Genomic DNA, 143,412 nt, shown 5'->3' on the forward strand with positions numbered 1-143,412 from the left:
TTTTTTTTTTTTTTTGGTTTTTCGAGACAGGGTTTCTCTGTGTAGCTTTGCGCCTTTCCTGGTACTCGCTTTGGAGACCAGGCTGGCCTCGAACTCACAGAGATCCACCTGGCTCTGCCTCCCGAGTGCTGGGATTAAAGGCGTGCGCCACCACCGCCCGTCGGTCCAAGGTTTAATAGCCACCATGACAAAGCAATGCATAAATGTGTCTCATGTTTGATGAGGAGGTAAATTTTATTCAACTGCAAGATAAATGGAATGAAGCTGGGCATGGTGGTGCATGGCTTCAATCCTAGCACTCGGGAGGCAGAAGCAAGAGGATCTCTGAGTTCGAGGCCAGCCTGGTCTACAAAGCTTGAGCTGCTTGTTGTGGGTGCTACTGAACCCAAACTCACCTCCTCCTTTGAAAGCAGCAAGTGCTCTTAACTTCTGAGCTCTTTCTCCAGCCCCAGATTTACTGTGAATTTCATTCTCAATACATCTGTTCACTTTTTTCCTTAAAAAGTTCAGTTTCCATGTTGAGTTTCATCTGTCATTGATTTTCTCATCAAAACAGCCAAGTTTCTTCTCCAGATCCTGCACTGATTTTCTTACTTCGTTCATTTACTGACTTGATCCTCTTTGAGTCATTGGTAATTTTTCCAAGTAGATTTTTGAATTCTTTGTCTAGCATTTCAATCATTTTAGTTTTTTTGGATTTAGTAATTGAAGAATCATGCTCTTTGGAGGAGCCATATTGTCTTGATTTTGTGTGTGTTGCTGTGCAGTGATTTGCATATCTTTTGGTGTGACTATCTCTCAGTTTTGTTTGGAGATCTCAGTGCACAGCTTTTCCATTACAGATCAGCTAGTAGAAATCACTGTACCGGCCAGGCGCATGCTTTTAATCCCAACAGTCAGGAGGGAGAGCCAGGCGGATCTCTGTGAGTTCGAGGCCAGCATGGTCTACAGAGCGAGATCCAGGACAGGCACCAAAACTACACAGAGAAACCCTGTCTCAAAAAAACAAACAAACAGCCGGGCGGTGGTGGCGCACGCCTTTAATCCCAGCACTCGGGAGGCAGAGCCAGGCGGATCTCTGTGAGTTCGAGGCCAGCCTGGACTACCAAGTGAGTTCCAGGAAAGGCGCAAAGCTACACAGAGAAACCCTGTCTCGAAAAACCAAAAAAAAAAAAAAAAAAAAAAAAAAAAAAACCAAAAAAAAAAACCAAACAAACAAACAAACAAACAAACAAACAAAAAAAACAAAAAAAACCCCCAAAAAAACAAAAAAAGAAATCACTGTACCGACTACAAAACCAACACACAGATATAGTAATATACTCTGATTAGTGCTAATTGCCGTAGCACAATGACACAGCCTATGGCAACAATAATATAGAGAAGCTATGAAGTTAAATATTACATAGGATAAATTAATAATAGTAATTGGTGTAAAGAATGTGGTAGGTAAAGTATAAAAGAAAAACAAGATTAAATGAAAGAACTACAAAGAATGGAGGAAAATGTTATAAAGGACAAAGAAGAGCAGGAGGTAAAAAGAAATCTCGGCCGGGCGGTGGTGGTGCACGCCTTTAATCCCAGCACTCGGGAGGCAGAGCCAGGAGGATCCCTGTGAGTTCGAGGCCAGCCTGGGCTACCAAGTGAGTTCCAGGAAAAGGCTCCAAAGCTACACAGAGAAACCCTGTCTCGAAAAACCAAAAAAAAAAAAAAAAAAAGAAAAGAAAAAAAATGAAATCTGGTTGTGCAATAAAGCAAAACAGGAATAAACAAAGTTAGGCAAATGTAAGAGACTAGAAAATTAAAATAAAGTCAAAATATTACTAAAATATAGTAAAAGGGGAGATGGGAAAATACAAAGGGCAAAACTAAGGAACAAAAACAAAGTATTAGAAAAATAAATTTCCCAGCAGGGCTCCCCCCCCACCCCTTAGTGGTGTAGTCTGACAGATGGGCAGGGCGGAGTGTCAACCTTGGAGTCTCTCTTCTTTTTTTTTTTTTTTTTTTTGGTTTTTCGAGACAGGGTTTCTCTGTGTAGCTTTGCGCCTCTCCTGGAACTCACTTGGTAGCCCAGGCTGGCCTCGAACTCACAGAGATCCGCCTGGCTCTGCCTCCCGAGTGCTGGGATTAAAGGCGTGTGCCACCACCGCCCGGCTGGAGTCTCTCTTCTTTCCCAACACACACACACACACAACATTCATAGCCTTGATCCTGTAAATAATGAATAGTGTTTGATCCAAATTATTAAAATAAGTGTCTTAGGGGAGATAAAACGTTTGTTTGCATGTACATGCCATGAGTATGAGGAGGTGGAGGGGCTGGATGAGAGAAGGGAGACTTCCTACATATTTCATGTGACTAAATCAATTGGTAGGTAAAGTGTCAGTACCTGGGAGGGAGATGAAGTTTGATCTTAAAGTGATCGTACATTAGCCACAGATCATGGATGCTGATGGAGGTTATGAGACTTCTGGATCAGGACTAACTACTTTTTCCTCGTAGACAGGGGTCACCTAAGACCACCGGAAAACACAGATCTTTACATTAGATTCACAACAGTAGCAAAATTAGAGTTATGAAGCAGCAACAGAAGTAATTTTAGGGTTGGGGGTCCCCACAGCATGAGGAACTGTATTAGAGGGTCGCAGCATTAGGAAGGTTGAGAACCACTGGTGTAGAGCAGCAAGCACTATGCGCTTAGTGTTCACCTTGACTCCCTTCATCCTCAGTCCCTCGGCTGTGATGCCAGTCGGTTCAGATGGATGTTGCACAGGCAAAAGGTTTGCATCATAGCTGAAGAATGTTTGCACTAGAAAACCCCAGTCTCTGCGCTGGACCTCAGAGGTGTGATGTTTGCCTAGTGAGTGTAAGGCCCTGGCTTCCACCTCTAGCACTGAAAACGTAGCAAAACCAGTCTTTTTATAACGGGCTGCAAACAAACCCACCTAACGTATGTCCTAGAACACACTGTATTTTTTGTTTGACATTAAACTGGGTTCTCGCTCTGAATTCTCATCTGTTTAGCTTTTCCCTGGGAGGAGTCAAAATGGTTCCTACATTTGCAGACCTCAAATACTTACTTCATCGTACCAGAAAAGAGAGAAAGCTTCAGTTTAGTTGAAGTCTCAGTCTGTCTTTGTGGGTTCGTTGGTTCTGGTTTGGTCATGATGCCTATTTCTAAAAGTTACTGGAGGAAATGGTTATGTGGGGCCACTTAAGTGGGAGGAAAAAAATGCCGAAATACAGCCAATAAATATGTTCTATATTTGTACCTCCATTAACACACATAAACGGTGTGTATAGATTATTCATGCATTGGCTCACATAAACACAGCACTTAAGGATCTGCACAAACTACGGCTTGGAAGGGCGTCTGTCTTCACGGACAGCTCTTGCTTTTCTGTGTCCTTCACCTCTCTGCTTTCGGCCTCATTCACTTCCATGGTGAATGATGACAGGCCACGTGATCTTACAGTAACTATGACCACCAGTAATTACTCAGTAAAAACGCCTCTTCCTCGCTCCACTCCTCTGCATTCATGTATCACCTTCCAGAGAGGGCTCCACAAAGCCCTGCCCCAGGTCAGTGCCTATCCCCTGGCCCAATCAGCACTGCCGGCGGAAAGGAATATTTTAATTAGCGTACTTTCACAAGGCCATCTCTTCATGGAGGCTATTTCACTGCTACAGGGGCTCTTGGAAGGTTCCTCTGGAACCTCAGTGTTTCACTGAGGGCGACTGTTTTGTACAAGGGATAGAGAAAAGATGGCTTGGGAGCACTGTACACGAAGGAGCACAGGGATCAACTTTAATAGGTAATGAAGTTCTAGAATGTGGCTCTTGGGAACGGAAGGGATCGTGAAGAATCATCCACTAGAAATCCTATTTCCCTTCTTTCTGCCAATATCATAAAACCAGAAGACTTCAAAAGACGGCTGCTTTTCACGGTTCGGTATGCACCAGCGAATACTCTTTCCAGCCTTCGTGAGGGTCTTCTGGAGGACACTCAGCTGATTCTATTTGCGAGCCGAACAAGAAGCTGTGCGGCTTTAGCTCGGGCGTTGATTGCTAAGTGCTGAGGGTGGGAGACAGCGGTACCGCCGCCGCCGCCAACCAACACATACTTCAGGGATCCTGCGGACTGCCCCGCACAGGCCCCACAGGCTTCCTTTCTCCAATCCCTCGGTTGCGTTCTCCAAACGAAGATTCCCCACCCAGAGAAGGCCAGCAAGGTGCTCCGCCCAGAGGCGGGGTGAGCCGGCAGCCCAGGCTGGTTGAACTGGTTGGAACCACCAAAGTACGCAGACGCGGAAAAAAAAAAAAGTCATTTTAGGTAGCTGAGGGCACCAGGCTAGAGCTTGAGGAGGAAAGCGCTTTCTTTCCTGCAGACCACTGCAGGGCTTCCAAACTGTGTTTTCGCTGGGATTCGCTCCGGTAGGTACAGGTTCCACTCGGTCCCCAGGACAATGCGCAGGCGCCTGCGGAGCCTTAGCGTTTGGCACGTCCTCTCGCGGGTTCCCTGTCTCCCCAGCGAGTTCCAGCCCCGGGAGGCGTGGTGCTTCCTGGGTGTTGTAGTTTATGTCCGAGGCACGGGCCTCAGGCAGCGGGGTGTCGGGGTTCCTAGAACTACCACTCCCGGCGTGCCCCGCGCGAGGGCACGGGGCGTTAGCCCAGGACGGTCTTAGCCGTCAGAGTCAAGAATCCGAGGACCCGGGAAGCCGGCTGCGGCGGGAGGAGGGAGTGCGCGTGCGCGCTGGGCCGGCCCGTCCTGTTCTGTCCCAATCATTGTAAACAGGCGGAGGCTGGGCGGGGTGGGAATGGGGCTCCCGCGGCCGGCCAGGGGGCCAGCGCAGGAGGCGGCGGTCGTGGCGGCTGCGTGAGGGCGAGGAGGCGGCGGCGGCTGCTGCAGCGGAGCCGACGGTCGCTGGGCGGCAGGCACTGGTCAGTGGCGGGGAGCGGTCGCTTTGCGGGGGTCGCCGCGCTGCGGCGGCGCGGTGCCCACGGCTCGCGCGCCGGGCCTCGCGCCCGCGCCTGTCAGGCAGCATGCTGGGCTTGGGATCCTGGGCTCGGAATTGGAGTTGGGGGTGGGGGGCGTGGCTGCCGCTCCTTAGGTTCTCCGGGCAGGCTTCACCCTTCCCCCCCGCCCCCGGCCCCCCTCCCCGCAAGCTTGCTCTTTGGGGGTGGGTCACGCCGCCTGCCCGACAGGCCTCCCTGGGTGCTCCCGGGTGTGTCCTGTTGCTGCTCTTGGAGCCAGGGGCGAGCTGGGAACCCAGCGGTTTCTCGGAGCTTCCAGGCCGCGGGGCATCTCTGCCGGCCACACCTGGCCGGAGCTGCGCCGGGGGACTGGCCTTCCTCAGCCTTCCGGTGTGTGCGTCGCACCTGGCATGCCCACCTGTCCCCGTGCTTGCGGGGTGGAGTCGGCGAGCAGCTCCTGCTGTTGCCCGGGGCTGGTGTTGGGGCAGGGGGCGCTCCTGGTTGCAGAGGTCCTTGCTTCAGTTTCAGTGGCCATGGACGGCCAGATCTGGAGTTCAGAACTCCATGCTCAACGCATTTTCAAGTGTTTTTGGGCCACGGTGTTCTTGATCGAGGCCAGCTTTCTTTTTCGTCTTTTATATATGTCGTTGGGAAACAGGTTTGACAAAATTTTCCACTTCCCAGTCTTCTGAAGTAGTAGTGCTGGTTCAAGTTTGGAGAGTATTTATCGAGCGTTCTTCCGGAGAGGGCAGCATTCGTACCCTAAGGTTGAGTATGGTTCTTGAAGATCACTGACGTTTCCGTGGGAGGTCTGTGCTCGTGACAGAAGGGCTACCATGTGGGCATTGAGGTGCTGCACTGCCCAGCCTCAGTGGTTTTCATGGAATGGGTGTGGGCCAACGCTGTGGTGCTTTGGGTAGCCTTCCATCATACTTGGGAGTTATTCACAAAATATTGAAGTGATGATAAGGAATAGGCCCACATTTGGCTTGGTGTTCAGGTTGCCAGCACGTGTAAAGGAAGAAACAAGACCGTGAATGGAAAAGGTCACATCACTTTCTCAGTGGTGTTGGCTTTAAATAGGGATTGGGAGTCAGTACAGTGGTTCCCACTTTTCAGTGTCTCAGAGATCCAAGAGAGATAGGTTGGTTTAATGGTAGCTACTGTTAAATAATTTTTTAAACAAAGTATCTAGACACAAGGTAAGGTAACTGAATTTGATGTCTTTACAAAAGGTGGCTTCTCATAGTCAAATTTACAGAAACTATTTTTTTCATAATTTAGAAAGAAGTGGTATTTTAAAAAGTGTGCATTGGGACCAGGGTTTGGTTCCCAGTACCCACATCAGGCCATTTCCAACTGCCTGTAAGTCCAGTTCCCAAGGAAGTCCAACAACTCTGGTCTCCACAGGTAATTGCACACCTTCCCAGGACTAAAAATAATAAAAATTTAAAGCAAATGTTAACTTTATTTTGTGCAGTTAATTTGCACAGTCCATTGCTTGGCAAGAAGAGATTAGTTCAGAACATGGTCCCAAAGTGTGTTCTGTTGTTTTTTTCTTTACTGGGGAGAGGTTCAGGATCTCACTGTGTAACTCTGGTTGTCCCGGAACCTTCCTAAGACCAGGCTGTCTTAGAATTCACAGAGCTCTTCCTGCTTCTGGCTTCTGAGTGCTGGGATTAAAGGCATGTGCTTCCATGTCTAGCTATTCTTTTCTTTCAAAAAGAAAACCCTGATAGAATATATGCTGGTATGTGTAAGACAGAACATGGGGAAAATGCAGATTATTTAGAATACAAAAATTACTGTGTTTAGAGAACTTGAAAATGGATAAGACCACCTGCTTTCAGATGGTCAGGTGTATCTCTTGAATTGTCAACAAGTAATACATAAGTATACATAAAATACTTTGTTTTATACACACATACACACAGATACATGCTAGGGAGTGAACCCAGGGTCTTGGACACATTAGGAAAGCACTCAACCACTGTGTTACAGCAGTCAGCCCACAAACTACAACATGTTTCTAAGAGGGCTTTGTAGAAAATATGGGGGTTCTGTGAATGTATACAAGAGGTAATTCTCCATTTCTTAAGGGAGAAGCTATGGAAGAGGGCAGTAGTTAGAAAAGAGCCATGGGTAAACAGTGATGAAAACATGGGTTGAGAATGCCCAGGGGAAGATATCTAACATTGTGAAAGCGACTGGACAGCCACAGAACTGATGAGCAGTTCGATGGGGGAGAGTGTATGCAAAACCACGTAAAACTAGCTACATGGTAGCATCTTCGAGGGGACACACACACACACACACACACACACACACACACACACACACACACACACCCCTACCTACCTCAAGTATAGCTGGGTACCTGGGTCTGGTGGTGGTGAGACATGGAACTGGGGAGGTCGTCTGTATACCATCAGCAATTTCAGCTCTGTCCTGCAAGCAAATAGGAGTCATTGCAACAGAACCGAGAAGGGAAGGGGATGGGGGTGGGAGAGACAGGCAGACTGGCCAACCTCTGCCGGTCCAACCAGTGTTTAATCCTGTTATGAATGTTATGTCCTTAGGGATCCAGCAAAATTAATTAGAAAAGGAACTTTAGGCTGAAGGGGCTGGAAAGAGACAAGTAGGAAGCATGAGCACTTCTTTGGAACATTTCAGACAGGTGAGTTGGTTCTGTAGCTGTCGCGTCGGTTGTGGATGAGGGAGCAGAAGATGAGGCTGTACTGATGAACCTTCAAAAACTGTCTGCCATGCTAAGGATTTTAGCGCCCTCACTATAGGTAATAATACAATGTGTGGGTTTAAACTTACTGTTTTCATTTTAGAAAGATCACTCTAGAATGGTAGAGTGTAGATTTCAGAGTATGGAGGCTCTATAGAATTGAGTACAGGAAGGCTTTAGAAAGTCTTTGTTATTGTCAATAATTGAGGTGAGAAATAGGGTCTAAAACTAATGCAGTCTCAGATTACCGAAAGCAGAAAAAGTTAGGAGAATACACTGAATAGGATTTAGCAAAGATTGGTATTGGAAATTGAGGGTGAAATAATTGGATACAATGACTTTGATTTCATCCTGGGTCCTTGAGAAACAATGATAAGATATCCGAGACAGAGAATTCCGGAAGGGGAGTAAGTGTGAAAAGGAACTGAATGTTGGCTTCTGGCTTATTGAGTGGGTGTTATTTGCAGGGAGAATCATCTGCTTCAGAGTTTTTCCGTGTGTGTGTGTGTGTGTGTGTGTGTGTGTGTGTGTGTGTGTGTGTGTGTGTGTGTGTGTTGATGAGCGGTCAGCACACTGTATTGTCTTTTTAGGTGTGAGCCTTCTCATCAGTCTCCTCGCAGTATACTGTAAGTGGTAGCTGAAGCTTTGTTTAGAGACCACCCACGGGAAGAGTTTGCCGACAGCAATCAGTTCTAAAAATAGACCCCAGAGACCATTAAAATCCAGACAGAGGAGGATGTGTTGGAAAGTGACATTCAAAAATGTTTGATTGGCCAGGTGGTGCTGGCATATACCTTTAATCCCAGCGTTTGGGAGGCAGAGGCAGGCAGATCTTTGAGTTCAAGGCCAGCCTGGTCTACAGAGAAACCCTGTTTTGAAAAACCAAAAACAAAGAAAGTTTGGTGATGTCGAGGCATCCATAATGAAATGTCATAGAAGCCAAAAGAGGGTCCTTTTTTTTTTTCAAGTTTTTTTGAGCTATGGTTTCATTCTGTAGTCCAGGCTGGCCTTGACCTCAGAAGGAGTGTTCCTTCTGCCTCAGCTGTCTCAGTGCTGGGCTTCACAGTGTGAATCACTGTGTCCAGCTGAGAGGGTGGTTGTGAAGGCTACTATCTTCACAGCTAATTCCAGAAAAGAAAATAAGAAGAAAGCCCTGTCAGGTGTGGGGTTGGTACCTATAATCCCAGCACCAGGGAGACTCTGCAGGAAGTTTGAGACCAGATAGCAAGACCTATCTCAAAATACAAAATAAACATCAGCACCAACAAAAAGATGAAAGCGTTACTTGAAATTCTCTTGAGTAGGGGGCTAGAGAGACAGCTCAGCAGTTGAGAACTCTCGCTGCTGTTCCAGAGGCCCCGAGGTCGGTTCCCAGCAGCCATATTGAGTGGTTCATAACTGCCTGTAACCGCAGCTCCGGAGGGAACCAACACCTCTGGCCTCCAGGGGCATCCAAACTAACCTACACCTTTTTTTCTTATTTTGAGACAGGGTCTTTCTGTGTAGTCTTGGCTGTCCTGGACCTCACTGTGTAGACCCAGCTGGTCTTGAACTCAAAGAGAATCCCCTGCCTCTGCCTCCTGAGTGCTGGGATTAGAGGTATGTGCCACCACACCTGGGTACATAATTAAAAAATAATAAATGCTCTGAGTAGTTGGTCAGAATAAGCATGATCAGAATCTTTCGAGTTTGATAAATAGAAAGTCATTGAATTTGATAAAGATTCTTAGGAGTGTGTTGGGTTAAATTTGTGGCAGTTTGGTAGGATAAGTGAAGAAGAAACTTCCTTGAGGGGAGAGGTCAGAGAGAGAGAAAGCAGATTGACATGGCCCCCAGCACTGACTGGAGTGGGCCGCAGGAGGTGGTGAAGGCCAAGGCAGGGATTTCAACATGCTGAAGACCGGAACCTACTTTAGAAAATAATGCCTTTTCTGAAACTTAATTCCTGTGTAATAAAATAACCTTCCTGTGTGTGTGTGTGTGTGTGTGTGTGTGTGTGTGTGTGTGTGTGTGTGTGTGTGTGCGCGCGCGCGTGCGTGCGCGCATGCCCTTGGAGGCCAGAGGTTGAGTTTGGATGTCTCCCTCAGTGGCTCTCCACCTTACGTTTTGAGGCAGGGACTCTCTGTGAACCTGATACAGATGGTTGATACAGATGGATGAATGGCAAACTGCAGAGGTCCTCCTGCCTCCCCAGCACTGGGACTGGGGTGCTTAGAGCTTGTGCCGCACCCAGCCTTAGTGGTTCTGGGGGACTGAAATCAGGTTCTCATCTTTTCACAGCAAGGAGCTTAGGGAACAAGCCATCTTCCCAACTCAAATTTAGCTTTTTAAAAAGTTACGGTTCAGTGTTTTTTAGTGTGACCATGATAACACGATTAAGTTTTAGAACGTTGTCATTACTACCCCCTCCTTCCTCCAAAGCCTGCCACCTGTCTGCAGTCACTCACTGTTCTGCTTACCCATTCATCTACTTCTGTGCCTGTTGATTGCCCGTTTCGGAAATTTAATGTCAATGTACTCAGGTGATCGTCCATTACTGCCTTCACCTCATACAAGGATCTAGGGATATGGTAGCCGGTGCCAACACTTTGAAACATTTCTGAATAAAGCCCCAGATAGACAGCTTGAGCATCCCAGTACTCATTTGTGGTTACGTTAGTTACCTTTCATTGCTGTGATAAAATACCATGACCAAAAGCAACTTCTGGGACAAAGAGTTTCTGACTTACAGTTCCAGAGGGGTAAGAGTTCATCATGGCAGAGAGGTGTGGCCGCAAGTGACATGAATGATGGTCGGAACAGGAAGCTGAGAGATCACATTTCCAGCCACATACAAGAAGCAAAGAGAGTGAGCTGAAGCGGGGGTCAGGCCGTAAACTCTGAAAGCCCAGCCCAGTGATGTACTTAGGACACCAACCGGGACAAGTGTTCAAATGCGTGGGGACATTTCTCACTCAAACGGCCACAGTAGCCCTCTCGGTTTCTGGCTCTACTGATAGAGTGTCTTGTCGTACTTGTTACTGTTACTAATCTCATTAAACTTGTAGGTGTGCATAGTAAAATACAGTAGATGGAGGCTTTGGAACTGTTTTTGTTCCAGAAACCCACTGGGGGAGGGGGTCTTACCTTTACCCATGCTTAACTCTTTCAGTCATGCTCAGTTTCTGTGAATGAAGTAATGATTTGCTTAGAAGGAGGGTAGGGAGCAGGCATAACTTCAGGCTGGGAGCTGTTTGCCAGATGAACCAACTGCATGATTTACTGTTGGACTTTTTTTGTCCTAGTTGGGAGTAGGGTGAGAGGGGAAAGCTGCAAAAAATGGTGTTTGGTTACCAATGGCCGATGATCATACCTTTGAAATGAGACCTCCATAAAAGCCCTTCAACAGCTGGAGAGAGAGTGCTCAGCAATTAAGAACACATACTGCACCTGTAAAAGACCCTCGTTCAATTCCCAGTGTTCAAACCAAACAGCTCTCACATCCTCCTGTATCTCTAGCTCTGAGGATCTGATGCCCTCTTCTGGAATCATTGGGTACTGCACTCATGTGCGCAAACCCCTTTCCCCCCCAGAGATACACATAATTAAAATCTTAAAACAAACAAACAAACAAAAACCCTCAGCAGTGGGGTTCGGAGAGATTCTGGGTTGCTGAATACGTCCTTGTACTAGGGGAGGTCTGCATCCCAGTTTCATAGGGCAGAGGCTTCTGCACTTGGGGCCTTTCTTTCTCAACCTTGTAGGGACTTCATTGGCTGCTTGTTAATTTATGACATCTACTACCACAAATTGGTAAATGTGAGTTAAGTATTTTCCCAAGATGTATAAAAATATTCTTACAAAATACTAAACCTGGACTGGTGAGATTGGTCATCGGGTAAGGGTGCCTCTGGCCAGGACTGATGATGACCTGACTTTGATTTCTGAAGCCCACAGGGTTGAAGAGAGGATGAACTTGTTCTCTGACCTCTAGCATAACATAAGTGCACCTGAGATGGAAGTTGTGAGAACACAGTTGGTTGTATAGCTGCTTGGTCAGATATACAGGAGGTGGTATAGGGCTTGTGATTGACATCCCAAGTGAGCGCTGCATGTGGGACTGAGCACTTAGAATTATGGAGTCTGACACTAACTCTTGACGATACTGTCAGAATTAAATTGAATTACAGAGCATCCAGCTGGTGTCTGGAGAATTGGGAAAAATTACATTTGATATAAGAAGTGCAGTCAGGAGCCAGATCGCATGGTAACTACGCTAGGGTCTTAGGAAACTGCAAACCAGTCCTCCAGGGGCTGCACCATTGTTTACAGCCCAGGCCTCCAGTGCCTCTCATCGCGGCCAACACTTGCTGTTTCCTTTCTTTCCCTTGTGGACTTGAGTTACATTTTCCCCGTGGCTAATGCTTTTGAATATCTTTTCTTCATGTGTTTGATGGTCATTTGTTTATCTTTGGAGAAACAGCTGTTCAAATCTCTTGTCTGATAGATTGTCTGTTTCTTGTTGAATGGTAAGAGTTCTTTGTATATTTTGGATACAAGACCCTTATAAACTATATGATTTACAAACATTCTCTCATTCTCTGGTTGTCTTCACTTTGAGTCTTCTGAGTCACAAATATTTTGGTTTATAAGTTACCTGTGTTGTTATTTGTTACACTTTTGATGTAATACCTTTGAATATTTATTCTTATAATTGTATTGTTTTAGTTCCTGTATCTGAGTTGGAGTCATATAATTTACAGTGTGAGATAGGGGTCTCTTTATGGCATGTAGTAATTCAATTGGCCGTGTTCCTTTTTTGTTCTGATTGGATAGCTATGACATCCTTATTGGAACCGTTTGACCACAGATGCATGGGTTTATGCCTAGACTGTCAGCTTGAGTCATCAGTCAGCCTGTGTACCCCCTACATGGTAACCTGTACTTTTTTTAAAGACTGAGATATTTTTATTTTACGTGTGGGTGCTTTGCCTGCTCGTGTGTTTGTGCACCATATATGTGCTTGGTGCCCTTGGAGGCCAGAGAGGGCGTTGGATCCTCTGGAACTGGAGTTACAGATACGATGGTTATTGAGCTGCCCTGGGGTACTGGGAACTGAGCCTCGGTTCTTTGAAGAACAGTCAGTGTTCTTAAGTGTGTCTTCTAGTCCACATGCTGTTTTGATTATTCCAGCTTTATAGTACATTTTTGAAAAAATCAGGAAATAATGAGTTCTTCAACTTAGTTCCTTTTTTTTTTTCTCTCTCTCTTCAATTTTTGGTTGTTGTTGCTACCATGGGCCCCTTGCAGATTCATATGAAAGTGAAATATCTGCAAAAAAGGCCATGACATTTTACAATGAAATTCTTTCTGGATAAACCCACATAGAGTTAAAAAAAATCTGTGTTTATTAACAGAGACTTCTTTTCATAAGCTGTGTATAATTTCTTCCAGCAGTGTTTTATAGTTAGCATTGTACAAGCCTTTTACTTCCTTGATTAAATTTACTCCTATTTACTCTTTTGTATGTTATTGCAAATGAAATTGTTCCTTTTCATTTTTTGTGATGTTCATTGTTAAATGTCTGTACATTACTAACGTGTATGAATATACAACTGGTTTCTGTCTTCCTAAGGTTTTGAACTTCATTGCTCTATTCATTGGAGTTTTCTGTCAGGTCCTGCCCTTCTGCAAATAGAGGGGATTTTGCTACTTCCTTTATTTATAATTCTTATTTATTCAGGCTTTTTCTCTCCTAATTCCAGGCAAGAATTTCTAGTGCAGAGTTGAATGACGTTGCAGGAGCAAACCTCCTGGTCTTGTTTGTGATCTTGGGAGGAGAACTTGAGTCCTTCATCATTAAGTATGATGTCAGCTCTGGGTGTTCAGTGGCATTCTTAGTTTGATGATTGCATGGCTTGATTTCTATGTAAGTTTTAAGTTTCTACATGCTCAGTGTTTTGTCTGTTACTGACAGCTAGTTTTATTTGATTGTGGTTAGAAAACATACTTCACATGATTTCATTCTTGTGAAGTTTATTGACACTTGCTTTGTGACCTGTCCTGGAGAATGTTTCCCATAATTTGTGGTAGACTATTGCTGGGCAGAATGTTCTGTTAGATGTCTGGAGGGTGATAGGTTTTTAAGTGGTCTGTGTTCTGGTTGATCTCTCTAGTTGGATTATTACTTAGGTGGGAGTATTGAAGTCTCCAATTGTTGAAGTAGTTCTTTCAGATTTGTTAGTTTTTGTTTTGTATCTTTAGATGCATAAACATTTATAATTGTCATGCTTCTTCAATGGAGTTACCCGTTATCCACTTATTACATAAATTCAAGAGGTGGTTTAGTTTCTGACACTGCTGGTTACTGTTTGTATGTACTTCTTGTCCGTCCCCCACCCCCTCTTTTTTTTCTTCTTTTCAAGACAGCGTTTCTCTGTGTAGCCCTGGCTGCCCTGGAATTCACTCTGTAGACCAGGCTGGCCTCCAACTCACAGAGACCTGCCGCTGCCTCCTGAGTGCTGAGTGCTGGGACTAAAGGCATGTGCCACCACCCACCTCTTGCTATCTCTTTAAAAAACTTTACTTATTTATTGGAAAGGGTTTGTCTGTGTTGTCCAGACTGACCTCAAGTTTGTGGTCCTCCTGTGTTAGCCTCCTGGGTGCTGGGATACAGGAGTGTGTCACATGTCCAATGAGAAAGTTTTTCCTTTCAATTCTTTGTTACTCTGCATTCTGGTCTCCATGGGATCTGATGTGGTCAGCTGTCATTGTTTGAGTAATTCCTGTCATTGATTCGAAGACTGTGCCTGTCCTTTAACTACTGAGGCTGTGTCTTGATGTGGATCTATGCAGGTTTATCCTGTTTGGAGCTGAGTGTGTTCATTAAGTTGGGAAGTGTGTGAGCCATTGTTTCTTAAATATTCTTTCTGTTCCTCTCTTCTTTTAGGATGTCTGTAACTTGTGTTTTGGCAAAAATTCATGATGCTCTTTCACATACCACTTGGGCTCTGTTCCCTTATTTTTTGAGACGGTTTCTTTGTGAAACCATCTGGGCTGTCCTTGATCTCACTCTGTAGACCAAGCTGGCCTTGAGCTCACAGAGATCTGCCTCGCCTGCCTCTGCCTCCTGAGTGCTGGGATTAAAGGTGTGTGCCAGCACTGCCTGGCTGGGCTGTTATATTTTCATTCTTTTTTCTTTCTGATCAGGAGACTGCCCTAGCTGTCTGAGTTGATCTACATTCACTGGTTCCTTAGTCTGTGCCTAGATCAATTGTTGGCTCTAATGAACTTTTCTTTGTATTACTATCCTTTCAACTTCAGAATTTATGTAGACTAAAAAATGTTGAATCCACGTGGGTGCTGGGAATTGAGCTTGAGTCCTCTGCAGGAATAGCAGGTGCTCTTAACTTACCTGCTGAGCCTTCTCTCCATCTCCAGCGCCTCGAACTTCAGAATTTCTATTTCATTAATTTAAAAACAATTTCTATCTTTTTATTGCTGTTACCTTTTGGTGAGGCAGAGTCCTAATGTTTTCCATTAGGCTTTTGTTTTTAACTCTCTTTTTCTTTAAGTGACACAGTCTTTCTGTATAGTCTGTCTGTATAGACAGATCCCTCCCTCCTTTCTTCCTTCTTTCCTTTCTCTCTCTCTTTTTTGACACAGGGTCTTTCTGGATACCCTTGGCCGTCCTGGAGCTCACTTTGTAGACCAGGCTGGACTTGAACTCACAGAGATCCACTTGCCTCCCATACTCTGTGATGGGTGCCTTCAGCCAAATATGCAGTTGACCCCTCTGTTTACAAGTCTCACATTTGTGGATTCAGCCCACTGGGTGTAAAACATTGTGTTAGTAGAACGTGAGCAGATGTTTCTTGTCATTATTCCCCAAACAAAACATTATAATGGGGCTGGAGAAATGACTCAGCAGTTAGGAGTGTTTATTGCTCTTCCAGAAGGACCTGGGTTCCATTACCATCACCTGCCATCAGACAGCTCACAGCTGCCTGTAATGCCAGCTCCAGGGGACCTGATACCCTCTCCTAGACTCTGAGGGCACTTGCGCTCACATGTGCACAAACCTACAAACAGACATACTCATGAAGACATGAGTACAAGTAAAGTAAGTCTTTGAGAATATAACTGTTTGTGTGCATTAGGTATTGTGAGTCACATTTACAGCAGAGCTCCTTAAACTGGGCTGTGGAACTGGCTGTTGAGTTAGAAAACCTGCAGCAGGAAGAGGCTTCTGAACGTAAGACACCCCAACTTTCACTCAGAATCAGTGGGTAAGGACCCTAAGTGTTTCTGCTAGCGCTTGTTCATGTTGAATTGTGACTTCACTGTAGCCTGGGTTCTGAACAACGAAGGTGTTCACCTTGCACCTTACCCGCTGTCACACCATGCAGTGTTAGTGAATGCCTCTTAAAACACCTCTGCTCAGATTTGGGACTACTGTGTGTTATGAACTGCAGTGTTTTTTTATTGTATATGCCCAGTTTCTGCTCTTAGAGAGACTTAATGATTTCATTACTGGAAATGAAGACTTTTAATGGTTTCCTACCATCATTTTTCAACATGTAAATATCAAAGCAGTACATCCTTGGATTTTATTGTTTCAGAATGTTTGATTTTAAAAATTGGGCCTGGTGAGATGGGTAAAAGTGCTACCATTCAAGACTTCAACCAGAGTTCTATCCCTGGAACCTGTAGGTGGAGTTTTCCTGTCCTGACCACCTGCTCCCAAATAACCAACATGGAGACTTATATCAATTATAAATGCCCAGCCAATACCTCAGGCTTGTTACTAACTAGCTCTTACAACTTAACCCATTTTTATTAATCTGTGTGCTACCCCGAGGCTTGTGCCTTTTATACCTCTCTCCCATTTTGTGTGTCTGACTCCTCCATCTGGCTGGTGACTCCTGGCTCCGCCCTTCTTCCCATCATTCTCAGTTTGACTTTCCCACCTAACTTTATCCTGTTCAACTATTGGCCAGTCAGCTTGTTTATTAAACCAGTCATATCGACATATATTCACACAGTGTACAGAAGGATTATTCCACAGCAAGAACCCACTTTGGAAGAAGAGAACCAGTCCCCCCAAATTGTTCACTGACCTCCACACACGTGCTGTGGCATGTGTGTGCCTGCACTCACACATGCATCACACATACACATATACAATAGTAATTTTTTGAAAACAACAGTACTTGAGAGTCTTGAGAAGAGAGCTCAGATGATGGAATGCTTCCTGTGTAAACATGATGACCCAAGTTCAGATCCCTGGCTTCCCTGTAAAAGTGGGCATGGTGGCATGTGCCTGTACCCCGTGCTGGGGCAGGGAGGGCATGGTGGCTCAGGCCACTGCTCTCATGCTGGGGCAACAGACAGGTGGACTGCTGGAGTTTACTCACTGGCCAGTTCAGGTTCAGTGATTGATTCTGTTTCAGAAACTAAGGTGGAGAGTGACTGTCTTCTAACCGATGTGCACATATGTGCGTGTGTACCTGCATGACACATACATGTACCCTCCACACACAGTTGCGGAGTTACTGACTTGAGTTTCATAAATATCAAATGTTTATTCAAGATTTGATTCTTTTTTTAAATAATTTATTTAACTTTATTTTTATATGCATTGTTGTGAAGGTGTCAGATCCCCTGGATCTAGAGTTACAGACAGTTGTGAACTGCTATGTGGATGCTGGGAATTGAACCTGGGTCCTCTGGAAGAGCAGCCAATGTTTTAACAAACTGAGCCGTTGCTCCAGCCCCAAGATTTGATTCTTTATGCAAAAATAAACAAGCACATCCATCTTGTTAGTGTGCAGAATTGCTTTTGTCTTTAATATGTGGTAAAATTGCGTATACACCCCAAAAAAGCTTGAAAATGAGTTGTTGTGTGTGAGAGGGTTGGTGTCTCAGAGCCAGCCTATGACAACCTGTGGGAGTCAGTTTTCTCCTTCCACTGTGTGGGTCAGGGCATCAGGTTTGTGGACAAGCACATTCACCCTTTTAAAAGGAATTCCTTTATGATTATCAGTAATATACCTATATACCTGGAATTATATAAAAATGTCTTGAGAAGGGAGTCATGAGTGGTGAAAATGTAAGAATCTGCTTTATATTACATGGGAAGATGTGCATATATTATATGCCAATAATATATCACTTTATAGAAAGCACTTGGATACCCTCAGACTCAGATGTCGACAGGATCCTTAGAATCAGATCCTGTGACTATAACAGGGTCTCAGCACCTTAGTAGCCGCTTGAAAAGTAATATACTTAAGTTGAAAAAACATTTCATTTCATTCTTAATAGCTAAAATTTCTAGTGGCTTGTGTGTGTGTGTGTGTGTGTGTGACTACAGCTTTAATCTGTGAGGTCAGACTGTCTCTCATTTCCGGTTCTGTGTTAATTTTTACAGAGTATTATTTTTTGTTTTTGTCACACTGCCCCAGAAAACGAGTATTTGCAGAGTCGTTAAGAGGCATGTGGACAGCCTGTTGTTGAAAAGGAACTGCTTTTACAAGAGGTTTGTGCAGTACCCAACAGATACTGTGATCACTGTTTCCCGCAGACTTGAGATGCCCATAGCTGCCTCAGATCTTTGCGGGTATCCTTGGGGGTACTTTGGTGCACTATTGGGAAACCATAGGGAGATGATAATTTTATCCAGTTCTAGTCTAACCAGTAATGTGAATTTTATTTTTATGAAAGTGTTTTAGTCCTCTCCTCGTGAAATGTAAATTTCAAGTTTACTTGAGAATATATGAGATCATGACTTTGTGTCAGTAAGAGGTCTCCCCTAGAAGGGTATGATATTTCTTCAAAAATGCTTCACTGTGCCGGGCAGCGGTGGCACACGCCTTTATCCCAGCACTCGGGAGGCAGAGCCAGGCAGATCCCTGTGAGTTCAAGGCCGGCCTGGTCTACAGAGTGAGTTCCAGGACAGGCACCAAAACTACACAGAGAAACCCTGTCTCCAAAAACAAAAATAAAAAAGCTTCACTGTTTAGTTCCTGGTAATGATAATTATTACATTTTAAAAACATTATTATTACTATTTTCTTTTAGGTTTTTCCCAGACAGGGTAGCCTTGTGTGGCCCTGGGCTGTCCTGGAACTCACTCTGTAGCCCAGGCTGGCCTCAAACTCAGAGATCCACCTGCCTCTGCCTCCTGAGTGCTGGGATTAAAGGTGTGCGACATCACTGTCTGGCCTATTTTTACTATTTTAAATTATGTGTGGGTGTGTTTGCATTAGGTATGTACATGTGGATGCAGGTCCCCAAGGAGGCCAGAGGCTTCAGATCCCTTGAGCTGGAGTAACAGGTGCGTGAGCCGCCTGGGGCGGGTGCTGGGGACCAAACTGAGTTCTCCTGGAAGAGCAGTAAGTCTTAACTGCTGAGCCATGTCTTCAGCCCCTTGCTTATTACACATACATATATACGTGTGCACACACCCCGTTTTCTCCAAAGGAGGCCTTTTTGTCTTCTGTACCGAGCTAGTGATGGCACTTTGATTTTGTTTGCAGGCGGAACCCAGTGCGGGTTTTTCCTGAGTACTCTTTGGTCTTGGCAGCAGTTTGCAGTGCTGCGTTTGCTCCCTTCTGCAGGCTGCAGTATACAGGACTGCGTTTGCTCCCTTCTGCAGGCTGCAGTATGCAGGACTGCGTTTGCTCCCTTCTGTAGGCTGCAGTATGCAGGACTGCACTTGCTCCCTTCTGCAGGCTGCAGTATACAGGGCTGCACTTGCTCCCTTCTGCAGGCTGCAGTATGTATGTGGTGCTGCGTTTGCTCCCTTCTGTAGGCTGCAGTATACAGGGGTGCACTTGCTCCCTTCTGTAGGCTGCAGTATGCAGGGGTGCACTTGCTCCCTTCTGCAGGCTGCAGTATGCAGGGCTGCATTTGCTCCCTTCTGCAGGCTGCAGTGTGGGGTGCTGCACTTGCTCCCTTCTTTAGGCTGCAGTATGCAGGGCTGCGTTTGCTCCCTTCTGCAGGCGGTAGCTGCAGGTGTCAGGTGCTGTTGGTTTCTTTTGTTGAGTTTTCAACATCTAATATCCGGACCCTCAGCATTTAAACTTCCACATAGGCCACACGGGACATGTGTTCTGTAGATTGTAGCTTCTTAGGTTAATTTTACACTGAGAACAGTTCTCTCTGCCCGTTAGTCCATTATTAGTTGCTGTTAATGAGGAGGAAAGTATACGTTGGTACCTGTTGTAATTTTAGAGTGTCATGTTTGTTGGGATGATTTCTACCTGTGTGGCTTGCTTTAGGCGTGTTATTTTACTCTGCCTCAGGATGCTAGGAAGCTGTGTGGGAAACAATCATGTAGCTCAGGGAATTTCTGTGAGTCACATGTGGGGACTCTAATTAAAAGTTTATTTGTTTGGATAAGCACCTGGGGGTAGAGAAAAAAGCTAAGCAAGAGATTAAGGCTAACGATTTATAAGGAAAAAACTAAATGGGTAAAGTATCTGTTAAGTACCACCTAAATGACGTTAACAGATTTGAGAGGATTAACTGTATAGCAGTTCATTTAGATAATAATTGGTCTGTAGGGATGTTCATAAGGAATTATTCCCCTGTAAATGTGTTGTCATATGCTTTACACATGTGATCATGGGAGACTCTTCGATGCTGCTCAGTCTGCAGGATTATTTCTGACCCACTTCAAGGTTAACAAAGTGTTTATATTCTAGAGCACGTTTCACCTATTTTAAAAGATTTATGATTTTTTTCTTCTGTGAAACATGGATTTTATTTGTTATGTTTTTAAGTTGAATCAAGTCATTAGGAAGAATAGCTAGGAAGTCATGTGTGCTTGTGCAGGAGCTCCTGCAGCAGACCTCAGACCACCCTCAGGCCAGATGGGAAGCTGTGGACAGGCTCGTGTTGTGTGGCCCCCCTTGAAGGAAGAAGAGCCTCTGGCCAGAGCCGTCCATGGCTGCAGTCTCTTGGGAAGCTTGGGCCGTTTCCTCAGGCAGTCACCCAGTTCACCTTCACCTTTGCTGCTTTGTTTATATCCTTTTGCACAATAAATCTAGCATGAGTACAGCCTACATGGCAGTTACATGACTTCCAGCAAGGACAGCCTGGGACATCTTGGGGACCAGAACATGGAATCAACACTGTTTCTGCCTCAGTCTTTTTTTTTTTTTTTTTTTTTTTTTAATTATTATTTATTTATTTATTTTGTATACAGCATTTATAACTACAGGTCAGAAGAGGGCACCAGATCCCATTACAGATGGTTGTGAGCCACCATGTGGTTGCTGGAAGAGCAGTCAGTGCTCTTAACCTCTGTCAGGTGCTGTTGGTTTCTCTTGTTGAGTTTTCAACATCTAATATCCGGACCCTCAGCATTTAAACTTCCACATAGGCCATGGGACATGTGTTCTGTAGATTGTAGCTTCTTAGGTTAACTTTACACTGAGAACAGTTCTCTCTGCCCGTTAGTCCGTTATTAGTTGCTGTTAATGAGGAGGAAAGTATACGTTCCTCTCCAGCCCCTCTGCCTTAATCTTGAACCTCCCAATTGTAGGATTTTTCTTTGAGCTATTTCTTCTGTAATTGTTTTCCATCTCAGTATACTTAAGTTGCTCTTTTTTTTCTCTCTCTCTTTCTTTCTTTCTCTCTCTCTCTCTCTTTCTTTTTCTTTTTTGTTGTTGTTGTTGAGACAAGGTCTTGCTGTGTACATAGCCAAAGCTGCTTTGATGCCCTCCCCTCCCCCAGGGCTGGGAATTACAGGTATGCACTCCCATGGTCATCTCTTAAACTGCTATTTCTTGAGACGCTGGTTTTAAAGATCCCTGGTGGACATTGTCAGGTGGAGATTCCTGTCTCTTTACCTTTGCTCCAGTCCGGTCCCCTACTGTGGCAGATCCCCATGTTTGGTTAAGTCAGTACTCGTTGTCATGACTGGACAGCTATTTTACACAGGCAGGCAGTGGCTGCAGTTTGGTTTCTTTCTTGCCCTGAGTGATGGTTGTGTCTCACTTGACCTGCTTTTTTTTTTTTTTAGGTTTTTTGAGACAGGGTTTCTCTGTGTAGCTTTGCACCTTTCCTGAAACTCACTCTGTAGCCCAGGCTGGCCTTGAACTCGCAGAGATCCGCCTGCCTCTGCCTCCCTAGTGCTGGGATTAAAGGCGTGCGCCACCACCGCCCGGCTCACTTCACCTGCTTTATTTGCTCTGTTCTTAACACGGTTACCTGCAGCCCCAGGGTTCTTTCGCATGTCAGCACACGTATGCCAAGTCCCTGGTTCTCATGTGTCTGTGGACTAGGTGGGCTCAGGCTTGCTTTCCCACCGCCTCCCCTGGGGGTTCTCTAGCTGGACTCAACAGTCTCCTCCTGCTCAGTCTGTGGCCTGGGTTTTGTGGGCTTCTTGGGAAGCATGTGGGAAGCAGGTTCTTGAGGTCCTGCTTGAAAACAGCTCCGTTTACCCGTATTCTGGAATGACTTTTGGAACTGACCAGAGATTTTAAGATACTACTCTAATGTCCTTAAGCTGCAGTGCTGTTAGCAAGTTGGACCTGGTTTTTTGTGTTTTAGCTGCTTCCACAGCTCCCCTGCCCACAGGAAACTTTCCTATCAGAAGTTTCATGAAATGCTTTGTTGGGGTGCATGTGTGTGCGTGTTGTTAGAAACACTTTAACGGCTTTACCATTTAGCCTGTCTTATTCTGGGACAGTCTCCTTTCTTTATTTGAAAATAGACATTCCTGAGAAGGGTGACCCAAGGCTTTGGCAGGTTGATTGGCAGGAATGAAGATCAACCCGTGCTCCAGGCCAGGGTGGGCCACAGAACAAGATCCAGAAAAGCAACAACCAAACCCACACAAAAGGTGCCCCAATAATACTCTGAAACATTAGAGTCATATTAGTTAATGTTTAATATACAAGGCCTTGGTAAACCAATATTTAGATCCCTGGTAGATAGGTTAGAGACTTCTAATTTATAGATTTATTGTATTTATTATATATGTATACAGTGTTCTGTCTGTATATTTACCTGCAGGCCAAAAGAGGGCATCAGATTTCATTTTAGATTTTTATGAGCCATCACGTGGTTGCTGGGAATTGAACTCAGGACCTCTGGAAGAACAGTCAGTGCTCTTAACCTCTGAGCCACCTCTCCAGCCCCATAGATTATTTTTAAGAACCATGAAAATGAGAAAAAGTGAGCAGGAGAGATGACTTAGTGGTTAAGAATATGTGCTGCACCTGTAGAGGACCTGAGCTTGGTTCCCAACTCCTCTGTCAGGGGCCTCATAGTTGCCTGTAAGTAACTCTGGCTCTAGGGGGTCTGATGCTTCTGACCCTCCCCCCCTTTTCCTCTCCTAGACCTCTCTCTCACTCTCACAAACACACCTAATCATTCATTTAGAAAAGGAAACCTTTAAAGAGAAAAGCTGCTTCTAGTGTATTTAAGGGTAACACTTACTAATAACAGGCTTTTATGAAAAATTGAATCAGTTAACTTGTAATTGGCTGAGCAAACTGTTGATCCCCCCCCCCACACACACACAGGGTTTCTCTGTGTAGCCCTGGCTGTCCTGAAATTGACTCTGTAGACCAGGCTGGCCTCAAACACAGAGATCCGCCTGCCTCTGCCTCCTGAGTGCTGGGATTAAAGGCAAAGGCATGCACCACCACAGCCAGGTGTTAACAGGTTTTCTAGAATAAGCTTTATGTTTGAACAATGTTTAGTGAACCAGTAGGATTGTTTTTGAAAGCTCATTACATGAGATTTAAATTTGTAATCGTAATTTCTTTGTTCTGTATTTACCTTGTTCTCTCTGTCTTTGCATAACTGGGCATTCTTGTCTTTCATGCTGATTAACTGGTACAAGAGCAGAGAGACTACTTGAAAGGTAATGTGTAGCTTGTGGCTTGGTTTTTTGTTTTTTGGGTTTTTTTTGAGAAGCGTTCTTAAACATTTATCTGATAATCGTAAATTCAGTTCTCTCTGGAGAGAGCTTGTTCTGTCACGGGACTCCCTGGAATTAGACATACCTGTCCTAAGTGTGTGTGGAGTAGAATACAGACCTTTGGAAGGGTAAGGCCATCTTTTTAATAACTCCTCAAATACTTATGGTCTTTTTATTTCTTCTTTACAGTTTATATTCAATGAAATACAACATTTGATAACTTTTAGCAGTTGCGTACTCTAGTCCATATGCCTGTCAGAGCAGAATGTTCTCTCATGCACCTGTTTACACAGTCCCCATATCTTCTAAATTCTCAGTACCTGGATGACAGCTTGTTTTAGAACCTCACCTAAATACAGGTTGATCCTACACTTGGCTTTAGCGAAAAGATTGAGAAGTAATAATGAAATATGTAGGGTGTCATTTATCTGAAATGCTTAGGACAGAAGGTTTTTTTTTTTTTCTTTCAGATTTTGGAAAATTTGCATAACTGCAGCGAAATGTCTTCAGGATTGTGCTCAAGACAATGTGTTTCACACTACCTCAAAGCATAATGCTGTTTTCAGTGTCTGGTTCTGACTGACCCCTCAGAGATCAGACCAGAATCTGTTAGTTAGGATGTCAGCGTTCAAAGTTTCTTGTAATGTTTCTAGTTTTGACTGTTGGTTTTTTTTTTTGAAGACAAGGTTTCTCTGTGTAGCCTTGACTGTCCTGGAACTCAGAGCAAACCCCCCCCCCCCCCCCCGCCCCCCTCTGCTTTCCGAGTGCTGGGATTGAAGGCTAGTTTTGACTCTTAACATTATCTACTCTGATCATTTTGTCTTTTGTTTCTAATTCCCTTGGGTGGATATTATTCATAAGTAGAATTGTTGGGTCATATGGGAAGGTATGTTGACCCAGATACTGGCAGCTATCCAAAGTGGTTAAACTTTACAGTCCCGGCCGGGCGATGGTGGCACACACGTTTAATCCCAGCATTCAGGCAGAGGCAGGCAGATCTCTGTGAGTTTGAGGCCAGCCTGGTCTACAGAGTGAGTTCCAGGACAGGCACCAAAAAACAAACAACAACAACAAAAAAACTTTACATTCCCACACTCCATCAGTATTTAGACTTCTGGGTGCTCCAAATCCACATCAGAATTAGAAATTGTCATTCCTTTAAAATGTTAGCCATTCTAGATGATGACTATAATAGCTTAAGATATTTTAATTTGCATTTCTTGGATGGTTAGTTATATAGAGCTTTTTTCCTTGACTTTATTGACCACTGGTATACTTTCGTTTGTGAACTGTACAACTCAATATGTTTTTGGTTTGGATTATGCTATAATTTAGATTTTTGAGGGTTCCTCAGAAACCCATTTCCTAAAGGTTTGGTCCCTAGGTTGGCATTATTTGGGAGGAGTTAAAGCCTTTAAGAGATGGTGTTTAGTGAGAAGTTGGGTTGTCCCAAGGGGTAGGTAGTAGGACCTACACAGCCACTCCTGCCTCTCTCCTGATTTCTGGCCATGGTGTGAGTGAATGTCTTTACCCTGTACATCTTAACATGATGTACCGTCTCACAGCAGGCCTGAAAGAACACAACCAAATCCCTTGCAACCCCGAGACACAGTAAGCTTCTTCTGTAAAGAATACCTTAAGAATTTGTTATAATGTGGTCTTAGAGTCTCTGTTGCTGATGTAAAACACCATGACCAAAGCAGCTTGGGGAGGAATGGGTTGATTTCAGTTTACACTTCCAGGTAATAGTCCATCACTGAAGGAAGTCAGGGCAGGAATTTAAGACAGGAACCTGAAAGCAGGAGCTGACGCAGAGGCCATGGAGGAACACTGCTTACTGGCTTGCTCCCCATAGCTTGCTCCTCTTGCTTTCTTATGGGACCCAGGACCACCTGTCCAGGGTGGAACCACCCACGGTGGGATGGGCCCTCTCCTGTCAGTCACTAATTAAGACAGTGCGTGCAGACTTGCCTAGGGGCAGGTCTTCTGACAGCATCTTACCAATGGAGAGTCTCTCTTCCCAGCTAAAGCGTGTAAATTCTGTAAGACTTCTTTCTTTGGCTAACACACACACACACACACACACACACACACACACACACACACGGGGCGGTGCCCACCATGGGGAGAAGAGGAGAAAAGGGGGGAGGATGGAAGAAGGGACAAAAGCTTGAGAAAGTCACCCCAGGTCTCATCTGTCTTTAGGTTCTTAACCGGCCTGTCTTCTTTCCATTTTCTTTTCTTTTTGAAAAATCTGCTGTCTGGAATTTTTAATTGTCTTACTAGGAGGAATATGTATACATTCTATTCAAATTAAGAAAAATACCAGATTTCCTTTTGCATTAGAAATAGGAATTCCTGGGGTCTGTTATTTATTATCTTGCCTTTGGATATTTATACTTAAATTTACTGCATAGAGACCATTTGAATTCTTTCTCTTCTACTCAGCTGTGGAGTTCCGGTTTTCTGCGGCTCTCTTCTGATGAAGCACGTTGTTCTTCTTCCGTATCTAACCCCCACAGTCGTTTGTGTCTGCTTGTGACTGCAGCTCTTTCCAGCTGCATCTGAGTCAAGATGTCTTGTCATAGTGCTAACAGGCCAGCACTGGCGCTGCTCATTGCTGGGGAGGCCGGGCAGTCTGAGAGCCCGTTCTGCCTTCCGAGTCAGTGTCTCGAGTCTGCTTGCTGGGGTCTGCAGCCAACAGTGAGCCTGAGCTCCTCAGTCCTTGAAGATTCAGATTGCCGTTGGTGAGGGCCCTAATGACATAGGCCCTTCCAAAGCATTGCAGCTCCTAATTAATGCTGTCACTTTGGAGGTGACATTTCTATGGAGGGGTTTGGGGGAGACATACTTAGTCCATAGTGTAAATTAATTATTCTTTGGGATAGCTTTACAAGGCAGCTGTGGTTTTATGAACAAAACTCTTATTTTTTGTCAATTTAGTATGGAAACTTAGTAAAAATAACAGTAAGCCAGGATTATATGTAAATGTAGGTATAATTTTCAAATACTTCAGGAGCACAGGGGATTGAATGTCAAAATCTGGCATTGTATGGGACTGGAGGGCTCAGTGGTTAGGAGCACTTGATGCTCTTGCAGACAACCCAGGTTTGGTTTCCAGCAAGCACATTGGGTAATTCATAGTTGCCTGTAACTCCAGTTCCAGGGGATCTGATGGACTCTTCTGGCCTCCATGGGGATTACATGCATTTCATGCACATGCATAGACACTTTTCTCACACAGGTATACATCAAATAAATAAATCTTAAAAAAGAAAAGCTGGCATTGTCTGCAGGTCTTCCTGCCCTTCGGCTGTGCTCACAGCTCTTGCATTGATTGGTTACCTGGAGCTTGCTGGCCGACAGCCCTGGCCTCTTGAGTTTGGGAGTTACAGGTCACTACCCCCTCCCCATCTTGTGCTTCAGGAGCTGCTGTGTTTGGACCAGTGTCCCCAGCTTCTCCTAAGTCCCATAGACTCCTGTTTGTGTCTTTTCTTCTCCTACTGGCTTTTGTAAGTGTATATGAGGGAGGTGTGGTGGAAGGAATGCGTCTTTTATCTTTATCTAGCTGTGTGATTTAGGGAAGTTACCTATGCTCTCTGAGCCTTAGTTTTTCTCATTGTAAATAGCCACTAATTTCCCCGTAGGCTAACTGTACTAATTATATGAATCCCCAAAGCCTGAGGAACTCCTGTAAAGCACCCCCCCCTTTTTTCTTTTTCTTTCTGAACTGGAATTGAAAGCTAAGGGCAAGGTTTGTGGCTTCTTTGTTTTATCAGATAATAGTTTATTAAGTAGACATTTGACTATTTGGGTGCTTTGGGTTGTACTAAGTAAGCAAGGCAGATAGATACAGGAATATAATTCAAATAGGTATATTCAAGTTGCCAGGGCCTGTAGGTAGTGGATGGAGTGGCTTACTAGGGAAGAGACTACTGACTTACCCAGGGAAGGACTACTGATGCTTTTTTTTTAAAGCTTTATTAAGATCTAATTTACATACCATAAAAATTACCAAGAGCCAGGACTGGTGACCCATGCCTGTAATCCCAGCACTGGGGAGGTAGAGGCAGGAGGGCTAGAAGTTCAGGGTTATCCTTGGCTACATAAAGAATTTGAGGCCAGCATGGACTACATGAGAAAGAAATACCAGTAAATGAAAGAAAACCAAGCCAGGCATGGTTGGACATGCCTTTAATTCCAGCACTCAGGAGGCAGAGGCAGGAACTCTGTGAGTTCAAGGCCAGCCTGGTCTACATAACAAGTTCCAGGCCAGCCAGGGCTACATGGTGAGACTCTGTCTTAAAAAATCAATCAATCAATCAATCAATCAATCAAAGGACTTTGTTGTTGTTTGTTTTTAAGAGCAGTGTGTCACTGTACAGCCCGAGTTGGCCTTGAACTTGCTTCTCTGTAGCCCAGCCTGGCCTTAACCTTGGAATCTCCTTGGCTCTGACTTCTGAGGATTAGGGTGACAGGTGTGCATCACAGCATTTGAACAAAGTACTTTGTGTGTACTCCGTCTAGAAAAGGAGAAGCAGCCAACTTGAACATTTCTTATGCTTGTCTCTCGTAGTGAAAACACTTCCTGTGGGGGGTTGATTAAATGAGCTGTTGTTTCTTTCAGTGTACCTGCCATACAGAATAGACCAGCAATTCGTCTTACTAAACGGTCTTATTAATAAAAATCCCCAGCCAGATAGTGGGGTGAAAACTGAGATCAGAGAAGCAGAAAGAAGCCAGCCTCGTTCTTACCACTAGGAAATCCTCAGCCGAGAGAGCTACTTCCTGTATACCCATGCCTATATACCTTTCTGTGTTCTGCCATCTTACGTCCTTTTTCCGCCCAGCTACATCACTTCCTGACTGTCTATACAGACCTCCAAATCTCTATGGTTAGTGATGGGATTAAAGGTGTGTGCCACCATGTCTGGCACTGTTCCCAGTGGGGCCTTGAACTCACAGAGATCTGGATGGGTCTCTGCCTCCCGAATGCTAGGATTAAAGGTGTGTGCTACCACTGCCTAACCTCTACGTTTAATATAGTGGCTGGTTCTGTCCTCTGATCTCTAAATAAACTTTACTGGGGTGCACAAATAAAGTATCACCACACTCGACATAAGAACTGCAAACAACATACAATTATAGTTAGTGAACTGCTGTTAATGTGAGTCATTAAACATTATTTCAGCCATTGTAAATTATAATGACATGACATATATGAACTGTTCTTGTATAGTTATATGACTTTTGTAATTTGTTATTGATGGTTGCTTGGATAGAGTGGAGTTTAAAAATAAAGGTCTTATGTTGAATAACAATTAAAATGAAGCCCTTTACATTGATGAGTTCTTTTTAAAAATTATTAATTTTTTTTTTTCGCCGGGCGGTGGTGGCGCACGCCTTTAATCCCAGCACTCGGGAGGCAGAGCCAGGCGGATCTCTGTGAGTTCGAGGCCAGCCTGGGCTACCAAGTGAGTCCCAGGAAAGGCGCAAAGCTGCACAGAGAAACCCTGTCTCGAAAAACCAAAAAAAAAATTATTTTTTTAAAGATAGGGTCTCTCTACAGAACCCTGGCTGTCCTGGAACTAACTATATAGACCAGGCTGGCCTCAAACAGATCCGCCTGTCTCATCTCCTGAGTGCTGGGCTTACAGGAATGCACCACTACACCCAGAGATGAGTTTTTTTTTTTAAAGGGAACTCATTATTGTATTATTATTACTGTTCTGTCTGAGACAGGGTCTTACTCTATAGCCCAAGATAGCCTGAAACTTGCTATGTTGCTCAAGCTGGCCTTAGACTTGTAGCTCGGCTTCTGACTGCTTGGATTACAGGTACCTGTGTCTCTCCTGAGACTCTGGTTTTCATCTGCTGTGTCTGAGCTCCGAGAACCTGGGATGTACCTTGTGATGGAAGACCAGGGTTCTTGGTGTCTGTGATGTTCTGATTCTTGGGCAGTGTGTGCTGATGCTTTTCTTTCTCCCATGCAGGTGATGGATAGGTAACGGAGAAGACCGCTTCCCTTTCTTGTCAGGGCATCAGCATGACCGAGTGCTTCCTGCCCCCCACCAGCAGCCCTAGTGAACACCGCAGGGTGGAGCATGGCAGCGGGCTGACCCGGACCCCCAGCTCTGAGGAGATCAGCCCTACAAAATTTCCTGGATTGTACCGGACGGGTGAGCCCTCGCCTCCTCATGACATCCTCCATGAGCCTCCTGAAATAGTGTCTGATGATGAGAAAGATCATGGGAAGAAAAAAGGAAAATTTAAGAAAAAGGAAAAAAGGAGTAAGTACAGGTTTTCATTTTGTTTATTTATTTAAAAAATCTGTAGCTGGGCGGTGGTGGCGCACGCCTTTAATCCCAGCACTCGGGAGGCACAGGCAGGTGGATCTCTGTGAGTTCAAGCCCAGCCTGGTCTCCAAAATGAGTTCCAGGAAAGGCGCAAAGCTACACAGAGAAACCCTGTCTTGAAAAACCAAAAAAAAAAAAAAAAAAAAAACCAAAAAAAAAAAAAAAAATTGTAACAGTTTTTATTGAATCTTTGGGAATTTCACATCATGCATCCCAATCCTACTTTTTTCCCAGGCCTTCCATGTCCACCCTCCACCCTTGTAGCCTCCCCTCAAAAGTAAATAAAAAAAAAATGAAGTAAGGGGCTGAAGAGATGGCTCAGAGGTTAAGGGCACTGACTGCTCTTCCAGAGGACCTGAGTTCAATTTCCAGCAACCACATGGTGGCTCACAACCATCTATGATGAGATCTGGTGCCCTCTTCTGGCCTGCAGGCATACATGCAGGCAGAACACTGTATAGTAATAAATAAATATATCTTTAAAAAAAAAAACCAAAACATCTTGTGGACCCCTCTGGGCAATGACCTGCTCCCCTGTCAACCACAGTGTTCTGTGATGTACCGTTCTGCTCCTCCACCACATTCTCATTTGTTCATTGTAGTGTTGTTGGAAGTTGTGGTGTATCACACAGTATACCCTTTTGCCCAAACAGCTTTACTTGTGAATGTTCATTGCAGTTAGTCATCAGGCAAGTTCAACGCCTCCGGCTTCTGCTATGGCATCAATACTGGACCCTCATGGAGACTCAGCTATCCTGCTGTTGCCCTGAGTCATGAGGATCCTGCAGCTGTGGACCCAAAGGGTCGGTCGGCCTTCACTGGCTCCAGCAGCTCCTAGATGGGGAGGACGTTAGGGTGGGCCAACTCGAAGCCCTGGAGCTAGGCCTGGCCAGCAGCTGAGTTGGTCCGCCTGCCAGCTTTCCCACAGTTCACGTCATCAGAACCAGCTCCCTACAGGTTTTCTTTATGCTTTTGTAATAATGACATTTTGCCTCAGCCTCTTGAAGGAACAGACACATGCCAACACATTGAGCTTGGTATTTTAGATACGCTTCTGCCCTAGTCACCTGCTCCCGTTATCTTCTGGAAATAGTCTAAGTAGACACTCCTATTTGCCATTTCTGTTCTTTGTGTTTCAGGGTCTCCATTTTTCTTAGTGTCACAAATAAAAACACCAAATTTTCAGAAATGGTGAAAGTTTTCCAGTCTATATTTTAAAAGTGGTGGCTCAAAATAATGCATAAAAAGTAGAAATTGGAATTTTACCAATTTTACCCAGAGAGTTACCCTTTAAGATTTGTGGTCATGTGGGCACTCATATTGGAACTGTGAAAAAAGCTATTGGTCCTAGCATTCCATTCCAGGTGCCTCTTCCTAGGGAGGATCAATTGCCTAATTTTGGCTGTTTGGTATGTTAAAAGCAAATAAAGTGATTTAAATATTACTTTAAAAAATCCGCCGGGCGGTGGTGGCGCACGCCTTTAATCCCAGCACTCGGGAGGCAGAGCCAGGCGGATCTCTGTGAGTTCGAGGCCAGCCTGGGCTCCAGAGCGAGTTCCAGGAAAGGCGCAAAGCTACACAGAGAAACCCTGTCTCGAAAAACAAAAAAAAAAACAACAAAAAAAAAAAAAAATCCATAGTGTTTTAAAATTAATTGCCTGGGAAGTATAACACACAGATTTATGAATGCTATGCAACTTGATGGTAATTGGACTGTGTAAACACCACAGGGACCTGGAAATCAATATGATTGAAATGCCCTGTCCTTTCATGGCCAGCCTGGTCTACACAGAGAGTTCCAGGACAGCCTGGTCTACACAGAGTTTTAGTTTTCAGCTACTGGGTGCAGCGCTTCTGTGAACATTATTGTTGGCTTTGGTTTATATGTGCTGCATTTTGTTATGTGTGTACCTGGGTGTAGAATTGTGCACTCACAGGCTTTGTGCCTTTCAGCTTCAGTAAATCATGCAAAAGAATTTTCCAGAGTGGTGGTACCAGTTTTCACTTTCCCACTGATGCTGTTTCCCTGAGTAGCCTTGGCTGTCCTGGAACGACTACATAGACCGGGCTGGCCTTCAACCCAGAGATCAGCCTGCCTCTGCCTCCCGAGTGCTGTGGTCAAAGGCCTGTGCCACCACTGCCTGACTTGCCCTTACGATTTCTGCAATTCTGATTAGTAGTGCCAGGTTCACGGTGTTTGAGTTAGAACTTGTGAATTGCTTTTACTCTGCTGTAAAGTAACTTGTAAAGTAGTTGGCTGCTGAGAAGAGGAGCTGTGGCTATTCAGAAAGAACAATAACGTCGGGCTGGAGTAGCTCAGCAGTTCAGAGTGCTTTCTGCTCTGCCAGAGGACCTGCGTTTGGTTCCCAGCACCCATAACCTTAGAACCACCCATGTAGCTCCTGGGGACCTGATGCCCTCTTCTGGCTTCCACAGGCACATGTAGCATACAATGATGTGGACACACACACATAAAATAATACTATGAAAAAGTTCACCGGGTGTGGTGGCACACGCCTTTAATCCTAGCACTTGAAGGCAGAGGCAGGTGGATCTATCTGAGTTGGAGGCCAGCCTGGTCTACAGAGTCAGTTACAGGACAGTCAGAGTTATGTAGAGCTATAAAGAAGTCAGGCGCAGTGGTACATACATGCCTGTAGTTGAACTATTCTGGAGGCTGGTGCAGGAGCATTATCTGTGCCCAGTTTAAGCCAGCCTAGGTAACATAGTGAGATTCCATCCTAAATAAACAAACAAAAACAAAGCAAACTGGCAGTTCTGAAGTGGTGTTGAGACAACTGTAGTGTCTTTGTCAGAATGCAAAAATTCCTTCTAATGTGTCAGCCAAAGTGAGGGAATAATCACATTCAGGCTCCAGAAAGGCTAGGAACGGGAGAGAGGGAGAGCAGAGGGTGACAGAGTGATTGGAGCACATAAAAGCTGTGCGGTTTGTGCTGTGCTTCATGAGGGCCTCCAGTTAAGGGACCAACAGGCAGGTTAGCTGAGCAGCAGCAGCAGCAGCAGCAGCATGCGCTCTGTCCTGTAGGATTCTTCTCATCAGTGCTCTCTGCTCAGTGCTTCCTGGGTGTTCATGCTTGTTTCTCAGAACTCTGCATGCATGCGTTCACTGAAATACAAAGCTGCTTTCCTCTCAGCATTGGTTTTGCAAGGACAACTGCTGTCTGTTGCCCTCTTGTGGTCATTAGATGCTACCACACCATAGTTTCTTGGCTGGTTTTCTGGAGGCCCCCAAGGTGAAAAGCAAGGTGCCTAGCTGCTGCCAGGTGGCACCTTTTTGTTCTTTTTAGGAAGCATGTGGACAGTTGACATTAGAAATGTAATTTATATCTACTGCATTTCTTTGGCAGCTGAAGGCTATGCTGCCTTCCAGGAAGACAGCTCTGGGGATGAAGCCGAAAGTCCGTCCAAGATGAAGAGGTCCAAGGGAATCCATGTGTTCAAGAAGCCCAGCTTCTCTAAAAAGAAGGAGAAGGATTTTAAAATCAAAGAAAAACCCAAAGAAGAAAAGCATAAAGAGGAAAAGCACAAAGAGGAAAAGCATAAAGAGAAGAAATCTAAAGACCTGACGGCAGCTGACGTTGTTAAACAGTGGAAGGAGAAGAAGAAAAAGAAAAAGCCAATTCAGGAGCCAGAGGTGCCTCAGGTCGATGTGCCGAGTCTCAGACCCATTTTTGGTGTTCCCTTGGCTGACGCGGTCGAGAGGACCATGATGTACGATGGTGTCCGGTTGCCCGCTGTCTTCCGAGAGTGCATAGACTACATGGAGAAGCACGGCATGAAGTGTGAAGGCATCTACAGAGTTTCAGGTATCGGGGACACACGTTTTGCTTGGTGGTTTTAAAAAATGAACTTCATTGTTAAGTAAGGAAAGAATGTTAACTTTTTGTGAGGAACATTTTGCCTTGGATCCTAAACCTTATCACGTCCTTGGTCCTTCCAGTTGCCGTAACTCCGTCCGCCATGTTTGGTTTTCACACTGTCTCCTTCCATTAGGATTACTCCAAGGTCATTCACAGCTCGCAGCAGCTGGGCAGAATGAGGTGTAGGGGCTGCATCACCTGTCAGGATGGCGCGCCAAGCCTTGTCTCGACTTCTTTCTAAGCCTAGGCGGGGAGGCTGAGATCTGTGTGAAGGAAGCTTCTCAGCCAAGAGATACGACTGAAGACACAGCCTTGTTATGTGTTTCCTTAGCCTGACTAAAGATGTGAACTGTTATTTCTAAGTAGCCAGGCCCTAAATGTGAATGCTTTGTCAGCTACATACAGCTATTGTGAGTGTCAGTGAAACTGATGACCCGTTCATCTACATAGAGTTTATGTGGACCATTGTGGTCAGAATGTGTTTCATATTGGATATCTAAAGTCAAGCAACATATAATTATTCAGAAGTTCCCCAAAGCAGCATGAGTTTCGTGCTAACATGGGATTCAGGTCCCAAGCTGGACGGTGGCTGTACATCAGTCACTGTGTTCCCATAGAGGGCTATTTTTATGAAGTCCTTTGACCACACCTCTCTTCACGTGTGTGTGTGTGTGTGTGTGTGTGTGTGTGTGTGTGTGTGTGTGTGTGTAAGTCATACACATTTAGAACAAGGAGAAAGATTGAGCAAGTTTTGTACTTAATTGGTTCATATCCTTTTCAGTAGATAAGAGTTGATATTTGTGATAACATTGATATGACCCAGTAGATAAACTTCTGCGTTGCTACTGTTTATAGAAAGTAAAACACAGTGTATTGAAATGTATAATTTCTTGCTTCGGTATAAAATTAAACACAGACTTGCAAATTTGATTTTAAGCATTTGTTATGTATTGAAATGTTTTGAAGGTTTTGACAGTGATAGAAGCTGTTTCCCACATGATCTTGATAAGCATGAAGACATTTGGAGGGTGGGGTGCAAGTTTCTCCGAAAATTTTCTGTAGGTTTCTTCAAAGAACCCTTTCATTTCTGACCTGTTTTTGATATTTGCATCTTTTGGATAATCACATCGTTCCTAATAGATTGTCTCCTGTTTGTGAGAGCAGTCAGTGGTTCCCACACTGACTCCGTGATGGAGCAGTGGAGCTGTGTCTCCTCTCTGCCCTCCTTGTCTGTCCGAGGGATTCCACCCAGGGCCCTTGCACACGCTAAGCCATGGCTCTGCCACTCAGCTGCATCCACAGCCCCTCAACCCTGGCTTTGCCGTTTGAATGCCTATCCTGTAATGGTTTTTTGCTGGAGATTTTTGGTTCTCATAAGTTAGTTCCAATTAAAAACTAATGTGAAAGGGGCTGGAGAGAGAGCTCAGCTGTTAGGATCACTGGCTGCTTTCCAGAGGACCCTGCTTCAATTCCCAGCACCCACATGGCAATTCACAACTCTCTGTAACTCCAGTTTCAAGGGATCTGACACCCTCTTCAGGCCTCTGGGCACCAGACATGCACTTGATGCATAGACTTATGAGGCAAAACACCCATATACATATAAACAAACAAGTAAATGCTAATATGAAACACTTTCAATAATTTCCTGTATTTTATTGTTTTATAAATTATTATATAATAATTTTATAAATTATTTTATAATTTTCTTCATTATACTTTCTAGATTAAAGTATACCTTTATATGCCAGGTGGTGGTGGCTCACACCTTTAATCCCAGCACTCAGAAGGAGAGGCAGGTGGATCTCTGTGAGTTCAAGGCCAGCCTGGTCTATAGAGTGAGTTCCAGGACAGCCAAGGCTACACAGAGAAACCCTGTCTTGGGGGAAAAAAATGTACTTTATACTACTGTATTTCTCAATGGAATTCCTTATTTGAAGTTTCCAGTTTTTAAAAGACAAACTTTTTTTTTTTTTTTTTTTGGTTTTTCGAGACAGGGTTTTCCTGTGTAGCTTTGCGCCTTTCCTGGATCTCGCTCTGTAGGCCAGGCTGGCCTCGAACTCACAGAGATCCGCCTGGCTCTGCCTCCCGAGTGCTGGGATTAAAGGCGTGCGCCACCACCGCCTGGCAAGACAAACATTTTTATAAAATTGTCTGTGGGGAGGAATAAATGAAAGGTGTGTGTGGTGGAGCATGCTTATGAACCTGGTACTCAAGAGGTAGAGGCAGGAGGGCTGTGAGTTGTTTAAGGCCAGCTTGGGCGACAATATAGTGAGACCTTCTCCCCCCCCCAACCATGGCCAGCAACATAACACACGAGAGTGAGAGGTGCGCTCTGACAAGAGTCGCGGTGAAAGTTGCCCTTAATCTTGTTTTATTCAGATTGTTATAAAAATAAGAAAAACGGAAATTCTTTTCTATCTCAAAATAAAGACCGTCGAAATAAGACATGCTGCTATCTTCATGGTTCGTGCCGCTGATTTAATTTTGTCAATCTAGGTAAGGAACAGACTTGTTATAATGCCATTGAAGGCCTGCACATTCGGTGGAAATGCCAAGTCCAGTGTGAGCATCAGATTGATTCAAGTGTTGGGATTAGCCAACATCTGGGCTCTAATCTGTGGCTTGCTCTGTGTAGTTGGTCTGTAGTTTTAAGTTTTAAAAGAACCCAAAGCTGTTATGATCACCGTCACTGAATTAAGTCACTTAATACAAATGGGACTGAAGACGTAAAATCTGAAATAGATACGTTACTTTTTCAGGGCAATATGAAGAACCAAACGGTTGTATTTTAGAAGCCCTGATTCTATTTTCTTGTTCTAGCTTGGTTCAGATTAAGAAAATACTTAAAGAATTCAAACTTTAAAATGGAAGTTAGATGGGTGTTACATGGTGGAGACAGTTTGCAGTGAGTCTGTTAAGCTAGGAAACTTTGTTTTACATTACAGAAGAACTCTTATTTACAAAGAAGCAGCTGGCCTGCTGACCTGGGGATAAGCTACATGTGAGAGAGCTTCGTTTTACATTGTCTGTCTCGTGAGGAGGTAGAAAGTTGGCTTCCTATGTACAGTGGATATGCTTGGATTATAGCTTCATTTCCCCCTGAATTTTTATCTAATTGCCATTATTATTTAAATTTTTTCCTGGATTAAGCATATTTTCTTAATATACCATGACTTCTGCAAATACTAAGTTTTGCAGTTTGAGTTTTATGTGCTTGTGTTTGTTGGGAGGTTCTGTGACTCATATGCGGTCCTGATTCCTCCCAGGAGGGCTCTTCCTTAGTTCTGAGCAGGGTCTTGCTATGGAGCCCAGACTGGCCTGGAACTGGCACAGTCCTCGTGCCTCCGTGCTGAGATTGCAGGGGTGAGCCACCACACCTGGCTCCCAGAGGTGGTTACTGGCAGCCCAGAGTCTCTGCGGCAGGTGTGTGTAGTGGTGAAGAAAGCATGTCTGATTTCTCTCTCTTCTCAATTTCATTTTCTAAGGAATCAAATCAAAGGTAGATGAGCTAAAAGCAGCCTATGACCGAGAGGAGTCTCCAAACTTGGAAGAATATGAGCCCAACACTGTAGCCAGTTTGCTGAAGCAGTATTTGCGAGACCTTCCAGAGAATTTGCTTACCAAAGAGCTTATGCCCCGTTTTGAAGAGGCTTGTGGGAGGACCACGGAGATGGAGAAAGTGCAGGAATTTCAGCGCTTGCTCAAGGAACTGCCAGAGTGTAACCACCTTCTGATTTCCTGGCTCATTGTGCACATGGACCATGTCATCGCAAAGGAGCTAGAAACGAAGATGAACATCCAGAACATCTCCATAGTGCTTAGCCCAACCGTCCAGGTATGGGTCCCTTTCGGTACTACACTGGGAAATTAGCGAAGGAGTCAGCTGCTGAGCTGTGTGTGAGACAGTGAATCCAAGGAGGTGAATAATGGATAGGCCTGACAGAGCATCTCTGGTTTCCCTGTGTGTGTGTGTGTGTGTGTGTGTGTGTGTGTGTGTGTGTGTGTGTGTGCAGGTCTGACAGAGCATCTCTGGTTTCCCTGTGTGTGTGTGTGTGTGTTCAAGTATGTATGTGGGAATTGCATGTGTGTGTCTGCACATGCAGGTACATGCATACTTACCTGGAGGTTGTAGGACAAGCTCAGGTATTGTCCCTTCGACACCAACCATCCACCCTTTTTTTCTCCTTTAGACAGTTTCTCCCTGGCCTCAACTGACAAACAGGCTAAGCTGGCTGGGCAGCTGACCCTGCCTCCCACTGGGATTGCAAGTGTGTGCCGCCATGTGGATTAGGGAGGCTGCACTCAGGCCTTGGTGCCTGCATGATGGGTGTTTTATGACTAAGCTGTCTTCCTGGCCTCCTGTCCCTCATCACTACTCAGGGATGCTGTCAGAGACTGTGTTTGCCTTTACAGTGAACGATATTTTACTGTGTCAAAAAAAAGGAGACAATAGGTCTAATGTTTTTGTTTCTTCGTTTTTGTTTTCTGAGACAGGGTTTCTCTGTGTAGCCCTGGCTGTCCTGGAACTCTCTCTGTAGACCAGGCTGGCCTCGAACTCACAGAGATCTCTCTGCCTCTGTCTCCCAAGTGCTGGAATTTAAGGTGTGTGCCATCACTGCCCGGCTCTAATCTTTAACTGAAGCCCCTCTTTTGGTTGGTATGTGAGGTCCTGACTGTGTGTCATTGTTACTATTATGAGGTTATTTTCTCTGACTAAAGATTTTTTCATTAGTTAGTGGTTTTGAAAACAAACTGTTTCTTTTTCTTTTTTTTTGTTTTTGTTTGTTTGTTTTTGTTTTCAAGTCAGTTTCTCTGTGTATCCCTGGCTGTCCTGGAACTCACAGAGATCCGCATGCCTCTGCCTCCTGGGATTAAAGGCATACACCATTACCACCCAGGGAAACAGTTGTTAAATTTCTCAGATAAAATTTTTGTTAGCCTGGGTTTCAGAATTTGGTCGATACTACATTGTTACTCAGCATTGCCATAATGTGATGCTTTTACCACAGAAGCTCCAGGAGGATTTTAAGAGAAAGTTTGAGCAGGAAAAACCTGTCTTCTCTTAGTTGTTCAGCCATCCTGCAGTCCTGGCTTCCGAGTCTGGGAACATCCTGGAACACTGGTGTCTGTGTCCCGAGAGGCTGCCGGCTCTGTGCATACCCCTGAAGGTGCTCCACCCTCACCTTTTAAGAAAGGTCTTAAAACAATGGAAATGCTCTCTAGAGAGTTAAAACCGGTTAACGGGTGACTGGAGAGTGCAGATGGATGGTAATGTGTGTTGTATCCATTAAGTCAGGCTTTCGTATTACCTTCTTAAATTGATCATGAATTAGGAAAGCCCGTGTTGTCCCTCCTGTGGAGAATTCCCTCTTCTGTGTTCAGGATTAAAGGATGCGCCTGTGACTGATGCAGATGGAGTAAAGATGGCTTCTGCAATTTTCTGCAACTCTGAATCTATTTTCTACAGATCAGCAACCGTGTCCTGTATGTGCTTTTCACACATGTGCAAGAGCTCTTTGGCACTGTAGTCCTAAAGCAAGTGACAAGACCTCTGCGTTGGTCCAACATGGCTACAATGCCCACACTGCCAGAGACCCAGGCAGGCATCAAGGAAGAGATCAGGAGACAGGTGTGTACTTGGCCCCTGCCCTTCTGCCGCCCTGACCCCGCCCTCTCTTTACCCTTCCCTGCCTGCTTCTTCGCTGGCCCACAGGGGCTGTGGACATGAGGTGATGAGCTCTAGTTTATTGAGTAGTGGATCCTGTGTGCCTTCCTCCACCTCTTGGTGCAGGTTGTGGTACACACTCAGTTCTGTGCAGGCCTGGGGACGGAGCCCAGGCCTTATGCAAGCATTCCGCTCCTCCCACTGAACTCTGCCCTGGCCTGGGAGTGTGTTCTTCATGACACAGCTTCAGCTGGCCCTCCTTCACACCGTATGAGTAAACAACCATGGTGGAAATGCCAGAGGATTTTAAACTGTAAGAATTGGTTTGAAGTTCCTCTGCTCATTCCTGACATACCAATTTTAGGAAAATTGTTCAACTTTCTTAAGCCTTGGTATTCTCGTTTTAAAATGAATGAGCTCTGGAATTAATGTGGGAGATAATGCATGGGAAGGACTCAGCCCACGGCCAGGATCTCAAAAATGTTTGCTTTTCAGCCGGGTGGTGGTGGCGAATGCCTTTAATCCCAGCACTTGGGAGGCAGAAGCAGGCAGATCTCTGTGAGTTCAAGGCCAGCCTGGGCTACAGAGTGAGTTCCAGGAAAGACTCCAGAGCAGAGAAACTCTTGTCTCGAAAAAAAAAAAAAAAAAAAAAAAAAGTTTTTCTAGACAAGGTGCTGTTATCCATAATATTTTACAGCTAAAATACTGGAAGGGGGAGTTTAGTAATTTACTCTGTGTCATAATTTCTAGATTGTGTAACTAAGATTTAGCTCAAAACCTGAGTTTTCCCATAATGCTACTTTGATGTCTAAAAGAAACCCAGTAAGTAAGTAAGTAAGTAAGTAAGTGTGTGTGTGTGTGTGTGTGTGTGTGTGTGTGTGTGTGTGTGTGTGTGTGTGTAGGGGGAGGTGGAGAGACTGAGGCTACTTTGGTGAGAAATTCAGGACTGAATAAAAAGCTTGTATACATTGTGTTTGCATGAACATTATCACATGCCTGTTTTTCTTCTGTCTGCTGAGTTCTCCTTCTCAGTTGCTATGAGAAGGAGGAAACAGAGTCAAGGATGTGAATTAATTGCTATTGGACCACTAGGAACAAATGAATGAGGGTCTAGTTCCCAGGTAAAGCAAATGAGGATGGGTTTGTAGGTCAGCGGAGTCCTTGTGGGAAGAATAATTGTCGCTGCTATTTTTCTTCAGAGAGCTGGTTCTTCATCATAGAAGCTGCATGTGCTGTTTTTCCATAAGACACTGAACAGCATTCCATGTGTCCTTTTGTTTTCTAGGAGTTTCTTTTGAATTGTTTACATCGAGATCTGCAGGGCGGGATAAAGGACTTATCTAAAGAAGAAAGATTGTGGGAAGTACAAAGGATTCTGACTGCCCTCAAGAGAAAACTGAGGGAAGCTAAAAGACAGGTGAGTTACTTACTGTCTTACAGCCTGTGTCTAGTAAAGGTGCTAGTGTGGGAGAGTCCTCTTTACACTGCTGTGTGGCAGGCTTTCTCAGACGGCCAGCCCCCAAGTCATGACATGGAGATCTAATAGTAGTTATGAGTGCTTGGCCTTGTCTTATGCTGCCCCACTAGCTCTTAGAACTGAATTTAACCTGTTTCTTCATCTGCGTTTTGCCTTGGGGCTGTTTACCTTTCTTTCATTCTGTCTGTCCTACTTTCCTGCTTCCTTTGTGTCTGGCTGGCTGGCAGCTGCCTGGCTGGCCTTGGATGTCTCCCTCTCTTTCCCCCTCATTCTCTCTCGAGCCTAGATTTCCCCTACTTATTCTCTCTGCCCACCAGCCCCACCTATCCCTCTACTGCCTAGCCATTGGCTGTTCAGCTCTTTATTAGACCAATCAGGTGCCTTAGGCAGGCAAGGTGAAACAGCAACACATCTTTACCTAGTTAAACAAATGCAGCATAAACAAGTAAACACCTTTACATAGTTAAAGTAAATATTATGCAACCTAAACAAATGTAGCATATTTTTACATCGTTAAAATAATATTCTTTTAAAAGTAATACATACATACTTGTTGATGTTAAATTCCGTGGTGGGAAATTTATTCACATAAATGTTCTTATTCTGTGTTGTTCACATTTTAGCTTGGTATAAATCAAGTGTTTCATTAAGTTTAGAAGGATTTTTTTTTTTTAATTAAGGTGTTTTGTTGTTGTTGTTGTTGTTTTGTTTTGTTTTTAAATTTCCTGCCAGGTTTGTGTCTGTAAACAGCTTTCTAAGGGTGAGGAGCAGGCTGGGTGTGAGACCTTGGAGACTGCAGGGAAGTTTGAGTTTTGAATGGGAGTGCAGGGATGAAGGCCCAGGAGGATTCCGCACAGCGGGGGAAGAACTGTGTGCAGCTGCTGCTGCTGCGGAAGGAAGACACAAGTCACTCTCTGGATTTTGTCCTAGTTTAGTGCGTGAGGCTTGGGTCTGGACTCAGTTTCCTGGGCACACCAAGCTAAAATACACATCCCTGGGAGATCTCGCAGTCTACATGCAGATCCCTCAAGAAGATTTAAGTGGCTCACTCTACAGCCTGGAGGGTGGAGTAGTGGGTGGTTTCGATGGTTCCATTTCAGGACAGCCACCTGCGTCCTTTGCTTCAAGGTTACAGGCTCTGTTGGGAGCAAGTTGTGCTGCGCTCAAACCCGCCTTTAACCTGCCCTTCGGCTGTCAGGACGTGTGGTCCAGCAGGAGCCTTTACATAGCCTCTTCTCTCCAGCTCACTGGATGGTCTGTCTCTGGTTTCCTGTGTCCTGTGGCCTCTCGTTTTTAAATAGGCTCTCATGTGGCCTCTGATATTCTCAAAATTGTTGTACAGCCGGGATGACCTTGAACTTGATCCTGCTGCCTCTACCTCCCCAGTGCTAGATTCCAGGCGTGGGTCATCCTGGGTCACCTGCCTGGCTTTGGGCTCAGGTCCTAGTGACCAGCTACCCAAGTGTCACAGGGCAGATTGCAGCTGTTGGTCGTAGGGCATTGTCTAGCAGCCCTGGTATGATAAGTCCCTGACTATGAGCATGGCTAGTGGAGGTTTGGCTTTTGTTTCTCTTAGTTGTGCATCTATTTTGAATAAAAGAACCATGGCTGCTTTTATTCATAATAAGGGCTGTGGAGACAGCTCTGTTGGTGAAGTGCTTGCTTTTGCAAAAATAAGGACTAGAATTTAGTCGGCAGCACCCACATAAAAGCCAGACACAGTACTTATGCTGTGACCCCAGCACCCACATAGAATCCATACGCAATACTTATGCTATAATCCCAGCACCCACATAGAAGCAGATGCTGTGACTTATGCTGTAATCCCAGCACCCACATAGAATCCACATGCTGTGACTTATGCTATGACCCCAGCACCCACATAGAGGCAGATGCTGTGACTTATGCTGTGACCCCAGCACCCACATAGAATCCACGTGCTGTGACTTATGCTGTGATCCCGGCACCCACATAGAATCCACGTGCTGTGACTTATGCTGTGATCCCAGCACCCACATAGAATCCACATGCTGTGACTTATGCTGTGATCCCAGCACCCACATAGAATCCACATTCTGTGACTTAAGCTATGATCCCAGTACCCACATAAAAGCCACATGCAATACTTACGCTTGTGATTCCCGCACTGGGGAGGTGGAGACAGGAGACTCCCTGAACTTGAAGGCCAGCTACTCGAGATGAACCTGTGAGTTCCAGGTTCAGTCTGAGACATTAGCTCAAATAAATAAGGTAGAGAACTGATTGAGGAATGACACCCAACAAATGACTTCTAGCCTCTCTACACACCGCACCCAAGTACACGAATACACATATTTTTGCGTGTGCACACATACGCACACACAGAAGTTTGGATTGAAACCAGAGGCAGTATGGCAGTATGAAAAGGGATGGATAGCTTCATTCTGTCAGCTTCTGTTCCCTACCCACCATTCCCTCTTCCTGCTTTCTTATTTTTATTTGTTTGTTTATTTTGTAGCTATGCACCCAGGTCTAACATGTTGACTTCACTTTTGAGGGAGAAATGACTTAAAGACAGAAGTAGCATCGTTCAGTGGATTAATGTCTAAAAATAAGAAAAAGTAGTATCAATTTAAACCATGATATCATCTTGGCACTTTCTTATAAAATGAAACATGATTACTTATCATGTAACCCAGAAATTTATCCTCTAAGAGAGCAACAACCCATAAGCCTTCACAAAACATGTGTAAAGCGTTCATAACAGCTAAAAGCAGTGGAGCCCTTGCTGGTGAGTGGATAAGTAAGTTGAGGTGCACCCATGCCCTGGCCGTCACTCAGCAACTCCTCACATCAGCACAGTAGCCAGAAGCATCTAAAAGCCGAGTATGCAGCTAGAGAGCGTACTTACTGACCGAGTCAGTTCATCTGAGTGGAGAAAGAGAGACTGTAGGATAGAAAGCAGGTCTGTAGTTGCTGGGCATCAACAGAGAGTGGAGCGAAGGGGGGGTTTCCTGACAAAGGGTGGTGGTGGTGGTGTGGTTCCTGGATTGTAAAATCAGGCACTTAGAATTGACAGTCCTAGTAGCTCCCTTCAAGGCATCACACATGGTCCAGAAGTCGTGAGCATATTCATCAGAACTGAGCTTTTTCATAGTGCAGCCACAGGCCAAGGTAACTATGTTATGTTCTTTTCTTACTTAAAGAAAATTTTTTTGCCAGGTGTGGTGGCGCATGCCTTTAGTCCCAGCACTTGTGAGCCAGAGGCAGGCAGATCTCTATGAGTTCGAGGCCAGCCTGGTCTACAGAGTGACATCTAGGACAGGCTCCAGACGACACAGAGAAACCCTGTATCGAAAAACCAAAAAAAAAAATTAAGATTTATTAATTTGTGTATTTTATGTGTCTGAGTGCTCTATTTGCATGTACACCTGCAGGCCAGAAGAGGACATCAGATCTCGTTACAGATGTCTGTGAGCCACCCTGTGGGTGCTGGGAATTGAACTCAGGTCCTCTGGAAGAGCAGCCAGTGCTCTGAACCACTGAGCCATCTCTCCAGCCCCCTACTTTAAAATTTTTAATTATTTGTGTGTTTGTGTGCATGTGGGTATGGACATGCCACAGCACGCACGTGGATGACAAAGGACAGCTTTCAGGAGTCAGTGCTGTCCATTATGTGAGTCCTGGGGAGGGGATGGGCTCAGGTCGTCAGCCTTCCTGACAGCCAGTGTCGTTACCACTGAGCCACCTTGCCATCTCCATCCATAGTATATACTCTTTTTGTTTGGTTTTGTGTTTGTGTGTTTTGAGACGGTATTTCTATATCATCCTGGCTGTTCTGGGAACTCACTCTGTAGCCCAGGTTGGCCTCAGACTCACAGAGTTCCTCCTGCTTCTGCCTCCCAAGTTCTGGGGTTAAAAGGGTGTGCCACCATGCCTGATTCTGCCCACATTGTATTCTAAGCCCAGTTAGCAGATGTCCATCCATCATGTTAGACAGCACCTGACTTCCACTAGGGTTTTCTTTAAGTCTGTAAGTTAGAGGGACGTTTGTTGACTGTTCACTTGTCATCTTGGACAGGAGTGTGAAACCAAGATCGCACAGGAGATAGCCAGTCTTTCGAAGGAGGATGTTTCCAAAGAAGAAATGAATGAAAATGAGGAAGTTATAAACATCCTCCTTGCCCAGGTAAGCTGAACTCTTAATTTCCGAGGTCATTTATTGGTCATTTTTCCAATAGGAACCGAACTATAGACTTTTTAAGCCAGATATGTCAATTGACTCCTATGGCCCTACCCTGGGCTGTGTTTGCTGAAGCATTGTGTGGAGGGGATGCTGCCTTCCATCTAGTGTCTTAGTCGTCTAGTCTACACGTAAGTTTATGTTGTAGGTATTTTCCTTGATTCACACCTTCATGTCAATGACAGCAAGAGAGCATAAATTCCAGATTATTTTCTCCAAGGTTTCTTGGAATATTAACCACATCTGTAGGTACCCCGAGGCGAGGGAAAAATGTCTGTGTGTTTAAACATGGAGGAGAAGTGTCTGTCTTGATAGCTTTTCAGTACTTACTGGAGCATGACCATGGTGGCCTCCTGCTTCTCTGGAAGGATGCTGAAGCTTGTGCCTCCAGCTCCTCATTCCCCATGACAGCTTTCTTCAGGCTGGAGAACCGTGGATGCGCTCAGATAGCGGTTCTCTCCGTGTGATTCTCTGCCAGGCAGTTTAGGAATGGTTAGCTTGTCGAGTAGAGTTTTTCTTGTGTCTGGAGGGCATGGTGGAGTGCAGTGAGGAGAAGTGATCTGCAGCCTCCCTTTCCTGCGCTGCCTTATACTTAACACTGGTACCAGCCACACCTGCTGAGGCCCGATGAAGGTGTTGGATCCCCTGAAGCTGGAGTTATATATGGTTGTGTGAGTGCTGGGAGCTGAACTGCATTCCCTGGAAGAAGAGCAAGTCCTCCTAACTGCTGAGCAGTCTGTTCAGCCCCAGGAAGTTGAAGCAGAGTTGACATTGGATCCTTGGTCTTGGGTGGGAGGCTCACAAGGAGCCTTGCAGAAGGCCCACAGCAGGTTCTTGTATACATTCTGTTGTTTAGAAGAGTCCAGGCACTCTCAAGATAACTGTGTGTAACTTTTCTTGATTCTGAGGAAATAGTATGGTTTTGGTTGTAGTAACTTCTGTTCAGCACTGAGCAGAGTGGGCGACCCTGGAAAGGTGGCATTTCCTCTACCAGAGCTTGGAAAGATGTTCTCCAATCATTGCAGGAGAATGAGATCCTGACTGAGCAGGAAGAGCTCCTGGCCATGGAGCAGTTTCTGCGCCGTCAGATCGCTTCGGAGAAGGAAGAAATTGAGCGCCTCCGAGCTGAGATTGCGGAGATCCAGAGGTAAAGGAGAGCCGGAGGGTTGGAAGTTCCCAGTCACGTTGTGTTTAAATATGAACAGAATTGTATACATTCCTGTAAAGGAACTGGGCATCTGAAGTCAGTCACTCCAAGCTTCTTACCAGGTTTTAAAACAGCATTGGATCAGGTAGATTCCTGAGCATGGGTAGACCTCAGTGAACTGGCCACCAAGCCACAGTGAAGTTCCCTTTCTCTCCTCACAGTCGCCAGCAGCACGGCCGGAGTGAGACCGAGGAGTACTCCTCTGAGAGTGAGAGTGAGAGTGAGGACGAGGAGGAGCTGCAGATCATTCTGGAAGACTTACAGAGACAGAATGAAGAGCTGGAGGTGAGTTTGGGAGGGCAACAGCCAGAGATCAGAGACTTCTAAAATGTGCTCTAGACTACCTGTTCCCTGCTGCAGACTTGTAGAGAGGAGTCCAAGGGCCTTCTTCCCCAGCGTGAAGTGTGTGTTCTTGGCTGCTTGAAGTGTACTAGCTGTGACCTTAGTGTACAAATGGACCTTTCTCTTTTGAGTCTTTATAAGGTGAGTGTGCTTGTCCATGATCCCCAGCAGCCTGGCATGGTGAGAGCCAGTGGTCAAGTGAGGGATAGTTGTCTTCTAGTCCTTGAGCCACAAAGTAGAAGGTGTGACAGAAAGCGCTGGGCAGCTGGGCAGCAGCTGTGCTGGGGAGGGCAGGCTGATCTAAGTGGTCTCCCTCCTTATCCCAGATAAAACGCTCTCTTGTGGTAGGACTCAGTGAACAGAGGGACAGCTTCTTTGTTCACGGCATCGAGCTGCCAAGCAGAGGGAAGCCATGCCCACATGGAAGTCAAGAGTTGCACAGACGCTGGGCCTAGTGCCTCCAGCCTGTAATCCCAGCACTAAGGAGGCAGAGGCAGGTGGATTTCTGAGTTGGAGGGAGGCCAACTTGGTCTACAGAGTAAATTAACAACAAAAGATATGAAAACTATCATTTCAGGGGCTGGAGAGATGACTCAGTGGTTAAGAGCACTGACTGCTCTTCCAGAGGACCTGGGATCAATTCCCAGCACCCACATGGCAGCTCACAACTATCTGTAACTCTAGTCCTGGGGATCTGACACTCACATATACATACATGCAGGCAAAATACCAATGCACAAAAAATAAAAGTAAATAAAATTTAAAAAATAATATTTAAGAATTGCCCGTGACCTCTGCCCATCCACTGCCTGTGTGGAGGGTGGGCAGTGTTAGCGGAGGCTGCTGATGTTGGTAACACCTGTTGCTGCAGGAGTCCATCCTGGGAAGAGAGGCACAGGGAACCAGGGAGATGGCCCAGCAGCTGAGTGTGCTACTCTGTAGCCCGAGGACCTGGGTCAGAAGAAGAACAAGTTGTCCTCTGATCTCCATATGCGTGCACCCGTGTATACATACCTGGACCTGCTAGTGATCTCAGCACTCAGGAAGGCAGAGGCAGATGGGTCTCTGTGAGTCTGAGGCCAGCCTAGTCTACATAGTGAGACCTTGTTTAAAAACAAAAACAGAAAAGGAAGTAAGCAGGAGTGAGATGTGGGTCGCTGGGGATTCTGTTGTTTAGAAGACCACATTGGCACCTTAGCTTGGTCTCTTTATTTTACTCAGCAGGAGGACAAATGGCAGAATTAGTGTGGTGTTTTATTGTGCGTTGTGTAGGCCCATTATTCACACAGCTTTCCCACTTGGGGCCAAAGCTGCTGCCCTGAGTCTTGCCATGTTCTTAGTCGGGGAAGAAGGGTCCAGGCACACGCAGTGTCATGACAAGGTGTACAAGTGGGGCGTATTCTCATGTTCACCCCATCTGAACAAAGGCCTAGTTAGCTGGCATACCCAGCAGCTCAGCATGCTGGGAAATACTAAGGCAGAGAGAGGGCTTTCATGGATGGGGGCAGTTGCTGCCAGAAACAAAGGCTGCCAAGAGCCTGGGGTTCGCGACTCTCGAGTTACTGAAACGCTGCTGGATGAGTGTGCATCATTTAGAAGTGATGGTGGGTTCCCACGGGTTTAAGTAGCGCATTTCAGATGTAGTCATAAAGACAGATTTTGACATGGAAAGGAATCTCAGCTTTTATCCCAGTTCCCTCTCTTAATTGCTGCTAAAATTACCTTTGTACTCTCCTTGCAGGCTGTTCAGAAACCAGTGTAAGGATTTTTAACACTAAATTTAAACACTAAAATACTTCCTAAAACAACCGTTTCTGCGTCCAGGCAGAGTTGACATTCTCACCCATTCAGAGCTATATTTATATGGTCATTTGCATGTTCGTGTGCATGTCCTCTGGTGCACCAGCCAGGCCGGCTAAAATAGAACTAGATCCTTCTGTGGGATGGCTTGCAGCCTGTGCTCTGCCCCGATTCCTTGTCCTTCTGACCTTACTTGAGAGGTAACTGCCCCCCCCCCCTCCTTTGTCACTCCCTAAGATAAAGAACAACCACCTGAACCAGGCAGTCCACGAGGAGCGGGAGGCCATCATTGAGCTGCGCGTACAGCTCCGACTGCTCCAGATGCAGCGAGCCAAGTCTGAGCAGCAGCTACAGGAGGATGAGGAGCCTGAGAGGCGAGGGGGCGTAGGCCCACCGCCCTGTGACGGTGTCCTCGAGGTCAAAGCAGCTAAGGAGCAGGTGAAGCCCTCCCCCAGCAAAGACCGGAAGGAGACGCCCATCTGAACTGCCTCGGGCCCTGTGCATCTTACTGTAAGCGAGAGTCAGCTGACTTGGCTGCCGTACATGCTGTAGAGGTTCTCAGAGATGCTTCCTCTTGCACACGCCTGGCTCCTTGTCAGGCTCAGGCCCTGGGAGGGTGAAGCAGTGGACACACCAGGGCTTACAGGGAACACACGAGTTTCCAGATAGTGTCAGCTTATTTGAAAATTAATTTTCTCTGTTCAAAATAACTATTTTAACCCTTGAGTGGCTTCTTTTTAAACCAAAAATTGTCTTTCTTTGCTTTTTTTTTTTTTTTTTTTTTTTTAATCACAGCAGAATCAGGATCTTTTATCAAAGGGTGGGAACCAAACCAGGTCACTTCTGCACCTGCCTTGTGGACGCTCGTGTCTCGCCAGCCCCACAGGGTCTCTGGCCACTCTTGATTGTGCCTTCCACACCTTTTGGTGCAGATTGTTCAGTGGGGAGCTGCCTCATATTTTCTGACTGGCCAAAAAAGGCTCTCGCTGGGTGTTCTTTACCCGACTGTACTACTTTGCTTTTACAGTTCCGAAGCAGGTCTGTCAGTGAGTCATAGCCATGGCCTAGTGTGGTTGCAGATAGAGGTTACGGTGGAGCCCGCCACCAGACACACAGTGCAGGCCCAGTCACTCACTGCCAGGGATCAGCAAAGGCCTTTTCACCGAGGTGGTCAGAGGTGACCACCTTGACCCTGAGGCATTAACACAAAGGATGCTTCTCAAACCAGAAACCTTTACTCCGCAGACCTCCCAGGAAAACCACAATGATTGAGTTGCTTGCTTGGGCTAGGGTGTGCACACCTGCCAGGATAAGCCATGTAGACGCTCTCACACAGAAGTTTGTACTCATTCACATCATCTCAAGGACCATGGAGCAGCGGGAAAGTGACAGCTGCAGTTGACCCTACCTGATTGTGCTTCTAGATCAGGTGGGCTCTGAGGTGTCTGGGAGGCCTGACTCTTAGGCAGCTGGCCAGACTGGGTTGGCCTGTCAGATGAGGGGTCCCCGTGGGAGCTCCCCTGTGGCTCTGAAGACCAACTCCACACAGTACAGTGAGAAACACACCCACACGAGGGCTCTAGTCCCCCCAAGTTAGTATTTATTTCAGCACCTGTTTGATGCAGTGTTTTTGGTTTGGTTTTGTTTTTTAAACCCTCTACCTATTGCACTGTTGTGACTTGTTGGCCATTATTTGATTTTTGTACGGAAAAAAAAAGCTTTGTTATAGAAATCAGCATACTATTTTTTTAAATCTGGAGAGAAGATATTATGGTGACTGGAAATATGATCAGGTGTCAAATATAAATGTATAAACTCCTTGCTGCGTCCTGTCAGACATACTACATTCATTTTATATTTGCTGGCAATATTGAAGACTTCTTTTTTGTTTGTGTAAACTCTAATTTCTATTAAGGTATCATGGGTTTTTAAAATTAGTATTTCATTACAAATGTCTCAATGTTGGGTAACTAACTTTTGCCAGGGTCGTTATTGATCAAGGAAATAAATTCAACATCCATTTGAGAAAAAAAAAAAAAAAGCTTTTTCTTGTGCACTGTTTCTTTGAAATAGTTGCATGCCCAGCAGCTGGCACAGAGTTGGTGTGGGTACTTGAGGTGGAGAGTGGATAAGATGTTAGTTCACCTTGTGCTCCTCCCTAGTACACATGCAGACCATGTGGTCCTGCTCTGGGCTCCTGACCTTCATCTCACCTTGCTTGCTTCTGACCGAAACTGTTTACCCACAGGCTCGGCCTGCAGTTCCTGAACTCTGACAGTTTCCTGGTGCTGTTGGGAAAGCAAGCTTCATCTTCCAGGGCAAGTCCAGGCCCATCTTGGCCCGGTTGCTGGCCTTTACAGTGGTTTGCATTTTAAATGTGAAATGAGGACTTAGAACAGTTAGCATGCTAGGGATGCACTGGTCTAGAATAAAAGAGCTTTCTCAGCCGAGCAGTGGTGGCGCACGCTTTAATCCCAGCACTTGGGAGGCAGAGGCAGGTGGATCTCTGTGAGTTTGAGGCCAGCCTGGGCTACACAGTGAGTTCCAGGAGAGGCACAAAGCTACACAGAGAGAAACTCTGTCTTGAAAAACCAAAAAAAAAAAAAGCTTTCTCATTTTGGTTTTGGGGGTACTTACTCTCACAATTAAAATATCTAATATTTAAGCATGACAAATACTGGATTCTCTATTTTGTATAGTTAAACTTGGTTTATAGAAGGTCCCAGACATCCTGATGTGACAGCTAACTTCAGGGATCTGGAGAGAAGAGTGGTGAAGGATGTGGATTGACCCCACCAGGGCCCACGGCTTTTATATGTTCAGCTTTTCACTGCACACATTTATTTCACATGGGCTGGAGCCAGCTTAGAGGGCCCAATGCTTTAGAAACAGGAAGATTTGAGTTCAGTCAAGACCTACATAAAAAGCTGGGTGTGGATTGGGGAGATAGCTTAGTCTGTCAGTAAAGTGCATGTGTGCCGTGCACACATGAAGTCCTGAGTGTAGACCCCTAGTATCCACATCAGAAGCCAGGAGTGGTGGGGAGCACCTGTAATTCTGCCTCTGCAGCATGCAAATAGGAGGACCCCTCAAGTTTGGTAGCTAGCTAGTCTAGGCAGTCAGTGAGCTTTGGGTTCAGCGAGAGACCCTGTCTCAAAAAATGAAGCGGAGAGTGACTGAGGAAGACACCCAATGCTGACATCTAGCCTCCACAGGCACACTCACAGATACACACTCACACACACCCCTCAAAAACAAACATGCCCTGACCGGTGGGTCCAGCCGAAGCCTGGGCTTTCTCGAGCTTTCTCCACGGCATTTTGCTGATGTTTCTGTAGTTATTACCCCTGGGTGTGATGCAGGCTTAGTCAATACTCCTCATTGGAGGCACAAATCAAAGACCCGCATCAGCTAGGTGAAGAGTGCCTAATAAGGTTACATGCTTGTAAGGTAAGCATTTTCTCTGGGATGCAGAATTAGTGAATGGTTCTAGACTAGCGTTAGAAGACTCGGGTGGGAAGGACCAAGTGCAGGGTCTTTAAATCCCATGTGCGGGCTCCCTTTGCAGAGCAGGAAGAGGATGCTGCTGTATTCATGCCCCCCACTCCGCAACCCCAGCCTGCAGTTAGACCCTTGTTCCTGTAGTCTGGGGCTGGCCGCCACTGGACTAGGATGACCCAGGAGGAGGTCTGCTCAGGATCACGTCCTCTGGTGATGGCTTCAGCAAGACAGTGTTGCCTTTCTCTGCTCCCGGTATGTAGTTCAGGCTGAGACCAGCTTGGTGTCTGGTAGTGTCGGTCTCCTGTTAACACTGGCTTTCAGGGAGGCGCAGGAAATACGTAGCTTGCATGCCTTCCCTTGCCTCTAGTAATCAATTTTGTTCTGTTCATTTCTCATTGACAAAACAAAGTCCTAATTTCAAAAAGATTTATTATATTAAGTCCCTAGTGTAGGGCTTTAAGCCTTAGACTCATTTCTCCACTCAGGACATGACCTGCAAATCGTCATTTTATTAAATTTCCTGGTGACGTGCCAGGTGACAGTCAGTACAGCTCCGACATTTGTGTGTGTGTTGTCTTTTCTATGGATGGTGTGTGGAGACCAGAGGTTGACATTAGGTGTCTTTTCTCAGTTGTTTGCCCCATTTATTATTATTAAATAGCCTTTGACATAGCAAGTAGATTATATATTTATTGAATGAATAGGGTTCCTTTGAGGATTGAATTATATATACAATTTTCAAAAATAATATTTTATTATTAGGGGGTGTCATATATATATCTTGATCATATTCACCCCTTCTCTCTGTGTGTGTCCTTTTTTGTTTTAGAAGACACTATCTTATAGCAGGTGTCCTGGTCCTCTGGCTCTTAGAATCTTCCTGCACTCTCCTTCATGATGTTCCCTGAGCCTTAAGTGTGGCGGACTTGCTGTGTTGTGTTGTATTGATTGGAACAAACACTCACAGTCAGTTATCTCTGCATTTTGACCAGTTGTGGCTTTCTGTCGTCTCCACGTGCTGCAAAAAGAAGCTTCTTTGATGCTCTGTGGGCAGAGGACAATACGTAGAATGGCCCTGGTTAGGAATGGTCGTGGGAGGTTCCTCTAGGTTCCATGTTCTCATCAGGCATAGTTGTCTAAGTTTATAGTGCTAGGCATGTGCTAGGCACGAATCTCCGTTAGGCGGCCTGAACTCCAGCTGGGTGACCATTGGTGACCCTAGGATGCACGTGCCACTGTTGCACCTTTTGGAGTACTGGCCCTGTTGGTCACTGTTGGGCTTCATTGGTGTATTAGCTAGATGGGACTGTTGATAGCTTTACTCTGTTGGCGGCTGATGATGCTGACTCCATCCCAGACGATTGAGAGCCAGTCCTCAGTGAGGCGGCTTCCAGGTCAAATCCAGATGAGTTCCTGCAGATCCTGTGTTGGAAGTGTGCGATGCCTTCAGCAATAGGCTCTTAACTGTTTTCTGGGAGAGGTCAAGGGTGACAGCAAGGCCTGTATTGTTTGGGGACCTCTTGGACTCCTTGACCACCAACTCAAGAGGAGGTTCCCCGTGCCTGCCCTGGGGCTTTTGTTAGTTATTCTGTGGTTTGGGGGATGTGTTGTCACTCTAAATGACAAAACTTCCTTTATACTATAAAATGTATATGAACTTACATGCATGGAAACATGTTTTTTTTTCTGGCAGTCTGGAGCCTTGGCTGTCCTAGACTCAGTATGTAGACCAGGTTGGCCTCAAACAGAGATCTGCCTCTGCTTCCCGAGTGCTATGATATAAAGGTGTGTGTCACGGTGCCTGACTCTGTATGTAATTTTGAGTAGTCTAAAATAATATTCTCTATGGCTTTTCCAGCATCCTCAGTGCTGTTACTCTCCCCCTCTCAGGCAGGCCTCTACCCATTCTCCTTTTCGTAGCGACTGTTTACTGCCCCCTCAGGTGCTCCCCCAAAAACATGGTCTCATTTTCCTGGTGTCTGTACTCCAGGTATATTTACATCTAGTGATTCAGAGCTAGTATCCACAAATAAGAGGAAAACGTGATGTTTGCTTTTCTGGGCCTGGGTTACCTCACTCGGTATAATATTTTCTAGTTCCATCCCTTGCCTGCAGACTTAATGATTTCATTCTTTACAGTGAATAGTATTCCGCTGTATATATGTACCGTATTATTTCTTGAGATGAAATCTCATGACTCTTACTGATGCATGTGGACTGGCTGGCCAGTGAGCTTCTGGGAGTCGGCTTATTTGCTTCCCACAGGCCTCAGCACTGGGATTATAGTAAACTTATGTCCTTATGCTGTGTGGCAGGCATGCCACTAACCACAAGGCCAACCTGATACCTGTCCACCCTTTTCCAAGTGGCGGCATCTATGGTCAGTACAGCTTGAGAAAAGAAACCAGTGTGATTTCCACTCACCTTGGGCCCATGGGTTCCATCAGGGTCAAAAGAGGTCGATATGGAGGGAACAGAGAGATTCTCCCCCGTGCTGCATGCTCGGACTTCTGGCTGCTGTCTGGAGCTGTAGCCTGTAGATTCCAGGCGAGGCAGTGCTGAACGTCCCGGCTCTACGTAGAGAAAGCAAGAATCCTTCTGTGGGAGGTGAGGTGTCTTTAGCTGCAGAATCCCTGGATATCTTGAATTTCTCACATAGAGATTTTAAAAATATTTGCATCACTGCCCTTTGCTGTCGGACTGAGCATGGAAAGGCAGTTTATAGAAGGAATGGTTACAAAGTCCTGTGCAGGATGGGGCCCTCCATGATCCCTCTGCCTGGCTGTCACCTGACATCTCCCTAGGAGGAGGGGTACCCTGGCGTGTGCTGTGTGGCATCCCTGGCCTTCATTCTGTTCACTCGGGTTTACCCTGTAGTAGGGTTACCTTGTAAAACGGAGTGCCTCCTTATGGTTGAATGTTTTCAGGGTGTGTCCATGGGACTCCAGGACATATCCTGTATTTTGATTTGCTACATGGGGCCACCCTGCTGCAGTGTCTCAACTCGTAAATTGTCAGTTGTCTCCACTACAGAGGTTCCTGGGCCTGAGCACTGCTTAACAGTGAGCTAAGTGGAGCCGGCAGTCTGGGCAGTCAGTGATGTCCCTGGAACCTGAGTAGCCCTCTTGCTGTTCCCAAGGTACCTTCAGGAGTGTCTCCGGCTACTGCGGTCATGCCAGCCTGATTACGGCCAAGTGGGCTGTGGACCTGGGCACAGTGCCTTGGAAAACACTATTTGGGGGGCTACAGATAGGACTCAGGGGTCAAGAGCACTAGCTGTTCTTCCAGAAGACCCGGGTTCAATGCCCAGCACCCATAGGCCGCTGCCTACTATCTGTAAGTAATTCCAAGGGATCCAGCACCCTCTTGTGGCCTCTGCCCGCACTGACACAGTGGGTCACGTACATGCCGTCCAAACATGTACAGGGAAGATAAAATGAAAACACTGATTTACTTTGAGAAAACAGAGTAAATGCTTACTAAATATTCTTTTGAGCACCGCAGGATCCCAGAATTAGAGGTTTGTGTGGAGTCTCAGCACACGCTTCCTGTGGCCCACTCCCCTGGCCAGTCTGTCTGCTGGAACAGCTGGGACTCTGAGGTGCAGACTTACAGTGATGCCCCCTTCAGTTACCAAGTCCTCACTAATTAAAGCCACAGTAACATCCTAGGAGAATTTTAGTAGACAGGAGCAGATGGGCAGCAGCCCTCCCACCCCCACCTTGGGATTATGGGCTCCCGGCTCGTCCTTCCTTTTTCTTTACCGTGTCTGTGGGGCAGTTCTCATGGAACTCCCCCACTGCTCCAGTTCCTCAGAGCCACACAGGTGCTGGGCCATGTTCTCTGCTGCCTAAGAACGTAAAACTGTTCTGGAAATTCTGGCAGGTGTCTGAGGGCTGGGCCACTCCTCACCTTCACCCTAGGATCAGGATTTAGTCTTGGGGAGGAGAGACACGTGACCTCTGTAGGTTCTGACTCAGGCAGGCCACTTTAAACTCCATCAGAGTCCCTATGGGAGCCCCCTCCCACCCCCACCAACTGGCCCCTGGTTTGTATGTATAGATAGCTACAAAGGACTAAGACAGGAGTTGTAAATGCAATAGAAACCAGGCCTGTATACACACACTATTTCCGGGTAGTTTCTTTTCTAGTATGCACAGAAGAAAAGAAGTTATCTCCATTTAGAGGTGGCAGGAGTTTTTCTTTCTTTCAATTTTTCTTATTTATTTATACGTATACAGTGTTCTGCGTGCATGTGTCCCTGCAGGCCAGAAGAAGGCATCATTACAGGTGGTTGTAAGACCGCTATGTGGGTGCTGGGAATTGAACTCAGGACCTCTGGAAGAGCAGTCGGTGCTCTTAACCACTGAGCCATCTCTCCAGCCCTTTCTTTCTTTGCTTATGTTGTCTTATGGAACACTGTGTAGAAACACCACTGTGTTGGGAGCACTTCTCAGCGTCGGTGGTTCAGAGCCTTCCACTCCAGGCCTGCACCTCTGGCCTGTGCTGCCAGTCAGTATCTGTCCCGAACACACTGAGCATGGCTGATGTTTCAGGCAGGCAATGTTGAGATGCCTGCAGAGAAGTGGGACCTCAGCAGCTAGGTTGGAGGAGAGCTGGGGCCATGCTGCCACTGCCTGCCCAGCAGACAGAAGAGCCAGTGAACACAGATGTTCTGTAACAACAGCTGCCTGTTGGACAGCGATCGGCCCACTGGATAGTTCCAGGGTTTAAAACAAACAAACAAACAAACTAGCGTGAGTACCACAGTTAACCCCAAGACTTCAGGAGAAAAGGTCATGTACCAGGTAAGTGGCCTTTCTCCTGGGCAACCCTACGAGCAAACAGGAACTGTCAGCAAAGGGACACAGGACACAGTCTCTGTGCTCACGTCAGAAGCTGCAGACACTTGTAAACAAGAGGGACAGGTGGGGGCCAGCTGGAGTGGCCTGGGGAGAGGTGAGCAAGCTAAGTCTAAACTCATGGCTTCTCCACAGTGAGCAGAAGCGGGGAGACGGGCTGTAGTGGTACTAAAAATCCTGCAAGGCCAAGGGACTGAACTTGTGACTAGGGAGAGCTACTGTTGCAGAGCAGAGCCAGACCAGCTTGTGCTGACCTTCGTTTCTTTGACAACCATTCCCTGCCCACCCCTAGGTCTGACCTCACAGTGTATTCTAGCAAACCACTGTCCAGAAAGTAAGGCTGTCACTAGATAACACGGAGCCGACGACAGAGTTCCCTTGTGCTGTGACGACCCACCCAGTGTCTCCACAGTGTGAAAAGTATCTTGATTTAAACCTTTGCCCTGTAACTAGAAACCCTTCCTGAAACTGGTGCCACATTGGAACATGGATTTGGGGCGAGCTGAGTTTGTTCCTGGCCATGGCTGTTCACATTGGGCTCCAGAATAAATTCTCTTTACTCCCTTTTGAGGTGAGGGGCTGAGCTTTTTACAGACATCCACCCACTTAACAGTGCAACAAGGACCTTCCATGGTTAGCTACACAGCATCAAGTAGCTAGAAGGTATTATTTATTATCATTTTGTACTGTTCATAAACTGTCGGAATGTGTTATCCCTTTACTCGCTTTTACAGCAGGAAAATTTTAAGTACCAGCTGCTGTTGGCTTTTCCCTGGGAGATGTAGCTTTGCAGGTTCTCTCCCTTAGCAGACTCCCAAGGTCCTGCTGTGCCTTGCAGCTGGCTGGCCTTTCCTAGGGCCATTTCTGAGCATTCTCGCCATGTCAGCCACTGAGGAGCTGACACTGGAAGGTGACATGTACTGGTTAGTTTTTGTCAGCCTGGCACAAAGGAGTCACTAGGGGAAAAGGAACCTTCACTGAGGTGTGGTTTTTTTGTTCGTTTTTTCCCCTCCATCACAGTTGCCCGTGGGGCATTTTCTTGACAAGTGATTGATATGGGTGGGGGAGGGGGTGCTCCTGCATGAGTGCTCTTGAATTGTACAAGGAAGTAGGCCAAGTAAGCCACAGGGGAGGGAACAAGCTAGTAAGCAGTGTTCCTCCACAGTTCCTAAGGCGGAGCAGCTGTCCCCTCCCTGTGTTGGGTCTGACAACTAGATAGATCTAGATCTAGAGGAAATTAAGGGACTGCCTCCATCAGACCGGATCGAGGCAGGTCTGCAAAGCATCTTTCTTCTTTTTGAATTAATGATTGCTATGGGAATGCTGAGCCCACTGTGGGCACTGCCACCCTGGGCTGGTGGTCCTCAGGTGTGTAAAAGAAACACACTGAACAAGCCTCAGGAAGCAAGCCAGTAATGGAGTGCTCCTCCACAGAACACAGTGCTCCTCCAGTCTGCTTCAGTCCCTGCCTCCAGGCTCCTGCCCTGGCTTCCCTTGAAGAAAAATTATGATCTGTCATATCTTCACAAACCCTTTCCTGCCCAAGTTGCTTTTGATCGCAGTGTTCATCCCACCAGTGGGAAGCAAACCGGGGTGGAAGTTGGTCCTGGAGTGCAGTGTTGCTGTGGCAGACATGACTGTTGTTTGTTTGGGGCTTATAGAAGTGGTGGGTACTTTGGTCTGCAAAAGCAGTGTTGAGTGTTGAGCTTAGTGAGCGGTTCTGTAGGAACTCAGTAAAGACTGAAAGAAGTGCAGGTGATGGGGATCTGACTTGTGATCTGACTTGAGTCTCTCAGACTGTTGCTGTCCCTGTAGCATTTGGAATAAAGTATTTGTGTTTTGGTCAGCTAGGGCTGAAAACGAGCTGTGACTAACAAGAGGACCGGCACCAGAGTGAAAACTTCCCTTTACTGAGACAGTTGATGCGGTTAGCTCGGGTGATTAATAAGGAAGCAGCATCATTGAGGTTAAGTCTCTGGGAAGTATTTCCTACCGGTCAGCACACAGGTGTGACAGTCTAGGGAGGGAAAAGCTGCATCCTCCGTTTGGTAGCTCAGCTCAGCAATGGGCAGTCTTCCACCTGGTCCTGGTTTTGAAGATTGAGAGGGTGAGTCAGACTGAGCAGCTGAGGCCTGGAACCAGGAGGCCAGGCTGGAGCTCCTGCAGAGGCCAGGAGGCCACTGGTGAAGGTGCCGAGACTCATTTGTAGTGGAGGCTCCAGGGTTGAAAGGGTCCTGGAGAGAAGCTCGGGCTTGCCATGGCAAGGGAGAGTCAGAGTCCTAGAGAACCAGGAAAGGCCACTTGTAACATGCAGCCTTGGGTACAGTGACGACCAGAGGCCAGGACCATTACTGGGTCACCACAAGGACAGCAGCAGTGTAGAGCAGAGCACACCTGAGTCTGTGTGCAGGTGGCAGAGCCGGAGAACTGGGGGCACAAGCCCACGGAGCCCAGGAGGTTGTGAGGCTCAAGATTTCAGACATGGAGCTATTGACATTGTTGGGAGTTTGCTTTTGCTCTGATCTGATTGTTAACTGGGTACTGTTCTTCCTCTTGGAATAAGAAATCATATACGTTGTTTATTATAAGAGCCCACAATTACGAGACAAGCAATCTTGGACCTGTAAAAGTGTTAGGAATGTAGACAGGGCTTTGAAGCTCTGTTTTGTGATACTAATGTGAGATATTGGGGACAATGGAAAGGTTATGGGTGAAGAGTGATGTATTTGTGCCTCAACAGAGGGCTAATTGTGCGGATTAGTTTTTGTCCACTCGACACAAACTGGAGTCGCCTGGGAAGGGGGAACCTCGTCATTGATGTAGGGCATTTTCCTGATTTACTCTAGTGGGAGGGCTCAGCACAGTGTCTGTGATGCTGCCCCGTGGGCAAGCGGTCCTTGGCTATGTAAGCAAGCCAGGAAGCAGTGTTCCTCCGTGGTTCCTGCTCTGACTTCCCTTAGTGATGGACTGTGATTAAGTCAAGTATTTTCTTTTTCAAGTTGTTTTTGGTCATGGTGTTTATCCAGCAATGGAGATCCTTTTTCTAATTTTGAATTCACTAGATATTAATCAAACCAGGAAGGCTTTTGCATGCCCTATGTTAAGGTTGCCGAACAACGCAGGGGTCTGTTTTCACTGACCACACTGAGCTCTAAAGTAATATAGGGTCTGGAGGAATGCCCCAGTAGGGTATCAAGCAGCGGGAAGCTGCACCTTTTACACCGTGCTCTAACACATCACAGATCGAGATTCCTTACCCTAAAGTACTGTTTTCAAAAGCTGCAGCTGTCAGCATCATTTACAGAACTGAAGTTCTGAGGGGCAAAAGTGGATTCCTGTAGAACATGAACTTCTGAAGTTGGGGCTACCCCCCTCCCCCAATATAGCTGCCACTGTCTTCACAAGTCTGAGTCCCAACACCCAGAGCATTACTACCCTGGCTCACCTACTCCCCATGCAGCCTGTCAGTGTGGATTTCTTGGCCATTTCAACACCTTGACAGTGTGGCATTTTGAGTGCACAGGCTTATCTGTGGAGTTTACATGGAAGCAGCCTATGTCTTCGGATACCATTTCCTGGCAGCGTGAGTAACCAGCACTTGGGAGGCACTGCAAGGCTGACGGGGATTGCACACCAAAACAACTACATCTGCATGGCAGCACTTGGTGCCTTTGCACGATCTCATGCAATTGCACAATCCTGTGGGAAACGGGTTTTTACGAGTTCCCATCTTACAGATGAGGAAATCAAGACTCGGAGATGTTTGTCTACGCTTCAGGAGCAGCCTGCTGACCATAGTCTCCCTGGTCTTTAGGCTGCTGCTGTCTGCCAAGAGCAGGACTGACTGATGAACACCTGGCGGGTTCCAAAGAGACTACTGAGCTAGGTAAAGACAAATATTTTAATCTTTCCCCCATCTTATGCTAAGTAATACAGGCCACATATTACATTTATCTGTAGACATTTAGAAAACAAAGTGGTGGTATCTCTTTATAGATCCTATTAATAAATTTTATTTGGAACTTGTACCACAACAGTTCTAACAGCATGATTAAGGCTGCACGCCCCAGAGTGGTCACAGGTGTATGCAGCATGGGACGAAAAGGTTGCACCTCAGAGCTGACCATGATCAAGTTAAAACACCTGACAAATATCCGTGCTGAGAAATTTCCTTCAGGTCATGACCAGCATGAAAACAATCAGGAGAGAGAGAGACTCTGCAAACATTCTGTAAGTGTGTACAGCAATGTGCTGCAAGAGGAGTCAAAAGCAGGTTCTATGTAGTGTTAACATCAAGCCCTTAGGAGAAAAAAAATCTCCGTTGTCATTGTATATGCCAAGAACTATTCACACTTAGGCTGGGCAGGGCAGCCAAGGAGCTTGACGAGGCTCCGCACCTGTAAGGAATGCTTAGGCTAATACTGAAGGTCTTTCCCATCCGGTGCACGTCCACCTTCTGGCCGTGAGAATCTCATTTATCAGCCATTAAATAAACCCAGGAGAAAGCAGTGCAGGTCTCTGGGAACCTCCTCCTCCTTTCCGAAGGGAAAGGCTCTGCCAATTCAAGTCATTCAGTCATAAGATGAAGGAACGAGTTAAGGCTTTGGTGACAATTATAATCCTCTGAGAAATTACTTTCCCTTAAGTCAAGATAAGATAATAGTGTTTACTTTCTCTTGACTCTTAGAACCACTGGTAATGGGAGTAGGCAACTTGCACCTGCGAGTGAGTTGGCAGGAGGAAGGTCCCCCCACAGCTGTCCCAGACTGGTGCAGGGCAGTCAAGCCTGGCTCTGGTAGAAGCAGGAAGGACACCACGGTTCCAGTGGGTCTCAGTATGTTGAGGAAGCTGTGCTCACTGCATCTTCAGAGATTTTGGTGCTGGACGGGTGGATGCTTGCAAAGTACTTGACGTCACTGTCTCGATCCATCTGAAGGGCCATGATTGTCTGTTCCACGGCCTCCTGATGACAGCTGGCAGAGGCTAAGAAGTATTCTGGAATGACATGTGCAGCATGTAAGGTTAGTCTTGACATTTTGGACCACGTATAGTCTCGTCAGGTATAAAAAGCTCACTGTCTAATAAATACAGCTCTTTGCAAGCATAAACATAACCATCATGTGACTCAGTTTGCAAGCTCATTTGTTGCAGAAAAAAAAGCACTAGAATCCAAAGAGACTGAGATTTATTGTTTTTATGATAGACAAATCTCTTGGTAGTGAATAAGCTCATGCTTATTAAAGTGACATATTTTTAGCTATTACCTCAGAAAAGGAAAACTGTATGCACACTTTTTCTGAGGGGAAAAAAAAGCACCAATTTTCTTTAGTCATTTTAAAAATGTATACAAATAGCAAAGAAAAGCAGAACTAATTTATTCTTTTTTTTTTTTTTTTTTTTTTTGTTTCAAGACAGGGTTTCTCTGTGTAGCTTTGCGCCTTTCCTGGAACTCGCTTTGTAGACCAGGTTGGCCTTGAACTCACAGAGATGCACCTGGCTCTGCCTCCCAGTGCTGGGATTAAAGGCGTGCGCCACCACTGCCTGGCTCTGATTTCTTCTTATTCTGTGAGGTTTATTACAAGTTTCTTCCGTACTTCAGTCATGAGTTCACACCCTCAACTTTATGTGGCATTTGGAGAAGGCAGTCACAGTACCCGAACCAACAAAACAAATACTACAGGGTGCCTGTGTCTTCTGCCTTATGAACGAAGGGAAGGGACGGACCTCCTCGACCCTCAGCTGAAATGCCTGGCAGCTGACTCCAGGCAGTGTCTTCAGAGTCATGTGTGTGCGTGTGCAAGCCTTGGCATACATGGAGGTCAGAGAACAACTTTTGGGAGTTGATGCTCTTTTATCCTGTGGGTCATGGGGGTTGAACTCAGGTCTTCAGGCTCGGCAGCAACCTGGGGAACTAGTCTGACTGCCTCCCATTATTCAGATTATTAATACATTCATACACACGCAAAGTTCTTATGTATCTGTGTGGCTATGTACAGGTGCACGTGTGTGGAGGTCAGATTATTAATACATTCATACACACAAAATTCTTATGTGTCTGTGTGGCTATGTACAGGTGCACGTGTGTGGAGGTCAGAAGGTGAAGCTGAAGGTTTTTCCTTCATTGCATTCCACCCCTTGTATTTTGAGACGGGTTCTCACTGAACCTTAAGCTTGTCTAGACTGGGTGGACAGCAAGTTCCAGAGATCTTGCCTTGAAGCACTGGAGCATCTGCCCACACCCCACTCTACACAGGCTCTGGAATCCAATGCAGATCCTCAGGCCTGCAGAGCAAAGCAGACTGAGCCACGTCCACCAAACCTTTACAACTCTTAAGTTACAAAAACACCCTATGTCCAGTATCTTAAAGACCTTTTAGTGTCTGTACCCTGGAGAAAACGAACCATCATGAACTCTTCCTCCTGCCCACACATGGCCCATCGGCCGCCACCCACCTTTCTCCAGTAGAGTCTGTCGAAGTGTTTTTGCAAGCAGCACCCTAACATTTGGAACCCTGTCGTTGGCCAAGGTCAGCAAGTGTGGCATCAGGTGCACAGCAAACTGGTCCATGGGGAGGCAGTCATCTTCAATGACAGTCTGGTGGAAAGAAGTGAGTGCCCAAACCATCATACAGGACAGAACCCGAGTGACAACTGAAGTGCTATGGACTTTAGTGTCCATGCTTAGAGCAGGATTCCAGGTGCATGGGAACTCAAAACCCAAACCACTCATACATGTGTATTGTACACGCTAGGTAAGATACCATCTCATGCTTCAGTACGTTTATGACGTTCCAATCGGGAAATGCTGTCCCTGCCCTTGGTGCTGGTAAAAGCAGTCAGAACCTTTCCTTTATCTTGAGTTTCGGGCTTCTCACCAGTTTGACTCTATGTCTGTCCCTCAGCTACCTTCCCCCATTTCATGTAGGTCATTAGGAGCTCATGGTCCTCCTGCATCTACTCCTCAAGTGCTGAGACTACAGGTAGTGTGCCATCCACCAGGCTTGACTGCAGTTGCTGCTGCAGTTTTAACCTCTGCAGAGACCAAGGACAGCCAGTCCACCTTGATTTCCAGCCTGCACTCTGGTGTGCACTGTGAGGTGTGTATGGAGTGCGGTGGCCCACGCGGGTATGCCAGCTGGCTGAATGAACCAGACAGATGCCTAACTTTGAGAAGCATGCAACCTCATGACAGAGAGTGACTTCAGTTCCTTGTGAGTGAGGGGGGAGGCTGGAGAGAGGTGGGACAGAGAACTTGGAGTAGGCGTCCCAGGTCTTTCTTACCTGGCAGACAAAGACAAAGGCTTGCCGACCAGACCATTTTGGACACCTGCCAAAATTCTCTACCAACTCATTGATGAGATCGACTCCAAATGTCGGGGGTGTGGCTGTGTGGAGTTTCTTCACCATTTCACTGACCTAAAGGAAGCAGAAGGTAAGGCCGGCTTCCATCCATCAGTCCTGCGACTGGACAGCAATGATGGGAAGGCCAACAAGCTCAAACATACCAACTTGTAGGAAATCCAACGGACGGAAGAAACTTTGTCTGCACACAGATTCAGAGCAATGGGACGCAAGTAATCATAAACATCTCTGGGACTATATAATTCTAGAAGTAAAATCAGCTGTCTACAAAGATATAAATGACAAAAAAAATTAAATCCAACCAAGGTTTAGAAATAAGACAACAGGTTAATTGTGCTGTAGCTCTGATCAAGTAGGCTTCTGTGCAGAGTAACCTCTAGGCTCTCCTGGTATATACAGAAGGGGACTTTAACACGTCCAGAAAAACTGGGCTTTTTTTCTCCTGTGTTGAGGATCGAAGCAGTAGGTCATTTCCACTTCCAGCATTGTATGCCAAACAAGCAGTTTCTTGTACATCTTACCCAGTGTCGGTATTTTGTTACAGCATCAACAAAATAAACTAAAAAGCATTCAGCAATGGAGATAGAACAAAGCATCTTCCTTGTCTGTTCACTGGAACATCATGCGTGGTTTCCCCATTTCATTGGTTTAGAACCGTAATTCTCAACCTGTGGGTTTGTGACCCCTCTGGGGGGTCACAACAGGGGTTGCCTAAGACCATCCTGCATATCAGACATTTACATTACAATTCGTAACAGTAGCAAAATTAGTTCTGAAGCAACAACGAAGGTACTTTTATGGTTGGGGGTCGTTACAACATGAGGAACTGTATTAAAGGGTCGCGGCATTAGGAAGGTTGAGAACCACTGCTGGAAGGTTCTGAGACTACACAGAGGCACGAACGAATGAGCTCAGTGGAGAGCTGCAGCAGTGCTAGCCCACACATGGGTCAGGACAGGACCTTCTCAATCTTCAGGGCACTTGCTATGGGCAACGGGATTAACAAGTCCTCTCCTGACATTAATTCCCACAGAGGCAAGCCCCAAGGGACACAAGGTGTCACCTCAGGGGATAGAGTGTGCCAAGCAATGAGAAACCCAGCTCAAGCTGCAGCCCGTGACCAGACAGCTCACAACCACCTGTAACTCCAGCTGGCACACGTGCGGTGCACAGATACCACATGACGACAAAACACTGACATGCATAAAATGAAACGTTGAAATTAAGGCCGCCTTCTGATACCAAACAAACATCCTGCTACTGGAGAAAACCTGCACAGGCACAGACTAAGCTGGGTGCCAGGGAGGGGACAGCCTCTGAGAAAGCCTAGATGCCAAAGGTCTGACTAAGGCAGAGCCGGGAGGAGTGGCTGTCTATGAGTACAGGGACGGGGGAGCTGCGGATGGAAGAGAACACTAGAAAAAAGTCAGTTGGCACCCAGGCTGTCCTGAGGGACAATGGCAGGCCACAGTGCAGACAGCACCCTGTGAACAGACACAAGTAGATTTATTAATACCCAGCTCACGGGAGCAGGGCAGTAAGGCAGGCATGATGAGAACGATGAAGGCCCAGAACCTGAGACAAGCTCCGAGGTGCACGAGGCCAGGAAGACTGTGCCAAGGGCAAGTGGGAGATAAACCTACCCCTGCCAGACAGCATCAACAGTTAGCACTTACTCTGCCAGTTCTGCACGAAATCGCCAGTTCCTACTGTTATCTGTCACCAGAAACTCCTGGAGTTGATAAAGGTACTCTCTTCTCTTATCAATGTGAAGAAGCTGTGGTAACGAAAGGAGACATTTTTATTTAACTAGGACAAGGCACGGGCGCTATTTCTTTATTAGACTGAATACCACGGTAATTACAGTAAAGAAATGTGCATGCAGGTACAGACACGTGGGGGCCAGAGGAGAACACCATAGGTCATTAACTGCTCTAGTTTTTCCTTTCTTCTAGTTTACCGAAGACAGTGTCTCTCACCAAACCTGCCTTTTTGGCTAGGCTGGCTGGCCAGTCACCACCTGTGACCTGCCCATCTCCATAACCCATCACGTGGTTACAGACGTGGGTGCCTGGAGTTTGAACTCGTGTCTTTTGCTTTTACAGCAAGTGCAGCAGCCACCTCCCCAGCCCTTGTTTTAAAATGGGTTTTGGGGGCCAGAGAGAAGACAGTTCAGTGGTTAGGAGGAGTACTCAGGGCTCTGCCGCGGGCCTAGGTTGTTTCCAGCAACCACATGACCGTGACTCTGGTTCCGGGGCATCAGAGCTCCTTCTGACCACCACAGGCTCTGCACACATGTGCGGTGCACACATACATCAGACTCCTCTGTGGCTGTAGGAATAACAGACTAAGGATAAGACACCCACAGAACTCAAAGCTTGTCTCTCCAATTTCTCACTAATTCCCATGAAATGGCCAATTCTCCAGGAAATTGAGTAGACCCCACGTGAAGTGATCAACTTAATACCACAATGGAAAGGTGTCAACATCACGTTATCCCTGAGTACAACACATTTGGAATGCATTACGATCCAACAGAAACTTCATGGCTGTATCTCTTTAGTAAGAAACCGAAACAGCCAGGCAGTCGTGGCACACGCCTTTAGTTTCAGTACTTGGGAGGCTGAAGCAGGCAAATCCTGGGAGTCCAAGGTCAGCCTAGTCTACAGAATGAGTTCCAGGGCAGCCAAGGCTACACAGATAAACTGTCTTAAAAGAAACATAAAAATATTGCTAGCACAAAAGAAGAAAAAAGAAAAGCGAGAGAGAAAAAGGAATGTAGGCTTAGAGTAGACTTTTAGCACATTTTTATGCAAAAGGATTTAAAAGTTACCTTCAGAAAGTCATGCAAGTGTTTCAGAACACCTATCCTGACTTCATCAAGGTCTTTTAAAAATCCATTAAAAATTGGAACCAGATCTGCAGCTGTCAGCTGATCTCCAAGAATAACCGCAAGCTCATGGATGGAGAACGCTAGCGTCCTTCGAACTTTCCACTGTAGAAATAAAAACTGTGTTAGAAATGGAAACAAAGTGATTTGTAATTTAAATGTTATTAACCTCAAAAAATTCAACCAGGGCCAGTGAGGTGGCTCAGCAGCAGGTAGATACACTTGTGCACAGCAAGGTAAGCTGTGTATGATTCACGGATCCCACAGTTGGCAAGAGAGCTGAATCCAGAGTGTCCTCTGATCTACACACACACACACACACACACACACACAAATCACGCCTTTAATCCCAGCACTTGGGAGGCAGAGGCAGTTAGATCTCTGTATGTAGACCAGATTGGCTTAGAATTCACAGAGTCCCAAACCACCCAGGGCTACATAGTGAGACCTTTTCTCAAAAACAAAACAACCCACCCCGCCCCCCACCAAAACAACAAATTACATCAGAATAGAATTAACAGATATTACTGTGTCAAAAGTTGTGACAAAAATTTCCAATCTCTGTATGGCACTTACTGTTTCCCTTTCACTTATAAAGAAAAAAATGTTTCGGAATCCCTAATAAACTTCCCTAGCTCTTTGAACACTAGGTCCCTGATCTGTTGATGTCCACTGTACAACCTTCCCCTCTGCTGCCCTACACAATGCTACGTTATCTAGGATAAAACCCAAAACCTGTTTGTGCACAACTGGCAATTTAAGAAACACAAGAATGAAAGATTTCTGTGTGTGTCGCACATGTACACATACACGGTAAACCTGTGCACTCCAGCTCACCATATGAAAGAGACAACTGTGGAGGACAGGGACAGAAAGAAAAGGCCATGTAAGGGCACCCTAGAATTCTGCAGACTAGAGATTGAAAACTGCGGATAGTAGAATTTCCATGATGGAAAATGGGGCTCTGTGGTTCCGACCAGAGCCGCTGTTAACAAGCTTGAAGGGCCTGTGTCACAGGAGAGTTCTGTCCTGCTGAGTCAACAGCACTTGTGCCTTGAATGGGTATAACCACTATAGTTATTATGTGTGGGAACTAGTCCAACAACTGTTTTCTTTATAAGAAATAAGAATTGCACTAAAAGAACAGGCTTTTTTTTTTTTTTTTTTTGGTTTTTCGAGACAGGGTTTCTCCGTGTAGCTTTGCGCCTTTCCTGGGACTCACTTGGTAGCCCAGGCTGGCCTCGAACTCACAGAGATCCGCCTGGCTCTGCCTCCCGAGTGCTGGGATTAAAGGCGTGCGCCACCACCGCCCGGCCCAAAGAACAGGCTTTTTATTATTGGCTTTTTGGTTTTGGCTTGTTTCTTGGGATAGATAAGGGGCAAAAGGGTCAAATTTTTGGCACACAGAAATCAGACTGAACAAGAGGAAATGATGTCAAAGCCTAGAAAGAGATGTCCACACACAACCCCCTAGGTCAAGAGTTTACCCATGTGCTCTGGGATGTGTGCATGTCAATGCTCTGGGCACCCAGGCACCAAAACTTAGGTCTAGTATATAGTTCTATTAAGGTGTGAAAAATCCCGTTAGTGTAAGAACCAAAGCAGCACTTAGGAGAGGACATTTAGGGGAAGTGCCCTCTGTTAGACAACGCACGTCTGACTAGGAGACGAGCTCCTACTGCTTTGAGCCCTTGTGGCTGTAACGCAAGCCCGTGCTAGCTAGGACGACATACAATTCTTGAGACTTGGGAAGCCAAGCACGACAGCACCTCCACACTCACACACTCACTCTCGGTCACACTCACTCACCTGCATGTCTGATGCCAGGGTCTCGTACGTCTCTCTCAAGCAGTGCCAGTTCTGCCTGCCGAGAGTCAGGGCCACACCCGGCAGACTGTATGCGCAGTGCTTCGCGATCTCAGTGTCAACCGTCTGTGCTCGAGAGGGATCGGTCATTGACAAGTACTGATCTAACAGTGCTTGTGGTACAACATCCTAACCAAGAAGAGAGATGACGGCACATTGGAACACTTAGATACGTTTTCAGCAGGTTAGACAGAAATGTGACAAGTTAACTTTAAAATATAGCAATATTAATGTCAAAAAATGAAATATGTAGTGACCGAGATTAAGAACTATGATCCATGAGGCTGAGGAGCCAGCTAAGCTGGTAAAATGCTGAGGAGATGGAAGGGAAGGATTCCTGCAGCTTGCTGGTCGGATTGCTGAGCTCCAGGTTCAGCAAAAGGCCTTGTCTCAAAAAATAAAGTTGGGGGGCTGGAGAAATGGCCCAGTGGTTAAAAGCACTGGTTGCTCTTGCAGAGGACCCGGGCTCAGATCCCAGCACCCACACGGTGACTCACAACCACCTGTAACTTCAGCTTCAGGGATCTGATGTCCTCTTCAGCCTCCTCGGGCACCAGGCACACACATGGTGCACACATGGACACGCAGGCAAAACACCCATACACATGAAATAATAAAATAAAAAGGCTGGGAGTGAGTGACTGAGAAGATACCAACATTAGCCTGTGACCTCCATACACATGCACACAAACACCACACGTCACAAACAAGGGCAAATGTACATATGTATGCATATGTACATATAAACAAACAAACAAACAAGCTTAAAACAGGTTAAAGCCAGAGTTAATTACTAAGTTGAAAAGACACATCACAAGCAAGGCTGTGGCAGTTCCTTATGAGCTTCTGCTGTGATATGATTCCCAACATGCTTCCTAGCAAGGGCATGGCACTGTGTGCCTGTAACCCCACAACTCCGGGGGCTAAGGCAGGAGGATCAATTCCAAAGCCAGCCTGGGCTATATGTATGTACCAGAACTATGTCCAAATAAATGGAAGAAAGGTTACGCCACATTCCTTCTATGGAAATTTTAAGACATATTGGAGCTGGGCATGGCCATGCACATCTTTAATCCCAGCACCCAGGAGGCAGAAGCAAGCGGATCTGAGTTTGAGGCCAGCCAGAGCTACATAGTGAGACCTTGTCTCAAGAAAACAAATTGAAAATAAATAAATAAATAAATAAAGCCCATTCCTTCTACAGAAATGTAAAAAACCAGAGCGCACACATCTGGAGATTTTGAGGGAAAATGTACATACAGTCTTTCCCTTTCAACTATGCTGCATGTAAACATAAGAAATTTACTAAAAGAGTAAGATGGTCTATGTGAACTGACTTTAAAATATTTTTACAGTATAGGTGTGAAACAAACAGGACGCATGTGATTCTATTTTAAATAAAAAACACAATGATGACCATAGACTGTTGGACCTGGGAGTCTACTTGTAATAACACCTCCCAGAGGCCAACAGCACATAGATGTTACAGTAAGAGTCCTGGGAGTCTGTGGTCTGCAGGGACCCACAGGCACCTATGGAGACTGGGTGGCACCATCATGCTAGGGGGTTCCGACCTGCTCTCGGGAAGGCTGCCAAGGTCCATTTCCACTCAGGAAAGAAGAACAAGGTGAGACACACCCTGTATTTACACATCTGTGACGTTATGAGGTGTAAGTATGAGGGTAGCCTGGGCTATACAGTGAGACTCTGACTATAGAACCAAAACAAAGGAAGCCCAATAAAATCTCTAGAGCTGGAATGCAACTTAGTATCAATCATAGTTCCTATTGGCTCTGGGCAGATCTTCCCATTCACATCTCCTCCATGGAGCTAGACTGTGTAATTCTTAGCAACTCAGCCAAGAGGAAAACACCTAAGGAGCAGGAGATGACTCTATTTATCTCAAGATAAAAAGGGCACAGACCTTTGTTTCTACACCCCTATGAACACCAGGACTTAGCAGAAGATGTGACCGGGGAAGCATGTGCTTTGTGTTAGCTCTGCCAGTCACACGTGATGGACAGCACCCACCACACAGGAAGACGAGGGAGGTCAGAAGCGGGCAGGAGGTATGGTAAGAGCTCAGACAGCACATGTCTGCCACTCACTTGCACTTTGGATCTCCTCTCTTCATCAGGGCTGAAGCCACCACTGGCGATCACGTCCGAACCTCCATGGACATAATGAGGAGTGGCGTCCATACTCTGTTAGGAGAAAAATCTACTTCAAGAACTGCCCTGCCCGGAACCTTCCTCTCTTATTAACCTCTCTCACTGAGTTACTTACCACTCACAACTGTCAAAAGATAGGGTACAGAGAATTCTTTAGGCTTTACATGTTTACACGTGCTTACGGCCTCCTAAGAAGTCCTCTGCTTTAAACCAAGGAATAACTGTTAAATGTGCGCCAATGAGCTTTAGAGAAAGCAAAGATTACGGGGCTCAATGGTCAAGAGCACTTACTCCTGCAGAGGATCTGGATTAAATCCCGAGCACCCATGTGGTGACTCACAACCCTCTGTAACTCCAGTTCTAGGAGATCCGATGCCCTCTTCTGACCTCTGTGGGCACCAGGCATGCACATGGTACACACACATACAAGCAGGCAGAACACTCAGACACATTAAATAAATCTAAAAAAATAATTTATAAGAAAGGAAAAATTCATCAGCTCATTTATATTGGGAGGGTCTTTCAGTCAACTCTCTTAGAGGCCAACGGTATTATGCAGTTTTTCTATTATTTCTATTCATGGTTTTTAATAACTGACTTTACCAGTAGCTGCTTTTAACAGCTAGACCCCGACACAAACAAACACAAAACCCGCTCTACAATGCATATGTATCACAACAGGTGAATCTCCACTACATGGTCAGGGTTTCTCTCCAAAGCACAAGTATGGTACATATTTCCAACTGCATCAGATGCCATCAACACAACCAGAAATGCACTAAAAGCACTAAGAACTCACTCGCCCCCCAGTACTATGCAACTCTCCCCTGAGGGCTAACACTTAAGCTGCTAGGGTTGCACACTGCATTCTGGCAATGAGTGCCGCTCCTTCTCTGTGTCTATAAACAAGAGAGAAGAAACAGGCTACGTGACTCTGGCTTGAGGGAAATGCAGGACACCAGGGCAGGATCATGTGAACAGCTACATGGATGCAGCAAAGACGATGCCAGGAACAGTACCCACCCTCACACTCGAGTCCAGACAATGCCACAGCCCTCCGCAACATGGCCTCAAGTCCCGATCTTCCGCTCAGAATACTGTGTTGCTTGCTGCAGTGAAATGGTCCGATCAGAAACAAAGCGCCTCTCCAAAAAGAAAAGGGAAGAGTTAATTATTCTTGATAAAGGGCTTTGTTTCCAGTAAGACTATTTCACTGCAGTGAGCTACATTAACATCCACTCGTCTAAAATGGTCACCGAGACAGGACTGGGGTTGACTGTTTTGAGCCTTTAAAATGACACTGCAGTCACCAGGACAGGATGTGGTGAGAATGATTACTTTTACTTTATGCCAAAGGAAAAGCCAGAAAATGAACCACAAACTAGAACTCACTAACTAGACGTTGGTCACAGCTGTCCCCAAGCAGACTGCATGTTCACACGGCTCACTTGGTGAACACCACTGAGCTTCTCACCTCCTCAGCAGCGCTGATTAAAGGCACGGAAGTGTCCTGATCTGCGTTGCAGTCTGGCAGCTCGTCCTGGGGCTCGCTGCGGTGTTCTCCACTGCTGGCCTCTTCGTGGGCGTCCAGGCTGGAAGCTCGCAGTGCAGCCGACAACACCTCCACCTGTGCTGTGGGCAAAGGAGACCGTGAGGGGGGCGGCGACACGGGCCGGCCTTCGCCGCCGCCGCCGCCGGCTTCCCTGTTACCGTGCACCGTGGCTTCGGACACTGCCGTCAAAACGCCGAGGAAACTCCTGCGGCAGAGCGTTAGTCCTTCAAGAGCACAAGCAGAAAACCGCGGCATAACGCTCTCTAGCTGCTGGAGGCCCCTCCAGGTTACCACGGGGGGCGGGGGTCAGTTTTGGTAGTTTACCAAAACTACCAAGCTGACCAGTCCCACTCATTAACCTACTCTAGCAGAAAGGCAGTTACACAAACCTGCCAACATAAAGGGGATAGCAGGTAATTTAAACATCCATTTTATCCCAGTTCACTATTCCTTTTTGATATTGAAATTACTATAGTTTGTTCCAAACACCGGGATCCCAAGAATATTGTCTGACTTGAACAAAGCCAAAACAACTTAGCAAAGCACTAGTTACCAAATCTGACAATTAATATTGCTTTCCTTATACAGAAAATTCAAATTAAAAAGGAATTCTTGGGGCTGGAGAGATGGCTCAGTGGGTAAGAGCACTGACTGCTCTTCCAGAGGACCCAGGTTCAAATCCCAGCACCCACATGACAGCTCACAACTGTCTTTAACTCCAACATCTGACACCCTCACACAAACACACATGCAGGCAAAATACCAATGTAAATAAAAAAATAAACTCTTCCTCACCCAATAAATGAGAAATTTACACACACACACACACACACACAGAGCTAACATTTATTTCAAGTAACATTCCCCTTGCACATATAAAATACAACATTTAAAATTCAAATTTATTACTTAAAACAACCTATTCGTATGTGACAGCATTTATAGAATTTCCTGCCTTGGACAGAGACGTTTCTTTTTGCAGAGGTCAGTAACAACTCTCGTGCCTGCTGGCCGCTCAGCCTTACACTGGCCATTTATGCTATCCTCCCAAACTATGGCAGGGGTGTGAGGAGCCAAAGGATAGGGCAGGGTGCTATGAAACAGTCACCCAGATACGGATGGCTACGGTAACTGAACACAGCAGGGACTCCGAACAGTCCATCATGGACAGAAGGATGCTCGTGAGACCACGCCTCTCCTGCATGAGGGTTGTCATCTTTCTTTAATGGTGTGGCCGCTGGGGGACTAGGTGGAAAGATAGGGTATAGGGGGATAAGTAAGGGGACAGTAGACAGCAATGGGGCGTGGTGAACTTACTGTAAACTTACGTGGTGAACGTTACTGCACCACGTAAAGGACCTAGAAAGAGTGATGAGCCTCAGGGCAGACCACTTGGCCTGTGAGCTGAGCTGACCCGGCTCACTAGCCCGCTCTTATTCTTCTTTATTAATAAACTATATTTCTACTTGGGGGCAGGGGGAAGGAGGCACTCCTCTAAATGCATTTAAGTCCCTGGCCATGTACACACAAGACTTATATTATCAGTGGGCCATCAGCACCTAAATAAAGCCAATGATGGTGTTTATTCATGGGCAGTCCGGCGATTTTCATTGTTCTCAAAAATTCAGCTATAATTTGTAATTACCATTACAATCACTTTAGCTCTCTTTGGGGTCTTTCCAGTTTCCAAAGCTGAAGCGAACTGTGCTCGAAGCTGACTGTACAAATACCATGTGTGAACTGGTTCGTGCCGCTGAAGTTCAGGTGGGATGGGATCGCAAACGAAACCTGTAATTGCTGCTCGAGAATCAAGTGTTAACTCAGAGCATGGAAACACAGGGAGGTCCCTGGTCTCCAGTGGTCTACCTACTTTCCGTCCAGGCACGGCCAACCTGAAGGCCTACGTGCCTCCAGACAGTCAGGACTGCAGACCAACAGCCGTCTCCTAGAAAGGGGTCTTCTACCATCTCTGTGTTCGCCCTGCAGGATCTGTCCTGTCGACCTTTTTGGGGAACCTACTGTGCCCACAGCTAACAAAAGGGTTTTTCCCTTTTCCTGTTGTAGTCTAATGCAAACTTTGAACTTATGACCAAAAGTCAAAGGAGGAAAAAGAACATCAATGACCACGGGAGGGTTCAGACTGCACCTAACAAAGCTGTCTTGTTGCCATGACGACTCCTACAGGAAGACAAGGGAACAAGCGACACTGTGCAGCTGGGGGACCTGATGTGCACATAGAAACTCCCTCAGAGCAGCCAGCATGCTTCCTGCTGTCTTACTGTCCAGAGATGTTTACAAGGCAGCATGGCATCGGTCTCCCCAGCTCGTCAGACCTTTGTTTCTAGTTGTGGATCAAGAGTCTGCCTTTAAAAAAGCACAGATGCTTTCTGACTAATTAAAGGGAATGACTGCTCTACAGCACAGCATTAGAAGCCAGGTGGTGGAGCATGCCTTTAATCCCAGGACTCGGGAGGCAGAGGCAGGCAAATCTCTGTGAGTTCGAGGCCAACCTGATCTACAGAGTGAGATCCAGGACAGCCAGGACTGTTGCACAGAGACACCCTGTCTCTAAAAACCAAAAAATAAAATAAAACAAAAAGCTAGGGGCTGGAGAGATGTCTCAGCTGTTAAGAGCACTGGCTGCTCTTTCAGAGGACTTGAGTTTAATTCCCAGCAACCATGTGGTATCTCACAACCATCTATAGTGACATCTGATGCCCTCATACTCATACACATAAAATAAATAAATAAATCTTAGCAAAAGCTGAAAGCAACAAAGATATTAAACCCTTGACTGTTACCCTCAGGAGTGTTCTATCACTGAGCTGTCTTAAGATGCAGGAGAGGGCAGGGGTGTTCTCACCTCAACTGTAGCACCAGTCACTTGGCTAGTTAATTCTCAGATCTCAGGACTGTTCACTCAAAAGGGCGATGACTTCTATTGGTAGGAACTGCACCCCAGTGAGTCTTAAAGATTAAGGTCAGAACTAGACATAATGGTATGCAAAATAAGCCAAACTCAGACAAATATAATAAGTTCTGTCATTTGTGGGACCTAGATTTAAAAGTATATCTATCTATACAGATAGATATTTTAAAGTCAGTCAAACTAAAATAATACTAATGATCAAAGATGTAATAAAATTTAATTCTTTCCAAGTATAAAATTACAACAGGAGATCTTTACAAATCACAATAAATGAAAGCAAATGAAGATGTATGCTACCTTACCAGGCGGGTGGGAGTTTTCAGAGTTGAAACAAGGTTTAGCTGGGTGTATTGTCTCACACCTCTAATCCTTGTTCTCAGGATAAGGCAGGAAGATTGCTGCAAGCTTGGGCTAGCCTGGGCTATAGAATGAGAGCACATCTTCCCCACAAAGAAACGTTTTTGTTTTAAAAGGTTTACTTAAGATTTTACTTTATTTGCATTAAAGTGGGGGATTTCTCAATACTGAGCAAACTGATAGTTTAGAAATTTTAGTTTTTGGAACACTGGGGAAAAATCCAAAAAGTGATACTGGATCTTAAGATCTGCAGTTATGGGATTTACAATTTTTTGTTGTTGTTTTGTTTTGTTTCCTGAAGACAAGTTTCCCTTGCTGGCCTAGAACTCACAGAGCGATCTCTCTGTCTTTGCCTCCTAATGCTGGGATTAAAGTTGTGTGCCATCATGCTTACACTTCAGAACATTTCAGTGGACAGCCACAAGTCACCAAGGGGCAGGAAAGCACCATCCTGACTGTGTCCGGCTCCACAACTCTAACAAGGAGAGCTTTGTAACATCCCATTTCCCACTCTTAAGGACTTACTACATCTTCCACTGGATATGAGGCAACGTTTTATTTAGAACTGACAATCATTAAAACTGTTGTTCACAATGGAGGAGAGGAACCTTGAGGTGAATGAAAGCCTTCTAGCCTCAGGACACAGGGGTCCTGGGGTGGACAGGCCAGTTACAGGAGGCACAGACAGACTGGGACTGTGAAAGCTGAGTGGAGCCAGGAGCCAGGAGCCAGGAGCCAGAAGCCAGAAGCCACACAGTTTCTGTTTGCTGGCTATAAGAAGGTCTCTTTTGAGAGGACTCTGCACCAGCCAGCTAACAGCATTAGCCCTGGAGCAAACACCTTAGGGGAAGGCTATGGACTGCAAAGTGCAGCTGTAGCAGAGTAAAAGTTTCAGAGATGCTTGTTTGAACTGAATTGTTGATTCAGGGGAACTGCAAAAAGTTTTTGGTTGTGGGTTTCTTCGTATTTGGAACTTTCAAAAAGCTTTCAGTGAAACTTTAAGACTGGTATCAGAAATGATTTTGGGGGGCTGGAGAGATGGCTCAGAGGTTAAGAGCACTGGCTGCTCTTCCAGAGGTCTTGAGTTCAATTCCCAGCAACTACATGGTGGCTCACAACCATCTGTAATGTGAAAGAAATGATTTTTGAACTTTTCAGACTTAAGCTCAACTGCAGTGGGACAATTATGACTTACGCATATAGACTACCAACTGTGATGACTTATGAACTGTTTTGTGTATGCATATAAGCTTTATTAACTGTGGTGATTCACGAACTGTTTTGTGTAAAAAATGGAACTGTCTTTTTTGTGTAGAAATGGAGAAATTTGTTTTTTTCTACCCAGGCTCAAGATGCAATTTTAAAAAATTATAAAGAAAAGGGAGTTAATATTCCTCAGTCTCAAAAAACAAACAAACAAACAAACAAAAAAAAAAACAAAAAAGCCGGGCGGTGGTGGCACACGCCTTTAATCCCAGCACTCGGGAGGTAGAGCCAGGCGGATCTCTGTGAGTTCGAGGCCAGCCTGGACTACCAAGTGAGTTCCAGGAAAAGGCGCAAAGCTACACAGAGAAACCCTGTCTCGAAAAATCAAAAAAAAAAAAAAAAAAAAAAAATCCCCAGTCTCTTTAATTTAAAAACAAATTTTTTTCTTGTGGATTAATGTTAATTTGTGTTAATGTACCCTATGTTTTGTATGGTTCTATTAAGAAGTTGCTTTTGAGCTGGGCGGTGGTGGCGCATGCCTTTAATCCCAGCACTCGGGAGGCAGAGGCAGGCACATCTCTGTGAGTTCGAGGCCAGCCTAGTCTCCAAAGCGAGTTCCAGGAAAAAAAAAAAAAAAAAAAAGAAGTTGCTTTTGGATGTTTGCTAAAGTTTATGAAATGTAAAGAGTTTGCTTTTGGATATGTTTGTAAGAATTGTAATTGTGTATGTTAGAATTATGTCAACCTGTTGATGTTGATGAACCATGGTATGGTGATGCTAAGTAGTTATTTAGGCTTGATGCAATTGCATCATGAGTTTATTGATTTTTAAAAAAGGACTTGGTGCAGCTAAAGCTGCTATAGACATCTTACACACATTCCAAAAGACCATTCTAACTTTATCATCCTCTACTCCTTTACTAGGAGGCCTAGCAGCCATAAGGAGCAGGAGTATTGCTAGAATTATTGCAGCAATTTGCAAGTTCTTAGTGGAAAAGTGGCTTCTGAGCTGCATAGAGTTAAGCTCTGCACCCTCCTCTGCCAGAGGCTGGTAGTCAGAGATGGGTAAGTCCTTCTTGCTAGTTGTCAACCTAAGACAGAGTACAGTTGGTGGAAAGTGTATCTCCATGATGGGTAAGGCTGTCTAGTGAAGGTGACCTAAGACAGGCATAGTCCATCTGAGGGGCCCGTTATATTATTATTAAGAAAGGGGGGGGGGGGGTTTGGGGATTTAGCTCAGTGGTAGAGCGCTTGCCTAGCAAGTACAAGGCCCTGGGTTCGGTCCTCAGCTCTGGAAAAAGAATAAAAGAAAAAAGAGAAAAAGAAAAAAAAAGGAAAAGAAAAAAGAAGGAAAAAAAGAAAAAAAAGGAAAAAAAAAGAAGAAGGGGGACCTGTGGGAGCCCACAGAGACTTCCTAGTGAGAACTTACTCAGGGTCAGAGAATCTGAGCTTGCTTTACCCAACAAGGCTGTGTAAAGAGATGATTTTACCACAGGTGTGTTTACCAGGTGTTTGAAAGGGTCTGTACTTGGCTGTACAGTGTGCTTTGATCTTGCAAGGGGGAAGTCATTTGCCTCTCCCCTTGGCATGTTATAAAAAGCCCTTTTCAATAAAGGACGAGGCTATTGGTATTGACCCAGGCCCTCCTGAAGCAATCCTGTGTCTCTGTCTTTCTTCTCATTGTCTAGGTCTCTTTTTCTATCTGATATTTCCTCATTCCTCTCTTCTCCACCTAAGAACCCTTCTAAAGTTGGGAGCTGGACCCCCACAGGAGGACATGGGCCATACATTATAATCCCCAAAACAAAACAAACAAAACACAAAAGTGAAAAATAAGTCATTCTTGTCAAAGTCTACAGCTCCTAAAACAACATATATGTGGGAAAACAGAAACCTATGTCAACCATATAGACTATACTTCCTTTAAAATGAGACCCAAGCCTGGCAGTGGTGGTGCACACCTTTAATCCAGCACTCTGGAGGCAGAGGCAGGTAGATCTCTGAGGTCAGTCTGGTCTACAGAGTGAGTTCCAGGACAGCCAGGGCTACAACAGAGAAACCCTGTCTTCAATATACACATATACAATATACACTTCAAAATGTGAAACACTGAATAACTGCAAAAAGTAATTTCTGAATTAACACGTTTACACAATAAATAGAAGGACCCAACATAATTTCCTACAAATCAGATTAGTGATGTTAGAATGTATTTTTTTAATCAATTTAGAATAAAGAAAGAATATAGTGGACTCTTCCATACCTTTAACATCTGGGTCATCTATGTGTGGCTCTAGGTTCTCTATCATTTCTTCTAGTTCCTTCCGAGTAGCCATGGTGATATTAGGAGAACCTGGTCCAGGGACTCCAGATGCATCTCCTGATCCCTCTGGGCTGAGTGGCTCCCCAGAGTCCTGCTGGAGCTCTCTATCAAGATCTATTTCAAGTATAGGAGTCCTCCAGAAATGGAAGGAGTTGAACAATTCCTGATCTAAGAGAGTGGAATCTGGGGAGCTGGTGTCAACCTCTGGCCGGAAGGCAGACTTGCAGTTAGCAGGCTTTTTATCATTCTCATCGATAGCTGCTTCCCGATGAGACTCTGAGGACAAAGTACAGAGTGAGGAGCTGTCCTCTGGAACACTTATGTCACCTGCAGAGTTCCCAAAAGTCTCAGCAGCACAGTCTTGGAGTGTACTCTCCGGGCCCGCACTGAAGTCTGCAGGAGCATCCTCTGGCCCGATCTGCTCCTCTTCCTCAGCATCATGATCGGTGATCCTTTGATTCATTTGGGGGAAAAAAAAACATGGAATCACAGAAATAATTACTGGGGAAAATAATGAGAAGTGTGATATACAGCATTTAGACTAGCTTGATTGCTTTTGAGTATAGATTATCCACAGGAACTGAGTAACAGTCTTATATGATACACACCACTTCTTCCCATCAGCTGTTCTGCATTCAGAGATGTAAACACCTGTCAAACTTGTCTAAACAGTCAAGCATTATTAACAGCTGCAGATGGTGACACTTAAGAATCCTGGATGCTACAATTCTACTGTACTATCAGTACCAGCAGGAAGCAATCAATACAGTGGATTCTAAGATACATATAAATATTAAATTATTTATTGGGGGTTATTTGTATTGCCACTGTTCCAATGACATAGTGAAAGCTGAGAATCAAAACATTTTTACTTATAAAAGAGGGATAAGGAAAAAAAAACCTTTAGAGGGCAGGAGAGAAGATACTTATTAACTATCTCATAAAATATATTACAATCTACTTAAGTGTAAATAAAGGATTATTTTTATTTCTTCATCTCTCATGCTACTTCAAAAACAGACTTTTCCAAAAGGAAATCATGATGTAACAGATAAGGACAAACAGTACAAGCTCCTGATGAATGTCTTACTGGCTAAGGCCATCTGTCACCTCAACTACAGCTTCATTCAGTCTTACTATTTCTCTCCTATCTTTTATTAACAAGTAGTTATTGGGCATCTACTAGGATTTCAGAATTTGGTATGTAGGGCTAGGTGAAGTGCCTGCTGTGCAAATGTTAAGACCCATGTTCAATCCCCCAGCACCAACGTGAATAAGCCAAGAGGAGCTACACACCTATAACCCAGTACTGGAGAGATGGGAACAAAGCTGTCTGGGGCTTGCTCGTCTCCTAGCATGGCTGAACTGGTAAGCTCCAGGTTCAGTAGGAGACCTTGTCTCAACAAATAGGGGGGACACAACCGAGAGAGATGCCTCAAGTGGCCTCTGTCTGGCTTTTACATACACATACACACACACACACACACACACACACACACACACACACACACACACAAATAAATAACAAGAAACAAAAGGAAACAAGCTGCTGTGGTGGTGTACACCAGTAAACCCAGCCCTTGAGAGCCTGATGCTGGAGGATCAACAATTTGAAAGCTGCCTGGCCCCACATAGCTAAAAAAAAAAAACAAAAATCCTCACCAAACCCCTAAAACTGGATGTAAGTTGTAGCTCTTACCCTTGACATTATAATTACAGATAAACAAATAGTAAACTCCAAAAGCAAATTACCACCCATAACAAATGCAGTCAGAAGTGGTGGCTTACACATTTAGTCCCAACAGAGGAAGTAAGAGGCAGGGGGACCTCTCTGAGTTCCAGGACAGCCAGGCTACAGGGAGACAGTGTCTGAAAAAATAAATGTCTACCCCATCCCCAAATTAGTGAGTGATTCCAAGCAACGCAGTATGCACATCGAGCAAAGGATGCAGGGAAGCAAGTGGGACCACAAGGCCTCAGTGGAAATGATGTGACTTATTTGGAAGAACCAGAAAGTGTTCATGAGGCAAGTGGAAGAAAAATATTCAAGAAGAAATAGCAATCAAAAGGCAAGTGCTGACACAAGAGACAGCAAAATCAGAGTGCAACCATGGCTTTCTGGAGCTGAGAGGACCGCCAACAGACGGGTGAGACGGATGAGTCTTTGAAGAGCCACGGCATCTCAGCAGAGCTTCTACCGTGGGCTCTCAGAAATAATGAAGCAACTGAAAGCCTATCAGCTAGATCTGCTTTTCCCAAGACCTTCCTTTCTAGCAGCAGTGCAGAAAACCAACTGGAGGGAAAGCAGGCTGCAAGAACAGGAGTGCCAACAACAGAGATGGTGCCCGCAGGCTGCAGGGGAACATCTGACCAGTGATCCAAAGCAGCAGCATGCAGCCACTCTTTCAGGTGGCAGTCAGAAACAAAGAAGAACCTGGTGACATCCAGATTCTGGCTAGGGCACCTGAACACTGCCTGTGACACTAATTAGAAGTTAACAACCCAGCTGGACGTGGTGGCACATACATTTAATCCCAGAGGCAGGTGGATCTCTGTTCCAGGCCAGCCTGGTCTACAGAACTAAGCTATACTCACCTCTATGATATGTGCATACAAGAGCACCAGAGGTAGATTAGCAGTTTCTCTCAGAAAGAACCCTAAGTGAGCCGGGTGTGGTAGTGCCAGCCTGTAAGCCCAGTACTTGGCAGGTAGGAGCAGGAAGATCAGGAGTTCAAGACCAGTGCTGGCTTCATGAGACCCTCTCAGCCCTGCTTCTTACTCCCATGTACGTAAATAACTGATACCTTCAGGCTTCCTTAGCAGAGGCCATGGAGCCCGGCAAACCTAGTACAATTACTTCAAAGAGAAACTGACTCACAGAACATCTGGTTAAAGAGAACCAAGTCAAACCAAAGCAAACCCCAGGGCACAACTGCCAAGAACTACCCCAGGAAGTAATCAAATGAAGTTCTGATGTTAGCTGAGTATATAAATCCAAAGATGAAATGCTCTTAACTTCCTCGGAGAGTTAGGCTATGATTCTGGGAGGTATGGGTATGGAGAGAGTAGACACACTGACAGGATTTTGTCAGCAGACAATACATATGGAATGAACTGGTTCCTGACAGAGAGCAGTGGGCAGAAAAGGCAGGGGAGCCCAAAGAGCAGCACAGTGCATGTAGAACAGTGAGCAGCCAGAGAACAATGCAACTGTTTCAACAGATACAGGAGTGTCCATTTTGCATACTTACTTTTGTTCTGATAGGAATCAAATCCAGGGCACATTCTAGGCAAGTGCTCCATCACTGAGCTATAGTCCCAGACCTTAGTAATTTAAACTATAACTTTACAAAGCAAATCTCAAAGCTTTACTCTGTCTCTGGAAGTAGAAGTACTGATAGCCTGACAGATTGGATAAAGACAAGATGTCCATAATAAATAAATCTTCCTAAGATTACTAAGTGACAGTAAATGTTTCAGGACAGATAAAACACTACACACAAAATAAACAGTAGTGGAAACCTAGAAGCAAAACTTTACTCAGGGGGGCTGGAGGGATGGCTCAGCCATGAAGATTCAATGCTCTTGTTAAGGACACAAGTGTGGGTCTCAGCAGCCACACTAGGTGGCTTATAACAGCCTGGAACACACACACACACACACACACACACACACACACACACACACACACACACACACACACACACACACACCATAGTCTATAAAAATAAAAACAAAATTCCCTTACTTGGTCTGATATTGAAAACTGAATTCTAGGGAACTGAGAAAACCCTGAGGACGGAAACCAAATTCTAAGTTCTTATTGGGTTCTCAGCTTTTATGCTAGCTTGAAAACACGCCAGTGCTATTTAAGGCAAAGCAATCAAAGCTCTGGTTCTAAGGCAGCACACAGACTAGGATATAGACGTGTGCCCCAGCTTTTAGAGCACTGAAGACAAATCCTTCATTACTCAGGAGTTCCCTTTCCTTTACTAAATCATTAACACAATTCAGTGGCAACTATAGATAGTTCAGTGCTACAGATAATAGAGACTTGATCCCGAGACAGAGCTCAACTATAATGCAAAGTCATTGAGAAACCAAACTACTGTTGAATAGCTGTTCCATAAAGCCACCCATCTCCAGTCATGAGTATAGCCCGACAGGCCAGCCACTGCTTTCATTACTAACATCTTCCTGAAGCACAGCAGAGCGTCATTTTTCCCACCGTGCTGACCGGGTGTTATACTACCAGAGCAGAGCCTAGCATCTGCGCCAGAAGGAAAAGGCCCACTCTCTGCATCTACTGAAATGCTCTGTGCTGTGTCACACATTTCCTGTGTACTCTGACACATTCACTCATCGACCCTTTCCCGATTAAGACCGAGCTAGCTGTGTGCCATCTTCAGTTCTACTTAAATTGACCTTTTAAAAAAATGCAAGCTGACTTCAAAGCAGGTGACACCCCACCCACCCCACCATTTTTATAAAATTCCTTCCAGCATGTTTTCAAAAGCACCAAGACCGTGCCTGCTAGGGAAACCGAGTTAGAAGCCATTTTCTTCCTTTACAAAAAACAGTACCTCAGGTGTGTTTGGCAGGACAGTAGGAGAACGGGCAAAAAGGTAAAACAAGGCAGCAGAGGAGAAAGGAAGAACTGTCAAATCAAAACACCAAGAAAGCAAATACCACAGTATCAAGACCTACAGAAGAAAATGGTCATTAGCATCACGGCAAGGGGCTGTCTCAAGAACATGTAAGTAACTGCAGAAGCTTATGCACACTTCCCATGTACTGTTAGACCCACGGAGCTCTCTAAATATGTAACTATAATAAATCCTAAGAACTAAAATGTCAACTGAAATTCTTTTAATGTAGAAATCTTAAGACTTTCAACCTTTACTAAAATTTTGGTTAAAATCCTTAAGTTATGCTTCTATTTCATAAGCACATCCATTTAGGACTATTAAAATGCTTCCTTCAATTGAAGGATTACAGGGATCACTTTGTAGACAGAGAATTCAAGATCCACATTATATTAACTGACTGCGGAAAAACAAGAGTCAGAGTGGACAGAGTGGACTACATACAAAAGCAAACAGAGTATTAAAGTGGGTTTGAGAGACAAAGTTTAAAATGTACTTAATAAATTATATAAGCATTAGCTTGTGTGTTCTGAGCATCAACAATTTCCTAGGCAAATAATTCATTAAATACTCAAAAACTATCAAATTTGTCCCTAGTTTTGTCTGTGTGAAGCTCCAAGCTAAACGTGTTCCATGCATTTTCTCATTCAATCCGTAACTAACTGAAGAGTAACAAACCAGAGTCGGACATTATACCTGCTTCTCTCTTCTGCTGGCACATCTTCTGAACTCCTGCCCTCCTCTCTGAAGCACTGGCCTGAGCTAGATGGATTAGCAAAAGTCGATATGAAAGGCCCCAGAGACTGAAAGGCTGCTTGGCGGACCTAAGGAGAAATGAGGACAATAATAAAACAATAAACAAAAGTCAACTAATAATGCGCACATAGTCAGTGATTTACTCTGCATATACCAAAGATAGGAGAGTAGAAAAGCCTTATAAAAGAAACCTCCATCTTTCTTCACTTAGGAATTAGAAAGCATTATAACTTTTTTTTTTTTTTTTTTTGGTTTTTCGAGACAGGGTTTCTCTGGGTAGCTTTGCGCCTTTCCTGGAACTCACTTGGTAGCCCAGGCTGGCCTCGAACTCACAGAGATCCGCCTGGCTCTGCCTCCCGAGTGCTGGGATTAAAGGCGTGCGCCACCACCGCCTGGCTATAATTTTTTTTTTTTAAGTTTTGGTTTTTATTCTGACTTGGCTATTCCAACAATGAAAGCCTGATGAGACAGACTCTAAAACACGCCAGAACAAATCCTTAGGTGGTCTTCTTGTAAGAGAACCGAGACTGTCCAAGAGAAAGCACACTTAGCATTTTCAATGAGGAGAAAGTATTAGCTATAAAGAGGAAGACAAATTCTGCAACTCTACATCGAGAGGATCCAACACCCCCTTCTACCTCAAGCGCACACATGGAGTACGCACACACACAGACACACTTACTCAAGAGTGAGAAAGGTCTCACTATGTAGCTTTGGCTGGCCTAGAACCAATTACGTAGACCTGGCTGGCCTCCAACTACCTGCCTCTACCTCTTGAGTACTGAGATTAATAAAGGTATATATACCCTCAGTGCCTGGTAAAAATACACATTTAAAAAACAAAGAAAGAAAGAAAAGAAAAAGCCAATGAGTATTAAACATCAAGTCAAAATAAAACCAACATGATTTGTATTGGGGAAAAAAAAACTTTCCAAGTACCAACCTTTAATAACTTTCTATTATCTTCTCTTACATATATGACTCACATATATTGTAAATTTTTGCGGGGGGGGGGGGGGGGTGGGTGGGGTGGGGGGGAGGAGGCAGGGTAGTTGAAGACAGGGTTTCTCTGTGTAGCCCTGGCTGTCTTGGAACTCGCTCTGTAGACCAGGCTGGCAGAGAACCACCTGCCTCTGCCTCCCAAGTACTAGGATTAAAGGCTTGTGCTACCACCACCTGACATTTTTAAATTAGAGAGATGGCTGAGTGATTAAGAGCATTGACTGCTCTTCCAAAGGACCTGGGTTCAGTTCCCAGCACCCACATGGTAGCTCGTAACTGCCTGTAACTCCTGTTCCAGGGGATCCGACACCCTCTTCTGGCCTCTGTGGGCCCCAGACACGCATGTGGTGCACATACATACACTCAGGCAAACACCCACAGACCTAAGAGAATAAATAAAGTATTACAGCACATCTTTTCCAACATGACATTTCATTTGAAATAGACTGAAAATGTTTTAAGCCAGTGGTACCCAGCGTGAAGGATCGCTGATCAAGTTAATGAAGAGCGCTGACAACTTTGTCCGTCGGATCTCTTGGCACGTCGCACAGGAGACAGCCATGAAGCACTCGGCACAGGCCTTCCGCACTCCCCACACGTTATCAGAACACAGCTGGAAAAACCTGGGCAGCTGGGGGAGCACAGACAGGAGGTGAGCAGTTACCTTCCATGTTCTGTTCTAAATAGTGGACACTCTTTAACAAGTAAAAATGTATTTAATAATGGTACTCAGAAAATCTCAATGAATTACATACAACTTAGAATTCACTCTAGAAATGCAAAAGCCCCAACAACACAGCCTGACGTTACCCAAGAGCTCACACCTGCACTTAGTTTGATGAAGAATACCTACAAATTCTAAGCATATGAACTTGTACATTGGGTACATACATGCAACAACTTAACTACTCTGCTACAAGATTTGAGTGCCAAAGTGAGTATCTTAGTAAGAGTAAAGATTCAGTTGAGTAAATCAGAATTGATTTACTGCCAGGTGGCGGTGGCGCACTCCTTTAACCCCAGCACTCGGGAGGCAGAGTCAGGCAGATCTCTGTGAGTTCGAGGCCAGGCTGGTCTACAGAGCGAGATCCAGGAAAGGCACCAAAACCACACAGAGAAACCCTGCCTCGAAAAAACCAAAGAATTAATTTACTAAGTAGAAATGGGAAAGCTAACAGTGTATCAGTGTTTCTCACACATAATTTAATTTTAAATGAACCATCCTATCAAACCACATTTCAAAGGCCACCTTGCAGAAAGTTAAAGTACTAAACTTACAAACAAAATTCTGGTTTGCAGTTCATGGGGCCGTGTTAATAAACTCTATTACTTTGTAATATCTTGTTTATTCTTTAATATCTGAGATACTTACCAACATTTCCTCTGTAGCTTGCTGGCCAACTACACTGCAAATATCTCCAAAATTGGCAGCACAGACCTATAACACAACCATTACGAACATTCAGTATCATAGGCAGAGTTCCTTAGAGACGAGCTACTACGCTTCGCCATCAGCACAGTAGAGCACCGTGCACTCTCACACACAGAGACCACCGGGTGCAGACACACCTTCCGGACGTGGAACATCCTACAGTCGCAGCACATCTCGCAAAACCTCGGGAGGATGAGACGCTCTGTGATGTCCTTCCCTACCATGGGAGCCATCTTGCACATTATCTAAAACAGTGAAAAGGAAACTCACACTGAAAACAGCTCTCTAAGGCCTCTCGGAATGTAAAGAAATACGTATTAACCAATACACAGCAAATGTACTGAATGTAGAAAAAAATCCCATTTTATCATTTAATTATTACTTAATGACATAATCACTTTGCTAGTAACTTGAAAGAAAAAAGAAAGAGAAAAAAGAAAATTCTACCTTTAATCCTAGCATTTGGGAAGTAGAGGCAGGCAGACTGCGAGTTCAAGGCCAGTCTGGTCTACAGAGTGAGTTCCAGGACAGCCAGGGCTACACAGACCCTGTCTCAAAAAAAAAAAAAAACCAAAACCAAAACCAAAAACAACAACAAAAAAAAACCCAAAACAAAAAACCACCACCACCACCAAGAGGGCTGAGTACATCTATGTTACTGAGGAAAAGCTCCACACCAGACACTGTCAGCTTGGAACAGAGTTAACTGAAGCTGATGTGGGATCCAGGGTCTGTCTTTGCAGAGTTCAGGTTCAGAACACAGTCCCATTACCTAGATTTTCCAGCTAATAATGCATGAAGCAAAGAGTTATCTTTACCGAAAATTAGCTCTTTTTGTAAGTCCATTGTAAGTTAGTACAGGAGGAAATGTGAGTCTGTCAGCAATTTCCAAATACAACTATTCCCAGACTGCAAAAATGACAAGAAGTAAAAGGCACATAGATCGGAAAGAAACTGTAGTCATGTATGGCAAGACTGTCTGCACAGAAAACTCCAATGACTCTACAAAGAAGCCACCAGAATAAATAAGCAGATTAAGGAAAGTTACAGGACATCAGAATGAAAAAGAATTCTATTTCTATAAATTAACAATGACCTGAAAAATTTAAAAATACATTAATTTTTAATGTTAAAATATGAAATCTAACAGAAATATAAGATCTTTCTGATAAAACCTACAAACATAACTGTGTAATCACACACTTAAATAAGTTCCAAAGTCCATCATGTTCACGGGCTGTTAGGCTGGCAATTCGTAACTGACCTGCAGGTTCAATATGATCCCCACCAGCAAGCCCAGTTTCACCTGACTGCAGATAGAGCCTACATCCCCCAACTCCCACAGCCAGCTCTGCTTCACAGAAGCACAGCTGAAAATCAGCTCTGTGAGCTCACTGGTCTAGGCAACATAGTAGAGTCAGTTTTTCCATAACAAACTTAAACCAGTGTGAGTAGGGGAACCACAGGCTTCCTACCAGCACTGGACATAACTATGTTTCTAGGCTAGGCTCTCCTTATTATAAACAACGTTATGCCTAAACTGATTTTTTTTTTTTTTTTTTTTTTTTGGTTTTTCGAGACAGGGTCTCTCTGTGTAGCCCTGGCTGTCCTGGAACTTACTCTGTAAACCAGGCTGGCCTCAAACTTACAGAGATCCACCTGCCTTTGCCTCCCAAGTACTGCGATTAAAGGCATACGCCACCACCGCCCAGCTAAACTGATTTTCTTGACTGAGGAATTTCTGAAATTAAAAGCAAGTGTTTTGGAGCTAGGTAGGGGTGATGACTGTATGTTGTGATTATACTAAATGCCACTGAACACTATACTTTAAATAGTTAATATCATATGAGCTTCATATCAATAAAAGTATTACTGAGGAAAAAAAAAGCACCTATATTTATTACTAACTGATAGTTGAGTAAGAAATAATGAAAAGAGAATTTTTCAAGGGACAGAAACTAGAGATCATCTCTGTTCTCACAGATGACCTGGAAGAACTGACAACTTCTGTACAATTTTTTTTTTTTATATCAACAAAAGATCAATGCTTTAGGTACAAGAACAAATGCTAAGTATCCAACTGAATGTGAATAAAACCTCAGGTTAATTTAGTGCTTTCCTATCTTGCTATCCGGAACCACAGATCTGAATGACAACACACATTACTACGTTTTCAAACTTTACTTTAGGTTTGCCTAAATGGAAAACAGACTTACAGCCACAGCCTCTGTCTTCACATCATCATTGCTGTCTGGGGCAGTCAGCTCTATGAGAACAGGGCACACCTTGGTCTCCACATCAAACCGCTCAATCAGCTCCTGCTCCAACAGGGCCAGCAAAGCTGCCTGACTGGTTTTCCTCACCTGCCAAGAGAAACACCACAGTATAAACAGCACAGACATGACTTCATAAAACTGGACAACATTGGGCAGTGATGGCGCACGCCTTTAGGCCCAGCACTTGGGAGGCAGAGGCAGGCAGATCTCTGAGTTCTACGGCAGCCAGGGCTACATAGAGAAACCCTGTCTCAAAAAAAACCAAACCAAACCAAATAAAGAACTCTACAACATGATTTTTGCAAATGCACAACAAAATGTAGGAACCCATAACTTGCAAACCCTAGCAGACGTTTGTGGGTATTCCCTCAGTTCTTCCGAGAGACAGAGCCTGGCAAACAGGACTGGGAGGACTGGTAAACGGGCACCCTTTATGACGGCATTGAGGGGCTTGGACAAATGTTAGCCTCTCAGCATGCCTTAATCTAATATGAGTAGTCACTTCTGGAAAATTAATAATGAAGTTAGACCTAAAAAATATTCCAATTATACCATGTATATTATGCTACAGAAAGTTCCTTTAAGAACAAGTAAATGGCTGGGCGGTGGTGGCGCATGCCTTTAATCCCAGCACTCGGGAGGCAGAGCCAGGCGGATCTCTGTGAGTTCGAGGCCAGCCTGGACTACCAAGTGAGTCCCAGGAAAGGCGCAAAGCTACACAGAGAAACCCTGTCTCGAAAAACCAAAAAAAAAAAAGAACAAGTAAATGTGACTCTTACCTGGTTATTCTGATCTGCGAGATACCTAACCACAATTGGTAGCAAGTACTTGGAAAAAGCATATGGTATGGAAGGCCGGTTCTCTTGACAAAACAGTGCAATATGTGGTACTTGTTCCATCAGCTCTGCTCTCACGGTTGGTTCTATTGAAATAAGAGCAACATGAACAAACATCCTTTCATGGAGACAGCGCCTCTATCTGGGCCTGAGGCTACTTAGGAACCAGCATGGTAAGAACTGGTCATGTCTCTAACCCTGCACTGCTTTCCTTAAATGAAAGGAGGAAGTCCCTCCCAACCCAACTTCTCCCGGTCACAATACACACTGGGTAAAGAACCTCTTACAATGACTACACTTATCAAGCCTCTACAATGAGCCACACAAAACTGGGGATTAAACACCTTCCCTTGCTGTGGGATGGTCTGTATGTCAGGTGTGTTGCTGATTGGTCAATAAATAAATCACTGATTGGCCAGTGGCCAGGCAGGAAGTATAGGCGGGACAAGGAGGAGAATAAAGCTGGGAAGTGGAAGGCTGAGGCAGAGAGACACTGCCAGCCGCCATGATGACAAACAGCATGTGAAGATGCTGGTAAGCCACGAGTCACGTGGCAAGGTATAGATTTATAGAAATGGATTAATTTAAGCTGTAAGAACAGTTAGCAAGAAGCCTGCCATGGCCATACAGTTTGTAACCAATATAAGTCTCTGTGTTTACTTGGTTGGGTTTGAGCGGCTGTGGGACTGGCAGGTGAGAGAGATTTGTCCTGACTGTGGGCCAGGCAGGAAAACTCTAGCTACATTCCCTGGTATTTCTATCAATGCTATGGCATGACAGTATTTGTAAACTATGTCATACTATAATAGGACACCATCTGCAAACTCCAGAATTTAGGAACCTCCAAGGGCAAGTTATAAGAACCAGTGGCTCCTCCTCTAAATACCATCTATGAAAAAGATTTATAACTAGACCTAAAACAACTAATTTCACTGCATAAAAACATCATACATAGGTATCACAGACAACAGGTATCACATTAGTAAAAAGGTAATACAGCCTAGGAGAAAATAATAAACATTAACAGTTAAATGTATTCATGTTAAGCCGGGTGGTGGCGCACGCCTTTAATCCCAGCACTCAGGAGGCAGAGCCAGGTGGATCTCTGTGAGTTCAAAGCCAGCCTGGGCTACAGAGTGAGTTCCAGGAAAGGCACAAAGCTACACAGAGAAACCCTGTCTCGAAAAACCAAAACCAAAAAAAAAAAAAAAAAAGCCTAGGAGAAAATAAACATTAACAGTTAAATGTATTCATGTTACTATTGAAGGGATAGAAAAAAAAAAACCCTCCATGTTTGAAAACAACAAACATGTGCTGAATGAAAGAGACACAGTCAGCGTCATCACAGGAGACAGGGGGATCACTGTCATCAATCACACCAGACCTCACTGAAAGAGACACAGTCACCATCATCAGGAGTCAAAAGGGAGCTCACTTTGAGGGAGAGGTATGGCACTAATCTATGTGCTGGTTCCATTTCTTTTCATATGGCTGGACCTTCACTGTGTGAAGGTGGTAAGGTTGTACACTTACTCAAGTCCTATAGCAGTGTGTTATATTAAAATAGCAACAGCAGCAAAACCAAAACCAAACAAAACCTGCTCCATGTTTTCTGAAAACCTGGGTGAATACTGGACTGAACCGAGTTCCAAACTTACATCTCCGGCATAGTCAAAGGGCTACCATGACATTGGCACGAAACCACTACCACTGCCACACCTCCAAGTCACTGTGGGCACTCACGATCGAGACTGAGCAATACAAAATTCCTGAGCACCCACTAAGTGAACTCACAATTCCTAAGGGACATGAAAATAAGCCCTTGGCAGCAAAAAGATTAAACCCCAACAGAAGGATTGGCATACCAAGACTTCAGCAACCAGACAGGGCTGAATCACTTCAAACACTCTACTTCAAAGACACATCAGGAGACACACTGAGAAAAAGATCACAATGAAGCAAGAAAAGCAAGACCACGGAAACAGAGCCTGAAGCTCCCGAAACATAAGAAGTGTCATTAACAGCAAGAGAAACACCTCAATGACCCGGTGGCAGGCTGGACGTTCACAGCAGGCACTTTGCCGAGAGAAGTGATCAAAATGCCCATGGAAAATAAAAGCAGTGAGAAGTCATGGAGATCTGTTAGTAGTATTATACACTTGTTTAACAGCTCCACATTCTCAACATGTTAAAAAGATCTACTCAGCCTGGGCTGCAGCTCAGCTGGAATGCTTGCCTAGCATGCACCAGGCCCCAGGTTCAGAGCTCAGCGCTGCAGAGAACTAAACCTGGCAGAGCATGCCCGTAATCCCAGCACCTGGGAGGTGAAGGCAGGAGGATCAGAAATTCAATAAGCCGGATTCTTTAAGCTGTATGATTTCTTCTTCAAGATCAAGATTATTCTGAGTTATATAGTAAGTTCAAGGCCAACTGGACTATATGAAATCCTATCTCAAATACACACAAAGACACACAACCAAAACTAAACTTAAAAAAAGATTTTAAGGTAGAGGAAAAACAATACTCCAAAAGTTAATGGTTCAAATTTCCTGACAGACACCTTCAAATTCAAGAAAAATGACAAATTTGAGTAGAATCCATTTGCATCAAAACACAGCATAATAAACTAGAGCTCACCATGGAAAGGGTTTTTAAAGGCAAGAAACAGAAAAGGAAGAAACAAAGACAAAATTAGACAAGCTAATTTCTCCACAGGAAACTACTGGATTTCTCCACAGCCTCTTTTTGGACACTGTAGTCAGGCCGGGTCAACCCGAGCCTTCCCGCTCTCCCTGCTCAAGGCTTCAGAATGGCCCCCGGCAACTCAACTGTCTTCCAACAACTCCTCTTTGTGACAGTTTTCCTGTCACCTACATCTCTCATCAAGCCAGTTCATACTGCTAGGCTGGTCTCAGCCAGCCTTCCCGACCTCCTTTTCCTAAGTAGATGACACCCCCACCCCCACACCTGTGACCAAAGCTGCCATCTGGAACTTCCCAGCTTCTACCTTTTCTTTTCCTCAAGCATGCCCTTCCCTCTGCACTCTGTCAGTCTAACAAACCCAACACAACCTGTCACATGACTAAGATCTAACTTACCTCAAATCAAAGCTACAAAATTACAGTTCATTAGACCTTCCGAAAGCCACCTCAGAGTAAGTAAACACAAGAACAATTGTGTGACAAAGATTAATTAGCAGACTTAGGACTGTTCTTTCCGCTCTGAAAAACAATTTAAAATTTTTACCTTAACACTTGAAGGCTAATAAATGAACTGCTCATCAAATGGTTAATCTCAGGTTTAAAAAAGGAGCCTTGTTGAGAATCCAACAAGTTTGTGAGAAACTAAAAACATTTGAATAAGGAGACTTAGGGAGAAGGAGATGTCAACATTTATTTTTGGATCACTTGCAAATTCAAGTATAAATATGAGCTTGAAACTTGCTCCTGGGGCTGGGGAGACGGCTCAATGGGTAAGTCCTTGCTGTGTGGACAGGAGACCAGACCTCCAGTCAGTCACTCATGTGAACGTGGGTGGGTGGGACCCCGCAGCCCAGCACTGACCGGGAGGCAGAGGAACAGGCAGGTCCTGGAACTTGCTGGGCAGCCAGCCATCTTGGCCAAACAGCCAGCTCCAGGTCCAAGGAGAAACCCTGTCTCAGGGAGTAAGGCAGAGTCAGTCACACAGCAGGACAGCGACAGCCTCCTCTGGCCTGTGCGTGCACATACCACAGACACATTTGTCTTCAAATGTCTTATTTTAATTACATTCATTTTACCACAATCAAAAAAATCTTAAAAAAAAAAAACACCAACATCACATCATTATTACCTAATTTTCAAACCAAGTTCACCCCCTCCCTCTCGACAGGGTCTCATTCTAGAACCCAGACTAGCTAGAACTTATTATGTAGCCCAGGCTGGTTTCCAACTAGAGTAACCCCCACCTCTGTCTTCTGAGAGTTAGGGTCACCAACATGAACCACCATGCCACACTTAAGAAAACTCTCCTGTCTTTGTTTTAACAATAAGCCAATTTCCTTCTTACAAATAATGATTAGACATGGTCATGGTGGCACACCCCTCTAATCCCAGCACTCAACAGGTAGAGGCAGGTTGACCTCTGTGAGTTCAAGGCCAGCCAGGGCTGCATAAGAGAGTTCCAGAACAGCCAGAGCTACACAGAGAGACCCTGACTCTAAACAACAAAAGCAAAACCGAACAATTAATTTTTTTCATATAAATCAGATAAAGTATTATTTTCCTAAAAAATATGTAAAGCCCTTTCTACCTCTTTTACTTAAAAGTTATTGATCCTAAAATATTAACATAAATGATAGAAGTAATTTCTTAGATTTATTAAGTAAATGGGTGTACTATAAACTATCAGATTTTTTCCCTATGACTAATGGTTTTTGTTTTTTTTTTTTTTTTTTTTCGAGACAGGGTTTCTCTGTGTAGCTTTGCACCTTTCCTGGAACTCACTCTGTAGACCAGGCTGGCCTCGAACTCACAAAGATCCGCCTGCCTCTGCCTCCCGAGTGCTGGGATTAAAGGCGTGTGCCACCACCGCCCAGCGACTAATGGGTTTAATAATTTCTTGAAAAATCTTTTTTTTTTTTTTTTCTTTAAGACAGGGTCTCTCTCTCTGTGTAGTACAGGAAAGCTCTGAACTCGAGGTCTTCCAGAGTGCTGGGATTAGATGTATGGTTCACTCGCCAAGCTTTCGGGAAATCTTAAAGAACTCCCTTACAGTGGTAATCTCTCCAACCAAGTCAGAAGTGACAACACACTTGTGTTCTCTGTGTGGACACATACCCGAGTCATCAGCTAATCTGCCAATTCTTTCCAACACAGCAACGCAGTCTCCTTCATCATCGCAGACTTCCCTCAGGGTATCCAGTAGACTCCGGGCCACCATTTGTCTACAAAGAAAGAAATGAATGGAGTTCAGTGCCATCAATACCATTAGATGTTTAAAATACAGAATCTTTATGTTCCATAAAGACAACTTTTTTATTGCAAGTCACACACACTAAACTCGTAATTTCCTAGGTAGTGAAAGCCAGTACCGATTACCAATTTTTTTTATCTTCATCCAAATAATTAGGGAAATTTCTAGTCACTGAATTTTCATTTCAATTATCCTGTCACCACAATGGTGGTAAAATACATTCATTCTTCAGTACATTAAATGGTATATTTACTAGTATGAGGTTTTTTAATATACACTAAAAAAAAATTCAATAGAGACTTGAGATTCTAGGAAAATCTGGTGCAGAGACCTCAGCTTCAGGAACAGTGTAGCAGGAAGAGCTCTAGCTCTTGGTCACTGCTGTGCCCTGTGCGCTGGCACACATGAAGTGTGCCAAGTCATCTGGTAGAGGAGTAACACACTCCCCAATAAGCAATTAAATGAATGGCAAAATTCACCAACGACTAACAGACAGCAGTGACTGGCGACACTGGCTGCACCCGCCAACCTCCTCCGGGTGGATGGCCGTCCATCCTCCCAGGCTAAGACCCTTGCATCCTCCCAGGCTTCTCCCCTTGCATGTTAATAAAGAACACACACCTGTTAAATATGTTCTCACTTGCAGCATACTTGTCCAGTCTCCCGAGCGGTGTCAACATTTCATCTTGTGAGACGAAGTCCAGGGCTGAAGGTATAATAATCACGTCAGACTCTGAGCTGCAGTCATCTACACCAACTAGCAGAGACATCACAAACACTCCTTGTAACACTGAAACTGGAACGGACCCCTGCCTGCCGAAGCAGCCCATGCTTCTGGAGACTCCTAAAGTCAGCTCGGGGCTAGCGTAGCTCAGGGACAACCCTCCTTCTCCACCCCAGCGTAACAGCCTCCTGCAGCGTGCATGCAGTCAGTGGTTACACAAACTTAGCACAAAGGCTCGGTGACTCTCAAGAATTTACATGGTTAGGCGGGGGCGGGGGTGGGGGTGGTGGTGGCGCACATCTTTAATCCCAGCACTCGCGAGGCAGAGGCAGGCAGATCTCTGTGAGTTCCAGGCCAGCCTGGTCTACAGAGTGAGTTCCAGGACAGCTACTGTTACATGGTGAGTTTCTGACTCAAAAAAAAAAAATTTTTTTACATGCTCAGCGAGAACAGCTTGTGAAAAAAAGGCAAACAATGACTTAGTCAATTCTATAACAAAGACACGAAAGCTGAAAAGTGCCTGACTTCACTTACTAGAAAAGAACTAAAAACCAGAATTAGTATTTATGCTCATTACACAAATATTAAATGCTCCTGTGTCAACTACTTGGCCTGTGCTGGGGAAACACTCATGAACATACTTATGTCTTCTAAGGGCTGACGGTCTGTTGAGAAAGGAGTCTATGTTAAACCCATCATTATGGTTACGCGTACATACCCAGCCCAAGGCAGAGCTGCTGCCGCTGGGCGAGGAAAGACCAAGCCAGGGCTGAAAGCCAAAAGAAAGGTGTGATTTCAAGGGAGCTAAGCGAAGGGTTGAGAGGCAGGACTAAACAGGACTGACCAGCAAGAGAGGAAGAGAAGGTGAAAGGATGTCCGCTATGCTTGTGAGTGTCTGTCACACTCACGCTGCCACCTAACAAGGGAGTGTCTCCATGTATATTGACTGAGGAGGTAGAGAGGAAGTGAGGCCATTAGTTCAAAACATGCTTTCCAGAACTGCAGCTGGGAAAGAATCAATCGGCTCAGACTATTAACGGGCAAGGTGAATGCTAATGCTGCTGCTGCTGCTGCTGCTGCTGCTGCTGCTGCTGCTGCTGCTGCTAGAAGTGGGCTAGTTAGTGTTCACTAACATGACGCAAGCTAGTGTTATTTGGGAAGAGGGAATGTCAACTGCGGAACTGCCTCCATCAGACCGGCCTACGGGCAACTCTGTGGCGCACCACAGTGGGTGCCAACCCTGGCCAGGTGGTCTTGGGAGGTGTGAGAAAAGCAGCTCAACAGAAGCCCAAGAACAAGCTGTTGGCAAGCAGTTTTTCCATGGGCTCTGCCTCTGCTCCTGCTTGAGTGCCACTCGCAAAGACAGACTGTGATCAGAACACGTAAGCCAAATAAACCTTCAGCTATAATCCATACATAAATAAATAGGTAAATAAGTAAATGCTTTTGGTTATGGTGTTTATCACAGACATGGAAAGCAAATTAGCACACAGGGTCTCACTATGTAGTCCTGGCTGGCCTGGGATTCACAGATCCACCCACACTTCTGCTTCCTGAGTGCTGGGAGTAAAGGCCTGAGCCACCATGTCCAGCAAGACTATTTCTAAATTTTATATTTTGTTTTAATTTTCTAATAGTTAAAGGAGCTGGGTGTGGTGGTGCACACATGTAATCACAGCACTCAGAAAGCTGAAGGAGGAGACTACAAGGAGTTTGTAGCCTTCACAGGCTACAGGACAAGCAGCAGGCCACCCAGGGATACACGGGAAGATCCTGTCAGGATGAAGGAAAAACGAAAGAAGAAGTGGGACTGGAGCGACGGCTCAGTGGTTAAGAGTGCTGGCTGCTCTTCCAGAAGACCCAGGTTCAATTCCCAGCACCCACTGGCAGCTCACACCTGCCTGTGACTGCAGTCCCAGGGGACCTGACACTCTCTCTGGCCACTGTCATACCAGACAAGTGATGCACAGACACACATGCAGGCAAGACTCCTATCCACATAAAAGAAAGGAAGAAAGGAAGAAGAACTGGACACTGTTCCACATGCAGTAAGAGTCAACAGGAAGCATGGTGGTGAACAGAACGAAACTGACGGGGAAGCCTGGGCTAAGGGAGCTGAATACGTTCAGGGCATTTCCCACACCCTAACAACTTTCAGTGTTTGCCTGTAGACAGGGTCACACTATGCAGCCAGCCTGACCTGGGACTCACGACATAGCTTAGGCTAGCCTCAAACTCATGCAATCCTCCTGTCTCAACTTCCCAAGCGCTATAATTAGAGGCATCTCCCCCAGGTCAAGGCATTTCCCCCCATTCTTTTAACTTATGGCACTCCCACCCCGCACCCTTTCTCATCAGTACCTGTCACTGTCCTCCCATCCCATACAGATACATAATTAAAAGTAGCAGCTTATAAAAACTTCTCCCAAACATTATTACATGAATAATACAAAAGACTGACTTCCCAATCAAGTCCCCAGTGCTATTGCTTATTTAAAAGGGTTTTAAATGTCTTAAGTGAGTGTGTAGCATGGGCCTAACTTGTAAAACTGGCTAAACAAACAATATTCCCATGGAATAGTATCAAAGTAGCTACAAGAGATACAGAACACAGCTACTTTCAAATATTTTCACTTGTTAAAGTAAAAATACTTTCTTTAAAAAGAAAAGTAAACCACTTAAACATGTTCTTCCATTTCTAACAAAGATGATATCAATGACCAAATTTATTCTCATTAACTAGGTAGTCAATGAAATGAGCCACATTCTGCCTCAGTTGACTGTCTGGAAAGACAGGCCTTACCACCAGGCAGATTCTCAAACATCCTGAGTTGAGAATCCAGGGAGGCCAAAGCTGCGAAATTTGCAGGGCTGAAAATCCTGCGAGGAGAGGGCTTTGGAGAGCTGGTCCCCTTTCACTTCGGTTTCTAAAATAGGGCCTCCATGTGGTTCAGGTGGACTCTAAACTCACAATTCTTCGGCCTCAGCCCCTGAAGTGCTGATTTTAGGCTACACCACCACACATCCATCTTAGAAGGTCCACTGAGTCTGAATATTGGCACAACATACATTTACATGTATGTAATGTCTGAGGCAATAACTACTTGAGATCAGGGGACAGATCTCTATCATAAAGTCCTTGTCTCCACCACTATAGTGACAAATAACCTCTGCAACACACAGCGTCACTAGCACAGTACTCAGGGTGGCCAAGTCTGACACTGGGGGCTGTCTAGCTCTCCCTAACAGCTTCACAGGTAAGCACATAAGGATCAGACTCCTCAGGTAACTAACTCAGGTTCTAAAGTTAAGAGTGATTCCCAGAGTGATGATGTAAGTCACTGCAAAAACATACGGCACTCACGAAGGGGAAAACCTTCACTGTCCAGTGTACAACAACAAAATCAATAAACAGACACGGAAAAGCCAGTAAAGAAGCCAGCCACAAACAGGGGCGGTCCACAGCACACAGACTCAACTAACCAAGCCAGCAGAACTAGCAGGTAACGATGAGAAACGATCTAAGGACACTGCAGTTGTGACGAGCACCACGGCCTGGGCACCGAGTGCACACCTAGAAGACTCAGGAAGGCACACAGAGGAAAGGAATATGAATATGCAAAAGTCTCTGACCTCCTAGTGAAGGAAAAAATAAGAAGAAAAACACACTAGGTCAGATCAACAGTTAATACAAAAGAAATGAATAGGGAACTTGAAGAAATAGCATTAAAAAATGAAACAGAAAACTAACACAGCAGAATAGAGTATCTATCACTCAGCCAGAGGAAAATGTCAGGCACTCTAATATGCATACAATCGAAGTCTCCAAAGGAGGAAGGGGAACGTAAGAATATTTGAAGAAATAATGAACTCCAGAAAATCCAAATTTAATGAAAACTATTAATTCATAGGCTCAAAGGATTCAATGAATCCCATTAGCAAAACCATAAAAAAAAAATAATAAAAAACTACACCTATCTACACTAAAACTGTTTAACACTAGTCACGGATCCTTTTCAACTAGAGATCTCACATACAAACGGAGTGAGACTTCCAGAGGCCAGAGGACAGCAGAGCAACAACTGAGAAGTCCCGACAAAGACGGGGGCTGGGAAATGACTATGTGTAAGCGTACTCGCTATTCTTACAGAGAACTCAGTTAGCTTCTAACTCCAGTTCAGGGACTCTGACCTCTCCTCTGCACTCTGCCAGCACGGCATACATGTAGACATACACATCCATGCAGACAAAACACTCACACACATAAACAATTTTTTTTAAAAGAAAATAAGATCAGCCTACCACTCCATACAGCCAGAAACTTTTCAACTAAAGGCTTTTTCAGATATGCAAAGGCTGATGTCAGCATAAGGAATAAAGACTATCAGAAATGGTGAATAAACAAACAAAAAGACTATTAGCTTTGAAATGTAAAGCAAAACCCAGTACAGTCAAACGAGTACTATTTACAGTGTATACAGATACACAACATGCAACACTCACACACAACCAAGGCAGAGTGTGCTGCTGCAAACTGCTGCATGAAGAGACACGTGATGTCAGTCACAGCTGTAATTCAAACACACCCAAATTAGAAACCTGAATTAGAAACCATTATTTTTCAAATCAAAGATGAATAAATAATAAAGCCCATAAATAACGCAAATGAAGGGAGGGGGGATAAAAGGAGTAAAATAGTGATAGGACCCAGAGGTAGAAAAAAAAGCCAGAGAAGAAATTTAAACCCAACCATATTATAATTGGGAACATTAATTGTAAATGGCCTAAATACACCTATTAAAAGGACAGAGACTTCAAATTGTGTTTAAAGAAACACTAAACCATGCACATAATTACTCAGTGCAGAAAAAATTTTTTACATAATTTCTAATCTATAATTCATAAAATACCTCATTCATTATGAACTAAAGAGCTATGGAAGCCACTGGACCCTCATTTGCCATCAGTTTTCTCTTTCATAATGAAGGCTGCTGAACTAGCATGGTCTCCTCAGGCCCCTTTATGCAGGCTCTAGAATTCTATGACTATGACCAAACTGTTTCATCAGAGCCTCACATGTGCTCACCTTAAAGATAAACATGATTCTGGTTCATAAAAGGTAAGGAAGAGCAGGAAAGCTATTGTTAACCACACTGCTGTGTTTGAAACCAGTGTGGAGATTGATCTCAAACGCAGATTCCTAGAGCACATACTCAGATACTGATTATGCAGGTCTAGAATGGGGCCTACAGATATCTCTGTTTGATAACATCCTCACTAGTTTAAATGTTTAAGAACATATCTGACAAAGATACTCTTAAACGCTAATAATACCATATTCTGTTCCTGTCTGTTTCCTATCAAGCATGGCCGACACTCTACACAAAAAGCACATCCCAGCCTGGCAGACACTGGCAACAGGCTCATTTCTCTAGTTCTAGACTTGCTGCCTCAGTCAGGATTCTTGGGCTCACTCTGGCCTGAGTCATCTTCCCTGGTCTACTTAGAAGACCACCCCTTTCAAACAGGATCTCACCATGTGCCCACGTTTACCTAAACTCACAGTCCTCCTGCCTCAGCATTCTCAACATGACACCACACCTGCTTTTTCATCCATTCCTGACTGCACTTAATAGAATGTAGATTTCACCTCGATGAAGGCCATGAAGCCTTGACCACAGATGACCACAGGCCAAGTCTTACCTAGCCTACACTGCAAATGCCTGCCACAGGTTATAATGAGAAACTTAGAAATAATCCACAAGGCCAGGCATGGTGGTGTACACCTTTAATCCCAGCACTTGGAAGACAGAGATAGGTGGATCTCTGAATTCAAGGCTAGCCTGGTCTACAACATGGTAGGGCCACAGAGAGAAACCCTGTCTAAAAAACCAAAACAAACAAACAAAAAGAAACTGAAAAAAAAACCATCATAATACAAGCGAAGAGCAATGAGATATATGTACATATAATATCAGATATAATACACACATATGAAAATGTCACTAAAAACGTTAAAAACCTACCACTACTGCTGTGTAAGAGTCCTGTGTCATGTACACCCTGAAGGATGGCACAGCTAGTGGGATCTTTACGTAACACAGCATCAGGTCTTAGGGCAAATGCAAACGATAGGTTTCCAACACGATCTCCACAGTCTTCTGCAATAGTACGTTAACTTGAAACTTTTAAACACTGATTCACTTATTGTGTGCATGAGGGGTATATGTGTGTAGGTATATATGCATGTGTGTGAGGTCGGAGGACAACTTGTAAGAGTCAGTTCTCTCCCTCCACTGTGCGGATTCTGGATGGAATTCAGGCTGTCAAGTGCCTTTATACCTACTTACACCCACTAAGCCCTCTCTCCCCACTGTGTGCAGTGCTGGAAGGTGAACTTAAGGCAAGCACTAAGAACATTAACTAGAAATTAACTCCCCAGCCTAGAACACTAACTGTAAATAGGTGGTAATACAAATTAAAGATGAAAATTATAATTCTGGGAATAATCTTTAAACATACAAAAAGGTGCCAGGCGGTGGTGGCATACGCCTTTAGTCCCAGCACTTGGGAGGCAGAGGCAAGCGGATCTCTGTGAGTTTGAGGCCAGCCTGGTCTACAGAGTGAGATCCAGGACAGGCACCAAAACTACACAGAGAAACCCTGTCTCGAAAAACCAAAAAAAAAAAAAAAAAAAAAAAGGAAAGATTACCAAGGAACTATCCATTAACAGAACCTCTTTTCCTCCTCCTCCTTTTGAGACAGTATAAGTCAGGCTGGCCGCAAACTTACTATGTACAGCCCTGGTGATCCCTGCCTGTACTTGGGAGGCTGAGGCAGGAGGGTCATGATTTTGAGGCCTTTATTGGCTACAAGTGTCCTAATCAAATAGAATGGACTCCCAATAGGAGCCTAGACATTCCCATCTCCAAGCCCATTGAAAATTGCTGTCAGTGTTAGACTGAACACACACATCCCTCCAATTCTGGAGCATGAGGAAAATAGTTTGTTATCATTTTAAAACCCAGGATAGAAGATGACAAAGCAAAGAAATAACAAGAATGTTTATGCTAACAATGGAGTACTTCTCTGTATAAAAAGTCACAAAAACCACCCTTGCTGTTCATACAAAGAGCACCTTCTAAGCCACACCCACCTCCCTGCACTTAACATAAATCCAAGTAGTTGGAAACATCCCAATTTTTAGTCTTTTAAAAGAAAGCATGATCTAAAATGTAGAAGTGTAAAAGCTAGAAAGTAGTAGTATAAAAATCTAAACCGGGACCAGGTTTAGATCTCAGGTCCTGCCACTTATGAACTATCTGGTTGAACTTGACCAATTACTTACTTAGAGATTTTATCATTTACAAAAGACTTATGCTTTTTTTTTCGGACAAGGTCTAGTCATATAAATAAGAACTTTCTATGTATAACTGTGCCTTGAACTTGTAACGATGCTTCTGCCACTGCCTCCTCCATCTCTACACTGGTGTGCTCACTACACTGAGGGGCCATCAAGACTTTGAAGGCATACAACAACGATGTCGTCTATTAAGTATCTGATAGAGCCCATAAATATCAGACCTCTCCACTCCCACAACTCTGCATTTAAAACTGTTACTAGAGACACAAAATTTCAATGTACCTTCTGTGTTTTCATTAACCCTGCAAGACCAGTAAGTAGGATAGCACCTGAGCAGCAGTAGTGGCAGGGATGGACCAAACGATTTAAAAAAAAAAAAAAAAGGCTAAAGGTCAACCTCAGGAGGTACATATCTGAGACTGCACATGTGTATGTGGGTACACACAACCTACTTTTAGTTGGCCTGATAAGGAAATGAAACCAGTTTTTTTTTTGGGGGGGGGGAAGGAGGTGTGATTGGAGCTTGAAAAACAGAACAAAAAGAGGTTCTTTTAAGCAAAAATCTGAAAGGTGGTGCTCACCTTTAAAGCCAGCACTTGTGAAGCAGAGGCAGGTGGACCTTTTAGGTTGGAGGCCAGCCTGGTCTAGTGAGTTCCAGGACAGCTATGCAGAGACCCTGTCCAAAACCAAAACCAAAACAATGGCTCAAATCTCTATTTCAGTACAAGACTTTTGACGGACAAAGCCTGGGATGCCAAACCTGAAGGTCTGTTTTCATGATAGACGTGAGAGATGCATTTTCCACTTGTTTAAAGAAACTAGTAAGGGCTGGGGAGATGGCTCTGAGGTTAAGAGCATCGATTGCTTTTCCAGAAGACCCAAGTTCAGTTCCTAGGACCCACATGGCAGCTCACAACTGTCTGTAACTCCAGGTCCAGGGAACCTGACACCCGTGGCAAAAAACCAATCACATGAAATAGAAATAAGTAAATTTAAAAAAAAAAGAAAAGAAACTAAGAAATCCACTAAACTGGGAATTTTACATTCTTTTTCCTTCCTGATCACTTTCCATTTTTACCACAGAATTTTGTCCCAATATCCGTTTATGCTTGAGACTGTTTCTCTGTACCAAAGAGAGGCGGAATGTGAATTTCCAGGCTGGGAGATGACGCAGTGAGTGAAGCGCTTGCTGTACAACAGGGGGATCCAAGTTCGGATCCCAGCAACCCCATGAAGAGCCAAGTACGGTCATTCTCTGTACTCTCAATGACAGTCTAGTCAAAGCCAGCTCGAGATTCTGTGGGAAACCTCATCTCAGAAATAAGGCAAGGAGTGACAGAGAAAGAAACGGCCCTCTGACCTCCACACACGCTGTACATGTGCACAAACATGCACATAACACACACAGATTCCTTCAACCGTACAACTTCAACGTTTGTTTTCAGGGTTGCTCTTACTGTTGACCATCTAGAATATATCACAGATTACGACAAACAGGTAACAAGTTTTTACCGACAAGGCGTCCACTTTTGTCAACACAGCACAAACTAGAGTTGGCTGAGAGGAAGGACTCTACACAAGAGCGTCTCTCTGATAGGGTGTGGATGATCAGATGTGGAATACTTTTTAATAACTGCTTACAGTGCAGTGTAAGAATACAGAACCCGCCGGGCGGTGGTGGCGCACGCCTTTAATCCCAGCACTCGGGAGGCAGAGCCAGGAGGATCTCTGTGAGTTCGAGGCCAGCCTGGGCTACCAAGTGAGTTCCAGGAAAGGCGCAAAGCTACACAGAGAAACCCTGTCTTGAAAAACCAAAAAAAAAAAAAAAAAAAAAAAAAAAAAAAAAAAAAAAAAAGAATACAGAACCCAAGAGCACTGGCGGCTCTCCCTGAGGTCCTGAGTTCAATTCCTAGCAACCACATGGTGGTTCACAACCATCTACAATGAGATCTGGTGCCCTCTTCTGGCCCAAAGGCATACATGCAGGCAGAACACTGCATAGATAATAAATAAATAAATCTTAAAAAAAAAAAAAAGAAAAAAAAGCCGGGTGGCCCTGGCACAAGCCTTAGTCCCAGCACTCGAGAGGCAGAGCCAGGTGGATCTCTGTGAGTTCTAGGCCAGCCTGGTCTACAGAGTGAGATCCAAAAGGCACCAAAACCACACAGAGAAACCCTGTATCGAAAAACAAACAAACAAAAAAGAATAAATACAGAACCGGGGCTGGAGAGGGGACCAGCAGCAAAGAGCAATTGGTTCCTCTTCCAGAGAACTCACCATCAGGTCCCGTACCCTTATCAAATGAATGACAACCATCTTTACTTCCAGTCCAGGCATGCCACCCGTTTTTGGTCTTGATGAAGGGGAGGAGTGTTGCAGAGCGTTTTCATCCAGACATGACACAGCCATTTCACTCACGAACTCACAGTAGCTGTGCTTACACCAACACAAGACCGGGCCCGTCAACATTCTGTTAGGGAAGGTAGGAGCTCACAGGTCACACCCTTCCCTGAGGATTTTATAAGCAGTTAGCAGTAGCTAGGTGGTGAGGGACTCCTGAGCCTCAATCCACCTGAAGCTACTGGCAGTTAATGGTTCCTGGGGGAGGAGGGCCACACCCCTCACCCTTGCTCATAGAAGCAGCCTTAAGAAAAGCCAATGCTGCCGCCCCCAAAGGCATAAAGCAGACTAGTATAACATGTATGAAATTATTACAAAAGTATTAAGACATAGGGCTTTAATATATTTTAACAAATAAACATAGCACAAAACAATCAGGGAAGTCGGGCTCCCTTGCAGAGCAGAGTTCCAGTTAGTCAGTATGACTGACGCAGGACAGCCGACAGTACACTCTAACACCTCCAGGGTAAAGTCAGCACTGGGATGAAGAGTGCCCAGACATCCATCCATCCCTCCTCCACTCATCACAAGGAGGAAGCCTGCATCTTTACAGTGCTGAAATCTGGCTGTAGCTGGAGAGCTTCTCTCCAGGTCCCACCAAGCCCCCGCAGTCCCACAACCCACGTATAAAATATTCACTCAGACGCTTATATTACTTAAACTGCTCGGCCATTAGCTCAGGCCTACCATTGTCTAGCTCTTACTCTTATACTCAGCCCATTTCTGTTAATCTATATGTTGCCACGTGTTCCGTGGCTTTACCTGTTGTCTCTATGATGTTCCCTAAAGGGCAGCTGGTGTCTCCTTCCTCTGTCTTCCTCTCCTTTTCCTCTCTCTTCTCTGCTAGTCCCGCCTATACTTCCTGCCTGGCTACTGGCCAATCAGTGTTTTATTTATACAGAGTGATATCCACAACATCTGGCAGCCATTACTTCACCACCAACAAAAACAGAGAGGCCACAGTGCTGAGAAAACAAATTACCACACCAGTCTTGCCAAAAAGCAAACAACTAGACCGAAGTCAACTAGAACGGAGTCAGTGGAGGCGTGGACAACTAGAACGGAGTCAGTGGAGGCGTGGACAACTAGAACAACGGAGTCAGTGGAGGCGTGGACAACTAGAACGGAGTCGTCAGTGGAGGCGTGGACAACTAGAACAACGGAGTCAGTGGAGGCGTGGACAACTAGAACAACGGAGTCAGTGGAGGCGTGGACAACTAGAACAACGGAGTCAGTGGAGGCGTGGACAACTAGCACGGAGTCAGTGGAGGCGTGGACAACTAGAACAACGGAGTCAGTGGAGGCGTGGACAACTAGAACGGAGTCAGTGGAGGCGTGGACAACTAGAACGGAGTCAGTGGAGGCGTGGACAACTAGCACAGACTCCTAAATGCCGGTGTCTCTGGGCACAGTGTCACACAGCTTAATCAGATTCTCAGAACCAAAGGCTGGAAGATGGCAAGTCTGAGGTCAACGTGGGCTATAGCAGTTCTGGTCAGCTTACATACATAGGAAACGCTGACTAAAATAAAAATAAAATCGCTAAACTCAACTGAAAGATAACGTGTATGTGCCATCACAGGAAGTGAGCGCTGAGAACACAGAAACAAGACAAGTGCAGTGTTTGGACTTCAATTAGTCCGTTACCATGAAGGATGATAGGATTGGACAATGGATGCATTTCAATACATCCACACATACACACCAGAATTCTATCAATGCCACATTTTTCAGAGCGAAGAGCCTATGTCTAGTAGAGAACGCCTTTGCTCTTAGGAGATGAGGACTAAAGGTGACCATTTATTCCGGAAAGGCTCACCCCAGAAATTAGAGTAACACATACACTGTATGTTGTCTGTTTGTATAATTATGTGGAAGAAGGCAGAGCCACCTGGAAGAATGTTAATGATGACTGGATACAGGTGGGGTTCAGTCCAGAAAGTCACTCTATTTGTGCTACTTCTGTGTGAGAGTAAAGACTTAAAACTAGTAAGTTTAATTTTAAAATAAATCATATGAAACAAATTAGGATTTTGTCCTAATTTAGCTTGCTCAGAAAAGTAAAGGTCTATCTCAGTGGATCTATCAAACTTATATAAAGATAGCTTGGCGGTGGTGGCGCACGCCTTTAATCTCAGCACTTGGGAGGCAGAGCCAGGCGGATCTCTGTGAGTTCGAGGCCAGCCTGGGCTACAGAGTGAGTTCCAGGAAAGGTGCAAAGCTACACAGAGAAACCCTGTCTTGAAAAACAAAAAAGCAAAACAAAACAAAAGTTATATAAAGATACCAAAAGCTGGGACTGGAGAGATGGCTGATTTATTAAGAGCACTGGTTGCTCTTCCAGAGGTTCTGAGTTCAATTACCAGCAAACACATGGTAGCTCACAACCATCTGCAATGAGATCTGATACCCTCTTCTGCATGCAGGTAAACATGCAGGCAGAGCATTATATACATAAATAAATAATCTTAAAAAAAAAAAAAAAAAAAAACACCAGGCAGTGGTGGCTCACCCTTTGAACCCAGCACTCGGGAGACAAAAGGAGGCGGATCTCTGTGAGTTCAAGGCCAGCCTGGGCTACAGCGTAAGTTTCAGGAAAGGTGCAAAGCTACACAGAGAAACCTTGTCTCGAAAACAAAACAAACAAAACAAAACAAAAAAAAGTACCAAAGGCCTACTATGTGCTGGGGACTTAGCTATGGATAAAAATGTGGGGCTAGAGAGATGGCTCAGAGGTTAAGAGCACTGACTATTCTTCCAGAGGTCCTTAGTTCAATTCCCAGCAACCACATGGTGGCTCACAACCACCTATGAGATCTGATACCTTCTTCTGGCGTGCAGGCAAACATGCAGACAGAACACCCTATACATAATAAATAATCTTTAAAAATAAAATAAAAAAATAAATGTGTCAGACCTTGGGTTTTACAAAAAAGGAGTCAGTAAATCATGGCCAGCAAGCTGAAATAGTTCTATCTTCAACTTCTGTAAATAATGTTTTATTGGAAAACATCTATGTGTATGCATTTATACAGGCACTTTTACTATTTCATGGTAGATCTGAGCAGCTACAAAAGCAGCCATAAGTTAACAAAACCTACTGCTTATACTATCTGATGAATTATAGACTAGCTTAGTGAGGTAGCAAAAACATAATTAAGTCATTTTTTGGGGAAAATACTAATTTTTTGAGGCAGGGGATCTCTCTATTATGTAGCTTTGGCTGTGTTAGAACTCACTATATAGACTAGGCTGGCCTCAAACTCAGAGCTCCACCTGCCTCTGCCTGGGATTAAAGGGGTGTGCCATCATGCCTGTTTTTTGTTTGTTTTGTTTTGTTTTTGGTGCTGGAGATGGAACTGAGGGCCTGACACATGCTAGGTGAGTGCTCTACCATGGAGCTACAACCCCAGCCCAAACACTGATTTAAAGAGACAGATCTGAAAAGCATGTGATTCAGTCCTTACATACAGCCTCTGGCAACAAAGTCCAATTGTCAAATTTGAATTTGAACTTTGCAATAACATGCAAAATGTTTATTAGAACATATTAAAGTTACTGAAGTATTGAATGCCACTATGTCTTTAGAAATGTTTTTTATGAGTAATTGAAACACTATCCAGCCAGGTGGTGGTGACACATGCCTTTAATCCTAACACTTGGGATCTCTGTGAGCCAGTCTGGTCCACAGAGTGAGTTCTAGGACAGCCAGCGCTACACAGAAAAACCTAGTCTCAAACAAAAACAAAACAAACAAAACCACACAAACAAAAACTGAACAAAACAACCCCATCAAACCACTATCCTAGAGCACAATTCACAGGTGAACTTGAGGCAAGAGGTTTTTAAATTTTTTTTTACATTTATTGATGTATTTTTGTATGTGCATGCACACTTAAGTCTGGTGGTCAAGGACAGTGTATGGGAGTTGGTTTTCTTCTTCTACCAAGTGGTCCTGGACACTGCACCCAGGTAGTCAGGCTCAGGGGCAGCTGCCTCTTTACCACTGATGCATCTCAGCAGGACCACAGTCAGGTTGTGAGACAAAGGCCAGGTCTAGAATTTTCTGTTGTGTAGCCTAGAGGGCCTCAAACTCAGTATCCTCCAGCCTCAGCCTCCCTTGCTCTGGGACCACGGTATGCATCTCCACACCCTGTAAGGCTAAGAATAACCTATGGCACAATGGACCTTCCACGTCCACAGACTTAGTTGGCATCCATGAATAACTGAATGGGGTAAGGGAGCTTGCTTCTACATTGAACACATACAAATTTTTTGGTCATTATTCCTGAAATAACAAAACCCAACAACTATCTGTATTAGATATTATAAGACACATAGAGATGATTCAAAGTATGCACAAATTATAAGCAAAGGTGTCATTTGGTAAAGGGACGTCCTCACATGCTAAGGGTGAACCAACCCTTGGGGTACTGATTGAGGACTGTAACTAGGTGCATAGAAAGCGAGTTACCATGATCATGCCTTCTAACTACTGCGTGATAGAGAAACACATGGCAACCAAACAGGACTCACAAGTGTGTGTCACCATGGGTTCCCCTCAGTGAGAAGACATTCCCCTTAGTGTTATTAGCCCAATTACTTTGGTTACTAATCCTTTTATCCATGGGTAGTTCATAAAAAATGTGAACAAACCCAGATCCAAATCACCATAAACTCCCATCAAGTCAGTGTTAAACAAATGAGTTATTTCCACCAAAACACAGCTGACATATTGGAATGTAAGCATGCTCTACATTAAACCTGGCTGTGACTACACAGACGCAGGTCGGCATTAACCCTCGTATCTCCTGCTTCCCCCTCCCCCTCCCTCAGAACACCCTTTAGAAGGGAGGAGTGAAGCCTAGACTGAGTGGAGGAAACATGATAGATAGTTCATCTGCTTCTGTGTATGTCTAAATTTTCACCCCAAAATAAGTTTTTTAAAAAAACCATATTGAAAAAGAAAAATATGCAATCTTCTTCTTATCTGACAAAAATCTAACACTTATTCCTAGTTTCCAAAAAACTCTCAGCAAACTTTAGGGACCTCCAGCCTGACACAGGGAGGGCATCCGTGAGAAGCCAGAGAAACGGACTCTGAAAGGAATACAGCTCGCTCTAGACGCACCACTTCTGTCCTCTGCTTTAACATCCCCACAAGCCCCCCAAAAACATAAAAGGATTCTAAAACCTCACCAACGGAAAAACCTGTGAAATAGCACACTCCACACCTGGCTTCAAAAGCTCAACCTCATGCTTTGTTACTGTTAAAACAAGAGTAAAAACTAAGCTAGACTCCCTGGCTCCACAGCGTCCCTCTGGAAACTAATCCCAAGAAGCATCCTGGATTAATGCTATAACTAGGCAATTTAAATCACAGTATTTTATTTATTTAAAATTTTTGAAAATTATGTGCCTGGGTGTTTTGCCAGGATGTATCTGTGTGCCACCATGCCTGGTGCCCATGGAGGCCTGAAGAGGGTGTTGGATTTCCTGGAACTGGAGTTACAGCTGGTTCTGAGTCACCATGTGGTGCTAGGGATTGAACCTGGGTCCTCTGGAAGAGCAGAATGCTCTTAATCTCTGAGCTGTCGCTCCAGCCCCCAAACAAGGTATTTTAAGAAGGAAGGCCTAGGTTAAAGCTCCACCTGAACTTAGGGAGCTCGGCCCTGGGAGTGTCTATGGACTTCATCAGCAGAGGACCATGGCACAGTAGGAAGATCATCTCCTTGGACTACTGTAAACTACCCAGTGTTTACTTCAGTGTGTTACTTTTTTGTTTGTTTGTTTGTTTTTTCGAGACAGGGTTTCTCTGTGTAGTTTCAGTGCCTTTCCTGGATCTCGCTCTGTAGACCAGGCTGGCCTCGAACTCAGAGATCCACCTGCCTCTGCCTCCTGAGTGCTGGGATTAAAGGTGTGTGCCACCACTGCCCAGCCAGTGTGCTACTTTTATAAGTCTAAATTTTAATCAAGCTCCTACAGTCAATTTCTAGCCACATTAACAACCTTTACTGTATCTGTAAGTCCTAGCTCATCCATTTCGGAAACTCAGAAACATTCAATTGTACCTTTGGAAAACTGACAATAAACTGCTTAAGCATTTCTCTAAAAATCTATAATTATGTATTGATTCCATTATTCAAGAAAGATAATCTTAAAATTAAATTTTTTTACTCTGAAATCTGCTGAGGCATCTGTCTATTCAAATGGAGTCAATTGTTTGACTTCCCTTTGAAATTGAAAGTGTTTTACACAATACAGTACTGAAAAGTTTCCAACATAAAAACGCATTTTTATTATATTATTTTCCTAAAATTAATTGTAATACATTCTAATAATGACTGTATTTACCTTTATGGCCATTTCATAAATGATATAATACATACATTTTTCAGTTATTATGACTGAAGTAACTTTTTTTTGCCAAAGTTTGCAGCTCAATCCGTCTTTGATCAACTTTCTCCCATCCTACCAATTCTCTACAGACTTAGGGACCTGAAACCAATGATAAGATCTGGTTCCCACCTGGGTCCTCTCTTGGTCTCCTCCCACATGCCTAGGCCTTGCATCTAGAAAGACAGCCAAGATTCCAGGGCCTGACCACAGAATAACTTTCTTCCATCACAATGGCAGCCGGGCTGGCTGCTGCAGGACTCGAGGTACTCGAGGATGCCCTCCATAAAAGAGAAATCCACGCTCGCAAACTGCTAAGCTGGAGCCTCTACTATCCCATTCTCTAGGACAGTGGTTCTCAACCTGTGGGTCCCACGTGACCGTTTGTCAGGAGTTGAGAAAACAGAGGTATTTACATCATAATTCACAACAGTAGCAAAAATTACAGTTATGAAGTAGCAACAAAAATAATTTTATGGTTGAGGTCACCACAACATGAGAAACTGTATTAAAGGGTCGCAGCATTCGGAAGGCTGAGAACCACCGCTCTAGGATATGAAAAGCCTTTTTATCTCTTTACCAGCCATCTCCTCTCTATGCGGGCACTATAGTCAGATTCTCCTCACTCTTTCTCCCTTCACAAGAGATCATAGTGGTCAAAGACACTCTGTTCTGAACACCCTGGGTAAAGGTATTAACTCGTAAAAACTTTAGCAACCAAGAAAACCCAGCAATTTCTCTACGAACGTCTTCAACCAAATTATAAATAGCTAGTAAACTATTTGTACCTTCAAATATGTAATGTTTTATCCTAAACAGAGAACTAAACCTTAAAAAGGCAAACTGCAGGCATTTAGCATCATTTCTAAGTAAGGACTCCTAATGTCAACACCATGTCCTTCTCTGCTGTGGCTCACAGCAGTACTGTTCTGGGTGCCACACACACTAACTCATGTTATGAATGATGATGTAAGGTAGGGGGCTTTTTTAAATACCAGTCCCAGTGACAAGACACAGGCATGGTGGAGCTAAGGGAGCTACCCTAGTTGACCCAAAGTGCCCCTTGCCAAGACTGCAACAAGACAGGCAGCTGGCACCTTCCTGACAGCAAGCATTGAGAGCCACACACACACCACTAGAGGGCTCGAGGTGTGCCCATCCCTTCCTTCCACAGCTCCCTTTCAGACCCCGCAGCCCCCCAGCTTACTGCTGAACACTTCCTCCAGACTGTGCTCCCAACAGCCAAGGAGAAAGTGCACTGTGCCTCTTCAGGGTCCGTGGCGCCTAACTCAAAGGGAATGAATCCTCAGATGCTCCTCCTCTAGACAGCCACAAAGACCTACACTTGTTCATAGGAACAAGAAGCCCCTGCCTCAAGATAACATAATCAAGGCCACATCTCCAATCCTAACCCTGCAAGAGATCTAAAATCAATAGGTGCTTTGATTAATATCTGAAGCATACTAGTAGGCCAATAAGTGACCTAAGTGGAAAAAAATTAAACATAGAAGTCGTCTTTTACTGTGTGTACTTCCCCTTAAGACAGCTACTTTAGAAAACAGTACCTTGTATCCCCAAACAGATTTAGCAACAGGTAAGGCTGATGTGACTCACTGGCTTTATAGACACTCTTCAGAGAAACCTTCTGTGCAGGTTAGTTTTATGTCAAGGTAGAGAAATCCCAGACAAGAGCACCCACCTCCTTATCTGGCAGCAGGCAAGCCTGTAGGGCACTTTCTTAGTGACAGATGTAGGCCGACCCAGTCTAAGATAGAATCATCGCTGGGTCCTGGTGCTATAAGAAAGCAGGCTGAGCAAGCCAGGAGGAATAAGCCAGTAAGCAGCGCTCCTCCACGGTTTTTGCATCAGCTCCCCACTCCAGGTTCCTGCCCTGACTTCTTTCAGTGATGAACTGTGATGAGGACTCATAAGCCAAACAAACCCTTTCCGACCCCAAGTTGCTTCTGGTCATGGTGTTCCATCATGATAGACACCCCGACTGAGACCTTTCTAAACAGTACATCTCCCTTTGCTCAGAACAGGAATTTAAACTGGGTAAAGAAACCATACCAGACAACGCTAAGGACTATCTACATAGTATTTGGAAGAACAATTTCAACTATGGCATCTCTGGATCACCTGCGCAGGTATTAAAGCACACTTCCGGGTCTGGGCAGGATTTCCTCTAACTAGACAGAGCTTGTTCCACGGTAATCAGCTCAACTCTGCATAGTTTTCCGTCCCCTTAAGTCTCCCACGATCGACGCTTAATACATTTTCAGCAGTCTTTACTCCTAAAATGTATTTCAAAATCTAGTGATTTAATTTTTCAGAAGTCACTATCTGCATTAGCAGGAGTAGAAATCATTTTTAGTTAGGTGTAATTTACAACTTCTTCCCACATCAACTTAGCTAACTCATCTGTCTCCAACCCATAGCATTTTCCGCTTAGAAAAATACATTCAAAATGAAAGATATCTTTCTAAATAATTCATTTCCTTCACCACAATGGAAACAATGTCCAAAAGTTGAGCACCTTTTTTTTTTTTAATGTACAAAAGAATCAACTCTTTAAAAACTTCAGTATCTCAACGAAACCTGCAATTTTAACATTTAAGTATGCGGGTGAGCTCTGAAGATCCCGAATTAAAGCAATCTGCTCTCTGAACCTAGTCACCGCAGCCTGCCAAGGCCACACCTTCCAACCACCCCGAAATCCCCAAATCCAATGTGTGAGTGGCGGTGAGGGGGACCTAAGAACGGCTCAGAGCTCGAGTAAAACACCGGTCACTAATCTGCACACACTCGGGCGAGGGAACCCCAAGAGGGCGGGCCGGCACACCGCACCGCCACGGCGCAGCAGCCCCGGAGCGCTGCGGAAACACCTCCGGGCGCCGGCCGCCTCCTTCCTCGGGGCGAGGGTGCGGAAGACACTCAGGAAAAACACACCCATGTCCCCTCTCCGGCCTCCGCCCCACGGCTTCTGCTTCCCCAACAGCCGCCCCGCGGCCCGAGCCTGCGGGCGGCGGCCGGAGTCGGGCCACGCGGGCGTCCCCGGCTCGCCGGGGTCCCGAGTCCGCTCGCCCGCTCGCCCGCTCGCCCGCCGCCCTCCGGGGCTGCCGCCCGCCCGCCTGCCCGCCCGCCCGCCAGCCAGCCACTCACGTCCGTCCGCGTCCTCCGGCAGGTCCTCCTGGAGCAGCGAGAGGTCTGCGCCGGGGGAGAGAAGAAAGGCCGGGTCAGCGTCCTGGGCCGGCGCCGCGCCCCAGCCGCCCGCCGCCCGCCCGGCGGCGTCTCCCCGCGCCGGCCTGTCCCGGGAGCCTCCGAGCGCGGGGAGCCGCCGCCGCCGTCGCCGCCGCCGCCCGGGGAACTGGGGCCACGTACCCGCCATCTTGTGCTCGCCCCCGCCTCCTCGTCTCCCGGGATCCCGCTCGGCGAGCCGCGCGAGCCGGGAGCCGGTGGGCGCGCGCGGGCCGGCGGGGGCGCGCGCGGGGCGGGCCGAGGCCCGGGCCTGCAGCAGCGGCGGCGGCGGCGGCGGCGGCGGCTGTTCCCGTGCGCCCGCCCCGCGCGCCGCCCGTCGCCCGTCCGCCCCACCCGCCTCCCGCGCCCGGCCGGCCCGGCCCGGCCCCGAGGCGCGCTCCCACCCGCGGCTAGAGGCGCCTTGGCGCCGTGCGTGCGGAGCGCGGCGCGAGCTGCCCGCCCGGGGGGGGAACCTGCGGCGTGTGCCCGAGCCCGGCGGGCGGGGTCCCCGCGGCCCGCAGCTCTGTTGGGTCACCGGCCTCGCCCACCGCCGGCCGCCGCCCGCTCCGCCGCGCGCCGCTCGCCGCTCGCCACCCGCGCCCCTCCCAGACCTGCTCGTGCGTCGCCGGCCGTCCGCGGCCGGGGCTCCCGCCTCCGCGTGGAGGAAGCGCCGCCTCCGCCCGCCCGCCCGCCCGCGCGGCCAGGCCTCGCGAGTGACTGAACAAAGCCCGGGCCCCGGCCGGACGACAGTTGAGTGACAAAAGTTCCGCCGGCTCGCTCGCCCGCCCGCCCGCCCGCGGGCCTTTCCCCGTGGCGGCACGTTAAAGCCGCGGCACCCGCGTCGGAGCCCGCGCGCCGCTCGCCCGCTCCCCCGAGCTGACCCTGAGAGCGGCCGCGGGCGCGCGGGCCAGGCCGAGGCCAGCCACTCGGAGGTTCTTAGCCTTGTGACCGCCGGGGAGCATCGGCGAGGATACCTGCCCCCTCCGCCTCCCCGGGGAATGGCAGACTGTCAGGAATCGAGCCCAGTGCTTGCTACCTAGGGAGTCGGGTGGCGGGGTGCCTGGGATTGGCATTTTATTATTTTTTATTTTTGGTAATTTAGCGGCGCTTTTCTCGAGTGAAGTCTGTGCCACGGATCCTACTGTTCCCTTTGTTTGAAGAGAGTTAAGTGGTTCTCTAGGGGGTCCCACGTACAAAGTAGGGCAAAATCCAGGTTTTCTGACTCCAGCACATTGTCCCATTTTTGAGAGTCTCAAGACTAAATCTAGCCACCAGCAAGGCCTCCAAATGGTATTCCCCTAAAGCGGGACAACAAAACTCCCATTTTCGTACCTGCTGCCAGTTTGCGAATCTGATATGAAAAGGGAGAGAATTTTTAAGTGTTCAGCATATTCCTTTCTGTGCTGCCGTCCTAACTAAAGACAACATATTGGCATTTTAAAACATCGGAGGATCAGACCACGTAATCAGATCCTCGAGAATGCATAAATCTGCTTAGGGAGAAAGTTATGCATAGTTACTCCAACATCTCCCTTTTAGATATCACTTAACAGATAAAACACATTGTACAGCGTGAACTGAAACTCCAAGAGACTAAAAAATAGACTCTGTAGCTCCAAAATGTGTCTAATTTCTCAAATACAATTAAAGACCAAACTTCCACATGCATTTCTTAGCAAAATTTACTTTTGTGAATTCAAATAACAGGAATTTACAGGTAGAATGAGAAACCTCAGGTGCTTTTCAGGCGCTCGCTCTGTTTCTCTCTCTGTCTGTCTCTCTGTCTCTCTCCCTCTTCCTCTCTCCCTCCCTCTTCCTCTTTCTTTTCCTCTCCTTCTCCTCCCCTCCCCTCCCTCCCTCTTCCTCTTTCCTCTCTCTCCACACAGGGCCTCTGAAGTCGCCCAGTGGGCTAGGCTTGCTAGACAGCCCCGCCAGGCCAGGGATCTGCCTCCCCAGCACTGAAACTACAAAGAGTTTTGGGGATTGAATTTAGATCCTAATCCTGGCAAAGCAAATGCTTCACCAACTGAACTATCCCCTCAGCCCTTGTTTTATCTCTTTAAGAAGGGGGTAGGGGCCAGGCGGTGGTTGCTGGTTGCACACACCTTTAATCCCAGAACTCAGGAGGCAGAGCCAGGCGGATCTCTGTGAGTTCGAGGCCAGCCTGGGCTACCAAGTGAGTCCCAGGAAAGGCGCAGAGCTACACAGAGAAACCCTGTCTCGAAAAAACAAAAAAAAAAAAAAAGAAGGGGGTAGGGGACAAGGATTTATTTGAGACAGGGACTCAATACTTGCTGTGGCTGACCTAGAACTTACTATGTAGATCATGCTGACCTTCAGATTTAGAGATTGGCCTGCATCTGTCTTCAAATGCTTGGAAGCTGTGCACCGCCATGCCTGGCCCTTATTTTTAAAAGTCTTATTACTGTATAATTATACAAAATGGAGGTCTCATTATGGCATTTCATTCATATTTATTATACATTTTGGTCATAAACACTCATTACTGTTTTTAATGATTTTTTTTAAATCAGAAAATGAGAAGAAATACATGATAAAAAATCCTTTTTTTTTTTTTTTTGGCTTTTTAAATGCTTTTAAAAATGCTTTTTAAAACAATGTCTTAAGATTTGTTTCTGGCCGGGTGGTGGTGCCTTTAATCCCAGCACTCACAAGCCTTGAGGCAGAGGCAGGCGGAATTCTGTGAGTTAGGGGCCAGCCTTGTCTACAGAGTGAGTTCCAGGACAGCCAGAGCTATTACACAGAGAAACCCTGTCTCCAAAAAAAAAAAAATAAAAATAAAATAAGTAAAAAGATTTGTTTCTGTTCACGTCTGTGTTTGAAATCAGGTTGCCATGTTGTCCTTGGTCAAAGCCATTCCCAGGGAATGGAACTGTCATTCCTCACTTCAGGCCTCTTCTTTCTAATTTCGTGAAGGCAAATGTTTGAAATTGTTCTCATCCTTCAGACATTTTTCTTAATCCATTCAAGGCTGCCCCTAGAACCCTGTTAAATCTCCAAGTCAATGGGGCATCTCGCAGTGTGAAATCTTAGCTTTTCCTTGTGTTTTCATAGTGTAGTTTTGTTTTCCAAAGACCCAGGATCTCTTTTTATTTACCTCAACTGAAGATGTGTTTTCTCATCCCCAAAAGAAAGAAGGGGAGTGTTGCTAGAAGTCCTTTCCAGGAAGAGCCTTACGATTCTACCCCTCCTCTTCAGGTCCAAGGTCAAATGGAGGCAGTATTCTGCCAGAGTTCACTTTGAGGAATCCATGAGTTTATTGGGCTTCTTTACAGAACATAGGTGATTACTTACAGGGGTGTGGCTTACAGGGGTGTGGCTGCTCCTCCGTGACACTTGGAAAGCCTTTACCCTGAAGGATGAGGGCCTCTCCATAGGTGCATCTATGGGCCCTTCCTTCCCCTAGCCTTGCCTGACCTAAAAATTCTAGGTCCTTCCCAAGACCATGTGCAATTCAGGCCAGCTGCAAACACAGGTGAGGCCCCGTGGCCCCCCTTTACCCCTTAAGGTGCGAGTGTAAACAGTCAACTAGCCCAGCTGGGATGATGTCGGCAAGGGAACAACACGGCTCAACTCCGAAGTTGCTTGCTTTGGGGGAAAGGAAGGAACCAAGAGTGTCAGGAATGCGTGAAGAAAATTAACATTGTTGCTTACTCCACTCAATGCTGTTTACACACCCTGGTTTCTCTAATGGAATTAAATGTTTACAAAGAATGTGTGAGATGCCACAGCTCGGTGGGAGTAACTACAGACTTCTTCAGTGGAACATCTTTGACCCCGCTCACTGGGAGCAATGTGGAAAGCATTCCCCATCGATAAGAAACAGTTGGGAGGGGTGTTCATTGGGAGTATAGTTCAGTCGTGGAATGCTGGCCTATCAGTGCCGGGGCCCTGTGTTCCACCCTAGATACTGCAACTGAAACAGACGGGGCAGGGAGGCAGCAGAAGGGAGAAGGAGACAAAGGCCATGGAACTGAGCCCTGTCCAGAATTAGTCCTGTTAGCTTTCAGGCTGTTCTTTCTCTGATTACAGGAGCTGGGTTATCAGAGACTAAGACCTGCCCTAAATGTGGGGGACACCATGCCTTGGTCCTGAGCTAAACATTGGCAGTTCCTTTTCTCTGCTTCCTGATATGCCCACATGTGAGCAAAATCCCATTATCACAGCTTCGCTAAAGTATTTTTTATGTACTGTATATGCGCACAGATGAACGTTAATATTTTTAGGTTTATTTTGTGTGTGTGCACACGCGCGCGTGTGCGTACATATATGTGTGCTATGATATGCACATGGAAGTCAGAGGACAACTTTCAGGAAAAGTTTCTTCTGTCCTTCTACCAGGGGGTTTCAGCGATTGAATTCAGGTTACCAGATTTGGCAGTAAGTGCCTTTACCTGCTTCGATGGTCCCAGTGGACAGGCTTTGTCTACTTTTGTCTTTGGTGTGGTCCAAACAAGAATTTTTTTGTTTTGTTTTGTTTTGTTTTTCGAGACAGGGTTTCTCTGTAGCTTTGCACCTTTCCTGGAACTCACTCTGTAGACCAGGCTGGCCTCGAACTCACAGAGATCCACCTGCCTCTGCCTCCCAAGTGCTGGGATTAAAGGCGTGCGCCACCACCGCCTGGCCTCAAGAATTTCTTGAACCAAGAAACATGATCAGTTTTTTCAGCCTCTTGTCAACTTTTAAAGAATGAAAGGAATTTTTTTTTCAGTAGATGTAAAGACTTGGTTACTCTTTTCTGTTGGAAGAAATTCCCATACAGAATCTTCTGAGATGAATTATCTTTCTTTGCTTAGGAGGCTCAATAATCCTACTATGTGAATAACTCCTGATTCTGAGATGTAGCAGACTTTCTTTTGGACCACCAACCAGCTCCCAAATTGTGACACAGAGACTTATTATTAGTTATGAATGCTCATCCTTAGTTTAAGCTTGTCCCACTAGCTCTTTTAACTTATTTTAACCTATTTGTCTTCATCTACGTTTTGCCTCAGGACTTTTTACCTTTCTTTCATTCTGTATGTCCTACTGTGTCTGGCTGACCCCAGGCATCTCCCTCTCTCCCTTCTTCTCCTCATTTTTCTCCTCTTGAGCCTAGATTCCTTCTCCTATTTATTCTCTGCCCGCCAGCCCCGCCTATCCCTCTACTGCCTATCTATTGGCTGTTCAGCTTTTTATTAGACCAACCAGATGCCTTAGGCAGACAAAGCAACAAATCTTTACATCATTAAACAAATGCAGCATAAACAAATGTAACACATCTTTGCCTAGTTAAAGACATATTCCACAACACTGAGACCATACTATGAAAATGAAGCTGTGATCTCCTAGACCCTTGAGAGTCGTAGAACCTTAGTGTTGTTTGAATATCCATCATAAAGCAGAGGAAGGTCCTGCTTGAAAAATGTCCCAGGCAAGCTATAGACTCAGGAGGAGTCACTTAAAAGTGTTTCAAATCATTTTAAAACCTCTGAAATCAGAGGTTTCTTAATTTCTCATATGGACAGATAATTACATGTGTGTCTGTTTAGCCCCAGATTCACTGAAAAAAGACTCAGTGTTAGGACTTCATTCATACTGAGTTATGAGCAGGAGGCTTTGTGATAGAGATGGAATTTGAGTAGCTCCTTAAATGATAAGGTCCTATATGATGGGCTGAGAAAAGGCAAGTGTGAGGAGGGTGTCCTGTTGTTGGTTATTTTGCTCTTTTGGGGACCTGCCACCCAGCTCCCAAATAAATCACACTTGGAGGCTTATTCCTAATTATACATGACTGGCCTTAGCTTGGCTTGTTTCTAGCCAGCTTTCCTTAAATTAGCCCATCTATCTTTTGCCTCTAGGCTTTTCCTTTTCTATTCCTGTATACCTTTCTTTGTTTCTTACTCCATGACTTGCTGTATAGCTGGGTCCTCCACCTTCTCTGGCTACTTCCTCTCCTCTCTCCTCTCCCAGATTTCTCCTTCTATATATTCTCTCTGCCTGCCAGTCCTGCCTGTTTCTCTCTCCTGCCTCACTAATGGCCGTTCAGCTCTTTATTAGACCATCAGGTGTTTTAGACAGGCACAGTAACACAGCTTCACACAGTTAAACAAATGCAACATAAACACAAGTAACACATCTTAAAATAATATTCCCCAACAGTGTCACAAGGCCTGCTAGGGAGTTTAGATTTCATCCTTTAGGTGGTACTGTTATCAGTCAGCTCACGGCTCTTCTGCTCAATTTGAATGAGGAATTATCAAGAAGCAAGCAATGCCAACCAAGCGAAGAGTTCCTGGAGTGAAGAAGGGCTGCAGTCTGGTCTGTGCTCCTCCTATACACTGGTGCAGAGTACGGAACAAGGTTCTTTTCACAGCCTGCCTGGTCTCTGCTCTCAGCACTGAGTTCCATGCTGGGCTATCTGCTCATGTGCCCTTAGCTTCTCTGTGCTTGGTGTACAGAAAGATGGCACATACATGGTTCATTGCTGCCACCCGAGGAATGTCATATGGTAGCCATCGGGCATTCTGCACACGGAGAGACTGAGGAAGAGGCCACAAGCTTGTTAGGAAGCCACTACCACCTGGACCTGGTTATCTGTGACTATGTCCTGTGAAAACAGCTCCCATCAGGGAGGAAGGCCTTGGGGAGGGGTTTCCCAGAGACCTTGAGACAGCACGAAAGTGGCAGCCATTTTTAGCACACATTTTTAGCACATTTTACAAAGTACTTAGGAGAAAAGCTTGCATGTCCTGTTTGGCTGTTGGGTACATTGTCGGTTATATACCAGTGCTTTTTTAAAAAGACAGACAGGGTTTTTCTCTGTAGCCCTGGCCTAGCTGTCCTGGAACTAGCTCTGTAGTTCTGTAGACCAGGCTGGCCTAGAACTCAGAGATCCTTCTGCCTCTGCCTCCTGAGTGCTGGGATTAAAGGTGTGCACCACCACACCTGGCTAGACTTTCAGCTTTTCAAACTGTGAACTAAACAAACTTCCTTTTTAAGGTTTGGGAGCCTCGGTGACAAGACACGGACTAATATAATGAACCTGTCATGAAGTAAGCAAAACATAATAGAGAACATTTTGCCCTTAAAAACCTGGGAGCTGCTTAGGATCCCTCGTTCCTGTTTCATAGTAGTCGTCCATCTTCCTTCGGGCTACAGCTTTATGCGTGTCCACCGAGTGATCACGGAGATCTGGTTTTTATGAGGTCATGTCAAAGTCTCCAGGTGGAGATGTGGATGAGGAAGAGAATAAACCCATGGACATTTCTGGTTGACAGACTAGTGTTGCCATAAGGCAGAGAGCGAGACTTCACCATAATGAAGCCAGGTGTGGCGGTACATGTCTGTCATTCTAGCACCTGGGAGGCTGAGGCAAGACGAGTTCAAGAGCAGCCTCAGTTACACAGCGAGTCTGAGGCCACCCTGGGCTGCTCAAGATCCTGTCTTCAAAACAACAACAACAATGACAAAAACCTGAGCCCCAAACCATACCCACCCCTCAAGAAACTGGACTACAATGAGTTAGGAATGAAGTAGTTTTGGGTGGGTCCTGGAGTTGAGAGGACAATCGGGTTGGAGTGATTCTCAGTGAGGAAAAGCCTGCGCAGGGGACCTTGTAGGGAAACTTAGAAAGCATCCATGCATCCCAGACACCCAAATGAGTGGAGAAGGGCAGAAATGAGAGATGTGCTAAAAAGATGACGGCCTCAGGAGGTTGTCCTGTCTGCACCTGTCCTCCTGGACACGGCCCTCTCAGCACGTACTGCAGTTTCCTGAGCCACGCCCACTCCACAGGAAGTAATAAACAGAGAACACACCTTGGCTTTAGAAGCAACACACTTCAGTACGGAGGGCCAAATCCTACTCGTTACAGAACACGTAGGTGCCAGCGAAAGCAGGACAGAACCTGGCCAAAGTGTCTGAAGTTGTGCCTAACAGATGCTCTCAGCTGAGCAAACCTGAGCATAGGGGAGGTATTGTGCCCCAGCTGGACACCGTAGCCTGTCTTCAATCTGCCCACACAGAACTGGCTGTCCTTGGATGCCGAATCAAGGAGAGATATTGACACAAAAGAGACATTGACTAGGACCCGTGGCCTGTCCACGTGGGCTACCTTTTGATCAATTCAGTCCAGACAAGTAGGCCTCTACTAGCCTGCACCTCCCCGACGCAAGGTTCCCGCTACTCTGGGGAACTTGATTCGTTGCAAGTTTGCTTGGGGCCTGTTTGGACTCCAGGGTTCTAGAACTGTTCTCTTTGTGGGCCTTGCTTTGGAATCCTCACCACGAGGGGCCACTACAGGGCCAAAGTAGCTTCCATCTGGCTTGAATAGGAGCAAAGCCAGATGATAACCAAGGTCTCCTGGAAAAATGGAAAGAGCCATTGGTCACATGTGAAAAGGATTGGGAATGCTGAATGACTTGTTAAAACTGGCTTTGGGGGCCTAGAGAGATGGCTCAGCAGTTAAGAGTACTAGCTGATCTTCCAGAGATACTGAGTTCAAATCCCAGCTCCCACGTTCCAGCCTCCCACATGGCAGCTCACAACCATCTATAACTGTAGTCCATGGGATACAATGCCCTCTTCTGGTGTGCAGTTGTACATGCGGACAAAACATCCATATATATAAAATATATAAATACATCTTAAAACTGGCTTTTGGGCTGAGCGGTGGTGGCACACAACTTTAATCCCAGCATTCGGGAGGCAAAGGCAAGTGGATCTCTGTGAGTTCGAGGCCAGCCTGGTCTACAGAGCGAGTTCCAGGACAGCCAGGGCTACCCAGAGAAATCATGCCTTGAAAAACAAAAACATCAACAACAACAAAACCGTGGCTTTTGTTTTGTTTATTTGAAATAAAGTCTCATGTAACCCAGGCTGGCCTGGAAGTTTCTAGGTAGCTCAGGATAATCTTGAACTTCCGATCTCCTGCCTAGAATTAAGGGCATATGCCACTGAAGGGTTAATGACCTACCATAAGAAACTTCAGAGGAGCTGAGAAACTCCAGACTCAGCATACTGATAAGAACACCTGCCCAACAAGAAAGCCAATATAGTAATGAGAACATCTGCTGGCATTACTGGGCCTTGGAACTACAAAGTACACGTTTACAGAAAAAACTTCCCTCTCCCAACGTTCGCTCTTTTGCCCTATAAAGCCCAAAGCCTCCTGTGCTTGGGTTCAGTCTCCACTTCCTCTGAGAGACTGCTTCCCTGCATTGTTCGGATTAAAGCATAATTCTGCTTCTGTCGAGGTGTGTATCTTTATTTCCATGTTGCCTGGATCAATCCGGATCTAACACCCACCATGCGGGGTGGGGGGTGGAGTATGCGGGGGGGGGGGGGGGGAGGGTGTGTGCATGGGGCGGAGAGGGGTGGAGTGGGGGTGGGTGGGTGTCAAACCCAGGGCTTCAGGCATGCTGGGCAAGCACTCTACCAGTTGAGCCACATCCCAGTTCAAACCAGGTTGTTGTTGTTTAAAATAAACGTTTACAGTTAGAAGTACCAGTAAATTTAGATTACTCCCCAAAGCTGACATCTCTATGCGTCAACAAATGAAGCCACCCCAGAGGCTTGAGGTCCACCGAGTCACAACGAGAAGACGAAATCCCCCCCCGCCCCCGTGCGAAGCCGCAGCCTCAGTTTCCTAGTAGAGGAGTCTGGAGAAGGGTCGCCAGACCCCATTCTCGCTTTACTTTCGGCTGAGCTCCTGCCCACACAGCTGTAGGATTTTCTACGTGGAGGAAGGGAGCTTCCTCTCCAGAATGCACCCTTCCTCTCCCAGGCTCTGGCAGGCCACTTTTGGAAGCAGAAACAAACGACTGTTTCTCGGATCATCTTTCGCTACCTACAGAGAAAGGCACTGTAGGGCAAAGCGAAGCCCGGGCAGTAGATGAGGCAAGTTAACCCTTTCCTCTACTCATCCCGGTCCTCGCCGTTGTGTCTCGCCTCTAGACGTCAGTGTCACTGAACGCTGGGACTACCCAGCGACTTGAAAGTGCCTTTTTAGAACCACCGCCAACAGCATAAACTAACTATAGGAACGGCTCTTTATGACCCGACGGGTCCTGGGTTCAGGTCTCCCAAGGCAGACAGTGGCCGACCGAGCTCAGATCTGATTGCGGGAAGGGACGGGTCTGCCCGCAAGTCCGGTGTTGGGTGGCCACCGGAGGCCGACGCCGACCGGACCCGGGCGGAGCCGAAGCCCGGCGGCTAGGCTAGCCTAGGCTGCTAGGCTCGACGCGTCGGGAGGAGCCGGCCGGCGGCACGTGACCGACCGCGGAGGCCGCGGCCCAGAAATAGCCGCGGCGACGGTTCCGCCCCGCGGCGGGCGAGAGCGCTGGGAGACGGCTGGACGCAGGCTGGGCGCGGTGCGGCCCGGACGATGCTGCTGAGCCCCGGCCCGGCCCGGCCCAGACCACATGATGGCGATACGGGAGCTCAAAGTGTGTCTTCTCGGGGTGAGTCCTGGCCCCAGCCTACGGGGATCCCCGCTCCTGCGCGCCTTTGTCCCGGCGCTGCCCGGCTCCGGCGCGCTCCTTCCCGCGCCCGGCACCGGCCGCCGGGTCCCAGCTGCTCCCGAAGCGTCTCCGATCGCTCCGTCTGCGCCCGCGCGTCTGGGAACCTTGGGCCTCGCCAGGTTGCGGGGCCGGCAGGGTGGGCGGGGGGGGGGGGGGGGGGGGCTGTAGAAGACCCGACGACAGAAGGTCCTGCAGCTCCTCGGGGCCCCTAGGGCTCTCGCTTCCACCACCGATGGTTCCCTCCCTGAGGAATGTTTAAGTTACTCCGGGGAGGCACTGGTTTTCCTCTGCCTCCTGCGGGCAGGGGTGGCTGGGTGGGTGGCTGGTGGCAATTGCTTTATTCACTCAGAAAACAAACCAACAAATCAATCCTGGGTGGGAGAACCGGGGGCTTGGACTGACTGCAAAGCAAGAGAGAACGAACTGTGTGTGAACTGTGTGTCCAGCACACTTTTCTTCGTGCAGTGGATGAAAAGAAGCTGGACGACCTCCCCACTCCCTCCTCCCCATCACTCTTCCCCTTCCAAAATGAGCCTTTCTTAGTCCCAAGAAACAGAAGCAGTCAGAAACAAAGTGAGAAACAGCATTTAACCCATGCGACCCACGGACCAGACCGAAGTCTCACCTCCTAGGACGGTCCCTTGAAAATCGTCCCAGGGGATTCAGTGTTTGGGGGCATTTCCTTGGGGCTACCCACATCAAATTCCGGAAATCTTCCAAAATTAGAGCTGGTGTTAAGCCATGTTTTCTGTAGCCTTTGGCATCAGCACCGGGTGTACCGCCCTTGAAGTTGGCGAATCTGGCCCTGCAAGGAAAGTATTTCCTAAATAAAGAAGCAGGGCAGGGTAGCCCCACATTCATTCTTCTCAAAGAAATGCTAACAGAACTGTCAAGATGGATGTGGAAGTGTATACAGGCTATGACTGTAGACAGGTTTGTGGCTTCACCTGGGCTCTGATGGACCCTTTGGTGAAAGAAGTCTTGGGGAATTACCTCCACACTGTCCTCACCACTTACAACCAGTTGCTGTGATTTGCGGAGACTCCTAGGGGGTCTACCCCAAGCCCTTTCTTCCAGGGTCTAGCGAGGCCTCTCCAGGGCTCCTTTCCCACGGAGGCCAGGTGGGATGCTGTTCTCACCTTTCTCTCTTGAACTTCTGGTGTTACAGCAGCAAACTTCATTTCTTCCAGGCTGGCCAATATAGTCTAGACCTAAATTCCAAGAATCCTTGGGAGAAAGGTCTTTGACGGTTTAAAAGGAATGGCAGGCCCCAAAGAAGGAAGAGGAAGCTTGGGTGCATGGGGCATGTCACAATTAACCTTGGGAAAAGATGAACTAGGAAACACTTTTAGCTCTTGGGGGTGGGTGACACCTTCTTTGCAACCTACCTAGGGGCACACTCATGGTCCCAAGACATCACCCTTAATTTTTAGTTTCAATAATTGTATGTCCTACCAGGACAGTGACCAGGTGTCAAGGGCTCAGAACCAGATGTTAGGGGGCCTGGCCAGTCTTCTGCACCAGGGTTTGGAAGGCTGAATGGGTGGCTGGCTTAATTGTAGAATGGACATATCATCCCCTTCTCTTCGAAGGCAGAGAACTAGACTGGATGGTCTCTTTAAGATATGTGTGATAATATTTCTGATGGTCTGTGATGCTGGTGTAGACCATAGCAAGCCTGAGTAAGCCGAGGACAACTAGAGAATATCTCTCTCTCTCTCTCTGTCTGTCTCTGTCTGTCTCTGTCTCTGTCTCTGTCTCTCTCTCTGTCTCTGTCTCTCTCTCTCTCTCTCTGTCTCTCTCTCTCTCTCTCTCTCTCTCTCTTCACTTAATCTCCACAAAGAAGCAGTTTCAATGGGTTTCCTGGAGATGGTGCCTTATTTTGATTGCTGTTTCTTTGTGATGGCCCTATAGGTTAGGGATTTGAACTGGGGCTGGGGGATTCTGTAACAGAGAAAGAAGTAACTTCTGGAAATTTTGAAACTTCATTCATATCATACCACATCAGTGTCATCCTGTTTTTGACGGTAGCTACACATTTTAGTCTTATTGAGATCAGAAGATATTTTATTGCAAAGAGCAAAAGAGCTTGTCCATACTGAGTACGAGTCTTGAGGCTCCCTGGCTTGGCTAGTCCTGTTCTGGGCCAGGCTGCATTTCTAGCTGCCTATCTAAATAGGCTGGTTCTCTCTATGAGATGGCCTTTGAAGGAGGTCTACGCCCTGGTGTACTGTCTGGATTTGAGAGATCCTCTGGGTCTGAAGATGGAAGAGGGAGTCAATGATGAGCCCTATGGTCCTTTTAGGATTTTAGCAGGAACCTTAGGGCCCCTCTCTTGTTATGGTGAGGGTTGTCTGTTCCGCGTGAAGGAGTGCGTGTAGATGGCACTCAGCTTTCTGTTTGCAAAGCTATGTCACACCTCCCTGAAATCTTAGGATGATCAAGACCCTGCCAGCTTTACCCTCAGTTTCGTAGAGGGTGACAGAGTGTATTTACCATAGAGCAAAGCCTTGTCCTTGCTGGAGAGGCTTGGCGGCTAGTCTGTGGTTGGTCACTTGTTGGAAGACATGCTCCCTGCTCAAGGTACAGGCTGTTTTTAGGATGAGTCCCTGCTGGTGACTCTTTGCTGTAGTCTCAGGCTCCTGCCCTTGGGTTGGAGGATTTATCTTCTGACTTTAGGATCATTTTGATGGGTAGAAGTGTGAGTGGGCCAGGTGACATGGTCTCTTTACCTGTCCCTATGCCTTCTAGAACTTGGATGCTCCTACTGTTTACTTGGTGTGTGTGGCTTTGTTTCTTTTGATGAGTGCTCCAAAGTGAATTGGCATTGGCCTGCGGGACATTCTCTGATAACTTAGTGTATTGGCTGGTTTTATGTCGGCTTGATACAAGCTGGAGTCATCAGAGAGGAAGGAGCCTCTATTGAGAAAATGTCTTCGTAAGATCCAGCTGTAAGGCATTTTCTTAGTGATGGATGGGGGAGGACCCAGCCCACTGTGAGTGGTACCAACCCTGGGCTAGTGGTCCTGGGTTCTATAAGAAAGCAGGCTGAGCAAACCATGGGAAGCAAGCCAGTAAGCAGCACTCCTCTGTGGCTTCTGCATCAGCTCCTGCCTCCAGGATGATCCTGCCCTGTTTGAGTTCTTGTCCTGACTTCCTTTGGTGATGAACAGTGATGTGGAAGTGTAAGCCAAATAAACCCTTTCCTCCCCAACTTACTTTTTGACTATGGTTTTTTGTTTCAGCAATAGAAACCCTAATCCTAAGTCAAGGACTCAAGAACGTCACGTGTATTTTTGCTACCTGTTGTACATTTGTGGGCTTTCTCATGTTTGTGCCACATGGGACAGTGCAGCCAGCCTTAGTGAGTGCCCTTCCCTGGGGTCAGTGGGTACACCGTGGAAGCTAGCCATGATTAGGGGTGCGTTTGACCACGCTAGGCAGGGGTCCGTGGACATCTGGACCCAATAAGTCACAGTTTTGCCACTCATGTGCCAGGCTATCACACTATGGAATCTGTACTAGTATTACAAAACAGGATACTTAAAAACAACCTCCCCCCAAACGTACATTTTCAAATGTGAACAAAAACAGTATTGCAGCAGCTGTCTTAACCTCAAAGGTGGAAAGCTTCCCAGTACGAATTTTTTTCACACACATCGCCATGTGACAAGAGCAGGAGATGGAGACAGAGAGGAGGCCAGGAGGGGGAGGGGTAGCCTATTTCTTCTGGGCATGTGTGCTTGTGTGCTTAAAAAACTGCTTCCGGATGGGATCCCGAAGAGGTTTGTATTTGTGCTTCGGTTGTCTTGACAACAGTTTAGAGATCTCTGCTACTTCCCTAGCAGCTGAGTGAGTAGTTAAAATACAACTGTGGGCTTCCCTGCTTCCGGTGAGGAGCTCTGGAAACCTCTCTCTGTGGCCTTTGTTAGTATCTATATGGTGTTTCACCAAAGAACATGCACACACCCAAGGTTTTGTGAGACATCTGGATAGTGGAAATGCAGATCTGTGCAGGACTTATACACAGGGTAGGGCTCTGTGAATCCAAGGGCATTAGGACCTAGCATGGGCAGCCTTCTTTAACCACAAAGCTCAGCAGTGGGAGTCGTGTGACGTCAAATGGACTGCTCTCAGCAGAGGTGAGCTCTCTGCTCCTGGGAGCATCTGACAGGGTTATATGAGTTTGTTGGGAGTTACTGGGAATTGATGCATAGAACTGTAGCTTAGACTAGGCAGTTGCAATCTCTGTCTCAGTCTGTTTTCTGTTTCTATGTAACAAAATACTCAAGACTGGAAACTTTGGGAAACAAAGATCTGGTTTATTGCTCTGGTAACTGCAGAGTCCCAAAACTACAGCTCTGTTCCTCCGACTGCATCAAATGTGCAGGGATGAGAAATTACCGTTGCGGGGATGAGGAATTAAACGTGGTAGAGACTCGGTGTGGTCAGCGGAAGAGAGGTTGTATTGGGAGTGGAGTCCCCATTTTTTCTCCATCAAAGCCTTACAGTAAGGGACTGCTCAAATCCCTTCCAATCAGAGAGTGTCCAGATTCCTTTCCCCCAGCTTCTGTTATTTCACTCACACTATCTCTCAGTACATCGTGTGACAATTCTAGCATCGCACCATCAGTGTGGTCTACGGATGCCACTTTCTGTGCACACAGCTGTCCTTGCTGCCTAGTGAGTGACCTCTCTACCTTGGATAGAGACAGAATTTACCTTACCTACTTCCTCACCTAGAGCTGGTGCAGCACTTTGCCTCAAGAGGTCAAAATAGACCTCAGCAAACAGCCTCTTCTCATGTCCTCATGTCTAGGGAGATAATAGTCAGTATCCATGTCACCCTGCCACTGGCCCCCTTCCTTATCTCCCTGTTCCAGTCCATTCTGGTGCTGTGACAATCAGCACCCTGATCGAAAGCAGAAAGGTATTTTTTGGCTCACCCTTCTAGGTCAATCCATTATTGTCTCTTTAAAAAAAAAAAATCCAAAATCTCTAACCTGTGTGTTAGTGTAAAACAAAAAAATAAAAGCAAAAACAAAACAAACCAAAACCAAAACAAACAAACAAACAAACAAAAAACCCAAAAAACCAAATAAACACAAAAATAAATTCTTCTGATCCCCAAATGGAAGAACCAAGGGCATAAGAACAATCACATCAAAGCTAAAGCCAGGTGTGGTGGTGCATGCCTTTAATCCCAATACTCAGGAGGCAGGCAGAATCTTGGGGGTCTCTGTGAATTTGAGGTCAGCCTGATCTGCATAGTGAGTTCCAAGACAGCCAGGGCTATGTAGAGAGACCCTATCTCCAAAAGCAAAACAAAACAAATGTAAAAGTGATACCCAACTCCATGTTCTATAGTTCAGCATCGAGCATCTGGAACTCACTTACAATCTTCTGGGCTCCAAAAGGCTCTGGCAATCCTGCGTCTCCTGCTCTGTCATCTGCATAGTAAACGGCTTGTGTCATAGGCTTAGGTTGGCTCCACTCACAAAACTGGATGGTGTCCTTGGTAGTCTTTCCCTGGCCACGGCAGCTCCAATGTCCTGGGGTCTCTACTACAACCAAGGCTGTGTCTTACTTCGGGTTTCTACTGCTGTGATAAAACACCACGACCAAAAGGCACTTGGGGGAAGGAAAGGGTTTATTTCATTTTACACTTCCGTATTACAGTCCATCACTGAGGGAAGTCAGGGCAGGAACTGAAGGCAGGAAACTGAAGCAGAAGCTATGGAGGAGTGCTGTTTACTGGTTTGCCCTTCATGCCTTGCTCAGCTGCTTTCTTATACAGCCCAGAACCACCTGCCCAGAGGTGGCTAGGGTGAGCTAGGCTCTGCCACATCAATCACTGATCGAGGCAATGCCCCACAAACTTGTCTATAGGCCAGTCTTATGGAGGCGGTTTCTCAGGTGAGAGTTTCTCTTCCCAAATGACTCTAGCCCGTGCCAAGTTGACAGAAAACTAGCCGGCGCAGTTGACCCTTTGTCAATTGACACACACGCAAATAACTATTCATCTGGAACCTTTTCTTTCTTTTTTGTCCCCAAGATGGCATGTTAATATTGATATCACAATATAAAACATTGAAACTTTTCCAAGTCCCATAGTCTTTAAAAATTCAAACACTTTAAAAGTTCAGTCTCTTTAAAACATCCAAAGTCTCAAGTCTTCCTAAAATATTCAGTCTTTGTAAAATTCCAAAGTCTCTTTTAAAAAGTTCCATTCCCGCCCGCGCCCCCCCCCCCCCCCCCCCCCCCCCCCCCCCCCCCCCGCCCCGCAAGATAGGGTTTCTCTGTGTATATCCCTGAGTGTCCTGGAACTCACTCTGTAGACCAGGCTGGCCTCAAACTCACAGAGATCCGCCTGCCTCCCAAGTGCTAGGATCAAAGGCATGAGTCGCCACCACCACCCGGATTTAAAAAGTTTCTTTAACTATGGGTGCCTATAAAATAAAAAATAAGTCATAAGCTTGCGTACAGTCTCCAAGGGGGGATGAATCATGGCACAGCTATAAGCAAGTCAAAACAAAACCGAGGCCCAACAGTGTAAAACGCTCGGTGGAGGATGCACTTGTGATCTTCTGGCCTCAGAGGGCTCCATTTCCCCTGCTCTTCTGTCAGTAACACACACATAGCTCATCTCATAGGCTCAGGCTGGCTCTACACCACAGCTCCTGCATGGCAGTCATCCCAGGATCTTGGCATCTCCAACACGCTGGCAAAGGACATTCATGTACCAAATCACAATATCATTATCTGACCTCCCACACTGGTTACAGCTGCAAAAGTAGCATCAAACATGTAGTCCATGCTCCGGTATTTCCGGTGGACTCACCCCCACAGCTGTTTAAAAACATCCAAGATCAAGTCAGAGCAACTTGATTGCTGAGGCTCTTAGTCAGTTTTGTGTGTGTGTGTGTGTGTGTGTGTGTGTGTGTGTGTGTGTGTGTGTAAAAAAGATCCCCTTTCTTTTCCTTCGTGACACCAGCATGCGGTTTTTGTTTATTTATTTTGAGATGGGGGTTTCTCTGTGTAGTTCTGGCTGTCCTGGAACTGGCTCTGTAGACCAGGCTGGCCTTGAACTCACAGAGGTCCGCCTGCCTCTGCCTCCTGAGTGCTGGGATCAAAGGCGTGCGCCAATATCCCTAGTGACTTTAGGACTTTTGTAGAACCCAGGCTGTGTGTCTTGTACAAAGTCCCAACACCTGGATCTGTTGGATCACCTCCTTATTGCTGCCTGTTTGGGTGAGTTTAACTAAATGATGTTGCCTGGTCTTATATTTTTGGTCATGAATGACATCATATCAGACTTTCCTCCATACTTCTATGGTATTCATTGAAAAATATTTCTTAGTTTCATGTGCTAGGCAGTGGTGTGCCTAAACAAAACAGACACAAGGATTTGGTAACTTTCCTAATACTGCGACCCTTTAATATAGTTCCTTATGTTGTAGTGACCCCAACCATAAAATTATTTTCGTTGCTACTTCATAGCTATAATTTTGCTACTGTTATGAATCATAATGTAAATATCTGTGTTTTCTCATGGTCTTGCCAGATCATTCCATCCCAAAGGGTTGCAACCCACAGGTTGAGAAACACTGCTCTAGGGCACAGACCCAACAGAAGGACTATGTATCAAAAGATGGTTTCTTAGATTGGTTACGTGGCCCAAATAGTCGGACAATGACTGTCTCACACTGGAGAGGGTCGGGGAACTTGGGTCGTTGTTTGGTCCACAGGGTTGTGTGCCCCAGCACTCGTGATCTGTGTCAGAGGCCCGAAGGATCCTGGAGAGATGCTGGTCTTCAGTCCATGCTGGAAACCTACAGAAACTGTTTCTAATATCAGTAAAGGAGTGAGCAGTGGAAACAACTGAGTAGCTGAACCAGAAGGGAAGGCTGAGGGAGCAGAGGAAGAGTCTCACCTGGGCTGCTCACAGAAAGTGCTGCTAGATTTATTGGGGGGAGGGGTCATCCTGCATCAGTTAAGGCACCAAAGACACCCCCCACAGGCACACCTCCTGAAGGCTTTCTTCTAAAGTGATTCTAGGTTGTGCCAAGTTGACAAAGCCGACCATCACAGAGGCATACACTTTATTCAGGAAGAGGGAAAAATAAATTACAGGTTCGGTATCATTTGCCTAACATGCTTGGGGACAAAGTAGTTCCTATTCTGGTGTTTTTCAGATTTTGGACTGCTTACGTAGCCCCTCCTTTCCTTCCGTCTGTTCCTTATCTTCTCTTTGTGCCTGTGTGACTGTTTCTAAGTGTGGGAGTGCGTGTGTCACCGAGGGGGTGTGGAGGTCAGAAGACAGCGTTCAGGAGTTGGTTCTTTGCGTCCACCATGAGTTGGAGGGATTGAATTTAGGCTGGAATAGCAAGTACCCTCACCTGTTGAGCCCCCTTGCTGGCCTGGCCCTCCGTAGACTTTTAAAAATTGATCACCTCTAATCCAAACATCCGAAATCCGAGGCACTTCAAGATCTGAAACTTTCAGAGTGTCATCATTAGTTCTCAAAAAGTTTGAGGTTTTGGACCATTTCAGATGAACACTTTTTTTGGATCAGGGATGCTCTGCTTATGGTCTGTTCAAAGGCGATAAGTATTTTGTATCAAAACAGGTGAGATGAGTGATTGAAGCAGGACCCCAAGGAGCCCTGGGAAAGTGTGAGGAGGTGTCCGGGTCAGGGGCCAGTGTGGGAGGGCTGGTCCTTGCTTTTGCTGGAGATGGCTTTGTGTCTGCTGCTCTTGCCAGTGGGGTGGCTGCTGAGCTGCCAAGAGGGGTGTATGGCTATGGCTACCACTGCCTTTCTTAGCGCCTTAACTTGGTACAAGGAATAAAGAAAAGGAGTAACTGAACGGTAGAATTGTATAAAATGTATCAGATTTTACCTCATAAGTTTCTGTGCTCACTGCTGCCAGCCTGCTGGACTTCTGTGTTGGCTCAGGCGTGACTGTTTTTATCTAACCTGAACTATGGCTTCCTCTCCTGCCAGTTCCCCTGAAGGTGGGTGGGAGACTTGGGTTATCAGCACATTGAGGGCCAGCAGGAGTGGGGGAACTGAAGATAAGGTGTGTCACTTAGACTTTAGTCGTGGTAACAAAATACTTGAGAGAAACATCTTCCGGAGGCAGGAGTGGTCTTGGCACACTGCTTCCAAGCCGAAAGGGCCTAAGTGAGCCAAGCTGTTCACTTCAGAGTGGCCACGAAGCAGAGAGGGACAGATACGGAGGGAGGTGTGCGACCAAGCGGAGCCTCCAGAGACCGCCTGCGGAGGAACCGGATGCCATGCAGCATCTTAGTGGGGGTTGACAGGTAACGTGATGACACCAGGAGGTGAATTTGGGTCAGAGGGCCTTGGAATTTGAGTTTCTGCCTTTGTGTGGTGTGAAAGGACAGCTTTGGCATCAACAGGACAAGGGCCCTCTGTGGTAACAGCAGGCAGGTGTCTGTGCAGGCCTTGCTAGGCCACTGATCCATGGCTCGACCATCCTCAAAGTTCAGAGTGGGGTCTAGGAAAGACGTTAGTCCGTGGACATGATCTCAAAGTTAGGCAGGTTTGTGTATATGCTCTTTCTGTTTTCTGTGTGCCTTTTCATCCCCTCCCTCCCTCCCTCCCTCCCTCCCTCCCTCCCTCCCTCCCTCCTTCCCTCCCTTCCTCTCTCCTCCTCCTTCAGTAGTAGAGTGGACCCAGGGCCTTGTACATGAGCTGTCCCCCTGAGCTCCACCGGCAGCTCCAATGTGCTGACTTGTGAAAAAGATATAAAATCCCATCCTGAATCTTCTAGGTTGTCATCTTTTAACAGAACTCTGTGCTGCAGCTTTCAGGCCTGTTTAAACGGGCATATGAAGAGAAGAGGCAGAGCTAGTGTGGATCAAGAGTCTCTCTGGCAGGTGCCACAGGTATTGGCCGAGTGCCTGCTGTGTGCTGTGAACCATTCCAGAGATGACAAAAGGTATCGTGACCTCTGCCTCACAGAGCTGACCGCCTAGGAGATGGAAGGCCAACCAGGACAGCTGGAGAAAAATGAGGCAAGGGAAGCCCTTGAGGGTGGCCTGAGGGAGCAGGGAGGGTATGGTCTTAGGAACCAGGAGCCGGTTCGCAGCCAGATTGAGAGAGAGAGAGAGAGAGAGAGAGAGAGAGAGAGAGAGAGAGAGAGAGTGTGTGTGTGTGTGTGTGTGTGTGTGTGAACTGTTGAATGTTTTCACAGTGAGCAGTGACACAGTTGGACTCACCCTTTATGAGGGTCACCTCTGTAGTCTCCTGTCGGGTGCAAGTATGCAAGAGTCTGGGAGGTGACAGCGACATCCGAGTGGGATAGCCAGGCAGTTTCCCGCTCCAGCTGAGTTTTGAAACCGATGGCAAGTGTCTTGGATGGACTGTCGAGGATGGGCACATGTGACACCAGAGACACGTCAACTTTGGAATGCAGCCACAGCAGAGCAATGTCACTCATCTCGGGGAACTGACATTAATGGAATATCGTTGGCTTCGTAGCTTAGCCTGCAGCATTTAGTCACATTAGACGCCACATGAGGCCGTCTCAGAGTGATGGTGAATGTGCACCCTGATCATCGGTGCCCGGTTTCATTTTCACAACCAAGTAGTTCGTGCCTACACTGGGCTCCACGTTTCTCCCTTTAAGAAAGTCAAGAATTGAAAGGGCCGGATAAATCCTGTTCGGACTGCGAGGCTGGGCTGTGGGTTAAAGAGTGCATCTGCTTCCTCTCTCGGGCCCGTGGACAGGGCAGGCTGTGCTTCTGTGGTGCGTAGATGGAAGGTGAGGTCTGTTCTGAAGATGCTCAGTGTCTAACAGGTCAGGGAGCTCTTGGAGGTTTTCATACTGAGCAGTGACAGAGTTTGAACTCACCTTTTGAGAGTCATCTCAGCAGTGATGTTTAGGGCCCACCAAAGGATGCTTGGAACCACCCCGTGGAAGCGGACTCTGGCTGTGCCATGCCACTACTGTTTCTGGTGTTATCCACAAAGACGGCCTGGAGGATCCTAGATGTACATGTTGGTCTCCATGGACTTTTGAGCAGGGTCTCACTACTGACTGCCATATAACCTCCCTGCCCAGGTAGCCTCATCAACGGCCTTGTTATGCATGTTACGTGGAGCCAGCTGCTTCCTTTGTCAAAGATGACGTGGTGAAATAAAGCGAAAAGCGCATTAGGCTCTTTATAAAAAGCATTTTCATAAGATATTAATAAATTAAAGGTGTTCCACAGCAATTAATTTTTATAAGGAACTATTAATAAATATGACATATCAATTTTTAAAAGTCCCTTTAAAAGACTAATTGGATTATTTTTATACCCCAACTCATAGGCTAGTCTCAATAAGAGGATGTAAGGTATAATAATATACATTGAAACTAATGTTAATTTTAATGTTGTTAGATTTATAACCAAAATGTAAATGTTTTAACAATAGAACTGTCGTGCCCTATGATTGCTGTCCATGTGAATCACACACATAACTTGCTTTGGGGCTTTCTTTCTGAGTTGTTCAACATAGCTACTGTGTCACCCGAGATGTGCACATCCTTCTTCATGGCTACGGGCAAAATTAGTACACATAGGGTGTGCTCTGTGTACTGATTTTGCCCATGATTTCTTCCTTAACGAAAGCATCTGTGGGTGATGCAGGGCCTGAGCAGGAGATAGCAAAGTCAAGGGTCTGACTCTAAGTTTTAGCGCCAGCCTGGACAACTTAGAGAGAACCTGTCCCAAAATGAAAGGTAACACAAAAGGCCTGGGGATGTAGCTCGGTGGTAGAGCACATGCCTGCCGTGTGGGAGGGCCCCGGGTTTGGTCCCCACGACTGCCCCTTCCCCGTAAGAAGTCACTGGGCGAGAGAAAACCAGCAATTATAAACTGGTAAGCGTGATAATAGTCTGCCGTGGTTCTCACACGGGCCTTGGCAGCGAAGGAACTGCACGCAGCCTTGGGTGGAAGCCAGAGGTTGTTCTTTTCTTTCCCCACTCGCAGAAACTCTCAAGAAGGTAATTAAGAAGGATATATCCTTAATGAGCTTGTAATTGCTGCAGACTACGGAAAAAAAGTAATATGCCCACAGCAGTAGCGGTGGACCACATGCTGAGTGTAACTCAGGTTCTGTGTGAGTTTTGGCGGCCTGTCATTGCATAACAACTTGGGCTGCTGTGGGCCGAGTGCACACAGATGGGCCATTCTGACTTACAGTGTCCTGTGTGCCAATGGCTGTGGCCAGAGCCACACAAAAGCTTTGTCACACACATTCCTGGTGTCCAGGCTGGAGTAGTGGATCCAGGCATCTTTTTTCTTATAACTTTTTTTTTTTCTACCCGGGTCATCAGAGTTGTGTGTTTGCCTGGCTGCTTCCACAAAACGTGTTCTGAGAATCCAGCTGGGTAGTAGCTAAAGTAGCTTCTGTGTTCTGCCTCACAGATCCCAGGCTGCCATTTCCTCTTCCTGATCAACACTGTCATTAAGGCCAGTCTAGAAGCAAAGCAGGAAAAGTAGACTCACATCCCTGAATGGAAAAACAGCACGAATTTGTGGTCTGTGGTTACCTTTAAAAAAAAAAAAAAAAAGCCTGGCAGCAGTGGCACATGCCTTTAATCCCAGCACTTAGGAGGCAGAACCAGGCGGATCTCTGTGAGTTCGAAGACAGCCTGGTCTACAGAGTGAGATCCAGGACAGATTCCAAAGCTACACAGAGAAACTCAGTCTTGAAAAAAATCCTTAAAAAAGAAAGAAAGAAAGAAAGACATAGTCAATGAGAGCAGTCTTGGATGGTCTAGAACTAGAACTCATTATCTTCCTGCCTCAGCCTTGCAAGTGGTTGGACTGTGGGCATGACCACACACCTCGTGGTCGTGTTGAATCTCTCCTGAGTGGGTGCTGTATGTACCTAACAATAGGTGACTGTGGGAACAATTTCTGTTATCATGCCCACTTTACATTTAAAAAATAAATTTTAAAAAAATAATCTGATTGAATGAGTGGACCAGGTTTGAAGCATTCTGTGGGATGCTTCATGAATCTCCATGTCAGGGGCCTGGGTAATGCCTTTTGTTTTTAAAGATTTATTTTATTTGTCTGTGTGTTCATACATGCGTGTATCTGTCTATCTGTCCAGATACCTGAGGAGGCCAGAAAAGGATGTCAGATCCCTAGGAGCTGGAGTTAGAGGTTTGTGGGCAGCCCGATGTATGTGCTAAGATCCTCTGAAAGAGCAATAAGAGTTCTTAGCCACCGGACAACCTCTCCAGCCCCCAGTCAGTTTTGTTCTGTGAGAGGTCAAGATAATAGTTCCTCAATTCTGAGCATGTGTGAGAAGTGAAGAGGCCAAGGCCATTATTGGGAACAGTCTAACCTTGAGAATAGTTAAGAGGATCCAGTGTGTTTTGTAATAGGTCTGACCTCAGCGGCGGGGCTAGCCACAGTCCCCGGTCATCTTGGGCTGCTCAGGCCACCTTGGGCTGTCTTCACCCCACCCGCTGTGGTAGGCCTTGTCTCTGGTCGGCAGGTGTGAGAGATGGAGAGATGGAGGCTATGCTGGGGAGTGACAGCGGTCTTTTGGGCTGTCCCCTTTTTCACAGCTCCCTTACTTAGAAGTAACCCTGTGATTCTAACTCCTCTCCCTTCAGCTCTCCATAGGCTACACAGAAGCACTGTTATGGGTTCAGGAAACATCAGCTTGCAAAACTTGATCAAGCAGGAGGATGGGACAGCTGGGGTGGGGCCTGTTAGATTTAGAAGTTACTTGATCTTCTGTGGCAGCCTTCTAAGCTTAGCTACCCCCAGGGTGGTCAGTGGGGGAGGGGTGGATGAGCTGGGGCGGGCGTGGGGGGGGGTAGGGAGGGAAGGAAGGTTGACCATCTACTGACTGGCAAACATCACTTCTGGGGAACTCCGTTTCCTTATCTGTAAAATGCTGACACTTTGCATAGACAACCCTTCTGTGTTAGTTTTTTTTTTTTTGTTGTTTTGTTTTTTTTTTTTTTTTTTTGGTTTTTCGAGACAGGGTTTCTCTGTGTAGCTTTGCACCTTTCCTGGAACTCGCTTTGGAGACCAGGCTGGCCTCGAACTCACAGAGATCCGCCTGGCTCTGCCTCCCGAGTGCTGGGATTAAAGGCGTGCGCCACCACCGCCCGGCTAGTTTTTACTCTATGATAGAGTGCATGGTGGAAGCAGTGTGCAAGGCGGGCAGGGTTGATTTTCACTCACCTGCCAGAGGGGGTTCAGTCCATCGTGTTGGGGAAAGCATGGTGACTTGGAGTGGCTGGATCTGTCACAGCAGGAGTTTGCAGTGGCTGGTCACATCCCAGGTGTCAACAGAAAGCAGAGAGGATGGACTAGAAGCTGCTGTGAGTCTGTGACCCAAGCCCAGTGTGGTCCAAGCCCAGTCCTCAGTGGTGCACTTCTCAGCCTGGCCTTACCTTTTAGGGATTCTACAGCCTCCCCAAACAGTGCCCCTAGCTGGGGATCACATGTTAGCATATGAACCTCTAGGGGATGTATTCTACACTCATGCTAATGGGAACCTTGTCTGGCATGCCACTTTCCAAAACATTTCCAACAAGCTTCTTCCCCTAAGTCTATTTTACAGTCCGGTAGTCTGAGGTTTAAAGGATTTTTTTTTTTTGGTTTTTCGAGACAGGGGTTCTCTGTGTAGCTTTGCGCCTTTCCTGGGACTCACTTGGTAGCCCAGGCTGGCCTCGAACTCACAGAGATCCGCCTGCCTCTGCCTCCCGAGTGCTGGGATTAAAGGCGTGCACCACCACCGCCCGGCGGTTTAAAGGATTTTTAAATGGATTCTTTCCATAAGAGGACCCCTGATGGAGAAGAGCAAGGAATAGCTTTTGATTGTATATGGACACTGCAGGGTTTCATGACCAAGTTTATGATACGTTCTTTATGTTTTTAGAATGAAGCCTAGCAGCAAAGTGCACAGATTAAGTTGAACCACAAATGATCTTGCACAAAGGTAACTGGCCTATGTAGACACTTGGATTAAGAGGTTGACTATTATCAGTTCCCCACTCTCCCTTCCAGGCATTACCTTTCATAAAGAAGTAACTCCAACCTGGAAATTTTACTTTGGCTTATTTTAAAGTTGAACTATGTGCATATTATAGGATCTTCCTTATTTTTATTTTTTCGAGACAGGGTTTCTCTGTGTAGCCCTGGCTGTCCTGGAACTTGCTTTGTAGACCAGGCTGGCCTGGAACTCACAGAGATCTGCCTGCCTCTGAGTGCTGGGATTAAAGGCGTGCGCCACTACCCAGTGTTCTCATTATTTTTAAGGATATAACCTAGTGATGCTTCATAGACGTTCCTGGGACAGGGATTCCTAGGTGGGCCAGGGACCGCCCTGGTCCCAGGTGTGCAGATGCAGAGGCTGCCCTTAGCAGATGGAGCTGGGCAGGCTGCAGCCTTTCTCCTCCGGCTGCCTCTGCTCCTGTCCTCCTGCCCTGGCGCTGTGCAAATCCTACCATTTCCAGTGTTTTCTGGGACGTGGCTAAGGTAGGAAAGCGTGTCTTAGAAGTCTTTTTAAACCAGTCCGTTAGGGGGCTGGAGAGATGGCTCAGCAGTTAAGAGCCCTCCCTGCTCTTGCAGAGGACCCCAGCTTGCTTCCGTTCCCAGCACTCACACCAGACGGCTCGAAACATTAGCACCAGGCAGTCCGACACCCGCCGGCCTCTGCGGATGCCTCCAGTCTCTGTTGGCACGTGTACTCCAGTGCGTATACCCACACGCAGCCACACACACACACACACACACACACACACACACACACATAATCAAAAATAAGACAAATGAGTTAATTAAAGCGAGGAACTCTGTCACTGTTTATAACAGCTTTTCAATTGCTTTCAAGAGTGTTCAAAACAGTTCTGTCAACTATTGAAAGTATTCCTTGGATTGTTGAGACAGAGTATTGAGTTGTAGCCCATGCTGACCTAGAATTCACTCTCTTTTACCTCAGTCTCCCGAGTGCTGGGATTACAGGTGTGTATGGCACCGGATATGGCTCCTGTTTCTTTTCTTTTCTTTTCTTTCTCTGTGTAACCTCACCGTCCTGAAACTTGGTCTGTAGACCACGATGACCTCAAACTCCGATCCGCCTGCCTCTGCCTCCCCAATGCTGGGATAAAAGGCGTGCGCCACCACCACTGGGCTTGTTATACCTGGATCCTAATGGACGTGTATGAACTGGGTTTGCAGCACGATTTCTAGAAATAGAACATCACGTCAAAATTATCTTTAAAAGATACTGCAAAAGTAACCGTTAAATATTATGCCAATTGACACTTCCCGTAAGTGTCCAAGGGCATGCTTTTCTGTACTTTAAACAATGTAGCGTATTACCAGACTTTAAATTACCAGACTTTAAAACTGTTTATAATAAACGTTAAAAAATATAATATGTATTTTTTCATGTATTTATTGAGCTATATTTTTTTCTCTGTATATACTCTGCAGTATATATTTGACCTTTTCTTCCTGGCTCCTGGAAGCCAGTTCCTTGGGATTTTCAGAGTGACAAATGCCTTGTCCAGGAGGTGACTGGTGGCTAGCAGCTTCTAGATGGCTTCAGGATAGGGGCTGATCATGCGGAAGGCCGGGCGAGCGCCTTAAATTGTTCCCCTCGGCTCCACCTCAGCCTCCCCTGAGAGGAGAACTGAAGTTTTAGGCTGACCACCAATGACTGAGTTAATTATGCCCGCATGATGAAGCTACTTCCAAAATCAAAAGCAGCTCAGGGTTCAGTGTCCGGCGGGGCCTTCAGGGAAGGCCTGGAACTGCCATACGCTTTTCTCCTCACCCTGGACATCTCACATGAACCTTACGATAAGCCAATAAGCACATTTCCCCACGTCCTGTGAACTACTCCAGTAAATTCATCAAAGCTGAGTAAGAGCTTGGGGGACCTTGCTCCATAGCCCTCCAAATCAGAAGCATAGGTTAAAAACAAACAAAAAACGACCCAACCTGGGACTCTTGGCTGGCACCTGAGGTGTGTGTGCTGGGGACAGTCTTGGAGCCTGATCTTCAACTTATGGGATCCCTGTGAGATCTGAGAATGAACTGGATGCCCAGCCCATGCCCACTGCAGTGCTCGGCTGCCTTGGGTGGGAGGAAACCCCACAACCTAATATCTTAAGTGTGTTGAGAGGCCACAGCAGGCAGAACTGAGTTAAAAATTATTTGATCTTGTAAAGTTTGAGGTAAAGAACCAGAAAATAGAAAGGGAATTAGCTTTT

The 143,412-nt window shown here is 45.8% G+C and overlaps 3 protein-coding genes across 7 annotated transcripts in view; 2 read left to right on the plus strand and 1 right to left on the minus strand.

Moving 5' to 3' along the window:
* Window positions 1–4,770: 4,770 nt before the first annotated feature.
* Ralbp1 (ralA binding protein 1) lies at window positions 4,771–49,198 on the plus strand. The gene is made up of 10 exons (XM_052750217.1): window positions 4,771–4,941; window positions 29,624–29,920; window positions 33,355–33,813; window positions 37,356–37,705; window positions 39,338–39,499; window positions 40,821–40,952; window positions 45,073–45,180; window positions 46,260–46,381; window positions 46,603–46,726; window positions 48,821–49,198. Exons 2-10 carry the CDS (start codon window positions 29,677–29,679, stop codon window positions 49,064–49,066), a joined length of 1,947 nt encoding a protein of 648 aa, XP_052606177.1. The 5' UTR covers window positions 4,771–4,941; window positions 29,624–29,676; the 3' UTR covers window positions 49,067–49,198.
* Window positions 49,199–60,829: 11,631 nt separating this feature from the next.
* Ppp4r1 (protein phosphatase 4 regulatory subunit 1) lies at window positions 60,830–116,296 on the minus strand. Of its 5 annotated transcripts, none has more exons than XM_052750215.1 (20): window positions 116,234–116,296; window positions 115,548–115,592; window positions 96,124–96,208; window positions 95,367–95,473; window positions 90,493–90,635; window positions 89,654–89,800; window positions 87,575–87,682; window positions 87,378–87,443; window positions 86,478–86,636; window positions 84,944–85,071; window positions 79,542–80,053; window positions 72,710–72,867; window positions 71,173–71,268; window positions 69,008–69,193; window positions 67,142–67,303; window positions 65,985–66,085; window positions 64,452–64,572; window positions 64,228–64,362; window positions 63,400–63,541; window positions 60,830–61,941 (listed from the first exon to the last, which is right to left on the minus strand). In XM_052750215.1, exons 3-20 carry the CDS (start codon window positions 96,180–96,182, stop codon window positions 61,778–61,780), a joined length of 2,694 nt encoding a protein of 897 aa, XP_052606175.1. In that variant the 5' UTR covers window positions 96,183–96,208; window positions 115,548–115,592; window positions 116,234–116,296; the 3' UTR covers window positions 60,830–61,777. The 5 variants fall into 5 exon arrangements, with proteins under 5 accessions (XP_052606175.1, XP_052606176.1, XP_052606173.1 ...); XM_052750216.1 differs by lacking the exon at window positions 116,234–116,296 and adding an exon at window positions 116,096–116,110; XM_052750213.1 differs by lacking the exon at window positions 116,234–116,296 and adding an exon at window positions 115,767–115,865.
* Window positions 116,297–125,731: 9,435 nt separating this feature from the next.
* Window positions 125,732–143,412, plus strand: part of Rab31 (RAB31, member RAS oncogene family) — a 131,851-nt gene continuing 114,170 nt past the window's right edge. The window contains exon 1 of the mRNA XM_052750218.1: window positions 125,732–126,085. Within this exon, the coding sequence (XP_052606178.1) occupies window positions 126,047–126,085 (39 nt within the window). The 5' untranslated portion in view covers window positions 125,732–126,046. The remainder of the gene's footprint in view (window positions 126,086–143,412) is intronic.

Source organism: Peromyscus californicus, unplaced genomic scaffold, assembly GCF_007827085.1.
Source record: "Peromyscus californicus insignis strain IS unplaced genomic scaffold, ASM782708v3 Scaffold_21__1_contigs__length_65335640, whole genome shotgun sequence".
NCBI classification, from domain to species: Eukaryota; Metazoa; Chordata; class Mammalia; order Rodentia; family Cricetidae; genus Peromyscus; species Peromyscus californicus.

Excerpts from the sequence above, each read along its gene's own strand:
- Ralbp1 (XM_052750217.1), top strand. The coding sequence starts at position 29,677 with ATGACCGAGTGCTTCCTGCCCCCCACCAGCAGCCCTAGTGAACACCGC. Across the intron at positions 29,921-33,354 it reads TAAGAAAAAGGAAAAAAGGA|CTGAAGGCTATGCTGCCTTC; the intron begins GTAAGTACAGGT and ends TTTCTTTGGCAG. Across the intron at positions 40,953-45,072 it reads TGAGGGAAGCTAAAAGACAG|GAGTGTGAAACCAAGATCGC; the intron begins GTGAGTTACTTA and ends CATCTTGGACAG.
- Ppp4r1 (XM_052750212.1), bottom strand. Across the intron at positions 69,194-71,172 it reads AGAGGAGATCCAAAGTGCAA|GATGTTGTACCACAAGCACT; the intron begins GTGAGTGGCAGA and ends CTTCTTGGTTAG. Across the intron at positions 63,542-64,227 it reads CCTTTGTCTTTGTCTGCCAG|ACTGTCATTGAAGATGACTG; the intron begins GTAAGAAAGACC and ends TCTTTCCACCAG.